General features: G+C 34.1%; 5 protein-coding genes, 2 long non-coding RNA genes and 3 pseudogenes across 9 annotated transcripts; 1 reads left to right on the top strand and 9 right to left on the bottom strand.

The window, feature by feature from the left end:
• Nucleotides 1–5,994: 5,994 nt before the first annotated feature.
• Nucleotides 5,995–7,411, bottom strand: LOC133852108 (zinc finger BED domain-containing protein RICESLEEPER 2-like). Its single transcript, XM_062288820.1, has 3 exons — nt 7,210–7,411; nt 7,014–7,133; nt 5,995–6,734 (listed from the first exon to the last, which is right to left on the bottom strand). The coding sequence occupies exons 1-3, from the start codon at nt 7,409–7,411 to the stop codon at nt 5,995–5,997; spliced, it is 1,062 nt and encodes a 353-aa protein (XP_062144804.1).
• A 5,063-nt stretch (nt 7,412–12,474) lies between these two features.
• LOC133852013 (multicopper oxidase LPR1-like) lies at nt 12,475–17,633 on the bottom strand (annotated as a pseudogene).
• Nucleotides 17,634–26,903: 9,270 nt separating this feature from the next.
• Nucleotides 26,904–32,038, bottom strand: LOC133876555 (multicopper oxidase LPR1-like; annotated as a pseudogene).
• A 6,670-nt stretch (nt 32,039–38,708) lies between these two features.
• LOC133851929 (zinc finger BED domain-containing protein RICESLEEPER 3-like) lies at nt 38,709–39,785 on the bottom strand. Its single transcript, XM_062288596.1, has 3 exons — nt 39,432–39,785; nt 38,874–39,302; nt 38,709–38,771 (listed from the first exon to the last, which is right to left on the bottom strand). Exons 1-3 carry the CDS (start codon nt 39,783–39,785, stop codon nt 38,709–38,711), a joined length of 846 nt encoding a protein of 281 aa, XP_062144580.1.
• A 9,616-nt stretch (nt 39,786–49,401) lies between these two features.
• Nucleotides 49,402–54,296, bottom strand: LOC133858664 (multicopper oxidase LPR1-like; annotated as a pseudogene).
• Nucleotides 54,297–63,591: 9,295 nt separating this feature from the next.
• On the bottom strand, nt 63,592–68,885 carry LOC133858663 (multicopper oxidase LPR2-like). Of its 3 annotated transcripts, none has more exons than XR_009898547.1 (5): nt 68,589–68,885; nt 67,034–67,486; nt 64,189–65,193; nt 63,946–64,049; nt 63,592–63,851 (listed from the first exon to the last, which is right to left on the bottom strand). XR_009898547.1 is itself a non-coding variant. In XM_062294136.1 (5 exons), exons 1-4 carry the CDS (start codon nt 68,814–68,816, stop codon nt 63,996–63,998), a joined length of 1,740 nt encoding a protein of 579 aa, XP_062150120.1. In that variant the 5' UTR covers nt 68,817–68,885; the 3' UTR covers nt 63,592–63,831; nt 63,951–63,995. The 3 variants fall into 3 exon arrangements, 1 of the variants encoding a protein (XP_062150120.1); XR_009898548.1 differs by having other exon boundaries at nt 63,592–63,831; XM_062294136.1 differs by having other exon boundaries at nt 63,592–63,831; nt 63,951–64,049.
• Nucleotides 68,886–77,645: 8,760 nt separating this feature from the next.
• On the bottom strand, nt 77,646–82,112 carry LOC133876549 (multicopper oxidase LPR1-like). Its single transcript, XM_062314852.1, has 4 exons — nt 81,773–82,112; nt 79,472–80,929; nt 78,396–78,478; nt 77,646–78,308 (listed from the first exon to the last, which is right to left on the bottom strand). The coding sequence occupies exons 1-3, from the start codon at nt 82,001–82,003 to the stop codon at nt 78,425–78,427; spliced, it is 1,743 nt and encodes a 580-aa protein (XP_062170836.1). The 5' UTR covers nt 82,004–82,112; the 3' UTR covers nt 77,646–78,308; nt 78,396–78,424.
• A 20,113-nt stretch (nt 82,113–102,225) lies between these two features.
• On the top strand, nt 102,226–105,056 carry LOC133863322 (uncharacterized). The gene is made up of 2 exons (XR_009899385.1): nt 102,226–102,265; nt 104,693–105,056. It is a non-coding gene; the product is annotated as an uncharacterized LOC133863322 (long non-coding RNA).
• Nucleotides 105,057–110,789: 5,733 nt separating this feature from the next.
• LOC133876544 (heavy metal-associated isoprenylated plant protein 37-like) lies at nt 110,790–113,207 on the bottom strand. The gene is made up of 3 exons (XM_062314840.1): nt 112,833–113,207; nt 112,592–112,667; nt 110,790–112,042 (listed from the first exon to the last, which is right to left on the bottom strand). Exons 1-3 carry the CDS (start codon nt 112,869–112,871, stop codon nt 111,003–111,005), a joined length of 1,155 nt encoding a protein of 384 aa, XP_062170824.1. The 5' UTR covers nt 112,872–113,207; the 3' UTR covers nt 110,790–111,002.
• A 21,973-nt stretch (nt 113,208–135,180) lies between these two features.
• Nucleotides 135,181–137,384, bottom strand: LOC133858793 (uncharacterized). The gene is made up of 3 exons (XR_009898598.1): nt 136,730–137,384; nt 136,074–136,113; nt 135,181–135,477 (listed from the first exon to the last, which is right to left on the bottom strand). It is a non-coding gene; the product is annotated as an uncharacterized LOC133858793 (long non-coding RNA).
• Nucleotides 137,385–144,179: the final 6,795 nt, after the last annotated feature.

Genomic DNA, 144,179 nt, shown 5'->3' with positions numbered 1-144,179 from the left:
CTTAGTCTCTAGCTTGCACCTAAAAATGGATTTTTGGGAATATTAGTAGTGAGGAAAGAGAAGAAACCTGGAGAAATTCTGAGAAAAATAGAGCATGTAGAAAGCTTAGTAAATTAGGCACGTGATATGTGAATAGAGGATTTAAAGCAAGACAAGTAAGTAAATCATTTCACCATCAAAAGTATTTATATTTTTACATGTATTAGGTCCGTTTGGATTTACAATTTCAAAAAGTGCGATTTAAAATAACGATTTTAAAATGTGTGATTTGAAAAAAATAATTTTTAAAAACACAGTTAAGCGTTTGGCAAAATCACAATTTAGCCTTTAAAATTGTAAATTAGCATTTTAAATTCTGCGTTTTCAAAAAAGCATCAACTTACTTGCGATTTGAAAAAACAGATTTTCTGCGTTTTCAAATCGCAATTTTTAAAAACGTAGTTTCCAAACAATTTATGTTTTACGATTTGGTTTAAAATTGCACTTATTGTCTATGAAATCACAATCTCAAACGCACCATTAGTTAAGTAATTAAATTATTTTACCAGCTAGCGTTGAAGTGTCAAATGTGGTTTTACATGCATTGTAAATAAATATATTCACAAACTAGAATATAAATTAAATTTGTAAGTAAATCTCTTTACCGGCAGTGATACTATTTACATACATTTACTTAATTATGTTCCGTGATATTAATATTTTATTGATATGAGACTGCTCTTTTCAATACTTGTAATTGAGAAAAAGGTTTTTGAAAGAGATTTACGAAAAGTAAATATTTTAAAATCTTATTTTCAAAAATAGTTTACGAATAAAGGAAATTAAGTATAAAGTTTGCAATACAAAAGTTTACCCATGCAGGGCAAGCACAGTTCCATAAAGGATTATACGTTTGAAACATAGGGTAGTACGCTTGTAACACAAGTTATCCGGCCCTTATCTTTGTCGGCGTTGATCAAATAGAAAATAAAAAAATAAAAATTAGTTAGTATTATGCACTGTTTGAACCGACTTTTTCAATTGCGTGAAGAACTTTTATATGGTTGACTGGTTGACATCTTTTGGTAAACAAACTTGGGCTAAAATACTATGCACTATTTGAAGCGGCTTTTTCAATTGCGTGAAGGATTTTTATATGGCTGACTGATGGCATCTATTGGTAAACAAACTTGGGCCAAGTATTATAAAACTAATTAAAGGTAATACATTTCTTGCATGAAGATTAGCACAAAAGTTTAGGTGATACTTTGATAGGTGTCGTTTGACAAATGTTTTGAAAAGCGTTGTCACTTTGTAAATATATTCAAAACTCAAAAGTACTTTTGAGGGTGTAGTTGTTAAAGGAATTTTATTCCAAAAACAATCATAAACATACACTGATCCAACATACAGTATCTTTTAGGCGTGTGAATTGTGATCATGAAGTCTCAATCTGGTACCGGGTGTTAATTTAATCTGCTTCATCAATAGGTGTATCTGGGGCAGGAGATTTAAAGAACGAGCTGTAGCTTCAAGTTTGGTGAGGCACCTTAGTTCAAAAAATAAAAAATAATAAAGAGTTTGATGAGGCACCATATTTATAGTAAAGTTGCGTAGACCAAAAGGAGAGTGACATTTTATATGTCATTGCTTTCATTGCTCCATCACTTGCAAAACAATTCTAGCACAGACCTAATTAAATTTCACAATTTTTTATTTATTCATTTTTTTTAAAATTTTTTTTTTTTGTCAAGAAGCTTCACTCATGCATTTTGTCCAAAATATCCTTTCACCTAATCAGCCTTTCCATGCAATGGGTGATAGCTTGCAAGGGCATTTTGGACACAATGCATGAGTGAAGCTTCTCAGGGCCGGCTCTATATATTTTGGGGCCTAAAGGTGATAATTTTAATCAGGGTCTTTTTTATATAAATATAAATATTATTTATTTTAATTTTTATATTATATTTTTATTTAAAAATTATTTGTATAGCTTTTAAAATTTAATATTATATTTCTAGTATCAAATCTATATAATTTATTTAGTTTCAGTTAATTTGTTTATATTTCTAGTATCAAATCACAATGATCGAAGAAAAAAAAAACAAGAAAAAAGGGAACATGACGCACATCCACACGTTCTTGTTGGAAAAATAAAATAAAATAAAATTGAAAAATGTATTATATAGCCAAAAAGTAAAGTGTACAGTAATGCCTGCGTCATGTGTTATGATGATGCGACACCCCACATCATGACACATGACGCAGCTCTTATTGTCCTGGCTCCTCTCTCGCATGGCACCAACTTCACATTCACATTCTCAACTCTCTCTCTCTCTCTCTCTCTTTATATTCTATTTTCTCTCTCTATTTCTCTTCTTCTTCAAGAGAAGAAGTGGTGGAAGATGTGGAAGAGAAGAAAGAAGAAGAAGAAGGGGTTCTGCAAAGGGATCATGCGACCACATCTAGGACTTAATTTTTTATTTATTTTTTTCTTTTTACAATTTATGGGGTCTTGTTCTTTCTTTTGTGAAAATAGTTGCAGAGGCCTTATTTAATTTTTTTATTTTTTTTATTTTTTTTATTTTTTATTTTTTTTTTATGAAGATAGTTACAAAGGCCTTATTTAATATTTTTTTTAGGGCCTTATTCTTTCTTTTGTAAAGATAGTTGAGAGACCTTATTTATTTATTTATTATTCATTCTTTTGTGAAAAAAGTTGTAGAGGCTTTTTTTTTTTTTTATTATTATTATTAATTTTTTATTCTTACAAACTAATTTTTTGGAGGCCTTAGGCAGCTACCTAAGCCGCCTAGTGGAAGAGCCGGCCCTATAGCTTCTTAAATGAGCTTCAAGGGTTTGATTTTCACTTAAGGCTGATAGACAGTCTTTCCTTTTTCTACTAAAAGACTATGCATATCTTGCATGCACAATAAAATGCCAGGAGGGGGGAAAGGGATGTGGGGAATTAGCAAACAGGACCTAGATGCATCTTCTCTAACCCTGAGTATGAAAGTCATGGGGGGTTTTTTTTTTTTTTTTTTTTTTTTTTTTTTTTAAAAAAAAAAACCTATATATATATATATATTTAAATATTTTAATTTTATTTTGTGACGAAAAACCCTTTAGGGAGGGTTTCTTCGTGTAATCATTCCTCTCGGGCAAACTCTAGATCCAAACAATGTCTTCAATAGTATTTAAGCTTATTTTGCCCTATTTATCAATTGAGGTTTGGCGTTCCTTTTCTTAAGATTAAGGCATGCTCTTGTACCTTGTGTTTTGTGTTTGAGCCCATTGGTTGGTGTAACACCCTAGGCTAAGAGGGCTAGGTTTGTTAATATAACACCTCGGTCTCATATTAGGAAGAGATAAATAGTTCACAAAGTGAGTAGTTTATAAAGATACTCATAGGTGCTAAGTCCCACATTGCCTAGTTACTAGGTGAAACTGGGCTTTATAATGGATTCTTGGAAAAGCTTCAAATTGACTAGTCATTTTGGGGTGGTAGCGCAGATGTGGCTAGCGCTTTTCTCTGGGTCGTTACAAATGGTATCAGAGCCGTTGCCCAGTCTGAGATGGTAGGAGTGTGCACAAGCTCAATGAGGGACTCCAGCGGGGACGCTGGGTCCAAAGAGGGGGTGATTGTGACGTCCCACATCGCCTGGGAATGAGGATGTGCTTATATGTATAAATGTACCCTTTATGACACAATGCGTTTTAAAGCCGTGATGGTCATGAACCTATCAGAACTCCGCAGTTAAGCGTGCTTCTGCGAGAGCAATCCAAGGATGGGTGACCTCTTGGGAAGTCTGGTATGGGGAGCCAAAAGCGGACAATATTGTGTCATTGGGGGTGGGTCGCTACAAATGGTATCAAAGTCACCTAGTAACGCCAGGTCATGTGGTACTAGAGCACTGCATGACATGGTTCTGACGAAGACGTCAGAGGTTTAAGGGGGAGAGTTTGTAACACCCCGGTCTCATATTGGGAAGAGATGAATAGTTCACAAAGTGAGTAGTTTCTAAAGATACTCATGGGTGCTAAGTCCCACATTGCCTAGTTACTAGGTGAAACTGGGCTTTATAATGGATTCTTGGAAAAGCTTCAAATTGATTAGTCATTTTGGGGTGGTAGCGCAGATGTGGCTAGCGCTTTTCTCTGGGTCGTTACAGTTAACTTATAAGTAGGGGTGTAAACGAGCCGATCCTGAGCGGGTATTGCCTATCCGGGATCGGCTTGTTTAAGTTATAGTCGAGCTCGAGCTCGACACGAGTTGGAAAATTCTGTGCGAGACCGGCTCGTTTAGAGAAAATGTTGTTCAAGCTCGGGACCGAGCTCGACCATTTTAGTCGATACCGAGCTCGAGTACTCGGCTCGAGCTCGGCCCACTTCATAATTTTAAATTATTGACTTTTAGCTTAAAAAAAATAAAAATAACTCACGAATTTGCACTATCAGAATTTGCACTATCAGAAATCTAGAATTTTGCATTAAGCAATTCACGCAAATTGCACAATCAGTAATACAAGATTTTGCATTAAGCAATTGCCGGTGAATATCAAATCAAAATACACAATTACATAACTAAAGAAATAAAATAATATTACATTTAAACAAATAAAAACAAAAATATAAGAAATTATAATTACAAGGGTAATTTGATAGATATAATAATAATAATGTTTAATTCCTTTGTATGCTCTCCAATAAAACCTGTTGCAACACATTAAAAATAAAAGTTAGATTAAATTTAACTCCCTTACATTACTTACACAATTTCTATGTGTTTAGTAAAAATGTCAAGGGAGGTTAAGTAATAACACAAATTAATGTGCATAAACCATTGAATAATAAAGTAAACTTTACCTTAAATCTGCTCCCCAAATAAAATATGTAAACTGCAACACACTAAAAAAAAATTAAATTAAATTTAACTCCCTTGCATTACTTACACAAGTCCTATATACTTGGTAAAAATGCCAAGAGAGGTTAAATATATCACAAGTTAATATGCATAAATCATTAAATAATAAATCACACATTACCTTCGGTCTTCATATCTTGATGAAAATAATATTATACAAGATCTTTAACAAAATAACATAGTCCAACTATCCCACATAGTCCTCAAACCAAAAATATAGTTATATAATTTATATCACAACACTTCCAAAAAAATAAAAAGAGGCGAAGAACACTAACAATCAAATTGTCTCGGGCAAAGTTATCTCCACTTCCCTTTCATTTTCCCCATCATCTTGATTCTCCTAAGATAGATATATATATATATATATATATATATATATATATATATATAAGTAATTAGTATTTAGGACAATATAAAAGTATAATTAAATTAACAAACACTATTAAAATATATAAAAATAAAATAAAAACATACCCCGCACTTCTTTTTAAGTCCATATATTGATCTGACCAATCAGCCCCACATAACAACTTCTGAACTGTCTCAGTTGATAATGATGCTCGATGTGGATCAATAACCCTTCCTCCGGCACTGAATGTAGACTCTGAAGTTACAGTTGTGATCGGTGTTGACAAAATATCTTTGACCACTTTAGACAAAACATTATACTTGAGAGTATTCGCTTTCCACCAATCCAAGGCATTAAATTCAATGTTCTTGTTAGGTATATATACACCTTCCTCAAGATACATTTCTAACTCTGATTTCACAGGTTGAAGCACCGTTTCAGCACTTTTGAGAAAAGACTCCCACATTTCCACACCACCCTCCTCATCATCAACTGCATAGATTGAACGACTACTTGAAGAGTTTTCTTGAACTTTGCTTGCAAGATCCTGTTCCTTGAGATTTAAATTATGTTCATGAAGATACACATCAAATATCTCTTTCAAAATTTTTTGAACATATTCAATATTCTTCGTAGCTTCAGCCTCTTGATAAATCTTCGGAAAACAGAAACGTATGAACACCAACTTAAACCTTGGATCCAAAATTGCTGCAATTGCCATCAATAAATTGCACTCGCTCTAGTATTTATCAAACTTGGCTTTCATTCGACGTGCCATAGATCTAATGTAATCATTTTCATCATCACATTTCTTAGTTAGAACCTCTTTCATTCGCCAAATTTCAGGAAGGAATAAATTTGATGTTGGATAGTCACTACCAGATACAATCTTGGTTACTTGATTAAAGACCCCCAAAAGTTCACAGACAGATTTGACTTTATCCCAATCTTCATGCGATGGCACCCAAGTAAATTGACGATCGTTGAATCCATACATAGAAAATACATCCTTAAACTCATATGCAGCTGACAACATCAAATATGTACTGTTCCAACGAGTAGGTACGTCCAAAAATAACTTCTTGGATGACAAATGCAAGTTCTTTGCAATTTCAGTAAATTGCTTTAATCTTCCTTCATATGCTACCAAGAATTTTATTCCGTCCCTCACATAATCAACAATATCTCCAATCTCGCCAAGACCATCCTGAACCATCAAATTAGTTATGTGTGCACAACAACACACATGAAACAACTTGCCCCCAACTACAAGAGATTTTCTCATATTAAAAACATCTCGCAAGTGCCTCAATACTACATCATTTGCCTTGGCATTGTCTACAGTTATTGAACAAACTTTACTCTCAATACCCCAGTCTCTAAAACATTTATGAAGTGCATCAGCAATAAGAAGTCTAGAGTGTGGAGGCGGAATATTACAAAAGTTCAACACACGCCTATTTAACCGCCAGTCAGAATCTATAAAATGACATGTCACAACCATATAAGAAACCTTTTGATAAGAAGTCTACATGTCAGTTGTGATGTTAACTTTAGGGACCCGATTCAATAAAGCTTTCAACTTCTTCTTCTCAAAATCATAAGTGGCAAAACAAAGACTCTTAGCGGTAGCTCGAGAAATTTTTTTCCAGTGCGGGGTACAAGCTTTCATAAACTTATTAAACAACACATGCTCCACCATTCTAAAAGGATATACATGATACAAGATCATGTGAGCTAATAGTTCTCTCACCTTACTTTCATCAAACTGGAAATTTGAAATGATGCCCACATCACCAGACGCATTACTCTCAACTGACAAAACCTTTTGCTTCTTCTTTGAACCTACGTACTTCAAACACGACTCCAAGTGTCTACCTAAGGTAGATGTACAACTTGATTTTGATACGGTAAATTTACCCTTACACCATTTACATTGATTTTTTTTTTACACCAGAAACCTCAACTTGCTCAAAATGATTCCATACAGTAGAAGTTTTCTTCCTAGGCTTTCTCTTATAAACATTCTTTTCATTTGGATCCTCATTAATAGGAGTATCAATGGTTGCTTCAACAGTAGCCTTATCACTAATTTCAAGAGAATCCTCATTCTCATACTCTTCAATTGGCTCAAGTTCATGCAAATCACTCTCCATGCCCTTTAATTTTTAAATTCTATATTAGATATTGTTGTGAAAAAAGAAAAAACAAGTGTTCAAAACTTAAGAGCAGAATTTAAGTTTGCATATCATATGATTGTTCATTTTTTTTTTTGTTAATTGCTAAAATAAAGAAATTCAAATCTGTACAATTTTTCATATTTAAGTTTCATTAATAGTTTTTAAGGATATTTTTGCCTAATTATTTTATTTTGTTAATTGTTTTATTTTAATTGTTCATTTTCATTTTTAATTGCCAAGAAATTTCAATTCTTTCATATTCAATTTTTGTTATTAAAAGACTGTATAACTTCTAGAATTATAGTTTTCTGCCCCTATTTTTTTTTTTAAAAAAAACAGATTGTTCATTTTTTACAAATTGCCAAGGAATTTCAATTATTTTTATATTCAAGTTTGGTTATTAAAAAAACTGTGTTCTGCCCTATTCTTTTTTTAAAAAAATCAAGTTTCGTTATTAAAAAACTGTATAACTTCTAGAATTATAGTTTTTTGCCCCTATTTTTTTTTAAAAAAAGATTGTTTATTTTTTACAAATTGTCAAGGAATTTCAATTATTTTCATATTCAAGTTTGGTTATTAAAAAAAGTGTTCTGCCCTATTCTGTTTTTTTTTAAAAAAATCAAGTTTGGTTATTAAAAAACTGTATAACTTCTAGAATTATAGTTTTCTGCCCCCTTTTTTTTTTTTTTAAAAAAAAAAACAGATTGTTTATTTTTTACAAATTGTCAAGGAATTTCAATTATTTTCATATTCAAGTTTGGTTATTAAAAAAAGTGTTATGCCCTATTCTTTTTTTTTAAAAAAAATCAAGTTTGATTATTAAAAAACTGTATAACTTCTAGAATTATAGTTTTCTGCCCCTTTTTTTTTTTTAAAAAAAAAAAACAGATTGTTTATTTTTTACAAATTGTCAAGGAATTTCAATTATTTTCATATTCAGGTTTGGTTATTAAAAAACTGTGTTCTGCCCAATTCTTTTTTTAAAAAAATCAAGTTTGGTTATTAAAAAACTGTATAACTTCTAGAATTATAGTTTTCTGCCCCTATTTTTTTTTTTTAAAAAACAAATTGTTTATTTTTTACAAATTGTCAAGGAATTTCAATTATTTTTCATATTCAAGTTTGGTTATTAAAAAAAGTGTTCTGCCCTATTCATTTTTTAAAAAAATCAAGTTTGGTTATTAAAAAACTGTATAATTTCTAGAATTATAGTTTTCTGCCCCTATTTTTTTTTTAAAAAAAAACAGATTCATTTTTTACAAATTGCTAAAGAATTTCCTATTTTTTTCATATTCAAGTTTTGTAATTAACAAACTGTCTAACTTTTAGGATTATAGTTTTTGCCCTAATTTTTTTTTTTTAAAAAAAAACAGTGTTCGTATTTTATAAAAAAAAAAAAAAAAACTGTCTAACATAGAGCATACATTTCTAAATTCAGAAAAAAAAAAAAAAAAAACAAAAAACAAAACTCAGCATTATATAATCAAAAGATTCAGAACATACATTTATAAATCCTACCAATGTGAAAATTTTATAAGCATTATGAACAGTTTCCAAACAGAGCATACATTACATAATCACAACGGAATTTGTAAAACATAACAGATTGTTCATAGAAGAATTTGCTAATTATAAATTTATAATCATTAATCATAACAAAAAAAAATAATAAATAATGTAAAAAAAGCACTGCTCATTTTTTATAAAAAAAAAAAAAAAAACTGTCTAACATAGAGCATACATTTCTAAATTCAGAAAAAAAAAAAAAAAAAAAAAAAACAAAACAAAACTTAGCATTATATAATCAAAAGATTCAGAACATACATTTCCAAATCCTAACAATGTGAAAATTTTATAAGCATTATGAACAGTTTCCAAACAGAGCATACATTACATAATCACAACAGAATTTGTAAAACATAACAGATTGTTCATAGAAGAATTTGCTAATTATAAATTTATAATCATTAATCATAACAAAAAAAATAATAAATAATGTAAAGAATAAAAAAGTGAAACCTGAGTTGTTATAACTTGCAAAATCAATGAGGACTTGAGACTGGGGTAGTAGCCTAGTAGAGGAGAACGGACGTCCCTGACTCCTGAACAATCATATGGAATATCAACATTAACATTTGAAATTTGGAACTTAAAAATATTGAAAGATTAGCCACTAAGTCTAAGTGAAAGAAAAAAAAAATTGAATATCGGAACATGTAAATGAAATGATGAAAGAGAAGTAGAGAACAAATTTTTTATACTTAACTAATTGAGAATTGAGTCTTGATTCTTGAGTTCTGAGGAGTTGAGCAGCTGAGGAGCCTGAGTCTTTTGACTCTCTTGCTCTCAAATTTATAATTGAAATTTGAGAGCAAGAGCATCACAATATTCACACGCATCTCAGTGATCTCACGTAAAGTCCAGTACTTGACTACCACTTCAGCCAGATCAAGAGTGTACTTGGTCGTTGGACTTGCTGCCATCAATATGTGTGACTGTGTGAGAAGAAGAGAAAAAAATCACAAAAGTAGGGATTTGGCTGCGCAGCGGAAAGATGGAACATCAGATGATTTAGATAGATCAGTTTCTTTTGGTTCGATTTCGACTACAAATGTAAAGAAACTCCTAACAGATTTCAAAACTAAATCCTGTTGAAAGATCGAAGCCATTCGATCAAAAATTAAAAATAAATCTAAGGCTAAAAAATGAAGAAGAAGAACAGGAGTTACAGGATAGACGAAAGTAGTTGAGAGAGGAACTTCGCATTAAAAGCAAAGCATTAATTGTGTTCTGAACCATCAGCAGCACAATAAATTCTTTGCTAGTTGCCTGCATGGAGCGTAAGAGACTGATAGAGTGAGAATTTAAAAATACAAACTAAATTTGATGTCAAAGGAAGAAAGGAATTTTCAAACAAATGAACGGTTCGATTAGAATGTCTTCTAATTTTTTGAACAATCAACAGCTTTGAATGTCATTCGGTCAGAGACTCAGAGAACTTGAGGAACGAGGAAGACACTGTAGTTCTCAAGGAAAGAAAAAATCGGGTGGCCAGGGGGATTTTTTTTTTTAAAAAAAAAAAGAAGAAAAAAACACCGATGCATGTTTCAAAATCAAAATTTCAAATTTCAAATTTTTTTTATTTTATCTATAATTAATAATTAAACAAAAAAATCGTTTGGAAAATAATTCCGTACACCCGTATACAAATAAAACCGGATCTACTTCTAATCCTAACCATTGAGTATTATAATCAATGTCAAGATCAAACTGAAGTCATTGGATCTCATCTAATGAGAGTTAACACGTGATAATTATAACACCAAAAAATTTCTCAGAGTAATAGTTGAGTATAGCTGTAACCAATTATTTCAAAATGAACGGTTGAGATTCACGCTTGATTTGGCTTCGACAATCGGACGATCCGGAAATTTCTCGAAGATTGAAACGTCACGCGTGCCGCGGCGTGCGTCTCGGCAACTAGAGCGTCATCTCGTCAGCAAGGTTAGGGACTCAGGCGCCATGTCCAACTTTTATTTTCGTTGAGTTGTAGCCCATTATCTCAAAATGAACGGATGAGATTTATGCTTGATTTGGTTTGAATGATCGCACGATCTACAAATATCACTAATATTGAAGCGCTACACGTGTCGGCGTCTCACGCTTGGTCTTGCTGCCTTGCAGCTTCGTCACTCCTCCAGCGTCAGGTCAGACGTGTCACGCGAGGAACATTAGGTAATTATTACCTAGTTCCTAGTTCCCTCGTTCATCATTATTACCAATTTTCCTTTTAATTTTTAATGTTTAATTCAGTATTTGGTGAAAATCAGCTACATATTCGGCAGACCTTCAGACTACAAATTTACTATTATAAACGGTCATGATGCAGTGTAGGCGTGTAGCTGAATCAGTGTTGTAATCAGTTTTTGATGATTAAATTTTAGTCGTTGGATCAAATGAATTTCTGGAAAAAATCGTGCGTGAGAAACACTATATAAATTGTTAAATACCAAGAAGGCAAGAATTTCGTGTGAATCGTGAATTCGTGATAAAGCCACAGAGCTTTTGCCTTTAACAGTTTAACCCATTACCCACAATGTAAAAACGCATCGTTTCATGTCTATCAATTTATCAAATATGTACAAAACTATTGTTTCAATTTACTCATTTATTTATTTTATTTTATTCTTAAAAAAAAACCAACGTTTTAACTTTAAAATACAATTTACACAACATTTAAAAAATTGTATATAATATAAAGTACTACTCAAGAATTTTACAATATATTAATTTAATTGTATATTTGTATATTTTATTCCTCAAGTAAAATAGATGAAATGACAGTAAAAGCTTTTCCATAAAAAGTTAGCATAAAAAAATAAATTTAAGGAAAAATAACTTTTATCTGTAATTTAATTTTTATTTATATATTAGTGAATCAGTGATTGATAACAATTTTATAAAAATTACATCGTATGGAAAATAGGAAAACAGAAATTCATAAAATAAAAATTCTATTATTCTGAAAATATTGACGAATTATAAAATAAGGTAACTAATATATATATGAAAAATTCAAATTATACAATACCACATTACCACTAAATACTAATGAATTATGAATATATATATATATATCCGATGCGCCAGCTCATTAGCTTCTCTTGATATACGTGAAAATAAACTATGAAAATCACTCGTCCAAATGCTAATTTTAAAAAAAATTCAGTTTTTTGAAAATGAAATCAACTCTCCCAAATATGTTTTTTAAATTCCGTTTTATGTTTTTCAAACTTTCCAAACATAATTTCAAAAGTTTTTTTTTTATTTTTTTTTTCAAAATTTTGAAAACAGAAAATTAAAAACAAAAAATAAATACAACATAATAAGCTTCTAAACAAGCCGTATGAAATAAATATATATATTTCATAGCATTTTATTTTTTTTTAATTTTTTTAATCCTCACAAAAGATTCAACCACAAAGAAGGATGATTTAAATTATTGATAATTCAACGTCGAATTATGATCCTGCATAAAGAGGAAGAAAAGGTTAAAAAACGAAAAGGGTAATAGGCTAATAGCAAATCCAAATCATAAGTAAAATGAACTTACAAATAGGCTCTCTCTGGGTATTCTCAATTGGAGAATTTCAAGGGCCTCATCATCGCGTTGTCTTCATGATCCAAGATCTGCAAATCAATTTGAAGGCCCAATTTTGTTATAAGATAGATTGTACTATTTCTAATAATTGATCAAAGGCTAATATTATAATTTAAATAAGAAGAGCATAAGCATAAGCTAAACAGAGAAAAATTCATTCGGGTGTATCAACTTTTCAACTTTAAACACTTGCGTGCAATATTAAAAGAGTAATGCCAGATAATATATTTTTTATTTTATAATTGTCTAATAATGTTAATGTGTTACTCCAAATTAATCATTTGATATTATTTATTTATTTATTTTACAAGGATAGTTGGATAAATAAATATTGAATAGAATTACAGTATATAACATTTCTCATATTGAAAAAAGCACGTCAGAAGTATATATTTGACGGACTTGATATATTCATGTTAAAGATTATTCTATTAAAAGAAAAATTTGGTTGGTGAGTTGAACTAGGAATTTAAAACACTTAGCAACATATAAATCATTAGATGCAATAACAAACCAAAAAAAAAAAAAAAAAAAAAGGGTCCTTTCATTTTACCAATCCAAAATAGAAAAAGTAATCAAATCTTAAAAGTTTGGGACAATGATATTCTCAATTTCAAGCGAAACAGTAGATATGAGTTATTTTTAAATTAATATTTAATTTTATTACATTTAATGGTATACGTGATACAATATCATTTAAAAATTTTAAATAATGTGATAATATATATATTACTTAACTTTTACACACGTGTGACATGTAAACCTAGCAGGGTATAACTTTGGAATAAAAAAAAAGGGATAATTGTACCATTGGTCCCTATGATATGCTGTAATTACAAATCACTCCCTATGATTTAAAAAGTTTATGAGAGGTTCTTGTGGTATACTATAATTTTAAATCGATCCCTGAAGTTAAATTCCGTTAAAATCTTTGACAGATTCTGTTAAATGCCACGTCAGCGCCACATCAAACCAATAAATTGGCCACATGTGTCCATCTTAATAAAAAAATATAAATTTATTAAAAAATAAATAAATAAACTTGAATTTTTTTAAAAAAAATTAAAATTCAAAAAAAAAAAAAAAAAAAAAAGCAAAGGGGTGGCCGTGCGCCATCCCTAGCCTCTTGGGAGGCTTCGGCCACCCCAAGAGAGGGCAAGGGTGGCGCTGCCCCCCCCCCCCCCCCCCCCCAGTGGCCGGGGGTGGCCACCTAGTAGGTCCAGGGGAAGGCCACCCCCAGGCCATTTCCAGCCACTTGGGAGGCCACGACCACCTCTATAGGTGGCTGGGGGTGGCCTGATGGCCACCCTTAATAGGTCCAGGGGTGGCTTGAAGGCCACCCCCAGGCCATTGGGGGTGGCTGGGCCATCCCTTGCTTTTATTTTTAGTTTTTGAATTTTTTTTTTTTGAAAAACAAACTGTTTATTTATTTTTTGTTTTAATAAATTTATATTTTTTTATTAAGATGATCACGTGTCGTTATTTTATTGATTTAATATAGTGCTGATGTGGCATTTAACAAAATCTGTGAAAATTTTTAACGAATTTTAACTTTAAAAATCGATTTGTAACTATAATTTCCTTAAAAAAAAAAAAAAAAAATCTATTATAAATTTTTTAAATCATCGAGAGAGTTGTAATTATGAGTTAAAATTATCCTTAAAAAAAAGGAAAATGCTAGTTTTACAACACCCACATAACATGGGTACAACACCCTCTCACATGAGGGTAGGCCACTCTCATATGTGGGGTGTTGTGCAGGCAAAGGACAAGTGTTCATAAAGTTATTGGAGACCCGTGACTGAAAGCTTTCATCAGAAAGAGCAATTTTTGTAATTTTATCCTTCATTTCCTGAATTCTTCTGCCTTCTGATTAGATGGGTTATTTTTTTTATATTTTATTGTCCGAATTTACTTGAAATGCGAAAATACTTAAGGAAGGAAGCCATTTATACAGGAGATAAGAAACACTTACGTGGCAATGGTACATGAAACCGGGCTCCGAAGTTGCATCAAAAGGGTAGGATGCATTTGAGTGAATGTAAGAAAACCTCCCTAGAATCCTTGTCACCACTCCGGGCCTCATCTTGAACACGTTCTTCCGCCCCTTCTCATAAGCCGGCACCTCTATCTTTTTGCCACGTGCATATTTGCTTATCTGGCACTTGATCGCGTCGTTCATTTTTCGTCATGCAACTTTTGAACTCCTCCACATTCACCAACTCCGTCTGATCCAATGCCACAAACAGCCCGAAATGAATGTGCAGAGGATGATTATTCTCTGTTAGATTGATTATATTCCACTCCTCGGTGGCCCCCACTTTAGGGGTCTCAATCACGGTGCCTCGTACGGTTTCCCATTCAAGTATGAGTAATGATTGAATATCACCCAAAGATACAACTTTTCACCACCTTACCTATGTAGCAAGGTGGTCCCCCACTATCTTTTGAATTTTTTTATTTTTTAAAAATAAATTAAGGTAGGGGACTACCTTGCCACATAGGTAAGGTGGTGAAAAGTTATATCTTTAGGTGGTATTCAATAATTACTCTTCAAGTATAGATGAGTTGGCTCGTCGATGTTGCTCGTGTACTCGTACATTGCGATATATCGTGTGAATGATGCATTGGATAATTTTGGATGCGGATATTCCATCAGCTTCTTGGGTACTCGCCACGTGTCAACCTCTTGGTGTCCAAGGATGATAAACTTGAGGACTTTGCTATGAGACTTGATTGATACACTTCTCCCACACAACAATGACACAACAGTCCTTCACATGAAGTGGGCTCCACACACTGTGGGACCCACTCTATGTGAGGGGCTGTTGTGACATTGTTGTGTGGGAGAAGTGTAAATAGCATTTTCCCTTTGCTATTGGCCTCGTTGACAGGGTCCCCGGATGGGTAGGGATAGGCTGCATCGTTGGCCAGGATAGCAATGCCATTCTTTGACTTTGAAAAGTCAACAACCACGTCAGCAATCTCGGATGGGCCCAGTAAAATGGCATTGGTCATCACCGGTTCATTAAGGTAAGCCGAATCAGATCCAACGTGGATGAATCCCAGGCCGTTGGTAAAGAAGAACCTGAAGAATCGAGCGTTGCTTGCATTGATGATACGGAACCTGTATTTACGACGTCGTACTGTCATATGTGGCTAGGCATTGCCATTCACTATGATAGCGTCACCAAAGTATTCTGGCTGCCACTGGGGGTGTATGGAGGGATTGTTTCCAGTGGAATTCATGTACGTGGAACCATCGGTGCGAAAGCTACGATCAAACACGATCAACAGCCGATCGAACTCATCACCTTGAGGGAGTCCAAGTGGGGTCTCGGCATCAGGGTGACGGATTATGTAGGCCCCAATCAAGCCAGCAAGGAGATTGACCCTCGTCAATCCCATGGCATGATCATGATACCACAAATTTCCAGGGTGTTGCTGGTTGTGGTAGTGATACTTTTTCTTGGTCCATGTGGGCCCTCTAGCTTTGAGTCCAGCTGTGAACCATGAGTTTGCGTTCCCATCACTCTCGGGCTCATCGATGCCACCGTGGAGGTGAACCACCGTGCCCTTCTTACCAGCTGCAATGGCTGTTGGGATGGAAGGGTCCCAGGGAAGTATATGCTTTTTAGGGAGGTGATTTTGCCACGTCACGTAGGTTTGGATACCATGGAGGGCCTCGATTGTTGGACCAGGAACTGTGGCTGTGTCCTTGGATATAGCGTAGGCAAAGACCGACGTGGGAGGGAGATCTCGATGGAATTTCTGCAAAGCAAAAGCAAATAATTAAGAACCACCGATTACAGTAAAAAACAGGCATCTGATTCTTTTCATGTGATGTATATAGAGAACAAACTCCAATTAATTGGGCTCATAATTACTTGATTAAAATAAGCTGAATTTATGGGGTAAATTTTTATGTTCAGAAGCACCAAGGGACAGCTAATTGTGCAAGGAAAAAGACTCCTCAACTATATGAAGTATAATTGATTTAAATCATCCATGTATAGGTAAAAAGCGTACGCAGACAACGAAACAGCATGCACTGTAAAGCGGAAGAACCAACATGCAGGCAGCAGACTGCAGGCTTTCATTATGGGCCATCTGTTTTTTTTTTGTTTTTTTTTTTTATTATTATTTTCTTAATTGAAAAGGGCAAAAAGGGTTACAGGGTGGCCGTGGGATATTTGAGTTCCTTAAAATTAAGTAGCTTTTAAAGTGGCCGAGGGAAGAGAGGCCGGTTGCATTGCATGGACTGCAGCAATTATTTGGCTGTTGCCTGTTAGGGAAGCTAACGGGGGAGAGTGGAGACATAAGTCACTGATCAGAGCAACATAGCAAAAGGGTAAAACGGGGAGCTCGAGTGATCGATCATAAGTCACCTGGCTTTCTATTAATTTCATGGAGCTCGCATTAAGTCTATTTGAGACAACGACCACATGCGAAAATTCGAACTTTTTGTCGGACCCATGTGAAGAAAACTCATTACACTGTTTCGGAGATCTAGTCGGGACGAAGCCCTGACCTCCCGGTTATTAAAAAGATAAAAGATTCATCAACTTGGGACGACAATATAATTTTCATGAACCAAAAAACCCTTCGAAATCAAGGGCATGGGAAGCCACGATGCCATCAGGCCTCAAGCTTACTGTTAGGTTTTTCCCAATTTTAGTGTCCTAGAGTTGATCTAATTAAAACAAGAAAGGAGGAAAGAGAATTAAACAAGCTTCTATATATATACAGGGATAGTTTTCACACAGGCGACAAAAATAATAAACATGGAAAAGGCGTCTTACCCATTTCTTCTCGAACATGCCAATCTTGAGTGATTTGGATTTGGGAACACCAGACACAACATCAAAGCCTAGGATTTTGGGCATATCCGCGCGGAAGCTCATCCACGAACATTTTCAGTTTCGATGGATCAAAAAGCCTGTCTTCTGCCCATGAAGTAGTGCTGAGCAGTCCCAGAATAGCTAAAGCAATGAGATTATATTGCAAAATTCTCTCAGTCCCATCTCTTGGTTGCATGCTTGCAAGCGGGGAGAGAGTGTTATGAGAATAGGAGTCTTAAATTAGTAATAGCCTATTATAGTTATTTATAGACTATTAGAGTTTACTTTGAATGTTATCCACTTCGAGTATATCTATGTGAGTATTAAGCTTAGTGTCATCTTTCAATTAGGAGTCAAGTTGTAATCTCTACATAAAGAGTTGTTGATAGATAATATAAAACAAGTAGAAAATTAATCTCAAGCCCAGTGTTTGAAAAAGGTCTAAGATTCATTCAACAACTTTAAAGGTCTAGGTTCCCTCTATGAACCTAAAACTATACCGATACGTGTTTGCAAAAGCATTCTCGTAACAGAGAGATAGAGAGATAGAGAGAGAGATATCTTTGATGGAGATTTATTAGGTATTTATATTTGAAGCTAGATTTTTGCATTATCTAGAGGAATCCTTGGTGTGAAATGAAAGGAGGCCCCCATTTTTTCTGTTTTTTCCTTTTTCTGTGGTGAACCTTAAAGATATGTTTTAGAAAAAGGTTTTCATGGTGTTTGGCAAGACTTTAAAAAGTCAAATCTAGATGATTCTAACTTTTTTTTTCACTTTTAACATCACTTCAGTTATTTTTTACTATTATTCAAATAAAAAAGAGAATTGATACATGGGAGACGGTTTTTTGTCACCCACAAATCATTTTTCAATAAAAAAAATCACTACAAAATAAAACTTTTTCACTTTTCTATAAAACAATTCTAAATTTTTTTGTACTTTATATTACATCAATAACTTTTTATTACTATTCAAACAAAAATTTTATAACACAACCATTTCCCAAACACTCCTAAATTATGTTTCCAAAATAGCAAAATTTGTTTGAGGTATTGTAGATGAGCGTTTGATTGTTATTTTAAAAACAAAAATTGAGAAAACAATAAATGGAAAAACATAAAAACAAGAAACATGTTGAACCTGTTTCCGACAACAATTCTCACAAAACAACAAAAAGGCACCTTTGATTTTAAGGCACAATAACAAGGGCAGTGTTGATCTGGGGTTCGATTACTTGGGAATGATGAGGAAAAATAATTAACATCATTTCCTGAGGTAATTGTCACTTTCACACCGCCTCTTCTTCACACCACATTTACAGTACCCAAACATGGTAGCAGATATGTTTCATATTTTTGTTCTCCAAAAAGCTTCTTGAACTGCATACTGCACTTTGTTAGATCCTTGAGGTTATCTTTTTTCGTTTTGTTTCGGACTGATTGCCTCTTACTTATCAAATTCTTGGGGTTAACTTTATTTTGTATCTGTATGGATCTTTGTGAGGCATAGCTGATGCTGCAAATAAAGACAACTTTTACATGGGTTTCCCTTAATAGATTGATTCCTTGTTTTTGTTCTATGTCGATTCTTTGAAGTCTATGGATATTGTTCTGTGTTGATTTCTTGCAAGTTTGTGGAATTTTTTGCAAGTCTATTTTTCATTTTGTTCCGTGTCAATTTATTGGAAGTCTTATAAAAAAATTAATAAAATTAGAGGAACTTTTCCTCCTGGGCGAAATGATAAAGGAATACCGGAAACACATCTAGAGAAGCTTCTTATCAGAATCTACAAAGAAACGATCCAATTGATCAAGATACACCATACAGATTGTATCCATCTTTTGGTAATTATTTAGTGAGCTTTATTTCGTGGACTAGCATTGATGATGTCTTGCTCTCCACCTCTTTGGTGTTTGATTAAATGCGTGAAAGAGTAGGCTTGGATTCTGATCTCTTGTTTATGAATATCTTTTGAAATAATGTAAGCATATGAAAGATTCTTAATATACAATCCATTTAAATGAGATACATAAAAAAATAATAATAATAAAATAAAATAAAATAAAATAAAAAATCTTAATTGTTATTTTCTACTTAAGTGGAAATTATTTTAAAAACAGTTATCCAAACATCTTAATTCTTATTTTTTATTTTCGAAAACAGCTGCCAAATGTATTTTTTACTAAAAAACCAACTGAAAACAATTTTTTTTTTTTGTTCTCGAAAACAGTTTTCAGAAACAAAAACAAAAATCAATTTGCAAAACGAGCCCACCGTTTTCATTTTTAGTGTTTTGTTTTTTTCAGTTACATAGTTATTATTGTTCAAATATTAATTAAATAATTAATTTAAGTTTTTAAAATAATTAATAATTAATATGATATTAAAATATAGGTCCTAACTTTCTATTTTAGGTACTGAACTTCACTTATTAATTAAAAAAATTGAAGTCACACGTGAGTGAGAGTTTTAAATTAATAATTAGATAATTAAATTTATTTTTATTGTTTTATTAAGTTAAGGTTTTACACTAAATAAATGATTTGATAATTATCATGTTAAAATTTTCTGAATTTTCTTTAATTACATGTTCTGGAATAAGCCTTTTTACATTGTCTAGTCCAATTACTTTCCTTTGGACTAGTTCACGTACGCAAGTTTAGGAGCACAGTTACAAATGTGCAATTGCCACTCTTTTTCTTCTTCTCCCTTCTGGAGATCGCATTTACCTGGTCTTAGACTCTAGAATGTTGATTAATTTAAATGGCTTAATTTTAATTTTAAAGAAAAATGCAACGCGCGTATCATACATGTTAATGTGTTATTTACTCTCATAATTCTCATACGTTATATATGATTATATAATTCTCATAATCCTCATGACTTGCATATTGATCATGTAATTATTGTATTCAGGGCCTCATTAAACTATAAATAATTTTATTGTACAATTTCTATCAAGTGAATAAGAGCATAATGTAACCCTTTGAGCTTTATCCTGTAGACATAGATCATAGACTCAAGCACGTAAAATCTTTTGTATCTCTTTTTCTTCATTCCGCTTTGTCTTTATTTTTCTATTTGATTCTCTTTTGTTTCAATGCAAACATCTCATAAATAAATAATTTTTAAAGTGGATTTGGTAAAGTCTAGTAGCCTTTATCAATCATTGTTAAAAAAATAAAAAATTACAGCATATATACTTGTTTTTTCAACGATCCAGATTTAATTCTAATTTTTTTATAAGAAAGAGATAGAGAGATAGAAAGTGAATTTAAGTCTAAACTATTGAAAAAACTCCAAATTAGAATGTCTTTATGTTGACTTGTATTTCTACTTCTTGTTTCTGATTCTCTGTAATTTGCTTCTTGTGTTAGCTTTTTGATTGGTTTTGTTATGGTGCTCACGAGGGGCTTGTTTTGATTGTTTGGTTTTTTTGTAAACCGGGAGTCCAATTTTCTGAAATTTGTAGAAGATAAGTTTGATCAATAAAGCTTTTCTTCACAAAAAGAAAAAGAAAAAGAAAAAAAAAAAAGGGGTTTTCGCCTCGTATAATTTCTACCCTAATGCTTTATCATAAGTAGCCAACAATTTGGTTAACCTCCATGCTAATGGAAAGGATTTGCCTTGCAAAAAAGTAAACTCCATTAATTTGGTTAACCTTAAGTCTTTTCAAAATTGATGTGGTTTTTAAAATTACCATTAAATGTACATGTGATAGATCACTATTAAATTTTGATCAAATAGTTATTCTAAATGTCACATTAATTTTAAAATGACTCAAAGATAATATATATATGAGTCTTCCTAGCTTATAACATTACTCCCTAGCTATTTAGTGTTCCCGCACACTCAGCTTGAGTATTTTTGAATATACGTATAGTCTACGTACAGTACTTTTACAAACTGGCTCTCTTGAAGTTAATTTCCAAAATATTATGCGGGTCACGGAGAATGATGATCGAGGGGGATGACAAGAAGGTGCACTTGGTGGAACCACGAAGCATCAACCACCCTGGCAAGATCAATAAATTAGTTTTGTTATTCATTGAAAATAAATAAATAAATTAGTCTTCTTTGGATGTGGAGGATATTTTAGTGCTGGAATAATGGTAATTCGTTATATATCAATTTGCCTAGCTAATGTGGCATAGCAAAAGTTCATTTCTTTTTTGCTCCCTAGTTAAAATTTTTGTTTTGTTTTGTTTTATATATATATATTTTGTATTTTTTAATATAAAAAATTAATAAAAAATTTCAAATACAAAACACTCTTAAAAATATAAACTGTTTTTTATATTTTTATATCACATCAAAATATCTTTTCGAATAAGAAATACCTCCAAAACATTGCATTAAATAAAAAAAAAAATTTGTGCCAGTCATCTGGTAAAAAAACTTAAAAAGCATTTCTTTAACCCTTTTTTTTTTTATTATTTTTTTAATCTAAAAAAGCTTAAAATTTGAAAATGAGGTTTTTGCTAAAAAGCTCTTTTTTACTTTTTCTATTAACAAAAGTTCTATTTCTCAATGCAATTCCAAACGAGCTTTAACAAATACCGTCAATATATTTTTGTTGAACTTTTCTTGTCTTGCATATAGTTTTCTATCTCTTGGAAATTATGGATTGAAAACGATTCTCAAATTTAAAATAACCTAAGAGGTTGGTCATTTTTTTGTCCACATTCTTTGAAAGTAGTCAATGAACTTTGTGAATCTCATGCATTAAAATGCAAAATTCAATATCTAATTCTCAAATTGTCGGACTTCCGACGGAACACCACCGTGAAAGAAATCTAAAGCCTAAAAGAAATAAAATGCGGAATAATAAAATAAGATAGACAAGAAATTTTGTGTGGTTCTGTTAATGACCTACGTCCACAGGATAAAGCCCTAAGGCTACATTATACTCTTATTGCTTGGTTAATTTACAATACAAATGATCCCTATTTATAGGGATATATAGAGAATACAAAATGGTATGTAAGGAGAATATAATCAAATCAGAATTGAATGTATTCAAATCTGATCTAATTATAATCAATTACAATTAATGAGGATTAAATCAAATCCTACAATATATGGAGAGTTCCGTAATTACGGTATCAATGTATTCTCTAACATCCCCCTGCAAACTCAAGGTGGAAGATTCTGAAATCTTGGGTTTGATTTATTTATTTATTTTATTTTATTAATGTTGGGTCAAATATAACCCAATTTGGATAATAGCTTTCTTCTTCTTCTTCTTCTTCTTCTTTGTCTTCCTCCTCCTTCTTCTTCTTCTTCATGAGCCTGGGTAGCGAGGTTTCGGGTAATACCTCGAAGGCTAAACACATAATGGGCCATCTACGGGCTAAAGAAAATAAGCCAACTATGGGCTGAAATGGGCATGGATTTTGAAAGAATACCTCAAATGCCAAAAGAAATGTAGGGCCATCTATAGCCAAAATAAGAGCTAACTATGGGCTAAAATGAGCCTGAGTTTGAAACAATACCACAAAGGCCGAATACAAGTAATGGGCCAACAAATGGCCAAAAACAATATGGGCAACTTTGGCCTCTTTTAATGATTTTTTTTTTTTTTTTTCATCTTCCCGAGACTACCCATTGGGCATTCACTACCAAAACTACATCTTTTTTATTTTATTTTATTTTATTCATACCTTGCATCTGCATCACACAAATTGTTTAGAAACGCAAGTTACGCAGCACACTCATCCTTTCTTGCTGAACCAGGAAACGGCACCGGTGCTTCTGGACAGTGGACTGACGCTGTCGAGGGCGTTGGTGGCGGCGGCGGAGGCGAGATGGGTTGCTGTTGGAGAGAATTGCCAGAAACGGTGGCTCACTAGTGAACGGTGATGGTGGGCTGCAGAAGCGTGGAAGGAGGCCGAAGGGACTATGTCGTGCGGTGTCGGAGAGGATGGCCAGAATTGGTTGCGGCACCACTGAGGCGGCGGTGGGCTGGAACTGGTTGCCTTTGCTGGTTGCTGGGTGGTGTCTAGATCTACGGCAGCGAGGTGGACTAGGGCGGACAGTGAGCTGGAGGCCAAAGGAAGGAGGACGGCGTCTTCTTCGGGGATATCTTGCGTTGAGGCAAACCAGAAACCCCTTCTTTTTTTTCTTCGTCAAATACACTGCAATACCTATGGAGATGAGATTTGCAAAGCATTGACTATAAGAAAAATGAAATACAAGAAAATGAAAAACAAGGAAAATAAATCACAGAACCATTGGATCGAACACTAGCGTTAGCCTATATAGCTCTGATACCATAAAAGAAATCTAAAGCCTAAAAGAAATAAAATGCGGAATAATAAAATAAGATAGACAAGAAATTTTGCGTGGTTCTGTCAATAACCTACGTCCACAGGATAAAGCCCTAAGGCTACATTATACTCTTATTGCTTGGTTAATTTACAATACAAATAGGGATATAGAGATAATACAAAATGGTATGTAAGGAGAATATAATCAAATCAGAATTGAATGTATTCAAATCTGATTTGATTATAATCAATTACAATTAATGAGGATTAAATCAAATTCTACAATATATAGAGAGTTTCGTAATTACGGTATCAATGTATTCTCTAACACACCGGACCGTATCAAATCTCAAATTTTTTTATATTAATATTGTTATGTTGTGAATAAAAATTGTTAGGTCAATATGACTGAATAAAAATATAAAAAAAAAAAAAAAAATTATAGTTTTCCGTACACGTCAAAAACTGAAGAATGTTTCAACAAAAAAACATTTTTTGAAAACTAATTTTCATTAAAATAATATTCAAATAGAAAACATTTTACACCGAAATATACAACATTAGAAACCTAAGATTGTAAATCACAAACGATATATAGATTCTAGAGAAATCTAGAACTGTTCACGTGTGACTCCTAGTGTCAACTGCCCAAGTCTTTTATTAAGGGCTAAGCTTTTAATAGATAGGGCGAAGCTATTAAATTTTGTCCCAAATATAATGTAATCTCACCTTTAAAAGGACAGTCCCCCCTCCCGATTAGTCTCTGCTTGCATTAATGAGGTTATATTAGCTACTGAAATATCACCTCAGCTCATTGGATGCTACGTAGGTAATTAATCATGGAATTCGTAGAAGTGTGAAAAGGGTTTCGAATTTCTATTATTCTATACCATACTGACCCATGACCATTTTTTATCATTTATTTCTGAGCTATATTGACCATTACCAATCAAGCTGTTATTCTGTCAAGTTGATCGATTTTCATTTGTCCGAATACCTGTTTAAATTGTGTTAAAACAAGTGATTTATATTCTTTCATGCATAAAGAATAATTTCAAGTATGATACAAGGTATTTTAAAATTTTTCAAAATACATTTGTACAATTAAGGTTTTCTTATAAATATATTATGATGTAATTCTAAACCATATACTGAAATATAGTTACACTTCTATAAATATAAGCACATTGTCATACTACCTAAATTTGTGTTTTATTTATTTATTTATTTTTACTATCTCTTCTTTTTAATTTTTTATTATTCCTTATTATTGTAGACAATAACAACAAAGAGCTATTGAGCAGTTCATTGTAGTGGATATGGACCCTCACTTTTGTTGCTCTTTCCCTAATATTTTAAGTGGAGTTTAGAATTTTTCTTGGCTTTCGATCAATCATTGTGGAGGGAGATGCCTTATAGATCATTCAAGTTCTGCGATCTTCCGAGGTTGTTTTGGAAAAGTATGGTTTCCTGATTTCTGATGCTCGTAATTTGCTTAGTTCATTTGGTTCTTATGATTTTAGTCATGATAGGCGTGAAGGTAATAGGGTAGCCCATACTCTTGCTAAATTTGCTATTTCATCTTAGCAAAACAAAGTGTGATTTAAGTCTTACCTGACATGCCTGTCGGGACTTGTAAATTCCGAACTTATTGTTCCAGTTTATTAATGATATTACAAGATCCATTTAAAAAAAAAAAAGAATAAATTAATTTGAATTGTTGAAGGCTTGAAGTAGGAAAAAATAGTTTAAGAAGAAATCATAAATCGCAAATTGTTGAATGATTTCTGATTCTCTCTAATTTCTCAAATAGCACTCAGTGTTAGGTAAGAAATATTCTCATTGCAAAATCAACTTTAAGACATTAATCACAAAATTACGATTTTCCAATTTCTAAACAATCCATAAAAATAAATTTTGCTTTTTTTTTTTTTTTTTTGGAAAGGGGTGGGGTGGATAATAGCACTTGGTGTTGTGTTGCGATAAATATATACTTAATACCTAGGTTTGAAGTCAGTGCAGATTTCGAAAAAAAAAATAAAAGAAAAAAAAATGGCTTAAACTATAAAGCCTGTGCCGTTTATAAAATGAGCGTTTCCCAAACATGCGCATTTTGTCTTATTTAAACGATCGTTTTAGCAAAAAAAAAAAGTTTGACGTTGTGTTTTTCGTCTCTCTTTCTTCGACCTTCGTCTAACCTAATTATCAAAACAGTACCTGAAACTGTAACAAAAAGAAAATTAGCATGAGTCGTCAATCTTGGTCCACTTGAAAATTATTTGCCTCCTAACAAGAGAGGAGGGTGGGCAATTAGGGTATCCGAAAAAAATTTATCAGGGTTAAGGAGAACCTTTTAAAGGTGAGGCGGGACAGTTGACCCTTCTTGACCTCCCCTTCCTCCACCCTTGAATGAGGGTACTGTAGGTGGCTCATGGGCTTGAAATAAGAAACAAGTCAAACTCGTATAAATTCGTTTGGCTCACATGAGTTTGTACAACTTTATTTTCATTATTTTTTATACTATTATTTTTAATTTTGTAATGATAACTTCTAAAGTAGTTAAAAAGATGAAATGGAGGAATCTTATTTGTAGTTTGGTATATATGACTTGAATCCTTGTGATTGTGAGTTACGATATAAATTTGTACCGATAAAAAACCCTAGCTTAAGGTATGCATAAGTTGCCCAATCTTATTGTTTAGTTTTCTAGTTCATTTCTCCAAGCATTGCATTGACTTGGGCAATGAAGTGCCTGTTGCCAATATTTTCAACGCATCACCTATGTGTTTTTGATTTTTAAAGTTCACTTACCCAATTATCGTTAAGCAGTTAACTGTACCAACAAAAATGAAGTAAGCCACTCCCTTGAGTAAAATTGGTGAAACAAGTTAATAAAGAAATGGATAATATCGATATGGGGTGCTGGCTCATATGAATAGAATTAAATTTGACTCAATGATCTCTATGATTTATTTTAGTTTTAATAACTGAATGTTTAGAGGTACCGATTCTCTAAGGACATTGTGCATGATAGTGTCCAAATTGGATTACATTCAGAGCCACATATTAGCTGCTACATTCTATTGGACTTTTGCTTGGTCAATACGTAACCCCATCAGTCATGTTATTTAAATTAAAAACAAATGTACCGTCACATTAACTTAATAAAAATTAAAGTATAATAAAAGTCAAATAATGAAATCAAATACCCATATATAACTTTGAATTTATGCATACGACTCATACGTACTCTCAAAGAAGTAAGCACCGTACCATACATATTGTACAACATATTATATCAATTTTACATTTATTTTCTGTCTATTTTTTGACACAACGAAATAAACCCTCCAATTAATGAGTCCAATTTCCACAACAACGGACTCTTTATTTCTTTCTCGATTGATCGACTTAGTGTATCAGAAAAGTTATGATCCTGCATGTAGAAAGAGAAAACTTTACAGATTATGAGACATATATATCAAATTAATTAAATTAGCATAAAAGAGGGTTAGAAATTTGAATACCAACCTTATTTTGGGCTATTCACATCTTTCTCATATATGGCCCTTCTTAATTAATTGACCAACTTTAAGGGCCTCATCATCTCGTTGTCTTCATGCTCCAAGATCTGTATATATATTTGAAGGGCAATATCAAGTCAAAATGAAAGAAAATTAAGAGCCTTTTCCATGTTAAATAAATGGATCGGATCAAAAAACGACGGCGGGCCAATTTTATCTAAACAGATTTAAAAAAATAACTTACATGGCAATGATACAAGTAGCCCGGCTCCACGGTTGCATCAAACGGATACAATGCATTAGAATGTATGTAAGAAAATCTAACTAAAATCTTTGTCACAAATCCAGGTCTTATCTTGAACACGTTCTTCCACCCCTTCTCCATTTCAATCCTATTGTTACGTACCACACTTCGGTGGTCCCCACTTTTGGGGTCTCAGTCACCGGTGACCCGAATGATTTCCCATTCAAATATAGATGAGTGGGCTGGCCAGTAGCGCTCGTGTACTCGTACATAGCTATATACCTGGTGTGCAATGCACTGGATACATCAGGACCTGGGTAATCCATCAACTTCTTGGGAATTTTCCACGTGTCAACCTCAGGACGATTCACGATGATAAACTTCATGACCTTGCTATTGGCTTCGTTGACCGGGTTCCCACCTGGGTAGGGATATGGTGCATCATTTGCTAGGATAGCAACATCATTCTTTGAGTTCGAAAAGTCAACAACCACGTCGGCAATCTCAGACGGGCCCAGTAAAAACTCATTGCTCACCACCGGTTGGTTAAGATAAGCCGAATCAGATGACACGTGGGTGAACCCCAGACCGTTGATGAAGAAGAACCGAAGGAACCTAGTATTGCTGGCATTTAGGATACGGAACCGGTACTTACGACGTCGTACTGTCAAACGTGGCCAGGCCTTGCCGTTCACTATGATAGCATCACCAAAATATTCTGCCCGCCAATGGGGGTGTATGGAAGGGTTATCCCCTGTGGAATTCACGTATACTGAACCGTCAGTACGAAAGCTACGATCAAATACGATCAACAATCGATCAAATTCGTCGCCGCTAGGAAGTCCAAGTGGGGCCTCCAATTCTGGGTGACGGATTATGTAGGCCCCAGCCAAGCCAGCTAGGACGTTCATTCTAGTCAACCCCACGGCATGATCATGGTACCACAGGTTTCCAGGGTGTTGTTGGTTGTGGTAGTGATATGTTTCTTTGGCCCAAGTGGGTCCCTTTTCTTTGAATCCAGCGGTGAACCATGAGTTCAAGTGTCCATCGCTCGCGGGCTCATCGATCCCACCGTGAAGATGGACCACAGTAGGGATGCCCTTCCCATTGGCTGTTATGGCAGTTGTGATGGTCGTGTCCAACGGCAGTATGTGGTTTTGAGGGAGGTGATTTTGCCACGTCACGTAGGTGTCGATTCCGTGCAGGGCCTCGATTGTTGGACCAGGAACTGTTGCGGTGTCCTTAGATACACCGTAGGCGTACACGGGTGTTGGAGGGAGATCTCGGTGGAATTTCTGCGAAGCAAAAGCAAGTCACAACCGTTGTTTCAATAGTGGCAGTCAATAACCAAAGGGACAGTGAAGGCTCCAACTAGAATCTTCATTATTATGTTTTTGCCCGTTGCAATAATATGGAAAAAGACAAAAGAATCTCGTACAAAACGACAAAAGACAAAAAAAAAAGAAAAAGGAAACGATATATATGAGAGTGATTTTTTGTTTTCTAATTCTTTCCCTCATTCAATTCTTTGCGTGAACTAACCCCGCCTAGAATTAATGCATGTAATATGAAAGATTGTAGCGGGAGCTAATTAAGCTATGCCAAAATATATGAACAAATAATTTGAACAAGGTTACGTGAAAGCATATTTCACACATCGATCAAATATATGATTAATTACCACGTTTCTTGATATATAAAATAGTTTTCAATATCATTTTATATGAAATTTTTTTGAAATTAACACTACAAAAAACTTGCAGACTTGCAGTTTAGCCACATGGCTACAGTACCCGGTACTGTAGCCATGTGGCGATTTTGCTACATGGTAAATTATTCATGTCGCTATTTCGCCACGTGGGTAAAACACCACGTAACGAAATGTTTGTGCAGGTAATTGGGCACGTGGGTTTTTTCCACGTCGCCAATTAGGCACGTGAATTATTTTTACTTTGCTAACTAAAATGTTCATATTTCTTCAGGAATTGAAATATTTTCAATTTTTTTTTTAATTTTGTTTTTTAATAAATTAGCCACGTGGTGTAATGGCCACGTCTCCAATTGGCCACGTGAAATATATACCACGTGGCTAATTTATTAAAAATTTTCTCTTTTTTTTTTTTTGACAAATTAAAATTCTAGCCACGTACATGAGTTATTTGCCATTTGGCCAATTAGCCACATGAAAAATAACACACGTCTCTATTTGCTTATATAGATTAAAAAAATTCATTAAAAAACTGGTGTGAACGTGCGGGACACGAAATTCCGCTCGCACTAATATTTAGATTTCAAATTTGACTTTGCTATTAATTTTTTCAAGTTTTGCCTTTTCTTCCTAAAAGGATGCTATCTCTCTCTCCTCTCTTCACTCTCACTCTCTGCTCTCTCTCGTCGACTACTCACCCCAAGACTCTCTTCTCCCTCGTCGATCTCTGATATTTTGTCTCACTCTCACTCTCTTCTCTCTCTCGTCGACTACTCACCCCCACTGGCTCGGCAGCACGCTACCACCCAAGGAGATCGGGCGACTTAGAGAGGTAGAGATCGAGATCGATTGACTCTCAGAGATGGAGGAAATCCGGTCGACTCATGCTTGCCGGCCGCGGATCTCCGTTGACTACAAGTACTCTCTCTCACTCTCTCTCTCTTGTGCTGATCTCTCTCTCTTATCCTTTGATGTTTCGGTGATGCGGGGATCGGAGGACCGACCAGATTTTGAATATAATTTTGGGTTTTTGTTGTTTTGGTTTGATGATTTCCGACGAGTGGGGGACTGGGTTTTTATTGTTTAGGTTTGATGGCCGGCGGATAGGTTTTTTTTTTGGTTTGATTTCTGGCGACTGGATTTTTGTTATTTTGGTTTTTTGAATCTAATGTAGGTGATTAGGTTTTTCCCATTTTGGGTTTTTGTATTTTTGGTTTGATGGGTTTGAATCCGGCCACTTGGTGATTGTCGGTCTCGGCCTGGATGTACGCCAGAAATATCGTATATATACGATATTGAGAGAAAAAAAAAAAAAAAAAAGAACAAATATTCTATTCTTTTTTTTTTTCTCTTTTTTTTTTTTTTAAAAAAAAAAAAAAGATTAAAATTTTTTGGCTAGAAGTGCCCATTTTTTTAAAAAATAAAATTGCATTTAGCCACTTGGGGTGGCATGTAGCTAAACATCACGTGGCTAAATAGCCACATATATAAAAGCCATGTCTTTAAATGTACACTTAACAACAACCAAATTCATTACGCGTAACCCACGTAACTAACTGCATGTGGCTAATTGCAAGGGGCTAAAAACCAAATTTTTTGTAGTGATTGTTTTGTTACCATCAAAGTAAACTCCATTTATAAGTTTGTTTTTTTTCTTTGTTTGTTTACATTTACTGCCTTCACCATCTTTGAGTAGATGGGGGGGGTGGGGGTGGGGTGGGGTGGTTACAGGAAGTCTGACCCTTCGAAATATTTTAATTTTTAAGGGCATTGCAATAGCATGAGAGAAATCATACTTAATTTCTACAAATTTCAACATACGAATATTATTTTTCAGCTTGCCTGTAAAAAACGATTTACATTTTTAAAAGCTGATAACTGTTTTCTAAATTTAAATTCTTAATTACTGTAGGCACGTCTGTAATAATCAACCACCACTAGGTATTGAAGCAGGGACGGAGTCAGAAGTTCCTATGGGCAGGGGCCGGTGGTAAAAAAAAATTATTGGTAGGAGCCAATAGGCTAAATTTTTAGTTTTTTAGCTTATATATATTTTTTTTTTAGATTTTTTTTTTTTTAAGCTAAGAATTTTTTTTTTTCAAGGAAATTGGGGGGGGGCCATGGCCCCTGCCAGCCCCCCCCTCCCTCCGTCTCTGTATTGAAGTTTGTTGGTGGCCCAAATCTATCTTTGAAAGTCTCCGAATTTTGGTATTCGATCGCCGGATTTTGGCCAACGTAGACGCCGGTGAAACTGTCCAAAATCTAGCCATAGTTGCTGGATTCCGGTCTTCATTTCCGAAATCAAGCAACAGTAGCTGGAATCTTACCGACTACTGACAGAATCTCGTCATCGGTGATTTTTTGCCGTTGATAATTTTTTCGTATGAACCAAACGTTGAAGAATATTTTGAAGGAAATTATTTTTTCTAAAAAATAATTTCGTTGAAAATATTTTACGATGAAAAATATTTTACATCGAAACAAAATGAGCATATATAAAATTAAATAGAAAGGAGAAAAAAGAAAAGAAAAGAAAAGGCAGCTTACCCATTTCTTGTTGAACATGCCAATCTCCAGTGACTTGGATTTGGGAACACCAGACACAACATCGTAGGCAAAGATTTTGGGCAGATGAGGAAGCTGATCCACGAACATTTCCAACGTGGATGAATTCAGCAGGCTGGGTTGGGCCAATGAGGTGCTGAGGAGTCCTCCTCCTAATAAAGCAAAACAAAAGAGACGAAGATGCAAAAGTACTCCTCCTCCCTCCATGCTCGATCGGTTTCTATCTGCTGTGTCTTAATTGGTTTGCATTGCGTATGTAATAGATGGAGATCGACTGAGACTATAAGAGAGGGAGAAGAGAGTATTTAAAGAGGGCGGGCGTGTGAAGAGCGTGTGGCGTGATTGGAATATTAGAGCATTCCTAGCAGCTTTCTTTTTTTTCCCCTTCATTTTTTTTAAATGTAGGGAATAAAACTATTTTTTGCTTCCCTATCAAAAAACACCTCACAGCAGCTTCCCTTCATTTTTTCCTATATCATTAAAAATATTATTTTGTTACTTTTACTTTAATTAAGAGTAAGAAAAGAAAGAGATAAAGTAAGAGAGATTATATTTTTAGAATAAACAATTGAATGGGAAGTGAACAGTGTTTCTCAATGTGGGAAGCACTGTTTACTTCCTAAGGAACAGATAATTGTAGGGAAACTGCTGTGTGGGAAGCACTGTTCACTTCCTAAGGAACAGATAATTGTAGGGAAACTGCTGTGGGATGATTTTTTTGACTTTCTTAAAATTTTCCATAAAATTTAAGGAACAGATCCCTTATAGAGAAGCTGCTAGTAATACTCTTAGATAATAGAATTATTGGAGGCCTTACATTTTTGGGGTGGGACCTGATACCTTGGGAAAAGTAAATCTTAATAAAATAAAATAATATATAGGAAAGACAAGAGGGCATTTATTCAATTTTCAAACTGCGTTTGTCCGGGATTACGTGGCCCGGTCCCATATAGACGACAAATCCGACACACGTCCTTTAAAAAACCATTATCCCTTTGTCTAATTCCGCATCTGTACATATTAATATTAATGCAACCAGGCAGTCGCGATACAGCTCCACCTTTCCCAGCTGGATTGCATGCGTTTGAAGTCAGAGCGGAGCCCCCAATAATATTTTGTTTGGTGGATCAAAACTGAAGACAAAATTTTTTTGTAAACAAGGGAATTAAGGATGTATACCAGAGACTGCATGCACCTTGTTTGCTGCAGAGGCCTCATCATGGCTAGTGTGTCTGACACGTGGGCCTCTTTCCCAGCTGGATTGCCTTCAAGTCTTCTAGATGCATGTCCCAATTTCTGTGCACATCATATCTGTCACATAGATATATTTTTTTCCTAACTTTTTATACAACTAAAAATGCAACTATACTATAGGACAGGAAATCATATATATGATAATTGTGATTTCTTTTTTTTTTTTTTTTTCAAAGAACCTATAATTCCGTACCACATAAAATAGTTGTGTAAAAATGAAATCATATCTCATCGCCAAATGGATTGCTTCGAATCAATTGTATGTTTGCAAGCATTTCTACTCACTCTTTCGTCCTCTCATCTTTACGTTTTAGTAGTGGTAATGACCCTCCTTTCAAACATTTTCCCAAGTTGAATAGGAAAGCAAAAAAATTCTTTAGTTTAGTTTTTTTTTTTTTTATTAATTTTTTATTTTAGTTTTTAAGTAGAATAGGGTATTATATGCATATAATAAAAAAAGCGGCATTTTTCACATACCTTGATAGTTTGATGTATCACTTTAACACACTTGTCATTTCATGAGGCTATTTTAAAAACAATTGTTAATTAAGAGGTTTTTTTTATATATATTTTTCCCTAAATATAATGATAACATAATTTTTTATTTGTATATTATGTTTTTATTATATATAAAATATAACAAATACAATTTAAAATTGAAATAAAATATTAGAAAAATTTCACTTAACCCTACTGAACTTCCATCACATTTGTAATTACTTATCTAAACTTAAAATTACAGCCTACACTCTTTTAGATAACTAAAATCATCAAGTATTGAATCTAAATAGAAGTTCTCAACAATTTTTTTTTTTTTTTCAATATAGACAACTAATAAATTATTTGTAAGAGATTCATCCTCCATTTTATTGCAAAGTCTTATTTTAACAACTTTCATAATTGAAAATGCCCATTCAATAATCGTTGTAGACACTAGAAGAGCCAAAACAAAAAGAATAAATCTATAAATACCTTGGTATGTCTTTGATTTTTTCATAGTGAAATTCTAAAACTCTCGTTCCTTAGTCTCTAGCTTGCACCTAAAAATGGATTTTTGGGAATATTAGTAGTGAGGAAAGAGAAGAAACCTGGAGAAATTCTGAGAAAAATAGAGCATGTAGAAAGCTTAGTAAATTAGGCACGTGATATGTGAATAGAGGATTTAAAGCAAGACAAGTAAGTAAATCATTTCACCATCAAAAGTATTTCTATTTTTACATGCATTAGGTCCGTTTGGATTTACAATTTCAAAAAGTGCGATTTAAAATAACGATTTTAAAATGTGTGATTTGAAAAAAATAATTTTTAAAAACACAGTTAAACGTTTGGCAAAATTACAATTTAGCCTTTAAAATTGTAAATTAGCATTTTAAATTCTGCGTTTTCAAAAAAGTATCATCTTACTTGCGATTTGAAAAAACAGATTTTCTGCGTTTTCAAATCGCAATTTTTAAAAACGTAATTTTCAAACAATTTATGTTTTACGATTTAGATTAAAATTGCACTTATTGTCTACGAAATCACAATCTCAAACGCACCATTAGTTAAGTAAATTATTTTACCAGTTAGCGTTGAAGTGTCAAATGTGGTTTTACATGCATTGTAAATAAATATATTCACAAACTAGAATATAAATTAAATTTGTAAGTAAATCTCTTTACCGGCAGTGATATTATTTGCATACATTTACTTAATTATGTTCCGTGATATTAATATTTTATTGATATGAGACTGCTCTTTTCAATACTTGTAATTGAGAAAAAGGTTTTTGAAAGAGATTTACGAAAAGTATATGTAGTACGTACTATATTTTAAAATGTTATTTTCAAAAATAGTTTACGAATAAAGGAAATTAAGTATAAAGTTTGCAACACAAAAGTTTACCCATGCAGGGCAAGCACAGTTCCATAAAGGATTATACGTTTGAAACACAGGGTAGTACGCTTGTAACACAAGTTATCCGGCCCTTATCTTTGTCGGCGTTGATCAAATAGAAAATAAAAAAATAAAAATTAGTTAGAATTATGCACTATTTGAACCGACACTTTCAATTGCGTGAAGAACTTTTATATGGTTGACTGGTTGACATCTTTTGGTAAACAAACTTGGGCTAAAATACTATGCACTATTTGAAGCGGCTTTTTCAATTGCGTGAAGGATTTTTATATGGCTGACTGATGGCATCTATTGGTAAACAAACTTGGCCCAAGTATTATAAAACTAATTAAAGGTAATACATTTCTTGTTGAAGATTAGCACAAAAGTTTAGGTGATACTTCGATAGGTGTCCTTTGACAAATGTTTTGAAAAGCGTTTCCACTTTGTAAATATATTCAAAACTCAAAATACTTTTGAGGCTGTAGTTGTTAAAGGAATTTTATTCCAAGAACAATCATAAACATACATTGATCCAACGTACAGTATCTTTTAGGCATGTGAATTGTGATCATGAAGGCTCAATCCGGTACCGGGTATTAATTTAATCTGCTTCATTAGTAGGTGTATCTGGGGCAGGGGATTTAAGGAACGAGCTGTAGCTTCATGTTTGGTGAGACACCTTAGTTCAAAAAATAAAAAATAAAAAAGAGTTTGGTGAGGCACCATATTTATAGTAAAGTTGCGTAGACCAAAAGGAGAGTGACATTTTATATGTTATTGCTTTCATTGCTCCATCACTTGCAAAACAATTCTAGCACAGACCTAATTAAATTTCACAATTTTTTATTAATTCATTTTTTTTAAAATCTTTTTTTTTTTGTCAAGAAGCTTCACTCATGCATTTTGCCCAAAATATCCTTTCACCTAATCAACCTTTCCATGCAATGGGTGATAGCTTGCAAGGGCATTTTGGACACAATGCATGAGTGAAGCTTCTCAGGGCCGGCTCTATATATTTTGGGGCCTAAGGTGATAATTTTAATCGGAGCCTTTTTTATATAAATATAAATATAATTTATTTTAATTTTTATATTATATTTTTATTTAAAAATTATTTTTATAGCTTTTAAAATTTAATGTTATATTTCTAGTATCAAATCTATATAATTTATTTTTAGTTTCAGTTAATTTGTTTATTCTTCTATTTTTTATAATTTTTTTATATATTCAAATGCACATTTCTAGCAAACAGTTATAACAAAATTATTTATAAATAAAAAAACATTATCCATAATATAAAATTAAAACAAAAGAAGAATAGAACCTTTATAAAAGATCTTTTTTAACTTCACTTTATGTTAAGATCATCTGATTTCCTCAACCTATAAAAGCAAAGACAATAATAATAATAATAAATTATTTTCTTGTTAAACAATTTTATTATTCAAAATAAATTTATAGTATTTTCAATTGATGATTGAGAATTATTTTCAAACTTATCTTGCATTGAGAGGGACAACACAATTGATCTACTTATTTTTTTTTATTTTTTATTTTTGGTCTAAAATAAAACCTGAAATAAGAGAGGAAAACATAAAAACGTAAAGCCTAAATTATCATCACAATGATCGAAGAAAAAAAAACCAAGTAAAAAGGGAACATGTCGCACATCCACGCGTTCTTGCTGGAAAAATAAAATAAAATAAAATTGAAAAAAAGTATTATACAGCCAAAAAGTAAAGTGTACAGTGATGCCTGCGTCATGTGTTATGATGATGCGACACCCCAATCATGACACATGACGCAGCTCTTCACATTCACATTCTCAACTCTCTCTCTCTCTCTCTCTCTCTCTCTCTATATTCTATTTTCTCTCTCTATTTCTCTTCTTCTTCAAGAGAAGAAAGAAGAAGAAGAAGGGGTTCTGCGAAGGGATCATGCGACCACATCTAGGACTTAATTTTTTATTTATTTTTTTATTTTTACAATTTATGGGGTCTTGTTCTTTCTTTTGTGAAAATAGTTGCAGAGGCCTTATTTAATTTTTTTTTTTAATTTTTTTTTTTTATGAAGATAGTTACAAAGGCCTTATTTAATATTTTTTTTAGGGCCTTATTCTTTCTTTTGTAAAGATAGTTGAGAGACCTTATTTATTTATTTATTATTCATTCTTTTGTGAAAAAAGTTGCAGAGGCCTTTTTTTTTTTTTTTTTTTATTATTACTTTTTTATTCTTACAAACTAATTTTTTGGGTGCCTTAGGCAGCTACCTAAGCCGCCTAGTGGAAGAGCCGGTCCTATAGCTTCTTAAATGAGCTTCAAGGGTTTGATTTTCACTTAAGGCTAATAGACAGTCTTTCCTTTTTCTGCCAAAAGACTATGCATATCTTGCATGCACAATAAAATGCCAGGAGGGGGGAAAGGGATGTGGGGAATTAGCAAACAGGACCTAGATGCATCTTCTCTAACCCTGAGTATGAAAGTCATGGGTTTTTTTTTTTTTTTTTTTTTTTTTTTTTTTTTTTTTAAATATATATATATATATATATTTAAATATTTTAATTTTATTTTGTGACGAAAAACCCTTTAGGGAGGGTTTCTTCGTGTAATCATTCCTCTCGGGCAAACTCTAGATCCAAACAATGTCTTCAATAGTATTTAAGCTTATTTTGCCCTATTTATCAATTGAGGTTTGGCATTCCTTTTCTTAAGATTAAGGCATGCTCTTGTAGATTGTGTTTTGTGTTTGAGCCCATTGGTTGGTGTAACACCCTAGGCTAAGAGGGCTAGGTTTGTTAACCTATAAGTAGGGGTGTAAACGAGCCGATCCTGAGCGGATATTGCCTGTCCGGGATCGGCTCGTTTAAGTTATAGTCGAGCTCGAGCTCGACACAAGTTGGAAAATTTTGTGCGAGACCGGCTCGTGTAGAGAAAATGTTGTTCGAGCTCGGGACCGAGCTCGACCATTTTAGTCGATACCGAGCTCGAGTACTCGGCTTGAGCTCGGCCCACTTCATAATTTTAAATTATTGACTTTTAGCTTAAAAAAAAATAAAAATAACTCACGAATTTGCACTATCAGAATTTGCACTATCAGAAATCTAGAATTTTGCATTAAGCAATTCACGCAAATTGCACAATCAGTAATACAAGATTTTGCATTAAGCAATTGCCGGTGAATATCAAATCAAAATACACAATTACATAACTAAAGAAATAAAATAATATTACATTTAAACAAATAAAAACAAAAATATAAGAAATTATAATTACAAGGGTAATTTGATAGATATAATAATAATAATGTTTAATTCCTTTGTATGCTCTACAATAAAACCTGTTGCAACACACTAAAAATAAAAGTTCGATTAAATTTAACTCCCTTACATTACTTACACAATTTCTATGTGCTTAGTAAAAATGTCAAGGGAGGTTAAATAATAACACAAATTAATGTGCATAAACCATTGAATAATAAAGTAAACTTTACCTTAAATCTGCTCCCCAAATAAAATATGTAAACTGCAACACACTAAAAAAAAAATTAAATTAAATTTAACTCCCTTGCATTACTTACACAAGTCCTATATACTTGGTAAAAATGCCAAGAGAGGTTAAATATATCACAAGTTAATGTGTATAAATCATTAAATAATAAATCACACATTACCTTCGGTCTTTATATCTTGATGAAAATAATATTATACAAGATCTTCAACAAAATAACATAGTCCAACCATCCTACATAGTCCTTAAACCAAAAATATAGTTATATAATTTATATCACAACACTTCCAAAAAAATAAAAAGAGGCGAAGAATACTAACAATCAAATTGTCTCGGGCAAAATTATCTCCACTTCCCTTTCATTTTCCCCATCATCTTGATTCTCCTAAGATATATATATACAAGTAATTAGTATTTAGGACAATATAAAAGTATAATTAAATTAACAAACACTATTAAAATATATAAAAATAAAATAAAAACATACCCCACACTTCTTTTTAAGTCCATATATTGATCTGACCCAATCAGCCCCACATAACAACTTTTGAACTGTCTCAGTTAATAATGATGCTCGATGTGGATTAATAACCCTTCCTCCGGCACTGAATGTAGACTCTGAAGTTATAGTTGTGATCGGTGTTGACAAAATATCTTTGGCCACTTTAGACAAAACATTATACTTGAGAGTATTCGCTTTCCACCAATCCAAGGCATTAAATTCAATGTTCTTGTTAGGTATATATACACCCTCCTCAAGATACATTTCTAACTCTGATTTCACAGGTTGAAGCACTGTTTCAGCACTTTTGAGAAAAGACTCCCACATTTCCACACCACCCTCCTCATCATCAACTGCATAGATTGAACGACTACTTGAAGAGTTTTCTTGAACTTTGCTTGCAAGATTCTGTTCCTTGAGATTTAAATTATGTTCATGAAGATACACATCAAATATCTCTTTCAAAATTTTTTGAACATATTCAATATTCTTCGTAGCTTCAGCCTCTTAATAAATCTTCGGAAAACAGAAACGTATGAACACCAACTTAAACCTTGGATCCAAAATTGCTGCAATTGCCATCAATAAATTGCACTCGCTCCAGTATTTATCAAACTTGGCTTTCATTCGACGTGCCATAGATCTAATGTAATCATTTTCATCATCACATTTATTAATTAGAACCTCTTTCATTCGCCAAATTTCAGGAAGGAATAAATTTGATGTTGGATAGTCACTATCAGATACAATCTTGGTTACTCGATTAAAGACCCCCAAAAGTTCACAGATAGATTTGACTTTATCCCAATCTTCATGCGATGGCACCCAAGTAAATTGACGATCGTTGAATCCATACATAGAAAATACATCCTTAAACTCATATGCAGCTGACAACATCAAATATGTACTGTTCTAACGAGTAGGTGCGTCCAAAAATAACTTCTTGGATGACAAATGCAAGTTCTTTGCAATTTCAGTAAATTGCTTTAATCTTCCCTCATATGCTACCAAGAATTTTATTCCGTCCCTCATACAATCAACAATATCTCCAATCTCACCAAGACTATCCTGAACCATCAAATTAGTTATGTGTGCACAACAACGCACATGAAACAACTTGCCCCCAACTACAAGAGATTTTCTCATATTAAAAACATCTCGCAAGTGCCTCAATGCTACATCATTTGCCTTGGCATTGTCTACAGTTATTGAACAAACTTTACTCTCAATACCCCAGTCTCTAAAACATTTATGAAGTGCATCAGCAATAAGAAGTCCAGAATGTGGAGGCGGAATATTACAAAAGTTCAACACACGCCTATTTAACCGCCAGTCAGAATCTATAAAATGACATGTCACAACCATATAAGAAACCTTCTGACAAGAAATCCACATGTCAGTTGTGATGTTAACTTTAGGGACCCGATTCAATAAAGCTTTCAACTTCTTCTTCTCAAAATCATAAGTGGCAAAACAAAGACTCTTAGCGGTAGCTCGAGAAATTTTTTTCCAGTGCGGGGTAAAAGCTTTCATAAACTTATTAAATAACACATGCTCCACCATTCTAAAAGGATATTCATGATACAAGATCATGTGAGCTAATAGTTCTCTCACCTTACTTTCATCAAACTGGAAATTTGAAATGATGCCCACATCACCAGACGCATTACTCTCAACTGACAAAACCTTTTGCTTCTTCTTTGAACCTACGTACTTCAAACACGACTCCAAGTGTCTACCTAAGGTAGATGTACAACTTGATTTTGATACGGTAAATTTACCCTTACACCATTTACATTGATTTTTTTTTTTTACACCAGAAACCTCAACTTGCTCAAAATGATTCCATACAGTAGAAGTTTTCTTCCTAGGCTTTCTCTTATAAACATTCTTTTCATTTGGATCCTCATTAATAAGAATATCAATGGTTGCTTCAACAGTAGCTTTATCACTAATTTCAAGAGAATCCTCATTCTCATACTCTTCAATTGGCTCAAGTTCATGCAAATCACTGTCTATGCCCTTTAATTTTTAAATTCTATATTAGATATTGTTGTGAAAAAAGAAAAAACAAGTGTTCAAAACTTAAGAGTAGAATTTAAGTTTGCATATCATATGATTGTTCATTATTTTTGTTAATTGCTAAAATAAAGAAATTCAAATCTGTACAATTTTTCATATTTAAGTTTCATTAATAGTTTTTAAGGATATTTTTGCCTAATTATTTTATTTTGTTAATTGTTTTATTTTAATTGTTCATTTTCATTTTTAATTGCCAAGAAATTTCAATTCTTTCATATTCAATTTTTGTTATTAAAAGACTGTATAACTTCTAGAATTATAGTTTTCTGCCCCTATTTTTTTTTTTTAAAAAAAACAGATTGTTCATTTTTTACAAATTGTCAAGGAATTTCAATTATTTTCATATTCAAGTTTGGTTATTAAAAAAACTGTGTTCTGCCCTATTCTTTTTTTAAAAAAATCAAGTTTGGTTATTAAAAAACTGTATAACTTCTAGAATTATAGTTTTCTGCCCCTACTTTTTTTTAAAAAAAGATTGTTTATTTTTTACAAATTGTCAAGGAATTTCAATTATTTTCATATTCAAGTTTGGTTATTAAAAAAAGTGTTCTGCCTTATTCTTTTTTAAAAAAAAAATCAAGTTTGGTTATTAAAAAACTGTATAACTTCTAGAATTATAGTTTTCTGCCCCTATTTTTTTTTTTAAAAAAAAAACAGATTGTTTATTTTTTACAAATTGTCAAGGAATTTCAATTATTTTCATATTCAAGTTTGGTTATTAAAAAAATTGTTCTGCCCTATTCTTTTTTAAAAAAAAATCAAGTTTGGTTATTAAAAAACTGTATAACTTCTAGAATTATAGTTTTCTGCCCCTATTTTTTTTTTTTAAAAAAAAAACAGATTGTTTATTTTTTACAAATTGTCAAGGAATTTCAATTATTTTCATATTCAAGTTTGGTTATTAAAAAACTGTGTTCTGCCCTATTCTTTTTTTTAAAAAAAATCAAGTTTGGTTATTAAAAAACTGTATAACTTTTAGAATTATAGTTTTCTGCCCCTATTTTTTTTTTAAAAAAAACAGATTGTTTATTTTTTACAAATTGTCAAGGAATTTCAATTATTTTTCATATTCAAATTTGGTTATTAAAAAAAGTGTTCTGCCCTATTCTTTTTTTTAAAAAAATCAAGTTTGGTTATTAAAAAATTGTATAACTTCTAGAATTATAGTTTTCTGCCCCTATTTTTTTTTTAGATTGTTTATTTTTTTCAAATTGTCAAGGAATTTCAATTATTTTCATATTCAAGTTTGGTTATTAAAAAACTGTATTCTGCCCAATTCTTTTTTTTAAAAAAATCAAGTTTGGTTATTAAAAAACTGTTTAACTTCTAGAATTATAGTTTTCTGCCCCTATTTTTTTTAAAAAAAACAGATTGTTTATTTTTTACAAATTGTCAAGGAATTTCAATTATTTTTCATATTCAAGTTTGGTTATTAAAAAAAGTGTTCTGCCCTATTCTTTTTTTGAAAAAATCAAGTTTGGTTATTAAAAAACTGTATAATTTCTAGAATTATAGTTTTCTGCCCCTATTTTTTTTTTTTAAAAAAAAAAAACAGATTCTTTTTTTACAAATTGCTAAAGAATTTCCTATTTTTTTTTCATATTCAAGTTTTGTAATTAACAAACTGTCTAACTTTTAGGATTAAAGTTTCTGCCCTAATTTTTTTTTAAAAAAAGACATTGTTCGTTTTTTATAAAAAAAACTGTCTAACATAGAGCATACATTTCTAAATTCAGAAAAAAAAAAAAAAAAAAAAAAAACCAAAACTCAGCGTTATATAATCAAAAGATTCAGAACATACATTTCTAAATCCTAACAATGTGAAAATTTTATAAGCATTATGAACAGTTTCCAAACAGAGCATACATTACATAATCACAACAGAATTTGTAAAACATAATAGATTGTTCATAGAAGAATTTGCTAATTATAAATTTATAATCATTAATCATAACAAAAAAAAATAATAAATAATGTAAAGAATAAAAAAGTGAAACTTGAGTTGTTATAACTTACAAAATCAATGAGGACCCGAGACTGGGGTAGTAGCCTAGTAGAGGAGAACGGACGTCCCTGACTCCTGAACAATCATATGGAATATCAACGATTCAACATTAACATTTGAAATTTGGAACTTAAAAATATTGAAAGATTAGCCACTAAGTCTAAGTGAAAGAAAAAAAAAAAAATTGAATATCGGAACATGTAAATGAAATGATGAAAGAGAAGTAGAGAACAAATTTTTGATACTTAACTAATTGAGAATTGAGTCTTGATTCTTGAGTTCTGAGAAGTTGAGCAGCTGAGGAGCCTGAGTCTTTTGACTCTCTTGCTCTCAAATTTACAATTGAAATTTGAGAGCAAGAACATCACAATATTCACACGCATCTCAGTGATCTCACGTAAAGTCCAGTACTTGACTACCACTTCAGTCAGATCAAGAGTGTTCTTGGTCGTTGGACTTGCTGCCATCAATATGTGTGACTGTGTGAGAAGAAGAGAAAAAAATCACAAAAGTTGGGATTTGGCTGCGCAGCGGAAAGATGGAACATCAGATGATTTAGATAGATCGGTTTCTTTTGGTCGATTTCGACTACAAATGTAAAGAAACTCCTAACAGATTTCAAAACTAAATCCTGTTGAAAGATCGAAGCCATTCGATCAAAAATTAAAAATAAATCTAAGGCTAAAAAATGAAGAAGAAGAACAGGAGTTACAGGATAGACGAAAGTAGTTGAGAGAGGAAACTTCGCATTAAAAGCAAAGCATTAATTGTGTTCTGAACCATCAGCAGCACAATAAATTCTTTGCAAGTTGCCTGCATGGAGCGTAAGAGACTGACAGAGTGAGAATTTAAAAATACAGACTAAATTTGATGTCAAAGGAAGAAAGGAATTTTCAAACAAATGAACGGTTTGATTAGAATGTCTTCTAATTTTTTGAACAATCAACGGCTTTGAATGTCATTCGGTCAGAGACTCAGAGAACTTGAGGAACGAGGAAGACACTGTAGTTCTCAAGGAAAGAAAAAATCGGGTGGCCGGGGGGATTTTTTTTTAAAAAAAAAAAAAAGAAAAAAACACCGGTGCATGTTTCAAAATCAAAATTTCAAATTTCAAATTTTTTTTTTTTTTTTTTTTTATTTTATCTATAATTAATAATTAAACAAAAAAATCGTTTGGAAAATAATTCCCTACACCCGTATACAAATAAAACCGGATCTACTTCAAATCCTAACCGTTGAGTATTATAATCAATGTCAAGATCAAACTGAAGTCGTTGAATCTCATCTAATGAGAGTTAACACGTGATAATTATAACACAAAAAAATTTCTCAAAGTAATAGTTGAGTATAGCTGTAACCAATTATTTCAAAATGAACGATTGAGATTCATGCTTGATTTGGCTTCAACAATCGGACGATCCAGAAATTTCTCGAAGATTGAAACGTCACGCGTGCCGCGGCGTGCGTCTCGGCAACTGGAGCGTCATCTCGTCAGCAAGGTCAGGGACTCAGGCACCATGTCCAACTTTTATTTTCGTTGAGCTGTAGCCCATTATCTCAAAATGAACGGATGAGATTTATGCTTGATTTGATTTGAATGATCGCACGATCTACAAATATCACGAATATTGAAGCGCTACACGTGTCGGCTTCTCACGCTTGGCCTTGCTGCCTTGCAGCTTCGTCACTCCTTCGGCGTCAGGCCAGACGCGTCACGCGAGGAACGTTAGGTAATTATTACCTAGTTCCTAATTCCCTAGTTCATCATTATTACCAATTTTCCTTTTAATTTTTAACGCTTAATTCAGTATTTGGTGAAAATCAGCTACATATTCGGCAGACCTTCAGACTACAAATTTGCTATTATAAACGGTCATGATGCAGTGTAGGCGTGTAGCTGAATCAGTGTTGTAATCAGTTTTTGATGATTAAATTTTAGTCGTTGGATCAAATGAATTTCCGGAAAAAATCGTGCGTGAGAAACACTATATAAATTGTTAAATACCAAGAAGGCAAGAATTTCGTGTGAATCGTGAATTCGTGATAAAGCCACAGAGCTTTTGCCTTTAACAGTTTAACCCGTTACCCACAATGTAAAAACGTATCGTTTCATGTCTATCAATTTATCAAATATGTACAAAACTATTGTTTCAATTTACTCATTTATTTATTTTATTTTATTCTTAAAAAAAAAAAACCAACGTTTTAACTTTAAAACACAATTTACACAACATTTAAAAAATTGTATATAATATAAAGTACTACTCAAGAATTTTACAATATATTAATTTAATTGTATATTTGTATATTTTATTCCTCAAGTAAAATAGGTGAAATGACAGTAAAAGCTTTTACATATAAAGTTAGCATAAAAAAATAAATTTAAGGAAAAATAACTTTTATCTGTAATTTAATTTTTATTTATATATTAGTGAATCAGTGATTGATAACAATTTTATAAAAATTACATCATATGGAAAATAGGAAAATAGAAATTCATAAAATAAAAATTCTATTATTCTGAAAATATTGACGAATTATAAAATAAGGTAACTAATATATATATGAAAAATTCAAATTATACAATACCGCATTACCACTAAATACTAATGAATTATGAATATATATATATATTATCTAATGTGTTGTGAAAGTGTGCATTTGACATAGATGGCAAAAGCTTGTAAAGCAATAAAAATAACAAGTTCAATTAATCTTGACTCTTTAGGGTAGCCGGGTAGGTGCTAGTGTGCTACCATGGTACGTTGGTAACGCCCGTAATGGCGGAACCGGAAATTCATGCTTGAGGAGGTTGAAATAAAACATGAAATTTTCAAAATCTTTTATAAATTATAATTATAAGATTACAAATTTACGATACTTACATAGTTACATGTGATATGGATTTAGTCAATACTTACATAGTTACATCTTACATACTTAATAAATTAATATAGATAAATATAAATCATATAAATGATAATGATGTTTTCATATAATAATATAATCTAAGCACTATGATCTCGAATAAAAAAGTATTATCATTTGATTTTTGGCATTAAAAAAAATAAATTAATAGTCAATGTAAAAACTAACTAACTAACTTATATTAAGTTAAAATATTAACAATGTCTTACAATGATAATTACTATATATATGATTCATATGATCCTATATGATAATACTAATTAGATCATATCTATTATCTAACAACTAACGGTTATATAGCAAAATGTTAAATTATATGATCTAAATTATAACGATAATTCAAGGCTTGTGAATTGTGATTATAAGTTATGAATTATCGTTATAAATTTATAATTAATATAATTCACAAATCACAAGTTATGAATTATCATTATAATTGATATATAAGTAATTTCAATCCTAATAACTTAATTTGGGATTGTATGAATTACATTATTATTATATATGAATAATATGATTAAGTTTCATAAGTGTCATTATATCATATGAATAATGTGAATTCATACTTATTGTAACTTACATATATAATCTATATACATAGTCATTGCATCTAAATATTACTAATAATTATTAAATACTTAAAATTATAAATCATACTTATTAAGTGTATGAGTGTATCTAACTAAGTATCTAAATACTAAACCATTATATTAGTATGAATTTGTATACTATAGTCTATATCAAATATGACACTATGTAGGCATGTAGCTATAATTATATATGTTACCAATATAGTAATATGTATATATATTAATGATTATGAATTATTGATCATATCACGTACATCACTTGATTTATGAGATTATTTATGAATCTATAATAAGTAATTAAGTATGATTATTATAAATTTATGAGTCATAAATCATAATTATCAAATTTATTATAATTCATAATTACCTATTAATAATACTAATATCATATGAACTAAGTATTATCAAATGATAGTATATTTAACATATTAACATGATCTAACAATCCGTATGTAATGATTATTAAATATTTAATGATAATACTCATAACATATAATAAAATGATTGCATATTTTATATTCACATGTGACATGTCATAATGTCATATGGTACTATGGTAGTATAGTACAATGTTATATTATTATATGATCATATAATCCTATAAATTATAATCTTATTATTTTACATGAATAATTTGATTAAGTATTTGGATTGTCATTATATCATATGACTAATAATTAATTATTGATATTATTTATTTTTACTATTTTATATAAATATGACCAATTAATATATATTGACTAATAACTATTGTTATTTGTTACTTAATTTATGTTTACGTAATACACATAGTATATTATTCATTAATATGTATATATATATATATATATACACGAGTCGAGCCTTATACGAGCGGGTTCACGAGCTTTAGTCGAGTCGAGTCGAGTTTATACGAGTTTGCATCGTTTTAATAATCGAGTTTGATTTTCGTGTTCACGAGTAGCTCATTTAATAATCGATTCGAGCACGAGTCGAGTTTATTCGAGCCGATCTCAAGTAAGCTCACGAGTAGCTCAGCTCGTTTACACCCCTACCTATAAGCCTCAAGGACCCAAGGTTACCTATTAAAAAGCCCAAAGCACTCAACGTAAAAAAAAAAAAAAAAAAAAAAAAACCTCAACGTAAAAGAAAAACATACAATTTGTGAAATGAAGTTGGGCTAGAAGGTAATCATAACCGGGAGGATTTGACTAATAATTATAAAAAGGAAAAATTAGAGTTTCACCTTTCAAACTATCAGTCATTTTGTAAGTAATCTCACAAATTATCATTGTTTGGACTCTGACTCCCTAAACAACCACAACGTTTCAAAAAGACCCATTTTATCGAATATGCCAATAATACTCTTTCCACATGTCATTTTCAATTAATTTTTTTTTTAAAAAAAAAAACTAAAAAAAAACAATTTTTTATTTTTTATTTAAAAAAAACTATAAAAAATAAAATTGTAGTTTGGATAATATAATTCATGAATAAAGTTGGGCATTTTTTACCATTTAAGTTTTCTTTTTTTTAATTCAAAAAATTACGAGCCAAATCACTCGAGTACTCGACTAGGGCTAGGCTAAGGGCTTTGTTAGCCAAGCCCGAAATTCCAATACCTAGCTCGGCACATTTCGTTTACAGCCATATATTAAACGAAATTCCAATACCTAAGTCCGCACCCTGCCGTCAACAATGCTTGTTTCCTTCACTTCTCCCTCATATGCAAGTCCTTCACGTCCACTTCTTTTGGGAGTATGCAGACGATATTAGGTTATGTACCCTAAAGAAATGAAGCTTAAATGCATGTGGTCAAGTCGTTCTAACCAATTTTTAGATTAGTTCTTTTTTTTTAAAAAAAAATAAAAATAAAAAAAATAAAAAAAAATAAAAAATAAAGAGTTAATTGTGGCTAGAACAGGAGTATTGTTGGATTTATCTTGTTTGGAAAGCCACTAAATCCAACCCAATTCTTTTTTTCTTTTTTTTTCCTTTGGATTCATGTTTGGGTCAAATAAACCCAAAATTCTGCCTTTTGTTTTTTTTTGTTTTTTTTTTTTTCAACTTAATTCAATTCACGAATAATTTTAGAAGTCCCTCATATAACATGCGTCACATTAACTAAATTTATTATCAAAATTAAATTCACACGAAAGCCAAGGAGAGAATACAAATTTAAATAATTTTTCTTTTTTTTGGGGCAATTATAAAAATAAGGCTTAAAGAAAAAAAAAAAAAGAAAAAAAAAAGTATTGCTATTGAAAACAAAGTCGTAGACTTTTGTACTCTCTAGAAGCTCTTCATATTGACACGGACTTTGTCCTCCATCTACTGCAATAGTGCAATCCTACAGGCTACCGCCTACTGGAATTTACTGGCAATAGTGCAATCCTTTGGTTGAAAGTGAGGGAGTACATGCTGCCCCTACAACCATGATGTACTCGAAATCTGCCCCTTGCTTTATGGATCATCTGAGTAGTTGATCTGCCGCTACCATCCGATGCGCCAGCTCATTAGCTTCCCTTGATATACGTGAAAATAAACTATGAAAATCACTCGTCCAGACTCCAAATGCTAATTTAAAAAAAAATTCAAACTCTCCAAACATAATTTCAAAAGTTTTTTTTTAATTTTTTTTTTCAAAATTTTGAAAACAGAAAATTAAAAACAAAAAATAAATACAACATAATAAGCTTCTAAACAAGCCGTATGAAATAAATATATATATTTCATAGCATTTTATTTTATTTTTTATTTTTTTAATCCTCACAAAAGATTCAACCACTAAGAAGGATGATTTAAATTATTGATAATTCAACGTTGAATTATGATCCTGCATAAAGAGGAAGAAAAGGTTAAAAAACGAGAAGGGTAATAGGCTAATAGCAAATCCAAATCACAGTAATTAAATTTGAGGGGATCTTAATTCCTCTCTCTGGGTATTCTCAATTAATTGGAGAATTTCAAGGGCCTCATCATCGCATTGTCTTCATGATCCAAGATCTGCAAATCAATTTGAAGGCCCAATTTTGTTATAAGATAGATTGTACTATTTCTAATAATTGATCAAAGGCTAATATTATAATTTAAATAAGAAGAGCATAAGCATAAGCTAAACAGAGAAAAATTCATTCGGGTGTTTCAACTTTTCAACTTTAAACACTTGCGTGCAATATTAAAAGAGTAATGCCAGATAATATATTTTTTATTTTATAATTGTCTAATAATGTTAATATGTTACTCCAAATTAATCATTTGATATTATTTATTTATTTATTTTATAAGGATAGTTGGATAAATAAATATTGAATAGAATTACAGTATATAACATTTCTCATATTGAAAAAAGCAAGTTAGAAGTATATATTTGACGGACTTGATATATTCATGTTAAAGATTATTCTATTAAAAGAAAAATATGGTTGGTGAGTTGAACTAGGAATTTAAATCACTTAGCAACATATAAATCATTAGATGCAATAACAAACCAAAAAAAAAAAAAAAAAGGGGTCCTTTCATTTTACCAATCCAAAATAGAAAAAGTAATCAAATCTTAAAAGTTTGGGACAATGATATTCTCAATTTCAAGCGAAACAGTAGATATGAGTTATTTTTAAATTAATATTTAATTTTATTACATTTAATGTTGTACATGATACAATATCATTTAAAAATTTTAAATAATGTGATAATATATATATATATTACTTAACTTTTACACACGTGTGACATGTAAACCTAGCAGAGCATAACTTTGGAATAAAAAAAAATGGATAATTGTACCATTGGTCTCTGTGATATGCTATAATTACAAATCACTCCCTATGATTTAAAAAGTTTATGAAAGGTTCTTGTGGTACACTATAATTACAAATTGATCCCTGAAGTTAAATTCCGTTAAAATCTTTGACAGATTCTGTTAAATGCCACGTCAGCACCACATCAAACTAATAAATTGGCCACATGTGTCCATCTTAATAAAAAAATATAAATTTATTAAAAAAATAAATAAATAAACTTAATTTTTTTTAAAAAAAAAAATTAAAATTCAAATAAAAAAAAAAGAAAAAAGAAAAAAAAGCAAAGGGGGTGGTCGTGCGCCACCCCCGGCCTCTTGGGAGGCTGCGGCCACCCCAAGAGATGGCAAGGATGGCGCCGCCCCCCCCCCCCCCCCGTGGCCGGGGGTGGCCACCTAGTAGGTCCAGGGGAAGGCCACCCCCAGGCCATTCCCAGCCACCCCCGGCCACTGGGGAGGCCACGACCACCTCTAGAGGTGGCTGGGGGTGGCCTAATAGGTCCAGGGGTGGCTGGGCCATCCCTTGCTTTTATTTTTTGTTTTTGAATTTTTTTTTTTGAAAAACAAACTGTTTATTTATTTTTTGTTTTAATAAATTTATATTTTTTTATTAAGATGGACACGTGTCGTCATCTTATTGATTTAATACAGTGCTGATGTGGCATTTAACAAAATCTGTGAAAATTTTTAACGAATTTTAACTTTAAAAATCGATTTGTAACTATAATTTCCTTAAAAAAAAAAAAATCTATTATAAATTTTTTAAATCATTGAGAGAGTTGTAATTATGAGTTAAAATTATCCTTAAAAAAAAGAAAAATGTTAGTTTTACAACACCCACACAACATGGGTACAACACCCTCTCACATGAGGGTAGGTCCACCTTCATGTGATGGGGTGTTGTGCAGGCAAAGGACAAGTGTTCATAAAGTTATTGGAGACCCGTGACTCAAAGCTTTCATCAGAAAGAGCAATTTTTGTAATTTTATCCTTCATTTCCTGAATTCTTCTGCCTTCTGATTAGATGGGTTATTTTTTTATATTTTACTGCCCGAATTTACTTGAAATGCGAAAATACTTAAGGAAGGAAGCCATTATACAGGAGATAAGAAACACTTACGTGGCAATGGTACACGAAACCGGGCTCCAAAGTTGCATCAAAAGGGTAGGATGCATTTGAGTGAATGTAAGAAAACCTCACTAGAATCCTTGTCACCACTCCGGGCCTCATCTTGAACACGTTCTTCCGCCCCTTCTCATAAGCCGGCACCTCTATCTTTTTGCCACGTGCATACTTGCTTATCTGGCACTTGATCGCGTCGTTCATTTTCGTCAATCGTCATGCAACTTTTGAACTCCTCCACATTCACCAACTCCGTCTGATCCAACGCCACAAACAGCCCGAAATGAATGTGCAGAGGATGATTATTCTCTGTTAGATTGATTATATTCCACTCCTCGGTGGCCCCCACTTTAGGGGTCTCAATCACGGTGCCTCGTATGGTTTCCCATTCAAGTATGAGTAATGATTGAATATCACCTAAAGATACAACTTTTCACCACCTTGCCTATGTGGCAAGGTGGTCCCCACTACTTTTTGAATTTTTTTATTTTTTAAAAATAAATTAAGGTAGGGGACTACCTTGCCACATAGGTAAGGTGGTGAAAAGTTGTATCTTTAAGTGGTATTCAATTATTACTCTTCAAATATAGATGAGTTGGCTTGTCGATGTTGCTCGTGTACTCGTACATTGCGATATATCGTGTGAATGATGCACTGGATAATTTTGAATGCGGATATTCCATCAGCTTCTTGGGTACTCGCCACGTGTCAACCTCTTGGTGTCCAAGGATGATAAACTTGAGGACTTTGCTATTGGCCTCGTTGACAGGGTCGCCGGATGGGTAGGGAAAGGCTGCATCGTTGGCAAGGATAGCAATGCCATTCTTTGACTTTGAAAAGTCAACAACCACGTCAGCAATCTCGGATGGGCCCAGTAAAATGGCATTGGTCATCACCGGTTCATTAAGGTAAGCCGAATCAGATCCAACGTGGATGAATCCCAGGCCGTTGGTAAAGAAGAACCTGAAGAATCGAGCGTTGCTTGCATTGATGATACGGAACCTGTATTTACGACGTCGTACTGTCATATGTGGCCAGGCATTGCCATTCACTATGATAGCGTCACCAAAGTATTCTGGCTGCCACTGGGGGTGTATGGAGGGATTGTTTCCAGTGGAATTCATGTACGTGGAACCATCGGTGCGAAAGCTACGATCAAACACGATCAACAGCCGATCGAACTCATCACCTTGAGGGAGTCCAAGTGGGGTCTCGGCATCAGGGTGACGGATTATGTAGGCCCCAATCAAGCCAGCAAGGAGATTGACCCTCGTCAATCCCATGGCATGATCATGATACCACAAATTTCCAGGGTGTTGCAGGTAGTGATACTTTTTCTTGGTCCATGTGGGCCCTCTAGCTTTGAGTCCAGCTGTGAACCATGAGTTTGCGTTCCCATCACTCTCGGGCTCATCGATGCCACCGTGGAGGTGAACCACCGTGCCCTTCTTATCAGCTGCAATGGCTGTTTGGATGGAAGGGTCCCAGGGAAGTATATGCTTTTTAGGGAGGTGATTTTGCCACGTCACGTAGGTTTGGATACCATGGAGGGCCTCGATTGTTGGACCAGGAACTGTGGCTGTGTCCTTGGATATACCGTAGGCAAAGACCGACGTGGGAGGGAGATCTCGATGGAATTTCTGCAAAGCAAAAGCAAATAATTAAGAACCACCGATTACAGTAAAAAACAGGCATCTGATTCTTTTCATGTGATGTATATAGAGAACAAACTCCAATTAATTGGGCTCATAATTACTTGATTAAAATAAGCTGAATTTATGGGGTAAATTTTTATGTTCAGAAGCACCAAGGGACAGCTAATTGTGCAAGGAAAAAGACTCCTCAGCTATTTGAAGTATAATTGATTTAAATCATCCATGTATAGGTAAAAAGCGTACGCAGACAACGAAACAGCATGCACTGTAAAGCGGAAGAACCAACATGCAGGCAGCAGACTGCAGGCTTTCATTATGGGCCATCTGTTTTTTTTTTATTTTTTTATTTATTATTTTCTTAAATGAAAAGGGCAAAAAGGGTTACAGGGTGGCCGTGGGATATTTGAGTTCCTTAAAATTAAGTAGCTTTTAAAGTGGCCGAGGGAAGAGAGGCCGGTTGCATTGCATGGGCTGCAGCAATTATTTGGCTGTTGCCTGTTAGGGAAGCTAACGGGGGAGAGTGGAGACATAAGTCACTGATCAGAGCAACATAGCAAAAGGGTAAAACGGGGAGCTCGAGTGATCGATCATAAGTCACCTGGCTTTCTATTAATTTCATGGAGCTCGCATTAAGTCTATTTGAGACAACGACCACATGCGAAAATTCGAACTTTTTGTCGGACCCATGTGAAGAAAACTCATTACACTGTTTCGGAGATCTAGTCGGGACGAAGCCCTGACCTCCCGGTTATTAAAAAGATAAAAGATTCATCAACTTGGGACGACAATATAATTTTCATGAACCAAAAAACCCTTCGAAATCAAGGGCATGGGAAGCCACGATGCCATCAGGCCTCAAGCTTACTGTTAGGTTTTTCCCAATTTTAGTGTCCTAGAGTTGATCTAATTAAAACAAGAAAGGAGGAAAGAGAATTAAACAAGCTTCTATATATATACAGGGATAGTTTTCACACAGGCGACAAAAATAATAAACATGGAAAAGGCGTCTTACCCATTTCTTCTCGAACATGCCAATCTTGAGTGATTTGGATTTGGGAACACCAGACACAACATCAAAGCCTAGGATTTTGGGCATATCCGCGCGGAAGCTCATCCACGAACATTTTCAGTTTCGATGGATCAAAAAGCCTGTCTTCTGCCCATGAAGTAGTGCTGAGCAGTCCCAGAATAGCTAAAGCAATGAGATTATATTGCAAAATTCTCTCAGTCCCATCTCTTGGTTGCATGCTTGCAAGCGGGGAGAGAGTGTTATGAGAATAGGAGTCTTAAATTAGTAATAGCCTATTATAGTTATTTATAGACTATTAGAGTTTACTTTGAATGTTATCCACGTCGAGTATATGTCCGTGAGTATTAAGCTTAGTGTTATCTTTCAATTAGGAGTCAAGTTGTAATCTCTACATAAAGAGTTGTTGATAGATAATATAAAACAAGTAGAAAATTAATCTCAAGCCCAGTGTTTGAAAAAGGTCTAAGATCCATTCAACAACTTTAAAGGTCTAGGTTCCCTCTACGAACCTAAAACTATACAGTTACGTGTTTGCAAAAGCATTCTCGTAACAGAGAGATAGAGAGATAGAAGGAGAGATATCTTTGATGGAGATTTATTAGGTATTTATATTTGAAGCTAGATTTTTGCATTATCTAGAGGAATCCTTGGTGTGAAATGAAAGGAGGCCCCCATTTTTTCTGTTTTTTCCTTTTTCTGTGGTGAACCTTAAAGATATGTTTTAGAAAAAGGTTTTCATGGTGTTTGGCAAGACTTTAAAAAGTCAAATCTAGATGATTTTAACTTTTTTTTCACTTTTAACATCACTTCAGTTATTTTTTACTATTATTCAAATAAAAAAGAGAATTGATACATGGGAGACGGTTTTTTGTCACCCACAAATCATTTTTCAATAAAAAAAATCACTACAAAATAACATTTTCACTTTTCTATAAAACAATTCTAAATTTTTTTATACTTTATATTACATCAATAACTTTTTATTACTATTCAAACAATTATTTTACAACACAACCATTTCCCAAACACTCCTAAATTATGTTTCCAAAATAGCAAAATTTGTTTGAGGTATTGTAGATGAGTGTTTGATTGTTATTTTAAAAACAAAAATTGAGAAAACAATAAATGGAAAAACATAAAAACAAGAAACATGTTGAACCTGTTTCCGACAACAATTCTCACAAAACAACAAAAAGGCACCTTTGATTTTAAGGCACAATAACAAGGGCAGTGTTGATTTGGGGTTCGATTACTTGGGAATGACGAGGAAAAATAATTAACATCATTTCCTAAGGTAATTGTCACTTTCACACCGCCTCTTCTTCACACCACATTACAGTACCCAAACATGGTAGCAGATATGTTTCATATTTTTGTTCTCCAAAAAGCTTCTTGAACTGCATACTGTACTTTGTTAGATCCTTGAGGTTATCTTTTTTTGTTTTGTTTCGGACTGATTGCCTCTTACTTATCAAATCCTTGGGATTAACTTTATTTTGTATCTGTATGGATCTTTGTGAGGCATTGCTGATGCTGCAAATAAAGACAACTTTTACATGGGTTTCCCTTAATAGATTGATTCCTTGTTTTCGTTCTATGTCGATTCTTTGAAGTCTATGGATATTGTTCTGTGTTGATTTCTTGCAAGTTTGTGGAATTTTTTGCAAGTCTATTTTTCATTTTGTTCCGTGTCAATTTATTGGAAGTCTTATAAAAAAATTAATAAAATTAGAGGAACTTTTCCTCCCGGGCGAAATGATAAAGGAATACCGGAAACACATCTAGAGAAGCTTCATATCGGAATCTACAAAGAAACGATCCAATTGATCAAGATACACCATGCAGATTGTATCCATCTTTTGGTAATTATTTAGTGAGCTTTATTTCGTGGACTAGCATTGATGATGTCTTGCTCTCCACCTCTTTGGTGTTTGATTAAATGCGTGAAAGAGTAGGCTTGGATTCTGATCTCTTGTTTATGAATATCTTCTGAAATAATGTAAGCATATGAAAGATTCTTAATATACAATCCATTTAAATGAGATACATAAAAAAAAAAAAAAAAAAAAAATCTTAATTGTTATTTTCTACTTAAGTGGAAATTATTTTAAAAACAGTTATCCAAACATCTTAATTATTATTTTTTATTTTCGAAAACAGCTGCCAAATGTATTTTTAACTAAAAAAAAACTGAAAACAATTTTTTTTTTGTTCTCGAAATCAGTTTTCAGAAACAAAAACAAAAATCAATTTGCAAAACGAGCCCACCGTTTTCATTTTTAGTGTTTTGTTTTTTTTCAGTTACATAGTTATTATTGTTCAAATATTAATTAAATAATTAATTTAAGTTTTTAAAATAATTAATAATTAGTATGATATTAAAATAGAGGTCCTAACTTTCTATTTTAGGTACTGAACTTCACTTATTAATTAAAAAAATTGAAGTCACACGTGAGTGAGAGTTTTAAATTAATAATTAGATAATTAAATTTATTTTTATTGTTTTATTAAGTTAAGGTTTTACATTAAATAAATGATTTAAAAATTATCATGTTAAAATTTTCTAAATTTTCTTTAATTACATGTTCTGGAATAAGCCTTTTTACATTGTCTAGTCCAATTACTTTCCTTTGGACTAGTTCACGTACGCAAGTTTAGGAGCACAGTTACAAATGTGCAATTGCCACTCTTTTTCTTCTTCTCCCTTCTGGAGATCACATTTACCTGGTCTTAGACTCTAGAATGTTGATTAATTTAAATGGCTTAATTTTAATTTTAAAGAAAAATGCAACGTATCATACATGCATGTTAATGTATTATTTACTCTCATAATTCTCATACGTTATATATGATTATATAACTCTCATAATCCTCATGACTGGCATATTGATCATGTAATTATTGTATTTAGGGCCTCATTAAACTATAACTAATTTTATTGTACAATTTCTATCAAGTGAATAAGAGCATAATGTAACCCTTTGAGCTTTATCCTGTAGACATAGATCATAGACTCAAGCACGTAAAATCTTTTGTATCTCTTTTTCTTCATTCCGCTTTGTCTTTATTTTTCTATTTGATTCTCTTTTGTTTCAATGCAAACATCTCATAAATAAATAATTTTTAAAGTGGATTTGGTAAAGTCTAGTAGCCTTTATCAATCATTGTTAAAAAAATAAAAAATAAAAAATAAAAAATTACAGCATATATACTTGTTTTTTCAACGATCCAGATTTAATTCTAATTTTTTTATAAGAAAGAGATAGAGAGATAGAAAGTGAATTTAAGTCTAAACTATTGAAAAAACTCCAAATTAGAATGTCTTTATGTGGCAGATAGAGAGTGACTTGTATTTCTACTTCTTGTTTCTGATTCTCTGTTATTTGCTTCTTGTGTTAGCTTTTTGATTGGTTTTGTTATGGTGCTCACGAGGGGCTTGTTTTGATTGTTTGGTTTTTTTTGTAAACCGGGAGTCCAATTTTCTGAAATGCGTAGAAGATGAGTTTGATCAATAAAGCTTTTCTTCACAAAAAGAAAAAGAAAAAGAAAAAAAAGGGTGTTTTCGCCTCGTATAATTTCTACCCTAATGCTTTCTCATAAGTAGCCAACAATTTGGTTAACCTCCATGCTAATGGAAAGGATTTGCCTTGCAAAAAAGTAAACTCCATTAATCTGGTTAACCTTCTTAAGTCTTTTTAAAATTGATGTGGTTTTTAAAATTACCATTAAATGTACATGTGATAGATCACTATTAAATTTTGATCAAATAGTTATTCTAAATGTCATATTAATTTTAAAATGACTCAAAGATAATATATATATGAGCCTTCCTAGCTTATAACATTACTCCCTAGCTATTTAGTGTTCCCGCACACTCAGCTTGAGTATTTTTGAATATACGTATAGTCTACGTACGGTACTTTTACAAACTGGCTCTCTTTAAGTCAATTTCCAAAATATTATGCGGGTCACGGAGAATGATGATCGAGGGGGATGACAAGAAGGTGCACTTGGTGGAACCACGAAGCATCAATCACCCTGGCAAGATCAATAAATTAGTTTTGTTATTCATTGAAAATAAATAAATAAATTAGTCTTTCTTTGGATGTGGAGGATATTTTAGTGCTGGAATAATGGTAATTCGTTATATATCAATTTGCCTAGCTAATGTGGCATAGCAAAAGTTCATTTCTTTTTGGCTCCCTAGTTAAAATTTTTGTTTTGTTTTGTTTTATATATATATATATATATTGTATTTTTTAATATAAAAAATTTAAAATACAAAACACTCTTAAAAATATAAACTGTTTTTTATATTTTTATATCACATCAAAATATCTTTTCGAATAAGAAATACCTCCAAAACATTGCATTAAATAAAAAAAAAAAAAATTTGTGCCAGTCGTCTGGTAAAAAAACTTAAAAAGCATTTCTTTAACCCTTTTTTTATTATTATTTTTTTAATCTAAAAAAGCTTAAAATTTGAAAATGAGGTTTTTGCTAAAAAGCTCTTTTTTACTTTTTCTATTAACAAAAGTTCTATTTCTCAATGCAATCCCAAACGAGCTTTAACAAATACCGTCAATATATTTTTGTTGAACTTTTCTTGTCTTGTATATAGTTTTCTATCTCTTGGAAATTATGGATTGAAAACGATTCTCAAATTTAAAATAACCTAAGAGGTTGGTCATTTTTTTCTCCACATTCTTTGAAAGTTGTCAATGAACTTTGTGAATCTCATGCATTAAAATGCAAAATTCAATATCTAATTCTCAAATTGTCAGACTTCCGACGGAACACCACCGTGAAAGAAATCTAAAGCCTAAAAGAAATAAAATGCGGAATAATAAAATAAGATAGACAAGAAATTTTGCGTGGTTCGGTTAATGACCTACATCCACAGGATAAAGCCCTAAGGCTACATTATACTCTTATTGCTTGGTTAATTTACAATACAAATGATCTCTAGTTGTAGGGATATATAGAGAATACAAAATGGTATGTAAGGAGAATATAATCAAATCAGAATTGAATGTATTCAAATCTGATTTAATTATAATCAATTACAATTAATGAGGATTAAATCAAATCTTACAATATATGGAGAGTTCGGTAATTACGGTATCAATGTATTCTCTAACATCCCCCTGCAAACTCAAGGTAGAAGATTCTGAAATCTTGAGTTTGATTTTTTTTTTTTTTTTTTTTAAAAAAAAAATGTTGGGTCAAATATAACCCAATTTGGATAACAGCTTTCTTCTTCTTCTTTTTCGTCTTCCTCCTCCTTCTTCTTCTTCATGAGCCTGGGTAGCGAGGTTTCGGGTAATACCTCGAAGGCTAAACACATAATGGGCCATCTACAGGCCAAAGAAAATGAGCCAATTATGGGCTGAAATGGGCATGGGTTTTGAAAGAATACCTCAAATGCCAAAAGAAATGTGGGGCCATCTATAGCCAAAATAAGAGCTAACTATGGGCTAAAATGAGCCTGGGTTTGAAACAATACCACAAAGGCCGAATATAAGTAATGGGCCAACAAATGGCCAAAAACAATATGGGCAACTTTGGCCTCTTTTAATGATTTTTTTTTTTTCATCTTCCCGAGACTACCCATTGGGCATTCACTACTAAAACTACATCTTTTTTATTTTATTTTATTTTATTCATACCTTGCATCTGCATCACACAAATTGTTTAGAAACGCAAGTTATGCAGCACACTCATCCTTTCTTGCTGAACCAGGAAACGTCACCGGTGCTTCTGGACAGTGGACTGACGCTGTTGAGGGCGTTGGTGGCGGCGGCGGAGGCGAGATGGGTTGCTGTTGGAGAGAATTGCCAAAAACGGTGGCTCACTAGTGAACGGTGATGGTGGGCTGCAGAAGCGTGGAAGGAGGCCGGAGGGACTATGTCGTGCGGTGTCGGAGAGGATGGCCAGAATTGGTTGCGGCACCACTGAGGCGGCGGTGGGTTGGAACTGGTTGCCTTTGCTGGTTGCTGGGTGGTGTCTAGATCTACGGCAGCGAGGTGGACTAGGGCGGACAGTGAGCTGGAGGCCAAAGGAAGGAGGACGGCGTCTTCTTCAGGGATATCTTGCGTTGAGGCAAACCAGAAACCCCTTCTTTTTTTCTTTTCTTTTTTTTCTTCGTCAAATACACTGCAATACCTATGGAGATGAGATTTGCAAAGCATTGACTATAAGAAAAATGAAATACAAGAAAATGAAAAACAAGGAAAATAAATCACAGAACCATTGGATCGAACACTGGCGTTAGCCTATATAGCTATGATACCATGAAAAAAATCTAAAGCCTAAAAGAAATAAAATGCGGAATAATAAAATAAGATAGACAAGAAATTTTGCGTGGTTCGGTCAATGACCTACGTCTACAGGATAAAGCCCTAAGACTACATTATACTCTTATTGCTTGGTTAATTTACAATACAAATGATCCATATTTATAGGGATATAGAGATAATACAAAATGGTATGTAAGGAGAATATAATCAAATCAGAATTGAATGTATTCAAATCTGATTTGATTATAATCAATTACAATTAATGGGGATTAAATCAAATCCTACAATATATGGAGAGTTCCGTAATTACGGTATCAATGTATTCTCTAACACACCGGACCGTATCAAATCTCAAATTTTTTTTATATTAATATTGTTATGTTGTGAATAAAAATTGTTAGGTCAATATGACTGAATAAAAATATAAAAAAAAAAAATATATATTTATAATTTTCCGTACACGTCAAAAACTGAAGAATGTTTCAACAAAAAAATATTTTTTGAAAACTAATTTTCATTAAAATAATATTCAAATAGAAAACTTTTTTACACCGAAACATACAACATTAGAAACCTAAGATTGTAAATCACAAACGATATATAGATTCTAGAGAAATCTATAACTGTTCACGTGTGACTCCTAGAGTCAACTGCCCAAGTCTTTAATTTATTAAGGGCTAAGCTTTTAATAGATAGGGCGAAGCTATTAAATTTTGTCCCAAATACAATGTAATCTCACCTTTAAAAGGACAGTCCCCCCTCCCGATTAGTCTCTGCTTGCATTAATGAGGTTATATTAGCTACTGAAATATCACCTCAGCTCATTGGATGCTACGTAGGTAATTAATCATGGAATTCGTAGAAGTGTGAAAAGGGTTTCGAATTTCTATTATTCTATACCATACTGACCCATGACCATTTTTTATTATTTATTTCTGAGCTATATTGACCATTACCAATCAAGCTGTTATTCTGTCAAGTTGATCGATTTTCATTTGTCCGAATACCTGTTCAAATTGTGTTAAAGCAAGTGATTTATATTCTTTCGTGCATAAAGAATAATTTCAGGTATGATACAAGGTATTTTAAAATACATTTGTACAATTAAAGATTTCTTATAAATATATTATGATGTAATCCTAAATCATACATTGAAATATAGTTGCACTTCTATAAATATAAGCACATTGTCATACTACTTAAATTTGTGTTTTATTTATTTATTTATTTTTACTATCTCTTCTTTTTAATTTTTTATTATTCCTTATTATCGTAGACAATGACAACAAAGAGCTATTGAGCAGTTCATTGTAGTGGATATGGACCCTCACTTTTGTTGCTCTTTCCCTAATATTTTAAGTGGAGTTTAGAATTTTTCTTGGCTATCGATCAATCATTGTGGAGGGAGATGCCTTATAGATCATTCAAGTTCTGCGATCTTCCGAGGTTGTTTTGGTAAAGTATGGTTCCCTGATTTCTGATGCTCGTAATTTGCTTAGTTCATTTGGTTCTTATGATTTTAGTCTTATTAGGCGTGAAGGTAATAGGGTAGCCCATACTCTTGCTAAATTTGCTATTTTATCTGAGCAAAACAAAGTGTGATTTAAGTCTTACCTGACATGCCTGTCGGGACTTGTAAATTCTGAACTTATTGTTCCAGTTTATTAATGATATTACAAGATCCCTTTAAAAAAAAAAAAGAATAAATTGATTTGAATTGTTGAAGGCTTGAAGTAAGAAAAAATAGTGTAAGAAGAAATCTTAAATCGCAAATTGTTGAATGGTTTCTGATTCTCTCTGATTTCTCAAATAGCACTCAGTGTTAGGACAATCCACTTTAAGACATTAATCACAAAATTACGATTTTCCAATTTCTAAACAATCCATAAAAATAAATTTTGCTTTTTTTTTTTTTTTTTTTGGAAAGGGGTGGGGTGGATAATAGCACTTGGTGTTGTGTTGCGATAAATATATACTTAATACCTAGGTTTGAAGTCAGTGCAGATTTCGAAAAAAAAAAAAAAAAAAAAAAGAATGGCTTAAACTATAAAGCCTGTGCCGTTTATAAAATGAGCGTTTCCCAAACATGCGCATTTTGTCTTATTTAAACGAGCGTTTTAGCGAAAAAAAGACAGTTTGAACGTTGTGTTTTTCGTCTCTCTTTCGATCTTCATCCTTCGTCTAACCTAATTATCAAAACAGTACCTGAAACTGTAACAAAAAAAAAAATTAGCATGATTCGTCAACCTTGGTCCACTTGAAAATTATTTGCCTCCTAACAAGAGAGGAGGGTGGGCAATTAGGGTATCCGAAAAAAATTTATCAGGGTTAAGGAGAACTTTTTAGAGGTGAGGCGAGACAGTTGACCCTTCTTGACCTCCCCTTCCTCCACCCTTGAATGAGGGTACTGTAGGTGGCTCATGGGTTTGACATAAGAAACAAGTCAAACTCGTATAAATTCGTTTGACTCACATGAGTTTGTACAACTTTATTTTCATTATTTTTTATACTATTGTTTTTAATTTTGTAATGATAACTTCTAAAGTAGTTAAAAAGATGAAAGGGAGGAATCTTATTTTGTAGTTTGATATATATGACTTGAATCCTTGTGATTGTAAGTTATGATATAAATTTGTACCGATAAAAAACCCTAGCTTAAGGTACGCATAATTTGCCCGATCTTGTTCTTTAGTTTTCTAGTTCATTTCTCAAAGCATTGTATTGACTTGAGCAATGAAGTGTCTGTTGCCTATACTTCCAACGCGTCACTTATGTGTTTTTGATTTTTAAAGTCTGCTTACGCAATTATCGTTAGGCGGTTAACTGTTCCAACGAAAATGAAGTAATTAAGCCACTCCCTTGAGTAAAATTGGTGAAACAAGTTAATAAAGAAATGGATAATATCGACATGGACTTATGGCTCATATGAATAGAATTAAATTTGACTCCATGATCTCTATGATTTATATTAGTTTTAATAACTGAATGTTTAGAGGTACCAATTCTCTATGGACATTGTGCATGATAGTGTCCAAATTGGATTACATTCAGAGCCACAGATTAGCTGCTACATTCTATTGGACTTTTGCTTGGTGATCAATATATACGTACCCCATCAGTCATGTTATTTAAATTAAACAAAAAAAAAATAAAAAAAATGTACCGTCACATTAACTTAACAAAAATTAAAGTATAATAAAAGTCAAATAATAATGAAATCAAATACCCATATATAACTTTGAATTTATGCATACGACTCGTACGTACTCTCAAAGAAGTAAGCACCGTACCTTACATATTGTACAACATATTATATCAATTTTACATTTATTTTCTGTCTATTTTTTGACACAACAAAATAAACCCTCCAATTAATGAGTCCAATTTCCACAACAACGGACTCTTTATTTCTTTCTCGATTGATCGACTTAGTGGATCAGAAAAGTTTTGATCCTGCATGTAGAAAGAGAAAACTTTACAGATTATGAGACATATATATCAAATTAATTAAATTAGCATAAAAGAGGTTTAGAAATTAGAATAAAAGAGGTTTAGAAATTAGAATACCAAACTTATTTTGGGTTATTCACATCTTTCTCATATATTGCCCTTCTTAATTAATTGACCAACTTTAAGGGCCTCATCATCTGGTTGTCTTCATGCTCCAAGATCTGTATATATATTTGAAGGGCAGTATTAAGTCAAAATGAAAGAAAATTAAGAGCCTTTTCTATGTTAAATAAATGGATCGGATCAAAAAACGACTCGGCCTGCCAATCTTATCTAAACAGATTTAAAAAAATTACTTACATGGCAATGGTACATGTAGCCTGGCTCCACGGTTGCATCAAATGGATACGATGCATTAGAATGTATGTAAGAAAATCTAACTAAAATTTTTGTCACATATCTGGGTCTTATCTTGAACACGTTCTTCCACCTCTTCTCGTATGCCGGCACCTCTATCTTTTTGCCACGTGCATACTTGCTTATTTGGCACTTGATTGCATCATTCAGTCTCATCATGCAGTTTTTAAACTCGTCCACGTTCACTAGCTCAGTTTGATCCATTGCCACAAAAAGCCCCAAATGAATGTGTAAGGAGTGATTATCCTCCGTCAGATTGATCACGTACCATACTTCGGTGGTCCCCACTTTTGGGGTCTCAGTCACCAGTGATCCGAATGATTTCCCATTCAAATATAAATGAGTCGGCTGATCAGCGGCGCTCGTGTACTCGTACATAGCTATGTACTTGGTGTGCGATGCACTGGATAGATCAGGACTTGGGTAATGAATCAACGTCTTGGGAATTTTCCACGTGTCAACCTCAGGACGATTCAGGATGATAAACTTCATGACCTTGCTATTAGCTTCGTTGACCGGGTCCCCACCTGGGTAGGGATAACGTGCATCATTTGCTAGGATAGCAATATCATTCTTTGAGTTTGAAAAGTCAACAACCACGTCTGCAATCTCAGACGGGCCCAGTAAAAACTCATTGGTCGCCACCAGTTGGTTAAGATAAGCCGAATCAGATGACACGTGGGTGAACCCCAGACCGTTGGTGAAGAAGAACCTAAAGAACCTAGCATTGCTGGCATTTAGGATACGGAACCGGTACTTACGACGTCGTACTATCAAACGTGGCCAGGCCTTGCCGTTCACTATGATAGCATCACCAAAATATTCTGGCTGCCAATGGGGGTGTATGGAGGGGTTATCCCCTGTGGAATTCACGTATATTGAACCATCAGTACGAAAGCTACGATCAAATACGATCAAGAATCGATCAAATTCGTCACCGCTAGGAAGCACTACAAAAATACTGAAAATTGGACGCGTGTCTACAGTAACTACAATACCGGTTACTGTAGACACGCGTCCAATTTGACACGTGTCTTATGAGACACGTGTCTAATTGTACAGCCGCCACAATTGGACGCGTGTATGTAATACACGTGTCCAATTGGACACGTGTATTAAATACACGTGTCAAACTGTTATTTTTTTCAAATATAATTTTTCTTTTATTAAATAGAATTTTAACAATTGGACACGCGTATTTAATATGCGTGTCCAATTGGACGCGTGTATTTAATACGCGTGTCCAATTAGACACGTGTATTAAATACACGTGTCAAACTGTTATTTTTTTTCAAATATAATTTTTTTTTAATTAAATAGAATTTCAACAATTAGACACACGTATTTAATACGCGTGTCCAATTGGACGCGTGTATTTAATACGCTTGTCCAATTGGACACGTGTATTAAATACACGTGTCAAATTGTTATTTTTTTTCAAATATAATTTTTTTTAATTAAATATAATTTCAACAATTGGACACGCGTATTTAATACGCATGTCTAATTGGACACGTGTATTAAATACACGTGTCAAAATGTTATTTTTTTTAAATATAATTTTTTTAATTAAATAAAATTTTAACAATTGGGGACGTGTATTTAAATACACGTCCCGGAATGGTGTAGGTAGGCGCGCGGGAATTATCCCGCACCCACCTGATGAGCATTCTTAATTTAAGTTTCAAAAAGATTTTTTTTTTTTTTTTTTTTTTTTTTTTTTTTTATACACTCTCGTTCGCTCTCTCTCTCTCTGCGCGCTCTCACTATTCTTTCTCTCTCTCTCTCTCTCACTGTATCGCTCTCTCTCACTCTCTTTGTATCGCTCTCTGCTGTATCGCTCTCTCTCACTCTCTCTGTACCACCGGCCAGCTTCCCGACCACCGCGTGGTCGGCCTTCCCTCCGGCCAGCTTCCCGACCATCGCTCTCTCTGTCTTTGTCTCTCGCCTCTCTGTCTCTGTCTCTCGCTCTCTCTCACTCTCTCGCTCTCTGTCTCTCGCTCTCCGTCAACACTGGACCACCGGCCAGCTTCCCGACCACCGCGTGGTCGGCCTTCCCTCCGGCCAGCTTCCCGACCATCGCTCTCTCTGTCTCTGTCTCTTGCCTCTCTGTCTCTGTCTCTCGCTCTCTCTCACTCTCTCGCTCTCTGTCTCTCGCTCTCCGTCAACACTCTCTCTGTCTCTGTCTCTCGCCTCTCTGTCTCTGTCTCTCGCTCTCTCTCACTCTCTCGCTCTCTGTCTCTCGCTCTCTCTCTCTCTCTCTCTCGTCAATACCGGACCACCGGCCAGTTCTAAGTGGACGACGACTGGTTCTGCATGTGTTTCGTATAGCAATATTCAATATTTTTGATTTTGGCAATATTTTAAATAACAGACATGTTCTTTTCTTCTTCTTTTTAAAGCAATATTTTTGATTTTGGCAACGTGTATTCTTAACACGTATCAAGAAAAATATATAATATATATATATATATATACACACACATTTAGCCACGTGTATGTATACACGTGGCTAATAATTTAGAATTTTTTTTTAAAAAAAATTGGTTTGACACGTGTATTCTAATACACGTGTCAAAACGTTTTGACACGAGTATTTTCATACACGTGTCAAACCGTTTGACATGTGTATTCTAATACACGTGTCAAATTGTGCAGTTCGTGCCATGCACATTTGACACGCGTATCACACGTGTCAAAATGCATGTGTCTAACTGTTTGACACGTGTACGACACTGTGCACGTGTCAAACTGCACGTGGCTATTTGCATGCATTTTTGTAGTGAAGTCCAAGTGGGGCCTCCAATTTTGGGTGACGGATTATGTAGGCTCCAGCCAAGCCAGCTAGGATGTTGATTCTAGTCAACCCCACGGCATGATCATGGTACCACAGGTTTCCAGGTTGTTGTTGGTTGTGGTAGTGATATGTTTCTTTCGCCCACGTGGGTCCCTTTTCTTTGAATCCAGCGGTGAACCATGAGTTCAAGTGTCCATCGCTCGCGGGCTCATCGATCCCACCGTGAAGATGGACCACAGTAGGGATGCCCTTCCTATTGGCTGGAATGGCAGTTGGGATGGTAGTGTCCCACGGCAGTATGTGCTTTGGAGGGAGGTGATTTTGCCACGTCACGTAGGTGTCGATTCCGTGCAGGGCCTCGATTGTTGGACCAGGAACTGTTGCGGTGTCCTTAGATACACCGTAGGCGTACACGGGTGTTGGAGGGAGATCTCGGTGGAATTTCTGCGAAGCAAAAGCAAGTCACAACCGTTGATTTCAATAGTGGTAGTCAAATATGCTTTGTGATTATTACCACGTTTCATTTCAAAAAAAAAAAAAAAAAAGATTATTACCACGTTTCTTGATATATAAAATACTTTCCGATATCATCTTATATGAAATTTTTCTGAGATTATTTTGTTACCAAAAAAAAAAAAAAAACAGAGAGACAGATTCTCTCGAGTTACCACCATCAAAGTAAACTCCATTCATGAGTTTGTTTTTTTCTTCATTTGTTTACATTTGCTGGCTTCATCAACTTCTCTAATTCTTCTAATTATTTAGCCAAAAAGAACAAAAACAATCCACCAGAAAGACATTTCAAATTTCTGAGAGTTCTTCACCATCAGTTATATCTTGGAGTAGATGGGGGAGGTACAGGAAGTCAGGAAGTCCGACCCTTGGAAATATTTTAATTTTTAAGGGCATTACAAATTTGCAATATCATAAGAGAAATGATATTTCTACAAATCTTATTTCCAAATTTACCATTAATGCTTTTGTGTGTTTGGGCGTAAAATATTTTCTGTATTTTTTGTTGTTTTGTGCAACCGAAAATGATGGTCAACAGAAATCATTTTTAGTTTGACGGTAAAAGCTTCTTTAATTTTTGAAAAACGAATTACAATTTTAAAAATTGTGAATCGTTTTTTGGATTTAAACTATTTATTCTTGCAGACACATTTGTGGGAATCCGCCACTGCTGGGCGTTGGTAGCCCGAATCTATCGCCGAAGGTCCCCTGAATTTTGGTATCCGATTGCTAGATTCCAGCCAACCTAGATGCTGACGAAATTGTTTGGAATTTGGCCATAGTTGTCGGATTCCGGTCTTCATCGCTGGAATCAAGCAACAGTGGCCGGAATCTTGCCGGCCAGTGACAGAATCTCATCACCAGTGATTTTTAGTCGTTGGTGATTTTTTTGTATGAGCCAAACGTCGAAAAATATTTTAAAGAAAATTTTTTTTCCTAAAAAATGATATTTTACGTCGAAACAAAATGAGCATAAATAAAATTAAATAGAAAGGAGAAAAAAGAAAAGAAAAGAAAAAGGCATGCAGCTTACCCATTTCTTTTTGAACATGCCAATCTCCAGTGACTTAGATTTGGGAACACCAGACACAACATCGTAGGCTAGGATTTTGGGCAGATGAGGAAGCTGATCCACGAACATTTCCAACGTGGATGAGTTTAGCAGCCAGCTGGGACGTTGGGCCAATGAGGTGGTGAGGAGTCCTCCTCCTAATAAAGCAAAACAAAAGAGACTAAGATGCAAAACTCCTCCTCCCTCCATGCTCGATCGATCGGTTTCTATCTGCTGTGTCTTAATTGGTTTGCACACAAAAAGACATACTTACGTATATAATGGATGGAGATCGAATGAGACTATATGAGAGGGAGAAGAGAGTATTTAAAGAAGGCAGGCGTGTGAGGGGCGTGTGGCGTGTTTGGAATATTAGCTAATAGAATTATTGGAGGGCTTACTTTTTTGGGGTGGGATCTGATATCTTATTAGGAATAGTAAATCTTAGTAAAATAATAGGAAAGACTAGAGAGCATAAAGACATATTCAATCTTCAGACTGCGTTTGTCCGGGATTACTTGGCCCGGTCCCATATAGACCACAAATCCGACACACGCCCTTCAAAAAACAATTGTCCCTTTGTCTCATGAGAAATGATCTTTACACTTATTTTTCACAATAGTCCTACAACAAACTGACGTGGCTGGTAATATTTTATTATTTTTTTACAAAAAGAAAATAAAAGAAAACAAAAAAAATAATAAAATATTACCAGCCACGTCAGCTTGATGTGGGACTGTTGTGAGAAATGAGTGTAGGGATCATTTCTCTTGTCTAATTGCCCATCTGTACATATTAATATTAATGCGGTTAAGCAATCGCGATACAGCTCCACCTCTTTCCCAGCTGGATTGCATGCCTTTGAAGTCAGAGTGGAGCCAAAAATATTTTGTTTTGGGGATGAAAACTAAAGACAAAATATTTTTGTAAACAAGGGAATATGATTTTGATTCTAATTTTATTTTTTCAAAAATAAATCATATTTTATTCAACTTTTTCAAAAATAAATTATATTTTATTCAATTTTTTTTTTCTAAAAAGTCAAACCTCGAAATTCGCAAACAGAATAAAAATTCAATTCTGATTTCAAAAATTCAACATCCAAACAGACTATAAGGATGTATACATGAGGCTGCATGCACCTTGGTTGCTGCGTGCACCTTGGTTGCTGCGTAGACCTCGTCATGGCTAGTGTGTCTAACACGTGGGCCTCTTTCTCAGCTGGATTGCCTTGAAGTCCTCTAGATGCATGTCCCAATTTCTGTGCACATCATATCGCCATAGAGATATGATTCTCTGCCAACTTTTTACACAACTAAAAACACTATTATACTATGTGACAGGGAATCATATATAGGATAATTATGATTGCTTTTTTTTTTTTTTTTCAAAGAACATATAATTCCCTGCCACATAGAATAGTTGTGTGAAAAGGAAATCATATCTCATCGCCAAATGGACCGCTTCGAATCAAATGTACGTTTGCAAGCATTTCTACTCACTCTCTCATCCTCTCATCTTTACGTTTTAGTGGTAATTAAGGACCCTCCTTTGTAACATCTTCCCAAGTTGAATAGGAAAACAAAAAATTGTTTAATTAGTTTATTTTTTTTATTTTATTAATTTTTTTTTTTTTTTTTTAGTTTTTAAGTAGATAAGGGTATTATATGCATATAATAAAAAAGTGACATTTTTCACACACCTTAATAGTTTGATGTATCACTTTAATACGCTTGTCATTTCATGAGGCTATTTTAAAAACGGTTGTTAATTAAGAGGATTTTTTTATATATATATTTTTCCCTAAATATAATGATAACATAATTTTTTATTTGTATATTATGTTTTTATTATATATAAAATATAGCAAATACAATTTAAAATAGAAATAAAATATTGGGAAAACTTCACTTAACCCTACTGAACTTCCATCATATTTGTAATTACTCCTCTAAACTTAAAAGACTCTCAATTTAGTGTATCCATATTTCAATTTTACCAAATCCTAAAGTAAGGGTGTCAAAATTTTCAAGATACCATTTTTTTTTAAGAAAGACAAAAATTGCAAGGATTTAAGCGTTGGTCAAGATTTAAGAAATTTGTAAAAATACTCAGGTTTTAACAGTCTTTTGAATATAAATATATAAACAATGGTCTTTTGAAAATTTTGACAGGATTTAACGAAAAATCCTAATAGAGATGTGAAATTGAAAAAAATTGAAAGATAAATACACTAAATTGAGAGTTTTTTTTAAGTTTATGGGGATAATTGCAAAAGTGGTGACAATACATTAGAGTTAACTGAAGTCCCTTAAATATTTTGTAAAACACAATATATGTATCACAAAAGTATATTTATCAAAATTCATAAATACCTGTCAAGATTAATATATCAGTAACACAACATGAAGGCTTGCCACGTTGGTACATAAACAAACAACAATAAAGTATTTAAAATTACAGCTTACACTCTTTTAGATAACTAAAATCATCAAGTATTGAATCTAAATTGAAGTTCTCAACAATTTTCTTTTTCAATATAGACAACTGATTAAATTATTTGTAAGAGATTCATCCTCCATTTTATTGCAAAATCTTGTTTTAACAACCTTCATAATTGAAAATGCCCATTTGATAATCGTTGTAGACACTAGAAGAGCCAAAACAAGAAGAATCAATTTATAAATACGTTGGTATGTCTTTGATTTTTTTATGTCTCTATCAATTATCGATATAATTTCGTAATGGAAGACAACTTTTGTAATTTTTCGTATGATTAACCATATTTTAAAGTTCAAAATGCTTCTACTCAAATCTCAAATTAAATAGATAATAAGAAAAAATTAAAGAACCCTAGATGCCAGAAGGAAAATCAACATTTCCTAGAAATGATAAGAAATAACTAAAAGATGGTTTTCAAATATAAAAACAACGGATTTTTGGTCCGAGAATAACAACACGATATGAGCGCTAAATAGAGTTTCGGATTGGGGTCTTATGCGTAATTTTGATACTTTATGTCCAATTTATTAGTATCAAATACGCAAAATAGTACCACATGTCAGTCCCACACTATGCCATGTGCCAAACATCATGCGGTCCACATTATTCCACATTTCGTCATCTGCGTATGCCACGCTAACTGTCATGTATCAAACCATCGCCGTGAAGGATGCCATATCGGATTGTGTGACACGCCTTGCCACATGTCATCATAAGCGCATGTTGTGTTAGTGCCACATGTTAAATTGTGTAACACATCATGCCAAGCATTATGCCATGTGTCAAGTCTGTATGGCGCCATGTGTCAGCATCTATGCTTGTCGCGTAAGCACTACGTGTTAGATTAATGTGAGTGGAATACCACGTTAGCACCATGTGTCAACTCCTGGTAGTGCCGTGCATCAATTCTAAAAAAAAAATAGTCATATAATATATACCTAGTTAGCGTTGGTACTACCACATGTTAGTTCCGAGAAACAAATATATAAATAGCCGAGTTTAATAGTGAAATTCTAAAACTCTCATTTCTTAGTCTCAAGCTTGCACCTAAAAATGGATTTTTGAGAATATTAGTAGTAAGCAAAGAGAAAAAACCTGGAGAAATTTTGAGAAAAATGGAGCCTGTAGAAAGCTCAGTACGTAAATTAGGCACGTGATATGTGAATAGAGAATTTAAAGCAAGACAAGTAAATCATTTCACCAGCTGAAGTATCAAATGTGTTTTTACATGCATTGTAAGTAAATATATTCACCAACTAGAATGTTAATTAAATTTATAAGTGCATTTGTAAGTAAATCTCTTTACCAGCAGTGACACTATTTGCATACATTTACTTATGTAGCGTGATATTAATATTTTATTGATATGAGACTGCTCTTTTCTTTTTTTCTTTTTTTTGAACAATCTCCAGAAACCTTCATTGCATAAAAGAAACCCCAAAGGGGATACAAGCTGCAATTACTGCCCGAAGGCAACCACAAGGCCATAGGCCAAAGCAGTGAATGAAGCTAAAGAAACTCCATCCACAAAGTCCGGAAAATCCAGACTTGAAGCAGCTACCGAAAGGGTAGACTATGAACAAAGAAACAAATGTACAAATACAAACAGAAGAAACCAATAAACAACACCATGAGAACCGCCACCGGAGCACAGGTCGTGAAAAGCACGCACCTACTCCGGGAGCCCTTCCAGCATCGAACGACGTCCAAAAGCCCTGATCGACACAAAACGAAGTCGGATATGCAAACCGTGACCCACACGCGCTAAACCAGGGAGGACGCTCTCTTGCGCATGCTGGCCACGCGCCGCTCAAGTAGGAACCGCACAGTTCTATCGAGTGACTACCGAAACCAGAGGAGGCCGGCGACCACAAAAGAAGAGCTCCTGTCAACGAACACCCAGCCGAGACTTATAGATCTAGAATTAAAGCACAACTCCGCCGGAGACCACCGACATCCGCCATTCCCACAGGCCAGAACCTGGATCCTTCTGCTTGCACCAATAAACAACAAAACAACAAAGAAAAAAACACCAATCTCACCGGATCTAACTCCGAGAGGGATCACAGTTCCACAACCCTAAGGTTAGGAGAACAAAACACTCACCACTGAAGACCAGTGGGAGGACAAAAACCCATCCTTGCCCTTACGAGCTAGGGGGAAGACCAACACCAGGAGGGGGAGACGTAAAGCCTCCCCCCGCCCCCAGAGAACAAACTCAAATATCTCCTCTCTATCTCTAAAACCTTTTAGAGAGAAGAGATAATTGTTCGAGACTGCTCTTTTCAATACTTGTAATTGAGAAAAAGGTTTTTGGAAGAGATTTACGAGAAGTATATACTATATTTTAAAAGGTTATTTTCAAAAATAGTTTTAGGAATAAAGAAAAATATAAAGTTTGCAATACGAATTAAAGTTATCCATGCAGGGCAAGCCTAGTTCTATCAGGAATTATAGGTTTGAAACACAGGGTTGAGCATGGGTAATACGCTTGTAATACCCCAACTTTAATTAGGATTAAGTATGTCTAATTTAATTAGGAGAGTTTTAAATTCTCTATTTTATTTACTAAATTTTAATTTTCTATTTTTCTTTAGCATTTTTTAATCCAGGTGCTACAATGGCAGCGTGTCGGTGATGGTCCTGGTGACGATGGAGTGACGATGTTCATGGTTGAGGTAGGGGTTGGCGGCCTGAAAGAGAAAGACAAAGTTTCAGTTTAAGCCACCCTTTGATGACGTAGTAGATTTTGAGTCGTTCATTTGTACGAACCATATTAGAGCTATTGCACTCCGTGCAATATTCAAGGTATTGCATGGTGAAGTTACGGTGACAGTAGAACTACCCTGGCCATGGTGGAGGTAGAAGTTGACGGTTGGAAAGATAGAGCCATTTGATGACGTAGCAAATTTTGACTCTTCATTCATAACGAACGGCTTATATTATGGGTATTGCACTCCATCAGAATCTCAATACATGTTAGCCGTATCTTAGTTAGCGTGGATCAACAGAAAATAAAAATAAAAATTAGTGAGTATTATCATATCATGCACTATTTGAACGATTCAAAAAATAAAAAATAAAAAAAATCATGCACTATTTGAAGCGACTTTTTCATTTGCGTGGACTTTTATATGGTTGACCGCTTTTGGTACACACAAACATGGGCTAATTAAATATTATAACACTAAAGATAACACATTTCTTCCTCGAAGACTAGCACAAAAGTTTAGGTGATACTTGATAGGTGCCGTTTGGCAAATGTTTTGAAAAGAAATGTTTTCACTTTTTAAATATATTCAGAAGTACTTTTGAAGCTATAGTTATTAAGGATAATTGCACAATTGGTCCATGTAGTATGTCATAATTATTTTTCACTTCCTTTAGTTCAAAAAGTTCATGGGAGGTCATTGTGGTTAGCAATAATTACAAATCGATCTCTTTAGTCAAATTTCATTAAAAAATTTAACAGATTCTGTCAAACGCTACGTCAGCACCACGTGTTGCCAATAAGATGGTGACACGTGTCCATTTTAATATAAAAAATAAATAAATAAACTTATTTAAAAAAAAAGAGAGATGGCAAAGGGGTGGCGCGCAGCCACCCCCACTGGCATGGGGGTGGCCTTCGGGCCCCCCTGGATCTACTAGGGGTGGCCGCGCGCCACCCCCGACCACCTCTGGGGGTGGCCACGGCCTCCCCAGTTGTCGGAGGTGGCGCGCAGCCACCCCCAATGGCCTGGGAGTGGCCCGTGGCCCTTGGATCTACTAGGGGTGGCTCGATGGCCACCCCTTTGCCTTCATTTTTTTTTTTTTAAATATGTATATATATTTTTTTATTAAGATGAACACGTGTTGCTATCTTATAGGCGCTGACGTAGCATTTAACAGAATTTGTTAAAAATTTTAACGGAATTTGACTTCAGGGATCAATTTATAATTATTGTTAACCACAAGGACCTCTCATGAATTTTTTGAATCATAAAGAGGAAAAAATAATTATGGCATACTACATGAATCAATAATACAATTATCCTTATGTAAACAAATTTTATTCCAAAAACAATTAGACATGCACTTATCCAACGTACAATATCTTTTATGCATGTGAATTGTGATCGATGTGGGACCAGGTATTAATTTAATCTGCTTCATCAGCAGGTGTATCTGGGGCGGGGGAATTAAGGAACGAGCTGTAGCTTCAAGTTTGGTGATCGAGGCTTTCCTCCAAAAAAAAAATAAAAAAAAAAGTTTGGAGAGTGACATTTAATATGCTATTGCTTTCATTGCTCCATCACTTGCAAAACAATTCTAGCATAGACCTAATTAAATTTCACAATTTTTTATTTTATTTATTTATTTTTACTTTTGTCTTGACTCTGCTAGAAACTTGATCAATTAATACGATTAATTCTTAATCTTCATCTCATTGGTTTTGAGAAAAAATTGAGCTTACTAGATGCATCTTCTTTGACCATGATCAGTATGAAAGTCATGGTTTTTTTTTTTTTTTTTTTTTTTTTTTTTTCTAATATATATTTTATATTTTTGTTTTATTTTATGACGAAGAACCCTTTAAGAGGAGGGTACTTCATGTAATCATTCCTTTCTGGCAAACTCTGGATCCAAACAATGTCCTCAATAGTATTTAAGCTTATTTTGCCCTATTTATCAATTGAGGTTTGGTGTTCCGATCCTTTTGTTAAGATTTAGGCATGCTCTTGCAGCTTGTGTTTTGTGTTTGAGCCCATTGGTTGGTGTAACACCCTACTACCCTAGGCTAAGAGGGCTAGGTTTGTTAACCTAAAAGCCTCAAAGACGCATGGTTACCTAGCCCAAAAAACTTGTTGTAATACTCCGTCTAATAAGAAAGAAAAAAAAAAACTCAATGTAAAAGAAAAACATACAATTTAACATGAAAATAAGTTGGGCTAGAAGGTAATCATAACTAGGAGGATTGGACTAATAATTATAAAAACAAAGGAAAATGGATGTAAAAACAATTAGGAATTGATGGAATCAACTGCCACATACAAACGAGTCGGAACGACCTATGTGGCGTTAGAATGAAGGAAGACATTCGAACTTATCACGTAAGATGCCACATCTTGAAAGATTCGAATCTACCGTATTAAAAACCCAAGCGAATTTAGAACGAGACTACTCTGAATTGATAATCCTATTAAGTACAAGTATCATAATGTGATAATATATTCAAAATTGGTACCATTGCATATTCTGGTCGGGGGTTTTTGTTGGACAATCTTGTTTGTCATAGCTTATTATTTTGAAATACTGAGGTAATGCACTATGTTCTATTAACGTTTTTAAACCAATTTTGTGTTATTTATTAAAACTACGTTGACATGTTTACTATGATTAGAAAACTTTGAGTAAATAATGCAAATGAGTAAAAAGAACTAACAAATTTTTTTAGCATGTATACAAGTTGTTCATCGCAAAGTTCACATTTTGTTCTTTTGTATAATGTTCATCTGTTTTTGCTTTTTTAAGTAAAGTTTTTAAAATTAATTTTATTTTTAATTATTTAGATGAAATTGTGTAATGTAAGTCTGGTTTTATTTTCAGGGATAATTGCACTGTTAGTCCCTGTGGTATGCCATAATTATATTTCACTCTCTATAGTTTAAAAAGTTCATGGGAGGTTCTCGTGGTATGCAATAATTACAAATCGATCCCTGGCGTCAAATTCTGTTAAAATTTTTAACAAATTCCATCAAATGCCACTTCAGCGACACGTGTCGCCAATAAGATGGCGACACGTGTCTATCTTAATAAAAAAAATATAAATTTATTAAAAAATAAATAAAAATACATATATATATTTTTTTTTTTTAAAAAAAAAAAAAAAAAAAAAAAGCTGAAGGCTGGGCCACCCCTTTGAGGGTGGCCGCGCGCCACCCCCAGTGGCCGGGGGTGGAGCGCGGCCACCCCTTGCGACCATCCCCAAAGGGGTGGTCCTGCCACCCTTTGAGTTTTTTTTTTTTTTTGAATTTTTTTTTTTAAAAATAATTATTTTTATTTATTTTTTAATAAATTTATTTTTTTTTAAAAAAAAATGGACACGTGTCGCCATCTTATTGGCGACACGTGTCGCTGACGTGGCATTTGACGAAATTTGTTAAAAAATTTAACAGAATTTGACGCCAGGGATCGATTTGTAATTATTGCATACCACGAGAATCTCCCATGAGCTTTTTAAACCATAGGGAGTGAAATATAATTATGGCATACCACAGGGACCAACGGTGCAATTATCCCTTATTTTTAAGAATTCTTATAGTTTACCATTTAAGTTTTATTTTTTTTTTTTAATTCAAAAAATTACGAGCCGAACCACTCGAGTACTCCACTAGGGCAAGGCTAAGGGCTTTGTGAGCCAAGCCCCAAATTGCAATACCTAGCCCGGCTCATTTCGTTTACAGATGATAAACGAAATCGGAAATTCCAATACCTAAAGCCAGCCAGCCAGGGAGGAAATGCAAATTTAAATAATTTTTCTTTTCTGTAGGGCAATTATAAAAATAAAGCTTTAAAAAAAACAAAAAACACGGACTTTGTCCTCCATCTACTTTCTACTGCAATAGTACAATCCTACAGGCTACTGCCTACCGGTATTTATTGGCAATAGTGCAATTCTACAGGCTACCGCCTACACGGACTTTGTGTTTTTTTTTTTTTTCCTAATCCTATGGTTGAAAGTGAGAGAGTACATGCTGTCCCTGCAACCGTGATGTACTCGAAATGTGCCCCTTGCTTTATGGATCATCTGAGTAGTTGATCTGCCGTTACCATCCGATGCGCCAGCTCATTAGCTTCCCTTGATATACGTGAAAATAAACTGTGAAAATCACTCGTCCAAATGCTAATTTTAAAAAAAAATATCAGTTTTTTGAAAATGAAATCAACTCTCCCAAATATGTTTTTTCAATTCCGTTTTATGTTTTTCAAACTTTCCAAACATAATTTCAAAAGTTTTTTTTTTTCAAAATTTTGAAAACAGAAAATTAAAAACAAAAAATAAATACAACATAATAAGCTTCTAAACAAGCCGTATGAAATAAATATATATATTTCATAGCATTTTATTTTATTTTTTATTTTTTTAATCTTCACAAAAGATTCAACCACAAAGAAGGATGATTTAAATTATTGATAATTCAACGTTGAATTATGATCCTGCATAAAGAGAAAGAAAAAGTAAAAAAACGAGAAGGGTAATAGGCTAATAGCAAATCCAAATCACAGTAATTAAAATGAACTTACAAATAGGCTCTCTCTGTGGGTATTCTCAATTAATTGGAGAATTTCAAGGGCCTCATCATCGCATTGTCTTCATGATCCAAGATCTGCAAATCAATTTGAAGGCCCAATTTTGTTATAAGATGGATTGTACTATTTCTAATAATTGATCAAAGGCTAATATTATAATTTAAATAAGAAGTTAAACAGAGAAAAATTCATTCGGGTGTTTCAACTTTAAACACTTGCGTGCAATATTAAAAGAGTAATGCTAGATAATATATTTTTATTTTATAATTGTCTAATAATTTTAATGTGTCATTCCAAATTAATCATTTGATATTAATTATATGTTTATTTTTACAAGGATCGTTAGATAAATATTGAATAAAATTACAGTATATTACATTTCTCATATTGAAAAGAGCACGTTAGAAGTATATATTTGATGGACTTGATATATTCATGTTACAGATTATTCTATTAAAAGAAAAATATGGTTGGTGAGGTGAACTAGGAATTTAAATGACTTAGCAGCAACATATAAATCATTAAATGCAACAATTAAATAAAAAAAAATTGGGTCCTTTTCATTTTACCAATCCAAAATAGAAAGGGTAATCAAATCGTAAAAGTTAGGGCAGTGATACTCTCAATTTCAAGCGAAATGGTAGATATGAGTCATTTTTAAATTAATATTTTATTTTATTATATTTACTGATGTACATAATATAATATCATTTAAAATTTTAAAATAATGTGATAATATATTTATTTTATATATATATATATATATTTTACTTAACTTTTACACACGTGTGACATGTAAACCTAGCAGAGGTTAACTTTGGAATAAAAAAAATGGACCGGTGTGGACATAATGCAGGCAAAGGACAAGTATTCAGAAAGTTATTGGAGACCCGTGACTGAAAGCTTTCATCGGAAAGAGCAATTTTTGTAATTTTATTACTTCAAAATTTCCTGAATTCTGCCTTGTGATTAGATGGGTTTTTTTTTTTTATATATTTTACTGCCTGAATTTACTTGAAATGCGAAAATACTTAAGGAAGCCATTTATACAGGAGATAAGAAAGACTTACGTGGCAATGGTACACGAAACCGGGCTCCGAAGTTGCATCAAAAGGGTAGGATGCATTTGAGTGAATGTAAGAAAACCTCACTAGAATCCTTGTCACCACTCCGGGCATCATCTTGAACACGTTCTTCCACCCCTTCTCATAAGTCGGCACCTCTATCTTTTTGCCACGTGCATACTTGCTTATCTGGCACTTGATCGCGTCGTTCATTTTCGTCATGCAACTTTTGAACTCCTCCACATTCACCAGCTCCGTCTGATCCAACACCACAAATAGCCCCAGATGAATGTGCAGAGGATGATTATCCTCCGTTAGATTGATTATATTCCACTCCTCTGTGGCCCCCACTTTAGGGGTCTCAGTCACAGGTGCCTCATACGGTTTCCCATTCAAGTATAAATGAGTTGGCTCGTCGATGTCGCTCGTGTACTCGTACATTGCGATATATCGTGTGAACGATGCACCGGATAATTTTGGACGTGGATATTCCATCAGCTTCTTGGGCACTCGCCACGTGTCAACCTCTTGGTGTCTAAGGATGATAAACTTGAGGACTTTGCTATTGGCCTCGTTGACAGGGTCGCCGGATGGGTAGGGATAGGCTGCATTGTTGGCCAGGATAGCAATGCCATTCTTTGACTTTGAAAAGTCAACAACCACGTCAGCAATCTCGGATGGGCCCAATAAAATGGCATTGGTCATCACCGGTTCATTAAGGTAAGCGGAATCAGATCCCACGTGGATGAATCCAAGGCCGTTGGTAAAGAAGAACCTGAAGAATCGAGCGTTGCTTGCATTGATGATACGGAACCTGTATTTACGACGTCGTACTGTCATACGTGGCCAGGCTTTGCCATTCACTATGATAGCGTCACCAAAGTATTCTGGCTGCCACTGGGGGTGTATGGAGGGATTGTTTCCAGTGGAATTCATGTACGTGGAACCATCGGTGCGAAAGCTACGATCAAACACGATCAACGGCCGATCGAACTCATCACCTTGAGGGAGTCCAAGTGGGGTCTCGGCATCAGGGTGACGGATTATGTAGGCCCCAATCAAGCCAGCAAGGAGATTGACCCTCGTCAATCCCATGGCATGATCATGATACCACAAATTTCCAGGGTGTTGCTGGTTGTGGTAGTGATACTTTTTCTTGGTCCATGTGGGCCCTCTAGCTTTGAATCCAGCTGTGAACCATGAGTTTGCGTTCCCATCACTCTCGGGCTCATCGATGCCACCGTGGAGGTGAACCACCGTAGGAATGCCCTTCTTATCAGCTGCAATGGCTGTTGGGATGGAGGGGTCCCACGGAAGTATATGCTTTTTAGGGAGGTGATTTTGCCACGTCACGTAGGTTTCGATACCATGGAGGGCCTCGATTGTTGGACCTGGAACTGTGGCCGTGTCCTTGGATAGACCGTAGGCAAAGACCGACGTGGGAGGGAGATCTCGATGGAATTTCTGCAAAGCAAAAGCAAATAATTAAGAACCACCGATTATAGTATAAAACAGGCATCTGATTCTTTTCATGTGATGTATATAGAGAACAAACTCCAATTAATTGAGCTCATAATTACTTGATTAAAATAAGCTGAATTTATGGGGTAAATTTTTATGTTCAGAAGCACCAAGGGACAGCTAATCGTGCAAGGAAAGTAGGAAACAGACTCCTCAGCTATATGAAGTATAATTGATTTAAATAATCCATGTAAAGGTCAAAAGCATACGCAGACAACGAAACAACATGCACTGTAAAGCGGAAGAACCAACGTGCAGACTGCACTTTCATTATGGGCCGTGGGATATTTGTGTTCCTTAAAATTAAGTAGCTTTTCAAGTGGCCGAGGGAAGAGAGGCCGGTTGCATTGCATAGACTGCAGCAATTGTTTGGCTGTTGCCTGTTAGGGACGCTAACGGGGGAGACATATAAGTCACTGATCAGTGCTTCATAGCAAAAGGGTAAACGGAGAGCTCAAGTGGCTTTCTATTTTATGGAGCTAGCATTAAGTCTATTTGAGACAACGCCCACATGCGAAAGTTCGAACTTCATCAGACCCATGTGAAGAGAACTCATAACACTGTGTTTCGGAGATCTAGTCCGAACGACAGTATAATTTTTCATGAACCAAAAAACCCTTCGAAATCAAGGGCATGGGAAGCCACGATGCCCTCAAGCTCACTGTTAGGTTTTTCCCAATTTTAGTGTCCTACAGTTGATCTAATTAAAACAAGCTTCTATAACAATTAATATGGATAGTTTTCACACAGGCGACAAAAATAATAAACATGGAAAAGGCGTCTTACCCATTTCTTCTCGAACATGCCAATCTTGAGTGATTTGGATTTGGGAACACCAGACACAACATCAAAGCCTAGGATTTTGGGCATATCCGGAAGCTCATCCACGAACATTTTCAGTTTGGATGGATCAAAAAGCCTGCCTTCTGCCCATGAAGTAGTGCTGAGCAGACCCAGAATAGCAAAAGCAATGAGATTATATTGCAAAATTCTCTGAGTCCCATCTCTTGGTTGCATGCTTGCAAACGGGGAGAGAGATAGAGAGATAGAGGGAGAGATGTCATTGATGGAGGTTTATTAGGTATTTATATTTGAAGCTAGATTTTTGCATTATCTAGAGGAATCCTTGGTGTGAAATGAAAGCAGGCCCCCATTTTTTCTGTTTTTTCCTTTTTCTATGGTGAACCTTAAAGACATATTTTAGAAAAAGGTTTTTAGGGTGTTTGGCAAGACTTAAAAAGTCAAATCTAGATTGCTCTAACTTTTTTTCACTTTTAAAATTACATTTGATATTTTTTATTATTATTAAAATAAAACAAAAAGAAGAGCTAATACATGGGAGGGTTTTCGTCTCCCATTACCTTCTTTTTAATTTTTTTTTTAAAAAAATGTGTCATCTGATGTCATGTCGAAAGACACTTTTTTTATTTTTAAATTAAAAAGAGGAGGATGGGGGACAGTTTTTCATCCCCACAAATCATTTTTCAATAAAAAAATTACTACAAAATAAAACTTTTTTACTTTTCTATAAAACAATTCTAAACTTTTCTATACTTTATATCACATCAATAACTTTTTATTATTATTCAAACAAAAAATTTACAAAATAGCAAAATTTTGGGGTACTGTAGATGAGCGTTTGATTGTTACATTAAAAACAAAAATTATGTTTCCAAAATAGCAAAATTTGTTTGGGGTACTGTAGATGAGTGTTTGATTGTTACTTTAAAAACAAAAATTGAGAAAACAATAAATGGAAAAACAAGAAACAGGTTGAACTTGTTTCTGACAACAGTTCTTACGAAACAACAAAAAGGCACCTTTGATTTTAAAGCACAATAACAAGGGTGGTGTTGATCTGGGGTTCGATTACTGGGAATGATGAGGAGAGATAATTAACATCATTTCCTGAGGTAATTGTCACTCTCATACTGCCTCTTCTTCACACTACATTTACAGTATCCAAACATGGTAGCAGATATGTTTCATATTTTTATACTTTAAGAAGCTCCTTCAACTGCATGCTGCACTTTGTTGGATCCTTGAGGTTATCTTTTTTTGTTTTGTTTCGGACTGATTACCTCTTACTTATCCAATCCTTGGGGGTTAACTTTATTTTGTATCTGTATGGATCTTTGTGAAGCATAGCTGATGCTGCAAATAAAGACAACCTTTACATGAGTTTCCCTTAATAGATTGATTCTTTGTTTTTGTTCTATATATGTCGATTCTTTGAAGTCTATGGATATTGTTCTATGTCGATTCCTTACAAGTTTGTGGGATTTTTTGCATTCTATTTTTTGTTTTGTTCCGTGTCAATTTATTGGAAGTCTTATAAAAAAAATTAATAGAATTAGAGGAACTTTTCCTCCTAGGCAAAATGATAAAGGAATACTCGGAAACACATGTAGAAAAGCTTCATCTCATAATCTACAAAGAAACGATCCAATTGATCAAGATACATCATGCAGATTGTATCCATCTTTTGGTAATTATTCAGTGAGCTTCATGTCGTGGACTAGCATTGATGATGTCTTGCTCTCCACCTATTTGGTGTTTGATTAAATGTGTGAAAGGGTATGCTTGAATTCTGATATTTCATTTATGAATATCTTTTGAGATAATGTAAACATGTGAAAGATTCTTAATATACAATCCATTTAAATGAGATACAACGAAGAAAAAAAAAATCTTAGTTGTTATTTTCTACTTAAGTGGAAATTATTTTAAAAATAGTTATCCAAATGTCTTAATTACTGTTTTTTATTTTTGAAAACAGCTGCCAAACGCATTTTTAACTAAAAAACAGCTGAAAATATATATTTTTTCTTTTTTGTTTTCGAAAACAATTTTCGAAAACAAAAACAAAAATCAATTTGCAAAACGAGCCCACTGTTTTCATTTTTAGTGTTTTGTTTTTTCAGTTACACAGTTATTATTATTATTATTAACATATTAATTAAATAATTAATTTAAGTTTTTAAAATTATTAATAATTAATAATTAATATGATATTAAAATAGAGGTCCTAAATTTGTATTTTAGATACTGAACTTCACTTATTAATTAAAAAATTGAAGTCACACATGAGTGAGAGTTTTAAATTAATAATTAGATAATTAAATTTCTTTTTATTGTTTTATTAAGTTAAGGTTTTACACTAAATAAATGATTTAATAATTATCATATTAAAATTTTCTAATTTTTCTTCAATTACATGTTCTGGGATAAGCCTTTTTACATTGTCTAGTCCAACTACTTTCCTTTGGACTAGCTCACGTACGCAAGTTTAGGAGCACGGTTACAAATGTGCAATTGCCACTCTTTTTCTTCTTCTCCCTTCTGGAGATCATTTACCTGGTCTTAGACTCTAGAATGTTGATTAATTTAAATGGCTTAATTTTAATTTTAAAGAAAAAATGCAACGTATCATACATGTTAATGTATTATTTACTCTCATAATTCTATTACGTTATATATTGATTATATAACTCTCATAATGCTTATGAGTTACATATTAATCATGTAATTATTGTATTCAATGCCTCATTAAACTATAAATAAGATATTTTATTGTACAGTTTTTATCAAGTGAATAAGAGCATAATGTAACTCTTTGAGTTTTATCCTGTAGACATAGATCATAGACCCAAGCACATAAAATCTTTTGTATCTCTTTTTCTTCATTCCGCTTTGTCTTTATTTTTTTATTTGATTCTCTTTTGTTTCAATACAAACATCTAATAAATAAATAATTTTTCAAGTGGATTTGGTAAAGTTTAGTAGTCTTTATCAATCATTGTTAAAAAGAAAAAGAAAAGAAATAATAATTACAGCATATATACTTGTTTTTTCAACGATCTGGAATTAATTTTAATTTTTTTATAAGAAAGAGATAGAGAGATAGAGAGTGAATTTAAGTCTAAACTATTGAAAAAACTCCAAATTAGAATACCTTTATGTGGGAGATAGAGAGTGACTTGTATTTCTACTTCTTGTTTCTGGTTCTCTGTTTTTTGCTTCTTGTGTTAGCTTTTTGATTGGTTTTGTTATAGTGCTCACGAGGGACTTGTTTTGATTTTTTGGTTCTTTTGTGAATCGGGAGTCCAATTTTCTAGAATGTGTAGAAAATGAGTTTGATCAATAAAACTTTTATTCACCAAAAAAAAAAAAAGAATGTTTTCGCCTAGTATAATTTCTACCCTAATGCTTTCTCATAATTAAGTAGCCAACAATTTGGTTAACCTCCATGCCAATGGAAAGGATTTGCCTTGCAAAAAAGTAAACTCCATTAATCTGGTTAACTTTTTTAAGTCTTTCTAAAATTGATGTAATTTTTAAAATTACTACTAAATGTACGTGCGATAGATCACTATTAAATTTTGATTCAATAATGATTCTAAAGATCACATTAATTTTAAAATGACTCAAAGATAATATATATAAGTTCTCCTTATAGCATTACTCTCTAACTATTTAGTGTTCCCTCACACTCAGCTTGTGTATTTTTTGAATATACTGTAGAAGTCTACAGTATATATAAAGGATATATGGGATTTGTTTGTTTAGTGCCTGGACATTACATAGTAGTGCTTGTTATTGTAGACATACTTTTTTATCACTTTTTCAAATTTTCAATATCAATCAACATCAAAACATTCTCATTTTTTTCACTTTTTATATCATACCAATATTTTTTTTTTTTATTATTCAAATAAAAAAATTCACTACAATATAAAATTTTTCACTTTTTTATACAAATTCTTTTTATTTTATATCACATCATCACTTTTTACTAATTTTAAAACTAACAATCCACTACTCTGTTATGTTCTGTTCTTTGCCAAACAAGCCCATGATTAGCTAGGTAGTTTTACAAACTGGATACGTGAATAGCCAGGTGGCTCTCTTTAAGTTAATTTCCAAAATATTATGCGGGTCATGGAGAGTGATGAGGGGGATGACAAAGAAGGTGCACTTGGTGGAAGACAAAATTGTATATATAATTGATTAGGGGAACCACGAAGTATCAATCACACTGGCATGATAAATAGATTAGTTTTGTTATTCATTGAAAATAAATAAATAAATAAATTAGTCTTCTTTGGATGTGGAGGATATTTTAGTGCTGGAATAATGGATTCTACCTCACAATTCATTTGGACGTGCCAGTACTCTTTCGTTTCGATGCCCATGATCGATGAAAATTATATTGGTAATTTGTTATCAATTTGCCTAGCTAAAGCTCATTTCTTTTTTGCTCCACTAGTTAAAATTTTTGTTTTGTTTTGTTTTTTATATATTTTTGTTTTGTATTTTTTAATATAACAAATTACTTAAAATACAAAACACTCTTAAAAGTATTAACAATTTTTTTTTATTATTATTTTTTTATTTTTTTATTTTTATTTTTATATCACATCAAAATATCTTTTCAAATAAAAAATACCTCCAAAACATTGCATTAAATAAAAATAAAAAGTTGTGCCAGTCGTCTGGTAAAATACTTAAAAAGCATTTCTTTAACCTTTTTTTTTTTCTTTTTTTTTTTTTTTTAATCTTAAAAACCTTAAAATTTGAAAAATGAGGTTTTTGGTAAAAAGCACTTTTTTACTTTTTCTATTAATAAAAGTTTTATTTTTGAATGCAATCCTAAACGTGCTTTAACAAATATAGTCAATTTATTTTTGTTAAGCTTTTTTTGTCTTGTATATAGTTTTCTCTCTTTGTGAATCTCATGCATTAAAATGCAAAATTTAATATCTAATTCTCAAATTGTTGGACTACCGATGAAACACCGACGGACCGCCTCAAATCTCAATTTTTTTTTTTATATTAATATTATTATGTTGTGAATAAAAATTGTTAGGTCAATATAACTGAATGAAAATATATAAAATATTTATAATTTTTTGTACGCGTAAAAAATTGAAAAGTATTTTAATGAAAAACATTTTTTGAAAAATAATATTCAAATAGAGAACTTTTTACCCCGAAACATACAACATTCGAAACCTAAGATCGTAAATCACAAACGATATATAGATTCTAGAGAAATCTATAACTGTTCACGTGTGACTCCTAGAGTCAACTGCCCTTTTATTAAGGGCTAAGCTTTTAATAGATAGGACAAAGCTATTAAATTTTGTCCCAAATATAATGTAATCTTACCTTTAAAAGGACAGTCCCCCCTCCCGACTAGTCTCAGCTTGCATTAATGAGGTGATATTAGCTATTGAAATATCTCTTACACTAAACAGTAGATGTGAAAGGCCATATAAGTAAAATTACGTCATGTCAAGATATTTCTAAATTCTAATCAAAATTAGAAAGCAGATATTGATAATTCACTATTTATATCGTGACCTTAAACGTATAGGAATAGGTAAATTTATAATTTGTAAAGATTTACGATTTAAAAATAACAATTTAAAAATATACAATTTAAAATTTTAATTTTTAAAAATGTATTTAAGCATTTAGGAAAATTACAGTTTGGCATTTAAAATCTTAAATTAACTTTTAAAATTTTGCGTTTCTAAAAAAAAAAAACCCCTTACATGCAATTTGAAAAAACAGAAATTTGCGTTTTCAAATCGCAATTTCAAACGCATCATTAATCATTTAATTAATACTTTAACATCCTCTCTAACATGAGAGCTCAAACTTTATTTAATAGGTAAGACTCAATATGTAAAATATATATTTAATTGAAATGAAATGTAAATAAACTGAAGAGATCGACAATGTTCAAACTTAGGACATTTATTCTGATACTTTATTAAATTATCACTTATTTTAAAAACTTAAACATATAAAAATAGATAAATTTAATTATCTAATCGATCCTTTAATGAAAATGCTTTCTAGAATTGAAAAGCAGGAATATGATCAATAAAAAGTAACCAGTTGTTTCCTGGCTTCCCTTTAACAAAAAAAAAAAAAAAAAAAAAATTTGTTTCATGGGCTTGGAAAAGTCTTCCATTTGTTAACGTTTATTGCTCCGGCCAGTCTCTTGCCCAAAGAATCTCAATATCCAGCCAAAAAAGAAAGGGCAAAAACAATCACATCGGCATAAAAGTCCTCCCACTACTCGTTAGATTCGACACGTGGGGCAGCTTTAAAATGTTGGATTTTTGTTCTGACCTGAAAAAATACGAAGAAAATTATTCTCTGAAATAAGTTGTGGCCTAAATCAGGACGTGGAGATTAGATTGACCAGAAGGGCTCCTTCATCACTTCTGGTGGGGCTTCATGTGAAAATGATTGGAGTTGATAGCTTGAAGAGGTACTGCAGAAAATGATTTTTTCCATTATCTTCTCACACTTTGCTTTTAACTATCACTCTATTTATGATATTTAGGTTGTGGGTCGTAATCAACATTGTAAGATTTTGAAGTTTGAAGAACATTATATAAATAGAAAGAGTAATAATTCAGGAGAGTAAGAGTAATTCCCCGTACTTCATTTTATGTTTTCCACCATTACAGGACTGATGAACTAGCTAGAATGTTAAAATAAACACCATTTGCTTTACTTTTGTGGATGTCTGATGTGTGAAGCACTTTACTTTGAGAAGTAAGTGCCATGTTTGGTGAAGCATTATCAAACAATTTTTATTATTTAATAATCAGATAAATATATTAATTATTTTATTTGATATTATATTATCCCTTATTTCAAAAACCTTACTAAAATAAAAGTTATTTCAACTTTCTTTTTTGAAAAACACATAATGAGAGAACACAAACTTTTCTAAGCATGAATTCCCGGAATCTATTTCTATCTGTACACATATTGAGAGAATACCAAAATGGGCCGAAGCCCGATCCAAACTCTTACACATTCCAGACCAACCAAGTGAGGTATCTAGTTGAAATTAAGCTACTGAGCAAAAGTAGTTATTGTGTCTAGGCCTCCAAGGCATAATAGAAGAAAGGGAGTCCAAAACGCCAGAATGTCACCATGACCACCATGGTGTGGCGTGTCGTTTAGGCAGTTCAAAATGAGTACAGTTGCAAAGTTGGCATTCACAAGCATCATTTAAAAGTAAGTTTTTTTTTTTTTTGGTACAACAACTACGTGCAAATTGTTAGTGTACATGACCCAACAGCCATCTTAGCAGAAGATCCTTCATCCATCTCAGCACCTCGTCAAGGCACCATCGCATCCTATGCAAATCAAGGATTCAGCTTGACAAACATGCATAAGGATTCAACTACAATCAAGGATCCTATTTCAGTAATGAATAATGAAGATATGGTGTGTTGGGAATAATCCTGCTTGGCCCAGTCCATTTTGCAAATTACAAGCCTTTGAGTCCACATTAACTCGCTTGCGATTGTGAGCCCGTGGCCCATTTGATATGAACCCACAAGAACAAGTACCTATGAGCCCCGGGAACGTATTGTCCTAGAACAAGCACAATGGACTAGAGATTTGCTATACGCGATTCCGAATATTCCGGGTCACACCCAATCCCTGAAACTCATTCAGGATTTATTGTCGAGATTGTTAGAGAAAGAATCTTGATCTAGAAGGTAAAGAATTCCGATTCCGAGTCTAGGCTCTGATGGCGCTCTTAGGTCAAAAAAGAAAGAACACAAAACCCTAATGCATCGAGGATTCTCATCATTCAATCTATAAATAGACTTATACCTCAGATATGAAAGGCAGACTAAATTATTGTGCTTGAACATACTTTTCACTAAAATATTGACTTAGGCATTGGAGTGAGAAACGCTAGCCATCCCCGACGTGTTCTCTTGACATTGTTTGTTTTGCAGTGATCAAGAGACGTGAAAAACATCAAAGGGCGTGTTATGAAGGCCATACTGAAAACTATACCAACATGGCGCAATATTATTCCAGCTGCTCACAGAAGCTTGCCTTATCCAGCATGCGTGCCGTCAAAGAGTTATGTGTGCTGCCCAAGACCTTCCTTTCACAACCGTACGTGCTGTCTAAGACTTGACTTATAGAGAGTTATACGAGATTGTGTGTATATGTAATTTGCCAAGAGTCTACTGCTTTGTTGATTATTTTCCTTATATATAATTGATTTGTATCCTTATAGACTAGGTGCAAATTTCTCTTATTTTTTACCTTGTAGCTATTCAATGTATATCACTATAAATAACAACTCTGCTGTGTTTTAGTCACGTCGACTAAAACCATTCTCCAAAAACTTCTTCACACATTGCTCACACCAGAATTAATTAGTTATAGGAAAGGAACCTACGACCCTAATTTGATTTTCTGCATGCACGTTACTGTAAGAGCCTAATATTTAAATAGGCCATATGTAGACCACATTTGACAAGGATACACTTGGACTTAGGCTAAAGAGATCTTGATGTATATAGTTTAATTAAATGGGTCTTAATGGGAGTTTTAATTGAAACGGTATCATTGAAACGGTATCAATGAAATGATGTCTTTGATGGGAAGTGACCTTTCATAAAAAGTTATAATGGTTGGTCTCTAGAGAAAATAGTTAATATATATATATGCCTGAGAGACCCCATTGTTAGAAATAATCAACATATTATTAATCTAACATGCGCAGCGGAAAACGAATAAACAGGATTCAGGCTTATCTCTAGCCATGTTTGCTCAAGCGTCTCCACGATCCATCTGAAGAACAAGAAAGATTATTTGAGGGATCTTCTAACCTATGCCTATTGCTTGATGGCTGTACTGATGGTGTACACAGGCACTCTATTTATAGGCTAGGTTAGGGACCCTCAAATGGTAAACACCGTATTGTTTCCTTCCATCAAGGAAACAATATTGTTAATTGATTTTTAAAATCAATTAACTGATTCCATATTTACGGTAATCTAAATTAATAGAAATAACCATAATACCGATTCCATATTTACGGTAATCTAAATTAATAGAAATAATCATGATACCGTATATGTTTATTAAAAAATAATAAACATAGCAAACACCGTAAATGTGATATAAAGGCCACATAAGGGAATAATATCTTACATTCTCCCACTTGGCCTTTATGACACATGACCTTATGGTATTAGGTTCTTTAGTTTTGGCCAATCCTTTTATGGAATCCTCCAACTCAGTTAAGAAATGTTTCACACGAATCATGGCGGTAAAACCATTATAAAAGTAGGTCGTCCCTTCCATGTATCACAATGTAAAACACTCCTTACATGAGTACCTTATGGATAATCAAGCTTTATGAATGAACTTCCTATAAGTCATTCGGGTCCAACTTTATTTATTCTCATGGATAAAATAACAAATGTGCACAAAAAATCTTTATTATAATAACTTTATGTTTATAGACCAAAAAGAGACAAACCAAGCGAAAATGAATTAATGAGTCTCATATATTCCGCATGACTTTATTCTTTCTTTACCGGTAAACTTTAAGTCATGGGATCCGCAATCATTAATTTAGTACTTATATGCTCAATAGACCCTTTATGTCTCTTAATGTTATCTCTCGTACTGAGATACTTAATGTCGATTTACTTTTGCTTCTACTCTTTATTCTTATAAAAGAAGATTATAGTAGAATTACCGCAGAGTATCTTTATGGTCTAACTGTAAAATCGACAATATTGAGACTTTCAATAATATGTCTCATCCATCATGCCTGTGTACTAAATTCATAGCACGCTAGACTTTTAGCTTTCTTGGTAGACGTAGCTACTATAGTCTACAAACTGCATCTCTAGGATATATCCTTCAATAAAAAGATATATACCTTAGAGTAGACTTTCTACTATCTACACAATCAGCAAACTCAAATCTGAACAACTAACCACCTTCAAATGGAAAGTGTATCCTTAGGTTAAGTTGTTCTTCTTGGTTCCTTGCATATACCGCAAGGCTTTATTTGCAGCACTTTATTGACTCAATATACTTATTGTCAGTCATATGGTTATGTATAATGCAGACGCTTAAAACTTTTCATCTGCCCTTATTCCAATACCTTTTGGGACATTAATCTGTATTTAATTAGTCCCTCTTAATTGCTACTGAAGGTGCAAATCCTTCATTCTAAATTTTTTCCAAAACTTTTTTCAATGTAGGCCTTCCGAGACAATGTTAATATTCTTTATGTCTCTGTGAATCTCTATGTCAAAAGACATAAGAGGTTTCACCCAAATCCTTCATTTCAAAGTTTTGTGAACTTTATGTAGCAAACCTAAATCACCACTTGCAAATATAGGACTAGAAAGATTACTGTACTCCCACTGACCTTAAGGTATATATACTAATCAACAAGGTTTTCTATAAACAATAACATTGTAAAAAGTATCTTACCATTGAGAGATCTATCACAGCCCATAAATAGAATTCTTTAATTTGCAAGCTTTTCTGACTGTTACTTATAAAACCTTTTGATTGTTTCATGTAAACCTCGTCTTTAAGATCCCTATTTAGAAAAGTTGTTTTTCGCATCCACTTGATGTAGCTCTAGATCAAAAATAAGCTACTAATGCTATGATCATCTTGATGAACCATCCTTAGACACTGGAGAGAATGTTTCACGATAATCAATGCCTTCCTTATGAGTAAAACCATTGGCTACGAGTCTAGCTCGACCCTTCAGCCATGGACTTAACTCTCACTTCATGGCACTGAATCTCAATGTGGAGTTTTCTCTACTCATAGCATGTGAAAACAAATTTGGATCATCTTTATGTCCAATGTTAATATCAGACTCTGGGAGATATACAACATGATCACTAAGAATTGTTGATCTCCTTATTCTATAGGATTTTCTTAATTCTACTTCCTCTGCATTTTTGCAATGGGAGAATAGACTTTTGAACCTGTTCTGTATGAGTTGGTTGTTCTAGAAATGATTGTGGCTCAGGATAATCAATCTGATTTTCCCTGAATACAATCAATCATCCTCTATGAGGAGGAGATTTGGCCAACTCTAGTGCTTCCTCAAATTCCAATTTGTGTGAATGAGCACTCCCACTAGGTTCTGCATCCTCTAGAAATTTTACAATCAACAACTCTAGGATTATATGAAGGATAATAAAACATTATAACTCCTTAAAGTTTACTAGATAGCTCATAAAAGATCTACTGGTTGTCCTTGAATCTAATTTCCTAAGGCGAGGATTATAAATCCTCTCTTTAGCAAGGCAACCCCATATGTGTAAATAATGTAAACAAGCTTCCATCTATTTCATACTTTAAAAGGTGTCATAAGGACAATCCTTAGATGAAATCCTGTTTAACATATACACACCGGTCTTCAAAGCTTTACTCTATAAGGGTAATAGCAGATTAGTATTACTAATCATTTCCCCTTTGTGTGTACCTACCTTAATACTCTATGCCTATATTAGATTTTATGATCTTCATATTGTTTCTCTTCTTCTTCCTTATAATATTGAAAGCATTCAATACCCCACCTTTAATATTTAGAAGATAGAGATACATAAACTTTATATGGTCATCACTAAAAGAGATAAAAAAATATCTCTGACCATTTAGGCAATGAGTATGAAAAGGTCAACATCTTTCAATGTACATGATCTCAAGAATCTCAAAATGCTCTCTTTGGCACCTCTAGTAGTCTTGTTGGTATGCTTTCCCTTATGCAGCCCACACAAGAACCAAAGTCAGTAAATTATCGACTTTTATTTACTGTATGGAGATATATTTCAATCTCCAAAGCCATAACCAGAGCATTTTAAATTCTCAAAGACTCTACTTTACGTCAACATCACTATGCAAAAATAAACAAATAATTTTGTTTCAAAATTTGGGACGTAGATCAATTTTAAATAGACTTTAAATAAACCTTAACCAATATTCCACCAAAGATAAGAAAAACTTCAAGTTTAAAATAAAATTGAAATTTTTTTAACAAGCCAAACTAGAAAATAAATTTCTAAAAAAATTATGGAATATAAATCATTTTTGAGGTCAAAATTATGACTGAATTTTAAAATTAACCTATAGATCCCAACAAGCTCAAATTATAAACACGTGTTATTCATTTTAAAAAGACTCTGCATTTGTGTTGACAACGTGGATTGATAAACCATAATCAATCCACAATATATTTGAATGAGTCACTAAAGGAGATTCACGACATACTAGATATATGAGATTATCTTTATTTTAGGTCATTTCTTATACTTCATGCAATCTTTCTTTATATGCCCTCAATTTTCCTTATTTCATGAGAAATAGGTATCATGATTGCCATAATACTTTATTGGCACCTTATTCTCATGCTTTAAGTGTTGGACATGATTGCATTTATTGGTCATTCCCTTGAATCATGTGAACACTTTATAAATTCTCTCATACCCTTGAACACACATGGTTAGAAGTTTATTTACTAACCATTTATCCTTATGTGTGTTACAAGATAAAATTCTACACTTAGAAGAGAGAATTCAAAAATGAAATAGACCAACAATGACTAAAAAATCTCAATCTTTAGGGACTTAAGCTAATCTATAATATCCTTCATTCCCATAATGGGATTATAAACACTTCAGAAACTGTAAAAGGTTTGTCTTTAAAGCTTTTTCTATTAGGGTGCTGGCCAAGTTTTGTTTGAACTTACTAAATGTTCATAAACAACCTTTATAAAACTTTGGCTCTAAAACATTCAGGAATAAATCCCTGATGACTTTAGTGACATGAGATTTCATGAACATCTAACTTAAGTGATTAAATCACTCCCACCGTTCATGCTTAATAATCTCACGTGGCGTACTTAATTCCGCGGGAGTAGGTGGTTTGTCCACACGGAGCACCAAAATTTTTAACACCCCAAATGAAAAAGCATATCAATCATTTTTCCAGTCAGAAAAATATTATCATAATGTATTGGAATATAAAACCACCAAAAGGTAGAGTAACAGGAATAGCTGCAATAACCCAAAATTAAAATAAATACTTTAATGCTATGAATTAACTTTATTTTAAATTAGCCAATGCTAATTTAAATAGTAAATTTCAACCTACCTGTGGGCAAAGGTTGCATCGCGCATGAAATTTACTCTTTATTAATAAGACTAAAGCAAATTTAAATATTAATAAATAAAATTCTCCGTACCTGTGGGCAACCGAGAGAAATATTACTTTTAATACTAAATTTGTCATCTTATTATAATTAAGTCATAAAAATAAAAACTTCCCTGTGGGGATAAGTAATTAAATTTATGAATTAATTACAAGACGATGTTAATTTTTCTATATGAAGTTCACGTGTACGATCTTTATGCAATTATTATAAAATCGAGATGCTGTGGCTCTCCCAAAATCATAATAATCATGCTGTAATTCATGAACATCTAATAAATCTTTATGAGGTTCATGCGTGTAATCCTGATGTAATTATCATTAAAATTTGGGATGCTGTGGCTTCCCAAAATCATAATGATAATTACGTGTGTGTAATCTTGATGCAATTGTCATTCAAAATTGGGATGCTGTGGCTCTTCCAAAATTATCATGATAATTGCTACTTCATCAACATCTAACAACTTTATAGATGCCCCCTTAATAGCCTTAGGAATATAACAAACCAATACTTAAATGGGGTAAACAGCATTTTCCAAGGTGCAAGCAGATGAGCTCCCAGGAAAGTGAGGGGGGTCACACCGGACATACTTAAATCCCAAGACTTTCCTTGCCAGAACTTTCCCCGACATTGCATTCTTAGATATTACTGTAAACACACCAGTATATATGGTATTGTTAATTATTCTTAGGTCTAGGCATCAAACAATTTATATTTAAACAATATAAATTTAAAATATATATTCCTCAATTCATGTATTAAATAAACAATAATTTTAATACACAGTACTGTAAATAATAAAGAGAATAAAACTTTAATATGAGGACATAATAAAACACATGGCCTAATGGTTTAGTAAGTGGCCAAGGCCCTTTACACCTGGTGAACCCAGGTTCTAAACACCATAAGGCCTAAATTCCCCTTTTAAAAAGAACTTGATGGGTTACTGAAAAGGGTTGCTGTATTGGGCTGACCCAATTGGGTTAACCCACTTAATTTGGGTTGGGTATCTGTATTGGGCTACTATATTGGGTTGGGCTTCTAGGTCACAAGACTCCAAATGGGCTACTGTATTTGGGCAATTGGATCAACCCACTTAATCGGGTCAGGCCTCTGGGTCTATGTATAGTGCTGGCCCAAACTAGGTCAGCCCACTTAAATGGCCTAAAAACTGCATGGGTTTTAAAAAAAAAAAAAAAAAACTCTACCTGAAAAATATATCAAACCCAGAAACTTTAATGGGTCGAAACCCTACCCAGTCACCAACCAAACCGACCCGTAATGTTCCAGATGGGTTGAAAACCTTAAAAATAGAACCCTAGCCACCACCCCTTTATGAAAATACCCATATCAAAATTACAACAACTCAAAATTAGGCAGTATATCATAATACACAGAATAGTGATAAAACAAAAATAGTTTTATCAAATTTATGGGTTTTCACAAACAGTACGTGAACAACAAATATTCACAAAATAATCGCTAATGCGTTTCTATCATGTCACAAAAGACGAAATATTGCTCAAACAATATTGACAAACAGATGTGAACAATACCAAATAGAATATACTTGATTCAATATTGATAACAAATAAAAATACTTGATTCAATATTGATAACACATAGTAAAATTATATGCTAAGCAAAATGGCATAGAGGCTGGCTCTGATACCACATGTTAGAAATAATCAACATATTATTAATCTAACATGCGCAGCGGAAAACGAATAAACAGGATTCAGGCTTACCTCTAGCCATGTTTGCTCAAGCGTCTCCACGATCCATCTGAAGAACAAGAAAGATTATTTGAGGGATCTTCTAACCTATGCCTATTGCTTGATGGCTGTACTGATGGTGTACACAAGCACTCTATTTATAGGCTAGGTTAGAGACCCTCAAATGGTAAACACCATATTGTTTCCTTCCATCAAGGAAACAATATTGTTAATTGATTTTTAAAATCAATTAACTGATTCCATATTTACGGTAATCTAAATTAATAGAAATAACCATAATACCGATTCCATATTTACGGTAATCTAAATTAATAGAAATAATCATGATACCGTATATGTTTATTAAAAAATAATAAACATAGCAAACACCGTAAATGTGATATAAAGGCCACATAAGGGAATAATATCTTACACCCATCTCTTATTCATGCTTACAGAATTCTCTCTCTCTAGAAGGATCATCTGTTCCTTTTGTTTAACAGATTTCTTTATCAAGAGTTATGGATTCCATGAATCAAGGTAAGTACACTATGTTTGATTCATTTGGAATTTGATTCTTGTTTGAAGATACATGTTATATTTTATGCTCTAGTTCTTGGATTAAGAGGAAGAATTATTGAAGTTAAATTATTTTTCTTCATGTTTGTCTTCTTCCCGGTCAACGTTTTAAAATAGAATAAAACGCTAGTTGAACTTTTTGGCGATGGTTGAAGAATTCCATCCATACGCCAGTTTCACGTTTTTTCTTTGTTATTGATTCTATTAAGTGTGCCGTTCCAGTTGCTTCATAATGACTGAAAACACATTGATGTTTTATTATTCAAATATTATTTGAAGAAAGTCTCCATTTGATGCCTTGCCAGCTTGCCTTGACATGCTTTTGTCTTTTTGTATGAGTAAGGGCCGTAACTTTCCATTGTTTTGAAAACATGATCAAATGTTGGCATTTTTCTTTCAAACGGTTATGTGTCAATCGGTGTCTTTTCAAGCAATGCAAATGTTGCTCTTTTATTTAAATCAGTGGCTTCTTTTCAAAGAATATAATGGCTGATTTACAGTTTATTGCAACAGTTTTTTATTACATTTATATTTTGGCCATTTTTAAAGATAAATTGAATCCAGTTTGAGGCCAATTTTATTGTTATAAAATACCGAATCATAAGAAAATCTTATAATTGTTTATATGTCATGATATAGGGTAATCTATACACAATGACGTGCCAAAGCATCTTGTGTACATAGAAAGCATATAATTTGATTAAATTTTGTTATTTTTAATTTTATGGTGACAAGCCAAAGCATCCCATAATTTTAAAATTTAATAAAATTTATCAATAAAGAACCTTATATTTTCCATCATTTATATGATATTGAATACTTGCATCAAATTATACAATGGCTCGGCCCCAAAGGGAAGTCATTGTTCTAAGTTAATGATGGGGTGAAAGAATGGTTTAGGGTATGATGGCAAATTTGAAATTCTGTTGCCCAAAGGTCTTGAATTCATTCTTTCTCATCATGCTACATTCCATTAGTTTAATCATAAAGATAAGTAAATCATGATAATGTTATATGCATTGATTTACTCTCTAAATTTACTAATATGGGTTAGTAAATTAGTAATGGTTAAGAGTATTTTATAGCATGTGTTTTAATTGTAAGTATGTAATTATTATTTTTTGCAGCTTTAATCCCCACTCTTTTATTTCAATCTGCATCACATATCCCAATATTAAATGGCTCTAATTTTTCGGAATAGAAAGATAGAATAATTTTTACATTAGGGTGCATGGATATAGATTTGGCGCTTCATGAGGATATGCCACCTATACCCACGGAATCAAGTACGCCAAAGGAGAAAAAGTTGTATGAGAGGTGAGAGCGGTCTAACCGCCTTAGTCTTTTACTCATACAAAGTCATATCTCCAGAAAGATAAGGGGCTCCATTACTAATTCCAAAACTGCCATAAGTTTTATTAAGAGCAGTCGAGGAACAGTTTGCGAATTCTAAAAAGGCAGTTGCTAGCACCCTAATATCAAGGTTTGCTTCCTTAAAGTATAACGATAATAGTGGCATATGCGAGCACATCATGGAGTTACGTGACATCGCAGCTCAACTAAAATCATTGGAAGTTGACATGTCTGAGTCGTTTCTAGTCCATTTTGTCCTTAACTCTCTGCCTTCAGAATATGCGCCTTTTAAAATTTCATACAACACACATAAAGAAAAATGGTCTATGAATCAAGAGAGGCAAGAAAGTGTCTATTTGTCTTCTCATAAAGGAAAAGGACATATGGATGTGGGTAGTAGTAGTCATCATGTTCCAATAAAGAAGAAGAATATGAAGATTTCAACCAATCGGTTGGCAAGAAAGACTTCAAGTGCTTCTTTTGCAAGAAGAAGGGACATTCTAAGAAGGATTGCCCAAAATATAAGAAATGGCTCGAGAAGAAAGGTATATTTCTTTCTTTAGTGTGTTATTAATCAAATTTGGTAAATGTACCTCATAACACATGGTGGATTGACTCTGGTGCTACTGTCCATATATGTCAAACCATGCAGGGATTGCTGAACAAAAGAGTTCCAACAGAAAGTGAACGACACATCATAATGGGTAACAAGATGCGTTCACGTGTAGAAGCTGTTGGAACATTCAAATTGGTTCTTAAGACTGGCCACATTTTTTATCTATATAATACCTTCTATGTACCCAGTTTTTTTAGAAATCTTTTGTCGATTTCTAGACTTATTTCTCATGGTTACCATATTTTCTTTGGACCATCTTTTGTTAAATTATATTTGAATAATACAGTTATTGGTAATGGTACCTTGAATGATGGTTTATTTAAATTAGACCTTAATACATCTTTTGAATCATCACTTTTATCTCTGCATGATAAAAACCATTATGGTCTAAAGCGTGGCATTTTAAATGAAAACTCCTCTATGTTATGGCACAGGAGATTATGACACATCTCTATAAAGAGAATCAAGAGATTGGTGAATGATGGAATCTTACCAACTATTGACTTTACTGATTTTGAGACTTGTATAGATTGTATTAAGGGTAAACAGACTAACAAGTTTAAGAAAGGTGCCATAAAAAGTTCATATGTATTGGATCTCATACATACAAATATTTGTGGGCCATTTTCGACCCAATGTTTTACAGGACATAAATATTTCATCACCTTCATAGATGATTACTCACGGTACAGTTATATTTACCTACTATCTGATAAGGCTCAAGCATTAAATGCTTTCAAGATTTTTAAGGTAGAGGTAGAGCTGCAACTTAATAAAAGGATTAAAGTCGTGAGGTCTGATAGAGATGGTGAGTATTATGGTAGGTACACTAAGTTAGGACAACACCTAGGTCCATTTGCTCGATTCCTTCAAGAACATGGATTAGTAGCGCAATATACTATGCCCGGCACTCTTGATCAAAATGGAGTAGCTGAAAGATGGAATCGAACATTAATGGACATGGTTAGGAGTATGATTAGTTACTCCACTCTCCCAATTTCTCTGTGGGGTGATGCCTTAAAAACCGCCGTGTATATCTTAAATAAGGTTCCTACTAAAGCTGTCCATAAAACACCTTTTGAGTTATGGACAGGTAGAAAACCTTGTTTAGGGCATCTACACATTTGGGGTTGTCAGGCTGAGGCTAGGGTGTACAACCCACATGAGAAAAAATTGGACCCAAGAACTATAAATGGTTATCTTATTGGGTATCCAGAGAAGTCTAAAGGATACAAATTTTATTGTCCTAATTATTCCTTAAGGATCATTGAGACAAGGAATGCCAAGTTTCTTGAAAATGACCAAATCAGTGGGAGTACAAAGCTTCAGAATATTGTTTTTGAGGAAAGTCAAACTCCATCTACTGTGCATAGTTCAGATGAGTGGCTAATGATTCCTCCACCTATCATTTATAATGATTTGATTGAGGATGAGCCTACTATAAATGTGCCATCTGTAACTGAGCCAGTTGTCAGTGAGAATGTTGCTCAACCTCCACTCGCAGTGGGTCAAGAAGCAACATTAAGGAGGTCATCAAGGATTAGGAAACCATCAATTCCATCAGATTATATTGTGTACCTTCAAGAGTCTGATTTTGACATTTGAGAGTATGATGATCCAATCACTTTCTCACAAGCTATGAATAATATGAATTCCTCAAAATGGTATGACGCCATGAAGGATGAGATGGAATTAATGGATAAAAACAATGTTTGGAATTTAGTTGAACTATCTTATGGGGCTACAGCTATTAGTTGTAAATGGGTCTTTAAGACCAAGAAAGACTCCAAGGGTAATGTAGAACGACATAAGACTAGACTTGTTGCCAAAGGGTTCACTCAAAAAGAAGGCATTGATTATAATGAGACATTCTCTCCTGTATCATAGAAGGACTCCTTTAGGATAATTATGGCTTTGGTGGCTCATTTTGACTTAGAGCTTCACCAAATGGATGTGAAAACAGCTTTTCTCAACGGTGATTTAGAGGAGGAAGTGTATATGAAACAACCTGAAGGTTTTGTTTTTGAAAATCAGAGTCATCTAGTTTGCAAGTTAAATAAGTCTATATATGGACTTAAGCAATCCTCCCGCCAATGGTATCTTAAATTCAACAACATGATTTCTTTATATGGTTTCGTGGAAAATGTTGTTGATCGTTGTATATACCTTAAAGTTAGTGGGAGTCGATTCATTTTTTTGGTCTTATATGTAAATGATATCTTGCTTGCTACTAGTGATTTGGCATTGCTCAGAGAGACTAAGAATTATCTTTCTAGTCATTTTGACATGAAGGATATGGGTGAAGCCTCATATGTCATTGGCATAAAGGTTCACAGAGATAGATCTAAAGGAAAACTTTATCTATCTCAAAGGACTTACATTAAGAAAATGCTAGAAAGATATGGTATGGAAAGCTCCAAACCTAGCCCTGCACCTATAGCTAAAGGTGATAAGTTAAGTAAATGTCAATCTCCGAAAAATGAGCTTGAAAGAAATCAAATGAAAGCATATCCTTATGCTTCATTGGTTGGGACTTTAATGTATGCTCAAATTTGTACTAGACCAGATATAGCATACGTAGTTGGAGTATTGGGGTATAACACCCCAAATTCTTTTCAATATTTTTTTGGGCTTAAAAGAATAATTACAGATATATAAATATATATATGTATATATGTTTTAAAAAAAAAATCAAATCATCAGTCCTCTTGAACGGCGTCGTTTAATTAAAGAAGTATTACTTTTTTTCACTCGCACGACGTCTTCCACCTTTCATCTCTCTCGTGACAAATTGCAAAAAATCTCCAGACACTTCTTGCCATGTCTCAGTCCAATGAAACCCACGTTGAGCCCATGCATCAACCTGTTAGCCACGACAGCTCTTTTCTTCTTCTATTTAACCACTGTCCTCGCCATGCATCAAGGCATCGGCAGGAATTCAGCTTCTTAGTCATTTTCAGAACTTAACCCAGCAGGTAATCAATCTTCTTTGTTTCGTTTGTAAAGCTTTTGTGAATAAATTATGGTGGTTCGTAGCACTGTAATTCTGAGAAGAACCTCTGGCTTAAACTGTGTTGAGTTGAAGCTTTGATTTCTGTTAATGGGTTGCGATTTTTTTTTTGGCTCCTGAGCACTATGATTTATTTTTTCTTCCTTTCTTTTCTTTAGTTGGACGCCCCCCCCCCCCCTTAGTATTTCTTTTCTCCCCTGCTTCTTTCTTCTCTCTTCTTTTTCTTTTCTTGTTTCTGAGAGAGAGTTGGGAAGAGGGGAGAAATTGAGAAAACAGAGTAGGGAAAGGGAGAGACCGGCCGAGTGAGGGAGGTGGGGAAGAGAGAAGACCCAGACGGTGGGCTAGCCACCGGACTGGGCGGACGGTGCCGCAGGGCCGGCAGATCGCGGCCCCGCGCCAGCGACGCCACCGGAGGGCGCTTTTCCGGCGATCTCTGGCTCCCTGTGAGTGAAATTTCAGAGTTTTTCTTGATTTTCAGAATATGGGTTGAGTGGGTCTTTGAGAAATCTTTGAGTCTTGATCTTATTTCTGTTGGGTTGCTTTGATTATGAAAATGTTGGCTTCTCCTTTCTAGTTCTTTGATTTCCTTTTTTTTTTTTTTAAGTTCAACTGAGAGGAAGAGATGAAGGAGAGAACCGGTGGGTGAACCACCGGTTGGGGCGGGCAGGAAGTCGGGCCGGTAGGCCACGGCTTGGCGACGGCAAGACCACGGGGAGTTGATTTTGGGTTTTCAGATGAATTTTTGGTTGGATTCTTTCAAATGTTCAGATTTCCATATTGTTTATGGAGAAATTTTCTTGGTTCTTAGAGCAAATGGGTTTCGGGTAATGGAAAAAAAAAAAAAAATAAAATAAAATAAAATCTGGGCTGGTTTGTAGATGAAATTGTTGGTGTTTTATCTTGGTTATATATGGGTTTTTGCATCAATAAATAAGATAGATGATGGACATGTGCTGAATGCTGTACAGAATGCTTGTTTAATCTTCTTTGGGTTGTAGAGAAGCTGCTTCTTCATTCAGTGATTATATTTTGTAGAAAGCTTTATATTTGTGATCAATTATATGAGTATTGAAATTATGTGTGAGTTGCTTTGCAGTTCTGGATGTCGATTTTATAGTTTGGCTAAGTAATGTTTCTAGATGTTGAGATAGAAATCAAAGAAGCCATCTTAAGTTGTTGCCATTAGAACTATTTCATTTGACAGTGTCATGTACTTGGAAAACTTAGAGTGAATCCACATCAGAACAGAGAACAACGTAATATGATTTGAAAAAAAAAAAAAAAAAAAAAAAAAAAAAAAAAAAAAGACTTCAAGCCCAAACAGTGACAATTGCTTTAATTATTTGACATGGTATTTAGTCCAACTTCTATAGACTATATGACTATTACATGGTGCACATGCATTCAGACTAGTCATCATTGGACCATTAGCCAATATTGTACTATAAGTGATTTGTCATAGTCTATATGGACTTTAAGGTTCTTTAGCCTTACTTGTATCTTTCAAATTTGTCAATAAACATGTGGAGAATATTGGTTTGATGCTTGCTGTAAAATACAGTAGTCTTTTAGCTAATCTAATTCAATATATTATGCACCAAATTTGATTATTTTATCTTCTAAAAATATATTCTTGTGATCCAATCTAGGAAGGAGGAACTAGTTACACTCAGAAAATCCAGGTAAGGAAACACAACCCTAAAAACCCCGGCAAATTTTTAAATAAAATCCTTTCCAAAGAAAAATGTCGGGAATTTTCGAAAGACTTTCACCTTAACATTAATTGTCTATTATCTCAGGTATGAAAATAATGAATATGTTATTTGTAATCACATGAATGAATGAAGACGGTAATTATGTGCTAGATGTGCATCATGAGAATGAAGATGATGATATATGTGCTACATGCGCACAATATGAACATGATGATGAAATTATGATTGAATACTTGTTTTATGTACACCACACAAAGTTTTGTCACACGGTACCATAATGCTGTGATCCGGATCTTATAATAATTACAATGCTGGGTAGCGGGGCAACCACACCAAAAGTGTGGGGCTATCGGCCGGGGGGTTCTCACCTAGGGAGCTTCCTAACCCGGCAGCTCTTCCCTGTGACGACAGGATGAGCCTATGGGTCCTTCGGGATCGGTCCTATGGACGAGCCCAACGTGCACCGCTCATGGTAAAAATGCGGAAGTGGACCAGTGGTAGACAAAACTTACACATTATGAATGATTATTATGAATGCACATTTCTTATTATTACTGAATTTTTATTTATGTGAAAATTTTTAAATGTGTAAATTAATTTTATATTATATCTTATGCTTTGTTGGGTTACTTACTGAGTTGTTGAACTCACCCCCTTACCCTTACAATTCTTTTCAGATGGCGCTTCATATCATCATCCTCATAGCGGGCGTACCCATAGGGGTCGCTACCTATGATGATTCACAGTTCTGGCCCATTGATGCCGATCAGTGGGTTTATGTTTGTTTTGATAGCCCGTGATCATAACGTTTAGTCAGGGATTTATTTTTTGTTTATGTATAGTTATGACACTGCTAGTCCGGACCAGTTTGGAGATAGTAGAAGTTTCCTCCAAGAAGTAGTTCGAAGATCGGATTATTTTTTTGTATATGATCAGTGTTTTATTTTGTGATCCCTGGCTGTTTGTATTAGCTGAATTATTACTAAGACTTATAACATATGTGAAATTATGGGTATTAATCTACATTTTGTGTTTATTGTATTATCCTCTTTTAATATAAAAAGAATTATATTTGTGGATGATTTTATTTTTCTCAAGTTCACGTATCCCCTTACATCCCAAAACGGGGGCGTGACATGGGGAGATTTCAAAGTGACCCCGGTTTGGATCATTGGAGAGCTGCGAAAAAGGTACTTAGGTACCTTCAAGGAACTCAATATTACTTGCTTACATACAACAGATCCGACCTTTTAGAAATAGTTGGATATACAAATTCAAATTTTCTAGATGTCCAGATAGTATAAAGTCAACATCAGGTTATATCTTTCTACTTTCTGGTGGTGCAGTTTCTTGGAGAAGTATGAAACAGAAGTTGACAGCTGCTTCAACTATGGAGGCTGAATTAGTGGCATGCTATGAGGCTGTTACTCAGGCAGTTTGGTTGAGAAACTTTATTATGGGACTAAAAGTTGTGGACTCTATTTCGAGGCCCATAAAAATGTTTTGTGATAATGCAGCAGCAGTTTCCTCAATAAATAATGGCAAGGTATCTAGTGGAAATAAGAATATGGAAGTGAAATACCATGTTGTAAAAGAGAAATGTGATGAGCATAAGGTTTCAATTCAGTACATCAGTACTGTGCTTATGGTTGCCGACCCTTTTACTAAGGCTTTATCCCCGGGATTGTATAAAGATCATGTAGGTCATATGGGTCTATTAAGATATATTTCTTGTTGATGTACTATTTGTGCACATTTTGAAACATCTTTTAATGGTTGTTATGTCACATTTATTTATTCTTCTGCTTATTATATCTTGATGATATGATAATATATTTTATAGCAGAAATTTTGACCAACAAATGGATTTTATGAGAAATTCATTCAAGTAGAAGATTTAACCTATAAAGATTTGATTATTAAAGTTTGGTGATATTGTGATCATGGAAGGGTTTATGCCATTCACACGTATATTTCCGCCATGATTCATATTATTATTCTTAGGTAATCAAATATAAAGTTTGACCCAAAATTATATCAGGATATTTTTGTTAAATGCGCGCAAATAGTTATATTTTAAATTTATCAAGTTAAAGTGTTTTATTATTATTATTATTATTATTATTATTATTTATATACATATATTATTTTTTTTTTTGAAATCATTCTTTTACATGTCAATATGGTCCAAGTGGGAGAATGTAAGAGCCTAATATTTAAATAGGCCATATGTGGACCACATTTGACAAGGATACACTTGGACTTAGGCTAAAGAGATCTTGATATATAAAGTTTAATTAAATGGGTCTTAATGAGAGTTTTAATTGAAACGGTATCATTGAAATGGTATAAATGAAAGGATGTCTTTGATGGGAAGTGACCTTTCATGAAAAGTTATAATTGTTGGTCTCTAGAGAAAAGAGTTATATATATATATATATATATATATATGCCTGAGAGACCCCATCTCTTATTCATGCTTACAGAATTCTCTTTCTCTCTAGAAGGATCATCTGTTCCTTTTGTTTAAGTCATTCCGCTACAGATTTCTTCATCAAGAGTTATGGATTCCATGAATCAAGGTAAGTACACTATGTTTGATTCATTTGTAAGTGTTAATACTAACAGTTACCAGAATTACATGAGTACTTATCAAGTCTCAACTGTGAAAACTTTTTTTTTTTTTTTTTTTCGTTTTCTAAGGACAACTTTATGCTATAAGTAGTGAGAAGGGAGAGGGGGTCCTTCCTGCTACATATGGGGATGGATGGTACAAGAGGGGGGAAAATGGGAACACAACGAGATGAGAATATGGCAGTGGCCAATGTCATATGATTCTGTTAATTTTTTTTGCTTCCCAAGAGGAAGAGGGAGGGCTTATTGCATTGTTTTAGTTTGCCGTTTATGTAAACGATGCAAACTAATGTGTTTTAAGTTGTTTATATATAAATGACATTAAGTAAAAGAAAAAGGGACGTCGTTTACTGTTTAAATGATGTAATTTTGAAAATAAACGTCATTTGAACAGCAAACAACATAAATAAAGTAATGTCCTTTAAACAGTAAACAACATAAAGAAGTAATGTCGTTTATTCTTCAAACGAAGTCACTTTGTCAAGGAACTTCATTTAAAAATTTGCGAAATTTAAATAGTAAACGACATTTACTGTTTAAACGAAGTCCCTTTTTTTTTAACTTAACGTTGGGTGTTCAAACGACTCGCTTTTTTTTAACTCAATGTTGGGGCATATTCTTCCAGCCTTTGTCATATATGTTTTTCGACCCAATTCTCTCCAACTTCCAAATTCTGCTAAGCTTTCTAAGCTTGCTGCCAATGCGTTCTTGGCACAGCGGATCTCTTCTGTGGATGCAATGTCAACACTTTGTGAGGCAACTGGTACAGAGATCGATGTCGCTCATGTACGTGTTACATGCTGTTGGCATGGACTCAAGAATTGGTCCCAAGTTCTTGACTACCAGAAGACAGTTTGTGAACCAGGTGGTTGCCTCAATGTTCAACAGTCTCTGGTAAGAAGATTGCAATTCTTGGTTTGCTTTCAAGAATTAATTAACCACTGATGTGTGTAGAGGGCTACTGGGTGACAAATCTCGTCTGAGCATATATGACCAACAAGTGTTTGAGGATCAGATCCGAAGGGATCTTTCATTGAAGAAGTTTGATTGGGACCATCAGGTTTTACAAGAAAATAAAAATTGTTACGTTACAGAAATTTAATATTATTTGAATAGTAAACGTCATTAAGCTTTTGTGTCGTTTGAACAGTAAACAACGCGAAAAAAAAATTTCTCGATCCCATTTTTAAGCACATAAGTTAGTGACAATTTTTTATTTATTTATTTTTTGCAATAAGCGTTTTAATTAAACATCGATCACTAAATGTCGTGTTTTTTTGTAGTGATGTTCTGGATGATGGGAGTGATCCCCTAGTCTTGAGTGATATTGGAGTACTGTTGAAGGGCAATGATTATCAGTAAAGACTCTTCTTCCAAAATAAAAGCCTGGAGCCCAAGAGAAAGGGCTAGATGAGCAGCTAGGAGGGGCAGCAAAGGCCTCGCCATTGTTGGAATTATAGAGGGAACTAACGAGAGACAGTCCCTTAATAGCAGTGTCAAGTCTATTAAAACTTCTTATTTTGTTGTTTTAGCACTAATTAATTCGTATACCATATGCATGCATAATTTAACATTATTGCAATTATGCTAATAGAGAATAACTTTTATAAATTAGATTCTTTGTGTCCTCTGATAGAGAATGGACACGTCAAACTATTACCGGGCTAATGACCAACGTTTTGCCAATAGTCCATCGGGTCAGCAGCCATATGAGAAGTACTTCTATTAGCAACTCACGATAGTGTTGGTTCCAGTATATCAGCAATTCTTGAAGTATTGGATTTCATAAGCAATTCATGGGACTCTTGAAGGGTGGGTCTCAACGCATTAAGGAGTCCGAAGGATTGAGAATTTTCATGCTACTGTTATCTTTTATTTTCTTGTTTCTATTGTTCCACGTCTGTTAGTCGTGTGTTCTCTTTCTATCAGTATTCATTAAGCAAAACCTGCCCGGGTCGAATAGGTCATTGATTTTATTCAAAGCTTGTTGGTAGATTATATGAGATGATGTAACGAAGCTTATTATTATGAATGTAGATTTTACCAAACTTTATCTTTTGCATTTAGTAATATATTTACAGCGTGATACATTGTCAACGTAGCTTTTTTAACACACTTCATCCATCAGAAAACAGATCTGAAAGGAAGGAGGGAGCAGATCTACTCCCTCATTTTCTTCATTTCCTTTTCTACTCCCCGCTCACACTATCTCCCTCCTATTTTAGGTTTTTTATTTTTTATTTTTTTTGAAGGTGTTATCTCACCAGATAAGCAATTTTGACATCTCTGCTTTGCATCCGTCCATGCATCTACCTCCGTGCTGTGGCATTCATCTCCTCCCTAACCGTTGCTAGCTGCTAGTTGTGTTTTTGCTTTGAATAATAGTTTTATTCTCTTTAGATCTGCCATTATAGGCGATCTATGGGATGAAGGTTAGTCAGGTGTGAGAGGTTATCTCTCACGGCCTGGATAGTTCGATATGAGAGTTATCTCTCACGGCTGATTTAAATAAATTTTTAAGATATTTGGTTTATCCTTAGCTTAGATCTAGTATGCTCGGAGCAGATCTGCTCTTTAACTATTTTTGTACATTGGTTAGCAGAAAATAAAAGTCATAAATATCACTTAATTTATTGTAAGAATTTTGTTTTTATCTATGACTTTGTAACTTCATAGCAAGTAGTTATGATTTTGTTGCTTTGTGATGTAAAAGCTTTATGTTTGTGATCTTTGATCAATAAAATACTAGCTTAGATCTTTCGATGATAAAAAAAAAAAAAAAAAAAAAAAAAAAAAAAAAAAAAAAACTGATGAATTTCCACGTCAACGACACGTGGCACCATTAAAATTATGACACGTAACCCCATATTTTTTTTAAAAAAAATTTATAAAAAAAAAAAAAAAAAATTTGTAAGGGTGGCTCAACTACCCTTTTGGGCCACATGAGGATGGTTGGCCACCCCCATTTGGTCAAGGGGCCGAGGTGGCCAAAGCTAGTTTTGGGGGTGGCCAAACCACCCCCAAGGCTACCACCAAGGGCCAAAATGGGGATGGCCAAAACCACTCCCATTTGGCTTGGTCACCGCCATTTTAGCCAAGGGCATTGCTTAGCCACCTAAGGCTAGTTTTGGGGGTGGTTGGCCCTTGGGGGTTGCCGAAACCACACCCATTTGGTCTGGGGGTTGTTTGACCACCCCCGTGTCCCATGGAGGTGTTTCGACCACTCCAAAAGCCAAAGTGGGAAAAAATAAAATTAAAGAAATAAAAAATAAAATTAGGTTTTTGCCCTTGGGGTTAACCGAACCACCCGCAAGGACCATGGGGATGATTCGGTCATCCCCAAAACTGGCCTTGGGGGTGGTTTGACCACCCCCTTAACCAAAATGGGGGTGGCCGACTACTCCCATGTGGCCAAAAGGGGTGGTTGAGCCACCCTTACAAATTTTATTTTATTTTATTTCTTTATTTTTTTAAAGAAAAAACCTTCAAAAAAAAAAAAAATTATGGGGCCACATGTCGCTAACGTGAAAATCCGTCAGTTTTTGACGGAAAAATGGATGGAGGTACCATTTTCGTCTTTTCCCATAGCAGATGAATCACTTATATAAAAAAATGAAAACTGAGTAAACAAAAAATAAAGTTTTTAAACCACAGTGAGCAGAAAAGTATTTAACCCATTATGATTAAGATTTATTGTTTGAGTAATTAGAAAAATTAACTCAAATCTTTTTAAATAATCTAATCTCAATTTTATATGTTTATCTTATACTATATTTATATATTCATATACACACAAATGCACTCATATCTATATCTAGACTCACAATTATAATAATTCAACTTTTATATATATATTACAAAGAATTTTTTTTTTATTTAAATACTTAACATGTTCTCAATATAAAGTTTAAAATAATCTTACAAAAATAAAATTATACGAGCTTATACGAGTCAAGCCTAAATTTATACGAACTTGAATTTTTTGTTTAAGCTCTGTTCGTTTACCGATTCTGAGCCAAATTAATTCAAGTTGAGCCCAATCATGTTCACATGTAACTCTCCTCGATTAGGCCCTATTAATATGGCTAACAAACCACATACCGTTGTCAGTACAGAAACAAAGGAAAGAACAAGCAGACAGAACTGAAGAGTAGATAAATTAAAAATTAAAAAAAGAAAATGAACATTCGTCTTTAAGAACTACATAATACACTGATAGGATTCACCCACACATCCCATCCTAACCCATCCATTCCGAGACAGCACAATACAGAAGACAGTCAAAAAGCCACCAACTCCGCTAACAAAGGGGACTTGAAGTCAACACATACTTTTTTCTCTACACATTTTATATTACATAACGGAACAGCTACTTGTGTTCTCATCACTGAACATGTGGGTTGCTGCAGAGTTATGGCCACTGTAATTAGGTTCAGTATAAGGGTAGGAGGGGTTAGGGCTAGGGCTATGATTGTAGTAATAGCCAGTGGTAGGGGGAACAAAGGGGGACCTGTGATACATCATCTGGGGTTGTTGTTGTTGTTGCATGGCATGCCTGGCCTGCATATTGTTCATGTTCGTCATCATAGGTGATGGATGGTTGTACCCATTCATGTTCATCAGCATGGATGATGGGTATTGACCTGTGGCATATCCACCAGTTGGGAAACCAGCTGAAGATCCCTGATGGGGATTGTTGGATTGTTGGACTTGGAACCCTCCCATGCCATTGGAATTGCCTCCTAAAGCAGCAGCAGAAGCAACATTATTAACCCTATTTCCATGAAAACCAGCCAGACCCATCATGGCATTGATATCATTTGCCCTTTTCCCTTCCCCACCATTGATGTTCCCACCACCCAGATGAGCACTGTTCATTTTTAGAGCTGCCATGGTTTTTGGATCAATCCCACCTGGACTTGCCTTCATTACCATATTCTGATTTGTGTTTCCTTTATTTCCATTACCTGCATTCACATTGTTCATTTTTCCATTGTTGGAACCTGCATTCTTTGCATTGTTTGCGTCAATTGCCTGCTGCCTGAGCAGACCCAGTTGATTAGCTCTCTCTCTGATAAACCGCAGCTCCTCCTCTTCACCATCCTCTTCCTCGTCATCAAAAAAGTCATCATCTTCTTCAGAGCTGAAAGCAGGAAATTTCTGCTGATTTTTGAAGACTTCAAGGCCCTTGATTAACCCTTGCTTTTGGCCTTTGTTGTTCTTATCATCTTTTATGCAGTTGGTTTTCTGCTTTTGGTTTTGGTTGGTCTTCTGAGACCAAAGCTCAGCATGTTTGCCTGCTTTTACAAGTTTCTTGATCAAAGTAGCAGCATCTACACTTCCTGAAACCGTCACTTTTTGCTGCTCTGTTTCTATGTTTACTCGGTACACGCCTGAAACAGAGGGGAAAGATACATTGAGATTATAAAATGCACAAAATTCAAATTAAGGCATAATTAGTGAGAGACTTCCCCAAAGTATCAATTATTATATCCCAGAAGAAACTGCTATTTTGGCTCAATTTCTTTCCTTATATAGACAGAAAATGATAAGGACATCCATCGTTCAACAGTTCAAAGAATATCAGCCAGGCGAGCTACAATTCTTTGCATATCGTTGACTTGGCACAGGGTAACCAATGCTTTTTTGGCCGTTGATAAAAAGAAACTGATTTTCTTAAGTTTGATGTTGTTCTGTTTTTCAAAAAGTTCAACTCACCCGTAGAAAGCGTAACAGTAGTACGAGGGTCAATTCACTTCATGTTTTTTTACAGAGTGCCCACAAAATGAATTTTCTTTTCATAAATTTCTTTTAACAAATTTTCGCAGCAACCAAACAAGCACATATGTACATACATCAAACAATGCGGTTACCGAGTGGCCAATAGGAGCAAGACAAGAACATGTAAGACAAACCGAAAGAGATGATGAGATATCGAGCACCTTCAATCCTCTGGAGGAGTTTCTTCACTTTCTGCTTGCACCCATCACAGTGTATGTTCACTCTGAGAACACAAGTCTGTAGATGAAAATAGAAAGGAACAACGCAAACAACAAAAACAAGAAGAAGGTTCTTAAGGAACAGAGCACCACCCAACTTTGCCACATTCAAAGTAAAATAAAAATATATAAAATAGAAAAAGAAGACTTGAAGACAGACAGAATGTGGTTAAGAAAGAGAGACCTGGATCTTGAGGAGCTTAAAGTCTTCTTCTTTAGTCATTTCTTCAGTGATGTTGGGAGTGAAAGATTTTTCTCTCTGCTAGAAAAGAGAGAAAAAGGATAACGCCTAATCTAGTGGGGGGCAAAAGAAAGATTCTCCCGTTTCTCTATTTACTTCTCTTCATCCTCTTCAGTTCTCAAAACCAAACAAAGCTAAAGCACATGGGTCTCGAGCTTTGAAAGTTAAAAACTAAATAGTAACAGAAATGCAGTCCAAATGCCAAGACAAACAGGAGGAAAAGGGAGAAGGTAAAGTGAGAGAGAGAGAGAGAGAGATGAAAGTCAGAAAGGAGGACTAAAAATATGGGAGAGAGAGAATGAGGGGGGCGCTCTCAACTCTGAAGTGATGTGATTTAACGTTAAATACTGAGGAAAAACAATAAAAGAAGAACAGTGACTTGACAGGCCAACTTCTATCTCAGTGCTGTTTGTCATATGTAGCCCCATATTTTCTCGTGATAAATTAATGCAAGCAGACCCTGTCTGTCTTGGGTCTTGGACTCCAAGGAGAAATATGCTGAGTGTTTTTAGATGGATAACGTATTCTATGATTTTGAATATATTCGTATCTGTTCCTTGATTAACTTGTCCTACAAAATCAGACTACTAAGACTAGTCTGTTGCCTCTTGGGCCAATTTTCAATGAACTACTATTCCAGGATCGAAATAATTTCAGGTCTGAATACATAATTGGAATAGGTGTTTTACCATTTTAAACAAAACATCACCAACTTAAAAGTTCCATCCAGACAAAATGATCACCAAAATTATAAAGCAATATATGAATCAACGAACAAAATTTTGGTACTTTGAAGAGCTTCTCAAAGGTAGTGTATGCTTGGAAGATATAAAAAGAGCTTATCTATACGGGTAGAAGTGTGAGATCTTACCGACCACAAGAGTTTATGAGTTTGAAAAAATTTTCACTCAAAAGAGCTAAATATGAGGTAGCGAAAATGGTTGGAGCTCGTTAAGGACTACGAATGCGATATCCATTACCATACAAGTAAAGTTGACATGTTCGCAATTCGCAAATGCTCTAAGTCGAAAATCACAAGGTCGGGCATCAGGAGTCATGCCTACTTAGTCGCAACTCATGTAGGATATGGAAAAGCTTAGCTTGGATGTGGTTCCTAGCATGAAGCCGACTTTCGTTGCTACTCTAGTAGTCCAAACACTTACCAAAGTACGTGGAGCTCGAGGATAGAGCTAGTAGCGGAGAAGCGCCCCAACTTTTGGATCACTATGGATAGGCTTCTGAGATATGAACATTGGATACATGTACCCGACAACGATGATCTAAAAAGAGAGATCTTGCAGAAAGCCCACTAAACTCCATACACGGTACACCTTGAGAATATGAACATATATTGGGACATGAAAGAGCGTTACTGGTGGAGTAACATGAAGAGGGAGATTTCAAAGCACGTGCCATGCTCCATTCTCTAGCAAGTGAAAGCCAAACACCACCTGCCAGCAAGGCCTCTTCAACAACTTCACGTCCCATAATGAAAATAGAAGTCGCAATGGACTTTATTGTTGGTCTACCAAAGGCACCGTTGGACAAGATGCTATTTGGGTGGTGGTCGACAGGTTGACAAAGAGTGCACACATTGTCATTGTTCCCATCAAGGTTACAGATTCAATGAGACTAGCAGATCTGAACATTAGAGAAATTGTCATAGTACACAACATACCAGGTGGTAGCTGCTATAGTCATGGATCAAGATCCTCAGTTCAGTTGAGGTTTTGGACGAATCTATAGAAAGTAATGGAGATGAAGTTGAACTTTAACACGACCTACCACCTGCAGATAGATAGTTAGTCGAAAAGGACCATCCAAATTTTTTATGATACGTTGAGGATGTGTGCTCAACTTCATGGAAAGATGAATTTAGTACTTTTCCCTTGATTGACTTTGCCTATGACAATAGTTTTTAGACAATTACTGGAATGACATCGTATGAGGTGTTATACGGATGCATGTGTCGCTCACCCTTGTGCTAGGATGAGGTGGGTAAATGACAATATTTGGGGTCAGGCTTGGTGCAAGACACAAGGGAGCAGGTTGCCCTCATTCGACAGAAGACGCTGGCCACCCAAAGTAGACAAAAGCTATATGGACAAGCGTTGTAAAGAGTTGGAGTTTGAGGCGGGTGATCAAGTGTTCTTGAAATCTCACCAATGAAGGGAGTTGTGTGGTTTGGAAAGAAGTGAAGGCCTCCCAAGCCTATACCTAAATCCTCCATTGGTCATTGACTTAGACATCAAAATTATCCTCCATCACCACATTTGCCAATCCTTCAAGTTGATTCCTACCATATTTTGCAGATTATCATCGACCTGGGTTCAACTGTGCAATTTTCAGCGTCATCATTATATATTAATAATCATAGTCCTTTTGTGTTTTTTGACATAGTTTTTTCTATCACAAGAGAATAAGAAACACTTCTAGTTGCATTTTTTTTTTCTTTCTTAATTTTCTAAAGATAAGAACATGGCATAAGTTTTTTACTTTTTTACTTTTTTTTTTCTTTCTTAATTTTTTAAAGATAACAACATGGCATTAGTTTGTTGGAAAGAGTATTTGTTGAAATAAAAAGAATATGCTCATCAAAGGGTGCTTTATCCAATTTCTTGTCTAATAATCCTCGAATAAAAGGATAGAAAGAAACAAGAATGCGTTTGACAAAGAGTTTGAAGATGAGACATGATGAAAGTATTGATTGATGTAAAATAGAAATTATTTTTAATATTTTTTTAAGAGAAAAGTAAAGGAAATTGTTTCTTAACGTGAATAGAGAAGGTTAACTTTTTTGAGAGACGGTCATCAAACATGCTTTACAATTTAAAGAAAGGAATGTATGAAACTACATATGTGTCCTTTAGACACATTTAATTTGTTGTAATAGTTAAAATTTAAATAATTATCATAACGGTAATTATTTAATATAAAGATTTAATATGATTTATTCCACATTAAGTTACATGAAATCAAAACGGTTTTTTATATTAATGTTTTTGATTTATTCTTCTTGATGGGAGGAGAATAATCAACTAACCAATTAATAACGAGGGTCTATGGCCTACCTATATAAAGAGCCATGTGCATCAATTTATTAGTCTACTTATATAAAGAGCCATGTGTATCCATCTATTGGCACATAAGCGTAGGCCAGAGGAACTCTCTAAATTTTATTTTTTCAAATTTTAGTGTTGCAGAAAATTTTCTTCGTTCTTCGTCTCGCTTGAACAAAGATATGGCTAGAGGTATTTATAATTCTACTGTTTATTTAATTTAATAGCATTTTATTTTATATTATGCTTACGAGGAAATCATGGTATTTTGTCTTAGGTCATGCGCACCTTAATTAATGTGTAAAGATTTTTTATATTTTTTTGTTCAATATGGGAAAAAAGGGTTACGAGGGTTCAAACAACCAAAGATGGGTGGACCCCAACAACAAAGCCCAAACGAAAAAAGGCGATACCCAAACAGAACCAAATTGGCAATGGATTCGTTTGATCCAAAAATGATGGATCTGGCTTCAGTGCTGTAGTTAAAACTACAGCACAATCTGCTGTTAAAAAATGTACGGTGAGGATTTGAATGACAGAATTTTTAAGGCATATTAGACTCATATACACGAACATTTAGATCCCACCCTTCATCTGTACTCACTTAATCTGTCCACCGATTTACCATAATATGGCAAGCAACCAGAACCAGTCCTCTTGTTAAGGGCTCCTCAGTCAAGCTCGCCAAGAAAAGCTTGAAATCGTTCCCTGAAAATTTGGGCAACGAGACAGGCGCCAACATCAACGAGGCAGAATTTTCTCATTGCCTTCATCGAACTCCAATAGGCAATGAAGCAAGCGAGATCAAATAAGCTGAGAATGAAGAAATTGAAGTTAGAGATGAAAAACTTGATATATCTTCTTTATCTCTTCCTTCGAGTCTTGGACATCAGGTTGAGGTTAAAGAGAAAGAAGAGATAAAAAGTGTGAGTGTGACTCGTTCTGATGGAGCAACAGATGCAGAGAGAGACAGCTTTTTCTTTTCTTTTTATTTGTACTTTTCCTTTTACGGTTTTACCCTTAAACGGCGTTAAATGTCTTGCTTTATATGCGACAGTTTCATTCAGGTTAACTTTAATTTTTTAACAGCAGATTGTGCTGTGGTTTTAACTACAGCACTGAAGCCAGATCCCAAAATGATTTAATATAAAAAAGGAACAAATTACAAGTTTTGGTGTAAATTGCTTAATATTTGATTTTAAAAAACATGATGGTTAAGAATTATAAAAGGAAACCAAAAATGTTTGCTCTGAAATCATTTGCAGCATCTAAAGTAAAATTTTACCCATAATTATGTTGAGGAATGTTAAAGCTCTCTCTAGTATTCTTCTAGTGTTCATTTGAAGGGACATAAATGTAATAAAAAAATTAAAAAACTGTATTCATGTCATCCAAAAGGACATAGATGTAATTTTTTTATTACATTTATGTCATTCCAGATGGACACCAGAATAACACTAAAAGGGAGCTTTGGCATTTTTCAATTATGTTAAATGCATATATTATTAGAAAGACTAGGCTCTATTTGTTTTGGCGTAAAATAAATTTTAGAAAACATTTTCTGTATTTTTTGGTGTTAGGTGCAACATAAAATAATATTTAAACCGAAAAATGTGAAAAGTTTATTTAATTTCAGTAAAATTGTTTCCGTTGTTTTTAAAAAATTGTAAACAATTTTTTGCGTGTGCGCTTTCCCGTCTCAAATTGTAGGAGTTTGTCGGACCTCGATCGGACCTCTGTCGGAAGTCGCTAGACATTTTTTGATGAGTTAAATATCATAAAATCATTTTTTGGAAAATCATTTTTTGTTTTCATTGAAAATATTTCCAACGGAAAAAATTTAACGTCGAAAAAAAACCGAGTATTAAATAGAGTCTGTTGTACGTTTATTGAAAAAGTATGAAAGAACTATTTTTTTTAATAAAAAAAAAAACCTAATTTAAAACTATTTACCTTTAAATACTACATATATTTTCATTTTTTGTTTCATTCATTAATAATTTTTGGTGTTACATAAGAGAGTAAACACTCGTATCTGAGAAGGTGATATATTATCTAAAGAAAAAAGAAAAAAGAAAAAAAAAAAAAAGAAAAGAAGAGAAGGTGATATATTGAGACATAAAAGAATCCAAACTGAAAAATTGAAAAAAATAAAAAAATAAAAAAATAAAGGTTTTTGGATGATGGTCAAAAAGGAGCAAGTAAACTCCACACGAATTGAATGGTCCCCTGTGCAAAGGAAAAGATGGTTTACCTTTTGGACTTACTACTGTAGTTAAGTCCCTCTCTCGGGGAAAAAACCAAAAGACAAAAGTAAAAGTAGTCTTTTTAACCTCAAATGGCTCACAATTTCCAAACATACTTCCTCATATTTTAACCACTTTTGTACAAATATATTAGCACAGGCGCAGGAACAGCTACATGTGACTTTTGGTCCTCGTGTCCCAAGCCTCTTGCCTCTTGTTGTGGGTTCCTTTTTTCTGAGGCAGCACGCAATCACACAAAGGTGAAAGTGAAGCCAAATGTGTAAGAACTCACCACTTGGGGCGCGTTTGCTCCATCATTACTTGCTCCCCACCTCCTGCATGCTCTCCCAACAAAACTCCCTTTTCTTTCTTTTCTTTACTTATTTTACAATTTACAAAAGCTTTTTGCTTCTCCCTCAAGTCTCTCTCTCTCTCTCTCTCTCTCTGCGATTTTCTACCATAAATTAACTTTAACAGCCACTGACTTTTCTCCCCTGGGCAAAGGAGTTCAAAATTCCTTCAATGGGGGTAGGTTTAAATTCTCTGAGGAAAACAAGATACATTGGTACGTTTGGATGGATCATGATGAAGATCTTGATGGTCTCTGTGGTACTGTTGTCCCTTGGGACCCACTTCTTTTGGGGGATCCTATGCGCCAGAGCTCATGATCAAATTAATCTCTTGGGTGGGGTCCCACATTTGATCTGCTTTTGGATTCTAATGAAGGAGGAGATGGTGGGCCTTACTAGGCTGGCATGGCCCAGTTTTGTGGGGGCCTCTATGCTTGAATCCTCGCCCTCTCTTCAAGATGAGGCCCAGGTGGGCTGTGGGACACAGTAAGTTATGCTCTGTTTGCTTCGGCGTAAAATAATTTTTAAAAAATGATTTCGGCATTTTACGGTGTTTGGTAGGAGTGAAAATAATGGTCAACGAAAATCATTTTTAGTTTAATCGTAAAAGCTTCTTTAATTTTTGCATGTATGTTTGATATCCGATTACCGAAATTCAGCAATAGTCGGTTGTCGAAATCTAGCTAGCGCCGGAATCTAGTAACATCCAGTCGCCAGAGCCGGTGGACTGGATTCTAGCCATGGTCAGAAGCGACCAGATCTGGCCAAAATGACTGGCTCTTGCCGGATCCGGTCATTGATCCAGCCAGAACTGGCCAAAATGGCCGGGATCCGGCTCGATCTAGACGAATCCAGCCATTTATAAATTCGGCTATTTTGGCCAGATCCAGCCAAACCTACTCGCCGGAATCAGGCAACGGCGACTGGACGTTGCCGGATTCAGGCGACAATCGCTTGACTTTGATTTTCACATTTCGTAATTTTTTCGTGAGAGCCAAACGCCGAAACATATTTTTGAGAAAATCATTTTTTTTTGAAAATAATTTCGCCGAAAATATTTTATGACGGAAATCATTTTACGTCGAAACAAACGGAGCATTAATCTATTTGTAGAAACCAACATAACATATTGAGTGTGACCCAAGTATTTTCTGTGTTAGAACATGGAGGGTGGGGGACCATTCTATTGATGGGCCCCATTAAGGCCTCATTGCTAAAGAAGCCTAGGGAGGCATTAATTAAGAGATGCTTATACTAGCGACGCCAAAACAAAACCTGACAATCTAGCCTGAGGGCCTCAAACTCGATTATACCCTTGCTTAAGCACAACGCTTTGCAATCGATTCTCTCATTGCTAGCTCACTCGACTACCTGCTCACCAGATAGCCATCCTTGATATTCTCGAGAGGGAATTTTCATGTCAGTATCAAATTACTAGGAGTCCCTAAAATCCTAAAGAGTAATGACATGAGCGATAGATCTATAAAAGGAGGGAAGGCCTCCTTACCATATACGCACAAAAATATATTTACCCATTTTATCTAGTTTTCCTCCTTTAAAAAGCTTTTATTAACTTGGGTGTCGGAGTGCCTCCGATCCTCTAAGACCGACGGTCTTCTGATGACCCCTCCTATATCAGCCCGACCATCAAAAGAATATAGAAAAAATTCAGGTTCATGACCTTACCTAACTTAACCTAACCAACCTAACTAAATGCAAATGGGATATGATCAACTACACATTATGTGTTTAGAAGCAGCAATGCGTCCAATAGATGAGACAAGCGAACCCACTAAAATACATGACACGAACTCTTGTCCTTTTGCCCTTTCTCTCTTGTCCTTTGGTTTACTACTATGTTTAGGTGTAACAAAATCCATCAGCGAAAAGCCGCTCGATCCCTTGACAAGAAGATTTGAAAATTTGGTGAAAATGTGCTGTAAACACCTAACATTTGACCTTTATTTACACTGCATTTTTTCTGTCAAAACAAAGCAGTGGTCCCAATGGTCCCTCTCCCTCCACAGTCCTGCCCAATTATATATATACCATAATTCCCATGTAGGCATGTAACACGAGTAAAACAAAATCTACTCTTTTAATCCCTAAAACATCATTATATATTATTAACTTAATTAATTGTAGAATCAACCATTCTTAAATAGTACTATCTTGATAAAAACAAATAATTGTTAATTTATCGTGTATAACTTGTCTAAATTCTCTTGCTAAGCCTGAATGACATTTTGATGACATTTCTACAATTTTTTTTTTTTTTTTTTTGAAAATATTCATCTTTTTACGTTATTTTCCAACTAAATTGGGCTCATCGTATGGGCTAATTAAGTTTTGTTGACGATTTACATACTAAGTAGTGGACTTCCGTGTTTGCTTTTTCACCTATAAAACATTATTGTTTTACATATTAGCATATTAGTCCCAAGGAGTATGGGTTAGAGTCCCATGCAAGGATTTGAGTCGTTGAGCAAATCTCGTAAAGGAAGATTTATGTGTATTATTGGTATATTGTTGTATTCCTGAGTATAGTATATTTTAGAGAGTAATGCTATGTACAAGGAGAATTAGAGTTTTTCTCGTGTCTTCCTAAATGTCATGTGTTTTTAAAATCTTCATTAAATCAAAATTTAATAATGACCGTTTCAAATTTAATAGTGATTCTAAAAGCCATATGACATTTAGTAGAACATAAGGATTGACTCTATTTCTTCTTATATCATTATTATATTTTAGATGTTACTGTATTCTTTCTTGTAGGCTAAGGTTTGTATTATAGGTAAGACATGTTCCCAAGTTAATTTTTATTTTTATTTTTGCTCATATTAACGAACTTTTTTTAAAAAAAAAAATAAAATTAACATTTGAATATATAGAATCTACATGTAGAAAAACAGATTCAATGATTAGTTTGAAAAAAGTTATTAGAATTGTACAATAATAATTGTACAAAAGTTATAAAAGTGCGTGTGTGTATATATATATATATATATATTACGTGAATTGAATAATTACAAAATATTGACATGAAAATCGAAAATCTTTGTGAATTTCATAAAGAAATTGTTTTCTGCCAAATCCAACGTCAGAATATAAAATATGACACAAAGAAAAACCAAGGATTTTTTTTTTTTTTTTTGTTTTAATTTTTTTTAACAAAACACTTTTTTTATGACCTGGGATGATCAATACAAACAAAACTAGGCAGGAATTGGGGTTAAAGTAATTTTTTTGATTAACAACACCAAATCAAAATTCGGGCCTGCTAGGCCCACTAGGGCTCTAAATTGTAGCCGTCAGCAACTCGAACTCTATGGATCAGAATGCCTCTTCCAACCCATCAGCCTCTGACTCCACAATTTCTCCTTGGGCCAATGCTGCTTCGTCTGCATGTTATGTATCTCAAATAATCAGTAACGAGCTGTTATCTAAAACATTGAAGTTAATAGGAAAAATATAAATTTAATCATTTAATTTTATATTTTCACAATTTTCTTTATGTACATAGATTCAACTTTCTATCATTTAAATAAAGTCTTAACACGTAAAATATTTAATTGAAATATGTGATAAACAAAATTAGGATTTGAATACAGAACTTTTGCTTTGGTACTATATTAAATTATCAATTATACTCCGTTTGTTTCGGCGTAAAATAATTTTCGGAAACTGATTTCGATATTTTACGGTGTTTGATAGGGGCGAAAATAACGGTCAACAAAAACTACTTTCGGTTTGACCGTAAAACCTTCTTTAATTTTTGGAAAACGATTTACGATTTTTAAAACCGTAAATTGTTTTCCAAAATTATATTCTTCGTCTTTACACGCACGTTTGATATCTGACTGGTCGAATCCGGCAATAGTCGGTCATTCGAAAATAGGCAGCACCGGAATCCGGCATCATCAAGTCACTAGAATAATGCCGGCGTCGGAATCCGACCACCGGAACACTGCCGGCCGCCAGAATCCGGCCATGAACAGAAACCGGCCGGAATCAGGCTTGATCTGACCAGATCCGGCCAAAATGGCTGGAATCCGGCCTGATTTGACCGGATCTGGCCAAAATGACCGGAATCCGACCTGATCTGACCGGATCCGGACACTGATCCGGCTGGATCTGGCCAAAATGGCCGGAATCCGGCCTGATCTGACCGGATCCGGACACTGATCCGGCCGGGTATGACCGGATCCGGCTACTGATCCGGCCGGATCTGGCCAAAATGGCCGGAATCCGGCCTGACCTGACCGGATTCGACCAAACATGCTCGCCAGATTCTGGCAACGGCGATGGCGACCAGTCGTTGCCGGATTCCGGCAACAGTTGCATTTTCACTTTTCATAATTTTTTCGTGCGAACCAAACGCCGAAAAATATTTTCGAGAAAATAATTTCTTTTAATACCCCGTTTGTTTCGGCGTAAAATGATTTCTGGAAAATAGTTTCGGTATTTTTCGGTGTTTGGTAGGGGCGAAAATAATAATCAACCGGAAAATGATTTCCGTTTGACAAAAAATGCTTAATAAATTTTGGAAAATGATTTACGCTTTTTAAAAGCGTAAATCATTTTCCGTAAATGGTAAATGCAGTCGATTCTTTTTTAAACAACGCAGTCGACCTTTACGTTCAAGCAGTTGACTATTGCCGAATTTCGACAAGTCAGATTTCGACTTCGGTCGGTGCCGGAATTCGACAAATTAAGCCGGAATCCAGGGACGTCCAACAGATGTCGTCGGATTCCGGGGATATCATGCTGGATTCCGGCTATCTCGCCGGATCCTGGCCCGGATTCCGGCTATCTCGCCGGATCCTGGCCCGGATCTGGCCATCTGGCCGGAATCCTGGACGGATCCGGCCGTTCTGGCCGGATCTCCTGCTGTCTGGTCGGGATACTGGCCGGAGTGGCCGAATCTCCAGCCGTCTGGCCGGGATACTGGCCAGAGAGGCCGGACCCCTGGCATCTGGCCGAATCCGGCTGTTCTGGCCGAATCTCCGGCTTGCTGGCCGGAAACTGGCCAGGACGGCCGGTTTCCGGTCAACTGGCCGGGATCCGGCCGTTTTGTGCCGAGTGCCGGCAAAGTTCGCCGGAATCCGGCGAAAATGGCCGGATTCCGGCAACTTTTGCCGGAATTTGTATATGCCAAATTTTAAAAAATATTTTTATATTATTTTATATTAATATTTTTTATTTTGTGAATAAAATTTAATTTTTTTAAATTAATATGATTAAATTAAAATATAAAAGATATTTGTAATTTTCCGTACGCGCCAAACACCGAAAAATGATTTCGACGGAAAATATTTTTTTCTGAAAAATGACTTGCCTGAAACTATTTTACGACGGAACCCATTTTACGCCGGAACAAACAGGGCATAAAATTGATTTCGTCGAAAATATTTTACGACGGAAACCATTTTACGTCGAAACAAACGAAGCATTAGTTAAAAAGCTTAAGCCGATAGGAAATTGTGAATTTAATCATTTTATAATATTTTAACAATATATATTAGTTGATTAAAATGGAGGATAAATAGAGTCAAGATTTGAACTTAAGACTTTAGCTTTGATACCATATTAAATAATTAATTATTCAAAAAGTTTAAGTTGATAAAAAATTGTGAATCTAGTACTTTAATTAATATTCTACCAATTTATATTAGTAATTAAAACGATGGATAAACAGAGTCAAGGTTTGAACTTATATATAAGATTTGTGCTCTGATACAATATATGTCAAATAATTAATTATTAAAAATACTTAAGTTGATAAAAAATTGTAAATTTAACCATTTAATTAATATTCTAACCACATATATTAGTGTTATAAGCCGAGGAATTTGACATCTTGGATTTGAATATTGTCTTCAATTTGTTAATCATATTGAAGTAAACGTCTACTTTGGTGAGAAGATTTCGTTGAGACATGCAACTTAATCGAAAAGAACACAGGAAACGTAATTTAAGTTCTCTCTTTTGTGTGGACTGAAGCACAAATATATTTGGAGGGCAATAAAAAGATGATTTTATTAAATTCTGTCAAAACATATATTTGGAAATGAAGAGTATAATCTAAAATGGGTTTCACAAAAGCCTGTCGTAAAGTGACACAGAATCTATTTTAACCATCATCCAATCATGAAGCCCATATGGATGCTAAAGCTAAGTAATTAAGAGTATGCTTATGAACTGTTTATCCCCTTTTTCCCATTAACTTAGAGGCTACTCGCCAAAACAACACTTATATATATGATCAATTATGAAGCCCTTTACATATCTTCTTCGACCTCGATCCCTATGCATCTTTTTGTTCTCTAATTGGTCTGACACAAATAGTTTAACTGCGTTAAAGATGGCCAAAGAAAACAGACGATCTGTTTATATATGGATGCTTATGTTTATTGACTTACATTTGAGTACTTCTGAGTGGATGCTTTTGTTTTTTGTTTTTTTTTTTTTATGCTTGAAAGTGTCAAATTCTGTCTTTTGCCGGATTCTTTGTGAAAGGCAGCTTTGCTTATTAAATTGTACGTGATAGGTCCTTTGATCGATGCTATTATAAAGGGCTACAGTTCAAATTAAAAGCTTTGTTTCCTATCAAGTATATATTGAGAGCGAGTAGAAGGGGAGTTGTAACACCGAAAGGAGAGGTGACTTGATTTAAAGGAGCTCTCAACACTCAACAGAGGAGAATATATAGCTAATGATCAACATATATATTAAACACTTTATAAATAATTGTAATTTCCATAGATTATGACAAGTAATATAGAGTAAATGAGTAACACCATATGGCGTTGGGGCATTGCATTATTATGACACGGGCCTTGACGTGAATAACGAGGATATATTAATTGAGTGATAAATATATATATATATAGATTGTAACACTTGAAAAGTTAAGTTTTACATTGAGTAAGTAGATTATGACACTTATAATAGTGCTCGTGACGCTTACACCTTACCTAAAATTTAAATTTTAACGTAGGAAAAAATTATCGACAAATTAATATGTGAAGTGAAATGTTGATTTATCTAACAGTGTGTCATTTTTTTTTTTTTTTTAAGTATTAGCATATTAACTCTGTTATAGTAATTCATTTCACCACCTAGCTAGGCTATGGCCCAACCGGGTTTGAGGGAGTGCCTGTGGTTTTCACCGTCTAAGCCTCTCCTACCATTGGCTAGTAGCTTGAGTAGCCACGTGAGTTGGTCGCCCTTTCCCACCCTTTTTCCTTAGAAAAAAAATCATTTGATCCTATCCCCTTGAGCGGATGAGGAGCATAAGCTGGGCCTTTGAACCTTAGTAATTCCTAAGGAATTTAATACATTTGATGAATAAAAATTCTTCCTTTGTGGCTATGAAAAGTAAAAGCACCTTTCATGTCTCTGTGAGCCAAAACAGAAAAAAGAGAAAAGAATGAAAAAGCTTTTGACATAATGAAGAAGATTCAAACTCAAGCTTGGAAAAACAACCTTCAATTCATACGCGTTGCCAACAAATTAAGCTTCTGGCATCTTCATGATTTTTGTATTCTCATCCATGAGCTGAATTCATTAACCTTTCGTAACTATATGAAATTCTTTCTGATCTCCGTTTAGATCACATGGTTTTCAAGTTCTTTAATCCACCCTTATTTAGTTAATTAATATAATTTGTTTAAAGTTTGAATTCTTTTTGGGAGTGTGGCCAAAAAAAAAAAAAAAAAAAATCAAACAAGAATAAGCGTCTATCAAACTATGATAAAAGACCCGAAATTGATATAGATATATTTGCATTTTGAGAAAAAAAGAAAAAAAAAATTCATGGAACTGGCTACATTATGACTGATTAATGATTTCTTTTCTTTGTTATAGTTAAATTGTCCCTATACTTCAAACTAAACAGGAGTTTTAAAATAAATAAGATGGGATAATTCTTTTTTGAATTGAGAAATAAAATGAGGACAGTTGGATAATTAGTAAAATTTTGTGATGACATATCAAAGATATGGTATTGAATCCTCGTCTTCATCCTCATATATACAAATGTAATACAATTGAGATGACGTATCAGTGAAAATCAGCCCATAATTTTTTTTTTCAAGTGCTAATCAAATGATTGATTTTCATTTTCACGTCATCTCAGTTATATGCCAGTTGTATAACGTACAGTCTATTCAGTAATGCTATTTAGTAGACTACGTACTAAGTTAAATTTCAATACATATATAATATAGCTAGATTTGGCACTTTCGTTTTAGCCGAATAGATGCAATGCTTGACCAAGAACTGAACACCGTTAAGTAGTACGTGGTTGGTAATGAGAGGAATAGTTGAAATCGATCTATTCCTTAATGGCGGGGTTTGGAGACCTTTATTCTTGTTAATACGAATCAAGAACAAAACACTAACAAAAGAAACTGCATATGTAAATGTTTAGGTCTACTTTTGGGAGATCGAATAATGTTGTCTACTTCTATTACACAAATCGTGGCATCTTGGTACCTTTCTTTTCAAACTCCCAAAGAGAAGTTTAATAACCGGTGTCCCTCTATACCTTTTTATAACTTTCTTTTCTTTTTGCCTTTTTCCTTTCTTTATATATTCTGATTTCTGATATTCGCTTTTGGTGGAGGGTGAAGGGAATAGAAGCTGCATTTGCGTTCTTCATTACCACATTTCCCCAACAAAGCATGGTTTCAAGGGAGTAATTTAATCTATCCAAAGGGTCTTTGGAAGAATTGACTATTTTCATGTTTGACAATTAACTAATACAAGTCCTTTTTTGACTTAATGAGTAATTAAATTTAGTTTGGAATTTGATATATATAGCGAGCAAAGATGAAAGGTCTTAACTTCTTATGTAACGAGGAGCAGAAGGCAGCAATTAGCTGTTTATTTGAACAGTTATTGTGAGAGAACTCATGTGAAACTTATGTGTCTAAATAAATTTTGAGCAGTTCGGTCACTTATCCGAATAGGTAAGTCTCATATGGGTTCTCTCACCATAGCGGTAGATCTCAATCCGACGGTTCGTTTTTCGAATTTCAACCTACCCAAGTCAGAAAATGCCAAGATCCATGTTTAACAACCCTTCAAGGGTTGAAGCATTAAACAATCTAATTAGTAGCCCTTTTACTATTTTCAATAACTAGAAGAATTGAAATTCCGTATGCATAGTTAATTACATAATTATACAGTGCTAATGCATGAATAAAACTCAAGTACTTTAACTGTTTCGTACCCAAATACTAGATCTGTCAAGGATTTGAATCTTGGCTAACATTGTGAGGAACATACATACTTAACAACCAAGGCGACCTTATGGGACAATTGTAAGTAACCCGTTAATAAAATATTCTCTAGAAGTAAAACATAACAAAGGGAAAATACACATATATACTATCCTCAAACTACTATTTCATTGTCAATGTTTCTCTCCAAACTACCAAAAATACACTATAAATTTTTTTTTAAAAATTCTTAAAATTAAAAACTAAAATAAAAAATTAAAAAAAAAGGGGAAAATGGAGGTTTCAGCGGTGGCTGAGCCATTCCCTTGGCCAAATGGGGTGGAGGGCGAACCACCCCCTAGCCATATGGGGGTGGTTTGGCCACCCCCATTGGCCATATCTAGGGGAGGCTAAGCCCTGAAACCTCCTTTTTTTTTTTTTTTAAATAATTTTTTTTTCTTGTCTTTTTAATAGCCGTAGGGGGACATTGACAAATTTTGGTAGATTTTTTTTTTTTTTTTTTTTTTTTTTTTTTTTGGGGGGGGGGGGGGGGGGGGGGGGGCATTGACTCAATCAGAATGATATTGACAATGAGTTAATAGTTTGAGGAGGTATGTGTACTTTTCCCTAAAACAAAAGTCAGTTTTCCATGGAATGTGGGCTACTGAGAGCAACCAAATCAACAACTCATCATCAACCAATGCTACCAAAGCAGAATTCCTTGACTTCTTGTGTCTAGAAAGTCATAAAAATGTATTTTCATTTTTGTACTACAGTTAGGTTTTAAAGGATCTAAATTCTGAAGATTTTTTTAGTGTAAATTTACTAATTATTTTTTGTTAGAGTATTTTTCTTGTACCAGATCGATCAATCAGAAGCACCTGCAAAAGAGGAGAAAAGTACACAATGGAGCTTGCCAATGTTACCTGGCATGGGGAAGCCTCTGATATTTGTGTCAATATGTATTTAAGAAAATATCTCAAAATAGAAATAGGACGAAGGTTTAAGTTGAGACCAAAAAGTCTCATTTACTTGATTTTGGGTTGCCTTTTATAATGGCCTACACTCAACTGCTTACCGCCGATTACTCCACCATGATTGTCTTCGGAATGGCTTATCCCATGTTTCTCCACTTCCCATAGAGCCCTATATTTGAGATTTGGGGCTCATGAGTTAGTTATGAAAATGAGTAATGCTATATGCAAGACACTTTTCATCCCCTTATGCCCCCAAATGTGACATGACTTTTAAAATTATAATTGGATTTGAGATGGATCAATATTGAATTTTGATCCAATGGTAATTTTAAAGGCCATGTCACATTTGAGGGAATAAAAGTTTTGCATATAGCATTACTCTATGAAAATTAACCAAGTGGCGTGGGAGAGAATCTTGTGTGTCAATGGTTTGGTGAGCTCGAGTCAGTGGATTGGTATGCTAGTTATATGGGCTTGTCGGACCATATATAAGTCTAACATTTACCCCCCATTTTCCTTGTCCAACGTATCAAGTTGGACAAAGGGAATTATATGTTGTGGGCATGTGCATAAGTGTCTCCTTTGATGGGTGGAGCTGACCATTAAGATCGTATGACATAAGAGAAACTTTCGATATAAATGCGCCGACTTGGGGATTTGCATTCGTCTGTTTAGCTGCAGCTTTAAACTTCAACACACGACATTTGAAAAATTTGAACTTGGCAATGTTACGTGTCCCTCCAAAAATTCTTTAAAAATGGGCAATTAGGTCATTCATCCCCATACTAGTATTTTGTCCACTCATGCTTTCACGCCGCTGTTGTTTCCATTTTTGTGATCTTTCCCTTAATAGTTGCATTGCTTCAAAAAAAAGTTGTGAAACTCCAGTCCCATTCGAATGAGCTTTTTAAAGTCCACTAGTTGACTTTTTAGACCTAAGTTTGACTATTTGGTCTTCAACGACACTTTTTGATTAACGATTTATTTCTAAATTTGGGCATGAAAAATTTGTTTGTAGGCATATATAAACTAAATTTAGTAAATAAATAGTTGTTACTTAAGTTCGGCGAAGTCAAAATTCAACTTGATAAAAGTTAGCTTTTTGACAAAAAACCGATGTTTTAAATGATTCAATCGTCAACTAAATTACAAAACTAACTAAAATAACCCATGCCTGGCCGGCCACTATGCTGGTTTTGAATCTTTGTTAATGAAATTTTGCTAGTTAGCTAGGACTAGTTGAATGGTAAAAAGAGTTGAAAAGTAGGAGGACCTTTTGGTTGCCTTCCCCTAACTTTGAAAGGAGAAAGCTTCATTTTCTTACTTTTTCCAGCTGTTGGCCATGTGTTTTACTCTTCATTCAGCTTGGTTTTGGTTCTACAAATTTGGATATGTTTATGTGGTCAATTCAAAGACAAAAATTATTACAAGTATTTCTGTTGCGTTAATTATCTTAAAGATGTAGAAGTAGCGTCTTGTGGTTAATTGAGAGTTTTTTATTTTTTATTTTTATTTTTATTTTTATTTTTTTATTTCGCCCTTGAATTTAGGGCGGGACGTAAATTCCCTGAGTTTTATAGTTGTAGAGACGACATATTTGCTAAAATTAAATTGTAAAACAAAAAAGTCTTTATTATTTGATTTACTCATTTTTCATTAAAATTCAGGCTCATTGCATGAGCTTGATTCCGGGGTACTTACTAACTTGTGGACTTATCCAATTATTTTCCTTCCACAAGTTTAGGAGGTACTAGAGCGAGTTGGAGGATTAGAAGTCTTTTATCGGTTTTGAGGATTTGAAGTAATGTCCTATTAAGGAGATGTTGAATCTATCTTCTATTTTGTCGTATTTCAAAGATGTATTTTGTGATGGTTAGACTGTGTTATCTTTATAGTTATGTGTTGTAATTATTTAAGAGATATATTAAGGCGTTAAAGCGTAGCTCAGATCATTGTAATTCTTTCCGCTTTCTGATAGGTGTTTAGAGTAGCATTTCCTAGTTATTCCCTTAGAACTTATTTTCTTGGTAAATAGGTTTTTGGGAGGTGCACCGAGTTAATTATTAATTAATTAATTTTTGAGGGCGTTATGAAAACATGATTCAACTAAGAAGGATGGCTTTATACTTGAAATTTTGGATGCTAGACACTTGGAGTAATTTTTTTTTCCGGTGTGACGGCCCATTTAATGCATTTTTTTTTTTTAACCCAATCATCACAATAATCTATGCACACCATATAACTTCTCATGACATGAGCATATAACATTAGAGATAATATATTGCAGCGGAAACATCTAAACATTTCATAATAACACGTAACACACAGATATGAAATAAATGTCTATATTTTTAAAGCTTTAACGTTGTATCATCAACTACATAGAACAGAATGGCTATACAAAAGTGTCATATGCGACACAATTCCATAATTATGTCACGAGTGTTTATAGACATGCTCCAGTGATGTTCAAAAGGAGATAGACTAAACATATGTTAAAAATGTATTTATCCACACAACATACAATCTACCCAATTTAATTCATATATCATGATTTTGAAACTATAAAAATCGGTTCTTTTGCTATGTAAGTAAAATACTTACAAAACATTAAAAATTTTAAAAAGCATTAAGCAAATAGTATCATCCTCACTAAGTAATATACTTACAATACCCGCTTCATGTCAAAGGAACGACTCCCACGTGAACTTGACATTGCAATATCATATTGCATGCCATGGTTAAACACAATTCACAACATACTTTGACCCAAAACAACTCATTAATACTGGAATACCAAAAGTACTAACTTTCCATGACACCCATAGGAATCTAGGGTTCTTCTTTTTCTTACCCATTAACTATTTTAAATCACTCATAGAGAAACTCTAGGGTTAAACACTCAAAAATCCAAAATCTATACAACTTTACAAAAGTTACGGTTAGAGCATTACCTTGCTAGTGGAGAAATCCGAAGTTTCAACCCACAAAACTTCAATCCAAAGCTTGACCCAGGTTAAGGACTCTTCTACAAGTAAAGGCCCTAAATAAATATGAGAGATTAAGCATTAAACTCCAAAAATCAACCCAACATTAGGAAAAACTAAGGTTTAGTGATTTACCTAAAATCGATCAGTACAATTGATGTTCTAATACCAAGAATCACGTTCCTAGGGTTCGATTTGGCTTTATAATCTCCCTTGAACCATTACCCAAGGTTTGAGCTCAAACCCTAGTGAGAGAAGAGAGAAAATAGTGTAGTGGGGGGAAAAATGTGAGAGAAATGGGTTAAAAACGTGTTTTAAAGCCTAATTGTCGCGTCAGATACCACTCGCATTCGGAAGGTCTAAGCTACCGTTCGAACGGGCCTCTTAGAACACTAGCAGGGACCCACTCAAAGGTTCTTGTTCGAATGTTGGAAGCGAGATGTTCTGTCATTCTTTCCTTAACTGTTCGCTACGCAGTTTGAATGTCTTAACGAATGACACCCTCTGCATCACCTTTGAAACGTTCTGCATTTTGAATCATTCTCAACACCCAAGACCTTCAATACATTCAACATTCCAATCATCAAGCAATGCTTGTGTAGTGGAGTTCCTTAAGCCATCTTTGCATTAATTAGGCTCCTCATTTTGTCCTGCCTAGTAGCACGACCTTGGTCTCCAAAAATATGCTTCAGACTAACCATGGTGTCTAAAGCGAGTGAGATTTTATGCATATGATGCTGGAGTACATTTGACAGTGATGTAAAAATGTAGCACTTAGCCATCTTATTGGGCTTGTTCCAGCGATTATATCGCTCCTTGTCCTCTTGAGTGGCTTCCAAATTTGGGAACTTTGGACAAGGTTGATATAACGCATATTTATGCCTTTCATTCGTGAGATCAATATCCAAATTAGGTTTCTAGTCAATGTAATTTGGCCTATATCCAAATTAGGTTTCTAGTCAATGTAATTTGGCCTAGTCAATTTATTCTAATTCAAAATATTGGCAATAAGGCCAAATGAAGACACTTTAATCTGAAATATTTTAAAAAGAACATAATTAGGGCATATACAATTATGCAAACAACAAATATAATATGGAACCTAAAGAAAACATAATATATTAGATTGCAACGACAACCTAATCTTGCAATTAATATCCGTCGGTAGTGAAGTGACGTTAACTACTATAATTAGGCAATAACAATTCTCATTATTAATGTCATCCAGGTATCTCATACAAAAGATTAATAATTTATCGCTTTTCCCTTAACCTCTAAGTCTAAGATAACAACAACTATCCATGGAGGTTATCATCTTAACTTAGTCACGTGTATATCATCGTATAGATTCAATGTGATTCTCGAGTAACTTCACGGCAGTTTGGTCGTTCCTGATGTTAATCACATCACACTATCTTAAAGAAGTCTGTCATTGTAGTTTGCATAGTAAAAACATCCTTCATAGGGAGCACGACCATGGTCAAGGCAAGCTTCTTTACTTTACATTACTATAGACCAACAATATAGGTCGTGAGACTCAACTCTAAAATATCTCATTAGGAATTCTAGTTCGAGTAGGAATCCTAGTTAAAATAGGAAACCTAATCTTGTGAAAGTACTATTTAATTAAAGAGTCCTAATCCCATTATGAATCCTATTTAAAACAGGAGTCCAAGTACTGATAGAAATCCGACTCAAACTAGGTTTTCTTATCTTGATAGGAATCCTAGTCATACTTGGAATCCTAGTTGGCCTTGGTATTTGGGATCCTAATCACATTACGTTTTGCTATCTAACTAGGGTTTAGGAAATAGAATGTCTAAAATGGTTCAATCCATTTTGGGAATAACTTTCCTAAAATGGGAACCCTATCCAACATAACATGGTTAACCTAATCAAATTTGAAAACCACATTCCAATAAAATTAGAATGTGGTCTTGTATTAAGTTTAGGAGTTTCACATTCTAACTAGGAAAACATCAACCCTAAACCATTTATGAGATATTCAAAAAAACAAATTCATAATCCCAAAATTTGTTTTGTAGGGTTAGTTGCCACCTATGTGATTTGGCTCCCTTAGGGCTTTGCCCTAAGGTATGGGGCTACCAGCCACCACCTTAGGGTGGCTCTCCATCCACCAGTGGCTGACTGACAAAGGTAGTGTGGCCATGGGTCCATCCCGTGGCTCCCCAATGGAGTGGCCACAGCTCCAACCTGTGGCCCTCTATGCATGGTGGTGCAACGACCAAGCAATCAACCTAAAAAAGAACTTTTATTTTGTTTCAAAACATGTCTAAATGATTAAAAGCAATTTTTGAATCATAAACAACAATAAAATAATATAATCAAATATCCAACATGTTTAAACATTCAATCATGTGCTCTAGACCAAGAACTTGAAAACACTCTTTGTAACGACTCACCCCAATGACACAATATTGTCCGCTTTTAGTTCCCCCGAACTATTACAAGGAGGTCACCTATCTTGGTACTACTATCGCAGAAGCACGCTTAACTACAGAGTTCTGATAGGTTCATGGCCATTACGGCTTTAAAACATGTTGCGTTAAGAATGATGCAAATATATATATAAGCACATCCTCATTCTCATACCCAGGTGATGTGGGACTTCACAATCTCCCTCTTTTAGGACCTAATGTCCTTGCTGGTGACCCTCATGGGTTCACCCCATTCTTGGTGTACCAACAAGTGCCAGCTGGTGACCCTCATGGGCTTGTGAACACTCCTCCCATCTCAAGCTGGGCAATGGCTCTGATACCAAAAACTGTACAATATAACAAAAGTTGGTCCAGTCTATGAAGATCTGCTATATTGTGGAGGTCATCGCCATCCCACTTAAAAAAAAAAAAAACATCTGGCCATACAGTGTTCACTATAAACTATACAAAATCAAAAAGGCCTTTGGCATTGCTTTGTATTAATTTAATATCAAGAATGTTAACAATATATATATATTGAAAGTTATCTTGTGTTTTTTCAAGGATATGTGTTGTTGTTTTATTTTATTTTTAAATTATTTGATCAAAGTTCATGTTTCCCTTATTTTTCGAAACAAAGGCGTGACACTCTTTAAGAATTTCAAGAAAACATGAAAAACATAGCATTTGCCACATTAGAAAATAAAAGGTTATTGACCTTAAGGCCCAATTCTCATAGAAAAAAAAAAAAAAAAAAAAAAAAGAAGAAGAAGAAGAAGAAAGCTTAATGGGCCATTTGCCATCATTTTATGTAACGCCCCAAATTTGAACCAGCAAATTCGTAAGCAGAAACCTCCGGTTTCCACGTGACATTGCTATATTAAAGATGAACTCTCGCAACGGAATATATTTTTCTTTTAAAGACTTAGGAATTGATAACACATCACATAAGAGCTGACTGAACTACCTCAATATATTAATTAGATACGTAGTTTTCTTTACACGTAATAAGTATTCTAAATATATCACAATAAGTGCCACAACGGCGCATACACCTACATAAACAACTACCGAAATACAAACATCTTTCTAAACATGTTACATACCACAATGGCTGTAACACAATTAATTACAAATTTATAGTAAATATAACTGGCTACAAAAATGTTAGCTTAAAATATTAAAGCTATCAAAAGTAATCCATAGATATCAGGATCAAATATATGAGTCCTAGCCAACCTCATATTCTTCCTTCAGACCTGCATAATCATTTACGTGATTGTGGACATTACCAGAATCCCATACTATAATTGTGTGAGTAAACTGTTTCAATAATATAATGTTTACTGATTTATTTAGAAGCACAACATGGAAAGATGTAGCCTTATGTCTATATATATATACACAATTCATGGTCCATAGTCATGAAGTGAATATATATATATATACATCTATAAAGTAATGATATGATGACAGTTTTATATGCAGAATCTTATTTATTTTCTTTCTTTCACTCCACTCGTTTAAAGCCATTACTCCGGTTAGCGGATTTCTTGGAGCCGTTACTCCTCACCATTTGCTATAGAACTAAAACCCCCCGTCTTATTAATTGCCGTGGGACCTGAACCCTTGATCTTATTTATTAGCTTTTCATATTAGTAGCCATAACTTCCTAGTACATTGGCAGCTGTTACTACCAACTTTTTATTTAATATTGTTTTGGCGCAGGCAGCTGTTACTCCCTGGTCCATTGGCAGCCGTTACTCCCAATTTTGTCATTAATAAATTCATTAGTTACAACAGTATAATATGCAATGTTCCATTCACACACATACTATTAAAACTGCAATCAATACATTCTGGAAATCAACATCATGCTCTGTAAGTAATTTATACTTACTTCATTTTCTGCTTTCAGAGAATATCCACACAAGTGATCACTACAATACAATTTTGTACATGTAGTGAATTAGTACAAATTGCTAAGACCTATTTTAACAATTTTGTTACTTCTAACATCTAAATAACTTAACATAGTGTCCTAACGTCGCTTGAATATTATAACGGCATATAAAATTAGGTCAGTTGTATGACAACATATTTTCATGTGGGCATTATTACGGCATTAATATAATTAATGCTTTAAATACCTATAAAATGAAACAAACATTATAATAGCATTAGTTATGCTAAAAATGAAATATTCTTTTCTTTTTACAAAAATGGACATAACAATTTCATTAGTATAAATAAATGGGTAGAATATCTTAAAAAACATATGAGCAGCATAATGACATAAACATAGATAATTCCTATTTTAATCTTATAAAAAATTCGTTTGAACAACAACACTAATGCTTAAAAATATTTTCTAATTATGGGTAGCGTAACGGCGTGGCGCATTTATGAAATATTCAATTTTATTTGGCATTATAATGACGTATTTTAGTAAATAAATACACCACTTTTAAAATATCATTTTAAGCACATATTAAACTTTAAATAACCCAATGACATCTTATTAACAAAAACTAAAACCAAAGCTTAGAGGCTTACCAAAATATCCCCAAAGCAAGGTTGAGATATTTTTAAAAGGATTCCAAGTATATGGAACACGGCTGGCCGAGAGAGAGAGAGAGAGAGAGAGAGAGAGAGAGAGAGAGAGAGAGAGAGAGAGAGAGAGAGAGCTTGCTATTTTTGAGCTGCTTAAGCTACCCCCTTGCTGCCGAGAGAAAGAAACAGAGAGGAGAAGAGAGTTTTTTTCCTTTTCTGGTTTTTTAGGAAGAAGATGAGTTGCTGGAACTCATACTAGCCTAGGGAAAGAGGCCCAGAGAGAGTTTTCTTCTATTTTTCTTTGTTTAAACAATATGCTGGCCAAGGTAGGAGGAGAGTTCTGTTTTTGTTCATAGACCAAGGGACATAGAGAGACAGAGAGAGAGAAAGCTTTCCCTTTTGTTTTTCTGTTACAGAACCTTGCTAGCTGAAAGGGAAAGAGAAGGAAAAGAGTTATTCTTTGTTTTCTTTTGCAAGCCGAGAGGAAGAGAGAGGGAGAGCAACTTTCCTGTTTTTTTTTTTTTTTTTTTTTTTTTTTTTTTTTTTTTTTCCTTTGCTTCTTTTTGTTGCTGGTCGAAAGGGAGAAACATAGAGAGTTTCTAAGGGAAGAAGACACCTTGCGAAGAAAGAAGACAAAAGAGTTGATGCTGTTCTGCGAGAGAGAAATAAAGAGAAGAATAAGAAGAAGAAGAAGAAGCTGTGCATGAATGAAGAGGGGGTGCACCTTCTTTTATAGAAACTTTTGGGGGCCTGGATTGCTTTGAGTTGTAATATATCCAATGGCTGGGAGAGGATTCAATTCACCTGGGTGATGAGTCATGCAGAGATAATCATGATTTCTACAAAAATCCAAGGACAGCTGGTGCATGATATTTATCCTCTACAATTCTTTCACTCGAGCACCAGGTACTAGGGATTGAGCGCAACTACGATCGAGCGCCACATTTTGCGAATCGAGCGAAACTGCGATCGATTGCAATATTCCGTGGATCAAGCACAGATTCGATCGAGCGCCAATCTGTGGGGATCGAGCGCCACTATGGATCGATCGCCCTCTGGATCGATTATTTATAATTTTGTATCCTAAATTTTAAGGCCCATTAAACTTTTCTAATCAAATTGAAACTATAAACGTACCTCAAACATCAATGAATATTTAATCCTATAAATATTCATATAGTTCTTTTATCGAATTTACTACTAGTATTATTATTTCTGCCATATATATGTATATGTATATATATATATATAGTTACAATATTATTTTCTCGGGCGTTATACTTTAACAACTCTTCCTTAAACGCCAAAGCTCCCCCCCCCCCACCCCTTAAAAGCCCCTCCGCCAAAAGCACCTATGCCCCTAAGCCCTGCCCAAGCCCCAAAGTCCCTCCTCATGCCCGTAAGCCCCCTTAGGCCCTCTAAGCTGCATGCCACCCAAATCCCCTTAGCCCCTGCAGGCCCTCTCAGGCCCATCAAAATCCTAAGCCCTCCAAAGCTGCCCCGTTCCCCCAAAGCGCTCAAGACTATCAAGATACAAGTGCCCCAAGCACCATAAACCACCCCAAAGCCCTTGAAGCCTTTAAGTCCTCAAGCTCTGGAGACCCCAACGCCCTTCAACCCTTCAAAGCAACAAACGCCCCCAAGCACCACTCAAGTTTGCATAATCCCCTAAGCTCCGAGTCATCCACAGCCCCTCGAAGTCCCCTAAGCCCTTTAAGCCAGCCAAGTCCCTCTCAAGCCCTCCTAAGCACTCCCAAGGACCCTATGTCCCTTAAGACCAAGCCACCAAAGCCTCACAAGCCCCACCATTGTAGAATTTTCTAAAAGTCATCTACACTTTTAAAAAAAAAAAAAATTATTTTATGAAAATTAGCATCGATAATATTTGAAAATTAGGGGTAATTACCTTTTCCCTCCCATGAACTGACACCCTTACAAGAAAAGAGCATCGAACTACCATTTACTTACCACAACTCTTATTCCGCTAGTCAACTTTGTTAAAAACTTGAAATGACTCAAATACCCTAACTTTATAATCAAAATTTACATATAATACCCTCAAAATTAAACAAATAAAAAAAGGTAAAGAAAGGCAACCACCCCTTTAGGAGAGAGGGGGTGGCCTGCGACCCACCCCCGAACTTGGGGCAGACTGCGCACCACCCCCGGTTTGCATCCACCCTAGGTTCAGAGGTGGCCAGAGCCACCTATAGGGGTTGTTTGAAGGCCACCCCTGGCCTATGGGTTGGCCGTGCGGCCACCCCGGATACAACCAAGGGATGGCACGCGACCAAGCCCAGGTTTGGGGGTGGCTTGTAGGGCCAACCCCTTTCTTTTCCTTTTTATTGTGTTTTTATTTTATTTTATTTTTATTTTATATATATATATTTTATTTTTAGGTTTGATATTTTTTATTAAATTATTGTTTGAGGGTATTTTTGTCTTTAAACGAATTTTAACGTCTAAAAATAGAATATTCCATCCGATTTAACGATATTCCCTAATGGAAGGACGATTTTGGTAAGTAAATGGTAGTTTGATGCTCTTTTATGATGATGATGTCAGTTCATGTGGGTATATTGACAATGGCTGGTAGTTCATGGGAGAAAAGGTAATTACCCTAAAAGTTAACAAAAACTCTTTGTATTTGTTAATGCTGGCGACAAAATTGATAAATTAATAGCGACCATATTATGTGCTGAATAGTTACTATTTTACGAAGACTTTTGTTGAATAAGGCTACATTTCTAGTGACGATATTGGGACATTATTAAAAAAACATATGGTTATTTTTTGAAAACTAGTGTTGGAATCACAAAATAGTTTTCTCAACCGAACAACTCTCGACCATTCTTCGATGACTCTTTGTGTCGCAAAAGGCCATTTCTTTTTAACAAACTGTATTGATTTAATGTTTAAGTAGTAGAAAAATGCTACTAGTATAAAATCATCCACAATACTCTCAATGGAGCCTTTAAATTCCATGTGTCAGAGAGAAGTAACAAAGACTGAGGCAAAGTAGTATTTAAATAGCAATAAGCTATTCTATTGTGGCGCCATCCGGACATGTCCTTAAAGTGTTCAGACACAACTAGGGTATCGTAACCCTACCAGACTTCCATGTCCGGACATCTCTCAACCCGAGAGTACATGTCCACGAGGACCGTGACAATGACCAGAATTCTCAGCAAACAGGGGTTCTCGGCTTCTCTGGAATAACTGTGTCCGGACGTCTCTTCAATCCGAAAGGGTATGTTTGGAGCTTTGTCCAAACAATTCAGTTAACAGTAAAACTTCCTACACTAATCCTGTCTGGAAAGCATCTTGTCTTTCTGAAGCAATTATTCAATGACTTAAACTGCAGACTTAAGTACAATTCTACCCCCAATCCCCAAAAACATAAAAATTTGTTTTGGACACCGAATAAGTTAATCATAAAAACTAACACATAATTATAAATGTGTTGTTAAGTCTCACACTAAATTGGTAGATTATAAAATTATTGCATGAAAGTTAAGTCTCACATTGATTGTGAACTATGTGGAATTGAGCTTTGTTGATGTTATTTAATTTGACTTTAGGAATTGTTGATTAAAGGGAAAGATAATGGAGATAAATACTTCATGATAATTTTAGTAAGTATGTTTAAACAGAAAGCTCTTTTAAAATTGTCACTTTTAATAGAGTGATTAGATGATCACCAGTCAAGTGGTTTTCTATTTCTGTTTTTCTTTTTTCTTTTTTTCCTTGAGCAATATTCCTTAGTTAGGAATATGAGCTCCCAAAAATAATATATTTAACTTATTATTTGTATAAACACGTGAAGAGTTCTGATCGAAAGCTCACAATGTATTAAATGGAAACCCCCCATTTGAAAGGTTGAAAGGGGCTAATTCATTTTAGTGTTAGGCATGATTCCATCTTCAAAACTGCGATTATTTAGACTCATGTGATAGTTCCTAGTATTTCTGTTATTTTATATCATAAGAACGGAGTGGCAGAGCTAGGAATTCATCTTTAGGGGGGCTAAAGTGCTCAAATTTCTAGCCGAAGTGCTCAATATTTTTTTTTCATCATTGAACTTTTACTTCCATGCTTTGTTATGAACACTTTTCAACATAGAAATTAACAGCACAACATAAGTAATTTCAAGGTTTGAAAATCACAACATCTTGATGGTGTACACAACAAGAATACAATTTCTAATAAAGTTTGGCTGAAAATCAAAGATTTGACAGCAAACTTTGACTTCTTTCAAGATTGCCTCACTCACAGCCACTTACCTCTTTTAATTACTACCCTACAAACTGCTGACAAAATCTAGACATCTTCGTAGACAAACCTTCTCATTGCCACTTAGCTCTTGTTGCTTTTGTTTTGTACATTTGAGAAGAACAAAAATAGATACCCCAAGGCCTAAGTCTTATAGAAAAATAAAAAAGGTTTGAGGGGATGTTAGCCATCATTTCAAGAACTCTCCCTAGAAATCAACATTTTTTAAAATTTTGAGAGGTCCATGGCCCCCTTTGGTCTCAATGTGTCTTTGTAGTGCCCTAGATATTTATCAAAGGTTAATTAGGTCTTAAATACGGATTCGGGGCCTTGACTTTTGATTTGACTGAACCAGGAACGTTCGCAATCCCCACTACAAGCGACCGTGGACGTGTTCTATTGTGTGTCGAAAAGTACATCCCGCGCCTTCAGCATGTGTGTCAGATTGTACGGCGAACGATCGCCGTCGTACACTGAATGATCTTCTAACCCAAAATATTACACGAACATTCGCAATTCGCTTGACAAAACGTTCGCTAAAAGCCAGATCAGTTGATTCTTGTCCACTCCGATTTCTTCTCCTATAAATACCCCTCACCCTATGCCTTCAGACCATTTCCACTCACTTCTACCCCCTCTTGCTCAGTGTATTCCTTGTGTGTGTGACAGAGTGTTTTGAAGGAGTACGAAGCCCTTTTGCATCCCAAGGAGGTAACTTTCTTAGCCTAGTACGTTCTTGTAGAGTTGTTTTGTAGTTTACTTCTTGTTTTGTTAATATCTCTAGCTAGTTTTACATCCTTACCTAGTTTTTGGTTATAATAATAGATTAGTGTTTGATTAGTAGTTTGAGAAGATTTAACGTACCAAGTACAAAATTGAAATGTTATTGAGGCTAGGACTCTGTTAGATGTCATATTAAGGCCCTAAGACTTGCTTAGAACCAGTTTTGTGACTTTTAGGTTTGGATTTGAGATTCTGCCCAAGCGTCGAACGTTCTACCTTCACTGGACGAACGAACGATGTCCAAGCCAAACGTTCAACCTTCACTGGATGAATAATCGCCAGATGGACAAAAAGCCTATTTTGAGCTGTTTAGGACTTAAGACTTGTTTTAGCTTGAGTTTAAGGTTGATGATAGGTTTTTCTGAGATTTCGAGGTTATGGAGCCTCAAGGAGACTTGTTGGAGGAGTCGTGTTATACAAGTGAGTTAAACTCACATGGATACTTGTTTTTATTATTTTTTTGCACAGCATAAATATTTTGTGTATCAAAACATGCATGTTTACTACAACTCACATGAAATGTAATTTTTATTACCGTGAATTCTATTTTATGAAATTTTGTGATTAATGACAAGATAATGAAATGATGAGATTATGAAAGCATGCATGTAAAATATGGTGAAGACTAAATTTCATCGTATGACATGGTACACCGTTTTGTATGGAAAAATAGCCATGGGCTTACTATTGTATGGGTTGTTCTTTATGGTCAAATTTTTATAATGTGTTATGATGTGCCTTGGATCCAATGGTTATTTTGTGACTGATGCACCATGCATGAATAGGGGTCACAATTAAGGTTTTGCTAGTAGCGTGGGTCACTCGAGGTCTGACTCGGTCGGGCTGCTAGTATATGACGATATGAGTACATATTCGGGGCACCAGTGTTGTATTACAGGTCCCACGAGACAGCGCAAACCCTTTTGGGAAAGGGTTAATATCTTGGTAGATCATTTCGAATTGAACTATGACAAGAATCTTGTTATAAGCATATATACACTATATCTCTATTGTATACATCATCATCTTGTACAATGAAAGAATACTCTTGTGCAAGTGATTTCAACTTAAACTGACTTCACCACATGATAACCTGTATATCATGCGTATTATTACTCACTAAGTCGTGGACTTATGCTCTTATCTTTCCACCTATTGTTTTATAGATAGTTTTTGTGATGGCGAGTTTGGAGCAGTATATGGTCCTACTTGAGGGAATGCTTAGGATCATTTTTGAAGAGTTAGTGTAGTACCCCAGATAATTATCAAAGGATAATTAGGTCTTAATTTGGGATTTGGGACTTTGACTTTTGATTTGACCGAACTAGGAACGTTAGCGGTTCTCGCAAGGAACAATCGCGGTTTTTCCCTAGGAATGATTGTGGTCCCCACCATGAACTATCGTTGATGTGTTGTGCTATGTGTTGGAAAGTACATCCCACACCTTCAACGTGTGTGTCAGACCATACCATGAACAATCGCGGCCGTACGCCGAACAATTTTCTAACCCTAGCTTTTACATGAGCTTTCGCGATATCTTGGCAAACGTTCGCTAAAAGCCATATCTATTGATTCTTATCCACTTCGACTTCTTCACCTATAAATACCTCCACGCTTGCCTTCTTCATCTTATTTCCCCCCATTTCATAAGTAGATCCTTGAGGGAGAGTGAAGGAGTGTTTTGGAAAGTGAGAAGGAGATCTCTTGGTCTTTCATCTTCAAGGGAGGTAACCTCCTCAACCTAACTCGTTTCTTATGTTGTTCTTGCTTTGATTAGTTAGTTTTCGTAGCATAGTTTACTGTTTTGGTAATTTCTCTAGCTAGTTTTATATCTTTGCTTAGTTTTTGGTTAGTATATTTTACGTACGTAGTACTGCATGGGGACGATATTGAGGTTAGGACTTTGTTATAGATCATGTTAAGACTCTAGAACTTGCTTAGAACCAATTTTATGGCTTTTAGGTTCGAATTTGGGATTTTGCTTAAGGACCAAGCGTTCACCCTTCATTGGATGAAGAACGGCATTTGAGACGAACGTTTGCCATTCGTTGGACGAACGATCGCCGAATGGACAAAAAGCCTAATTTGAGCTGTTTAGGATTTTAGACCAATTTTAGCTCGAGTTTTAGGCTGATGTTAGGTTTTTCTCAGATTCCGAGGTTGTGAATCCTCAAGGAGATTTGTTGGCGTTGTGCGAAACAAGTGAGTAAAACTCACATGGATACTTGCTATTATTATTTTTCTGCATAGCATGAATATTTTGTGTACGTATCAAAACTTGCTTGTTTACAACTCACATGAAATGCCATTTTTATTACTGTCAACTCTATTTTGTGAAAATATATGATTAATGAAAAGATAATGAAATGATGAGATTATAAAATCATGCATGTAAAAT

Source organism: Alnus glutinosa, chromosome 1, assembly GCF_958979055.1.
Source record: "Alnus glutinosa chromosome 1, dhAlnGlut1.1, whole genome shotgun sequence".
NCBI lineage: Eukaryota > Viridiplantae > Streptophyta > Magnoliopsida > Fagales > Betulaceae > Alnus > Alnus glutinosa.
This window is presented reverse-complemented; position numbering and strand designations above follow the sequence as displayed.

Excerpts from the sequence above, each read along its gene's own strand:
- LOC133852108 (XM_062288820.1), bottom strand. The coding sequence starts at position 7,411 with ATGGAGAGTGATTTGCATGAACTTGAGCCAATTGAAGAGTATGAGAAT. Across the intron at positions 7,134-7,209 it reads TGAGCAAGTTGAGGTTTCTG|GTAGACACTTGGAGTCGTGT; the intron begins GTGTAAAAAAAA and ends CATCTACCTTAG. Across the intron at positions 6,735-7,013 it reads AAATTTCCAGTTTGATGAAA|ATTCTGACTGGCGGTTAAAT; the intron begins GTAAGGTGAGAG and ends GTCATTTTATAG.
- LOC133851929 (XM_062288596.1), bottom strand. The coding sequence starts at position 39,785 with ATGTTGTCAGCTGCATATGAGTTTAAGGATGTATTTTCTATGTATGGA. Across the intron at positions 39,303-39,431 it reads TGGATCCAAGGTTTAAGTTG|GAACAGAATCTTGCAAGCAA; the intron begins GTGTTCATACGT and ends TTAAATCTCAAG. Across the intron at positions 38,772-38,873 it reads GACTTAAAAAGAAGTGTGGG|GAGAATCAAGATGATGGGGA; the intron begins GTATGTTTTTAT and ends TATATATCTTAG.
- LOC133858663 (XM_062294136.1), bottom strand. The coding sequence starts at position 68,816 with ATGGAGGGAGGAGGAGTTTTGCATCTTAGTCTCTTTTGTTTTGCTTTA. Across the intron at positions 67,487-68,588 it reads GCATGTTCAAAAAGAAATGG|AAATTCCACCGAGATCTCCC; the intron begins GTAAGCTGCATG and ends TTTGCTTCGCAG. Across the intron at positions 64,050-64,188 it reads GCTACATGTACCATTGCCAT|ATCTTGGAGCATGAAGACAA; the intron begins GTAAGTAATTTT and ends ATATATATACAG.
- LOC133876549 (XM_062314852.1), bottom strand. The coding sequence starts at position 82,003 with ATGCAACCAAGAGATGGGACTCAGAGAATTTTGCAATATAATCTCATT. Across the intron at positions 80,930-81,772 it reads GCATGTTCGAGAAGAAATGG|AAATTCCATCGAGATCTCCC; the intron begins GTAAGACGCCTT and ends TTTGCTTTGCAG. Across the intron at positions 78,479-79,471 it reads GTTTCGTGTACCATTGCCAC|ATCTTGGATCATGAAGACAA; the intron begins GTAAGTCTTTCT and ends ATTGATTTGCAG.
- LOC133876544 (XM_062314840.1), bottom strand. The coding sequence starts at position 112,871 with ATGACTAAAGAAGAAGACTTTAAGCTCCTCAAGATCCAG. Across the intron at positions 112,668-112,832 it reads TTAAGCTCCTCAAGATCCAG|ACTTGTGTTCTCAGAGTGAA; the intron begins GTCTCTCTTTCT and ends TTTCATCTACAG. Across the intron at positions 112,043-112,591 it reads ACTCCTCCAGAGGATTGAAG|GCGTGTACCGAGTAAACATA; the intron begins GTGCTCGATATC and ends CCTCTGTTTCAG.